Consider the following 144,179-nt stretch of genomic DNA (forward strand, 5'->3'; position numbering starts at 1 on the left):
TTAGGTCATGATCTCGCGGTTCGTGGGTTTGAGCCCCGCGTCGGGCTCTGTGCTGACTGCCAGCTCAGAGCCCGGAGCCTGTTTCAGAGTCTATCACTCCCTCTCTCTATGACCCTCCCCTGCTCACGCTGTCTCTCTCTCTCCTAGAAATAAATAAAACATTAAAAAAAATTAAAAAAAACAGTATTTCGTGTAGAAATAAGTTATACAAAGTTTTGCTGATTGTCCTCGTGTTGGAAGGGCCTCTAATACCTATGGTCTACTATGCTTCCCCAGCTGACGTTATAAAACAGAGGTGCCCAAGACCGAAGTGTGTACATAGTGAAAGGGAAATACATTTGCAACATACAAAGCCAGAAGCTAATCTGTGTAAAATGCGTGCAGTCATCAGAACTTTAATATTGTAGGTAGAAAACTGAGCTCTCATTGGTGCCGGATCAGAGCAGAAGTTGTGTCCTATCTGAGATAAAAAATTAAAAAGAAATAAAAAGACAAATGCCATATGGTTTCGCTAACATATGGAGTCTAAAGCACAAACCAAGTGATCAGCAAACAAAAAGCAGAATCAGATTTGTAAATTCAGAGAACAAACTGATGGCTGCCAGAGTGAAGGGAAGTGGGATGGGTGAAGGGGAGCGGGAGATACAGGCTTCTAGGTAGGGAATGAATAAGGCACAGGAATAAAAGCTACAGCATAGGGAATATGGTCAATGTTATTGTAATAGTCTTGTGTAGTGACAGACCATAGTAACACTGCCATGAGCAGAGCATAACGCATAGAGAAGTTGAATCACTATGTTGCATGCCTGAAACTAACGTAACATTGTGTGTCAATTAGACTCAAATTAAAAAATGGGGGAAAATGAACAAAAAACCCCAATTCATAATGGGCTACCCTATCAACGTCCATCAAATACCAATTAATAAGTAGCTTCAATTTAAAGTATTTAAAATTATTACTACTAAAATTCTTAAGGCTTACACTTAAAAAAAGATAATAGAGTTTCCCTAAATTTGACAACAATCCTAAAAATTCACATGACATTAAGAATGAGTTTTTCCTGGGGCACCTGAGTGGCTTAGTCGGTTAAGCGTCTGACTTTCGCTTAGGTCATGATCTCGCGGTTCGTGGGTTCGAGCCCCGCGTCGGGCTCTGTGCTGACTGCCAGCTCAGAGCCTGGAGCCTGTTTCAGTCTGTGACTCCCTCTCTCTTTGACCCTCCCCTGCTCACGCTGTCTCTCTCTCTCTCCTAGAAATAAATAAAACATTAAAAAAAAAAAGGATGAGTTTTTCCTATTTGATATAACAAAAATCATTATTATTTAAAAGGTATACAGCTGAATATATAGGAAAAAATAATGGTGGGCTAGTCAACTAATCTATATTATATATGTTTAATTATTATATATAAATTATGTATATATAATGCTATGTCTCTTGATTTTGTGATGTTTGTGATATTTGCCAGCTTTTAACTTTTTATTGAGATATAATTGATGTATAACATTATATTAGTTCCAGGTGTGCAACATAATGATTTGATATGGATATATATTGCAAAATGATCACCACAGTAAGTCGAGTTAATATCCACAATGACACATAGCTACAATTTTTTTCTTGTAATGAGAACTTTTAAGATCTACTTTCTTAGCAACTTCCAAATACACAATGCAGTATTATTAGCTATAATCACCATGCTTGACTCATTTATTTTATAACAGGGAGTCTATACCTTTTAATCCCCTTCACCCATTTCACTCACATTCCATCCCCCACTTCTGGCAGCTATCAATCTGTTCTCTGTATCAAGGAGTTCAGGGTTTTGGGTTTTTTTCTTTTTTAAATTCTACATATAAGTGAAATTACACAGTATTTGTCTTTGTCTTTCTCCATCTACTTATTTCATTTAGCATAATCCTCTCAAGGTCCAACCATTTTCTAATATGACAAGATTTCCTTTATTTAATAGCTGGTTGATATTTCATTATATATATATAATATACACATGTATATACCACATTTTTAATCCATTCATCCATCAGTGTACATTTAGGTAGTTTCCATGTCTTGGCTATTGTAAATAAGGCTTTAATAAACATGCTGTACATGCATCTTTTCAAGTTAGCATTTTCATTTCCTTCAGATAAATACCCAGAAATGGAATTGCTGAATCACGTGGTAATTTTATTTTATTTTTTGAGGAATCTTAATGCTGTTTTTTATAGTGGCTGCACCAATTTACATCCCACACCGGTGGAGAGTAGAGAGTTCCCTTTCTCTACTTCCTTCTGGCCATCACTTGTTAATTCTTCTCTTTTTGATGACAGCCATCCCGACAGGTGTGAGGTGATAGCTCATTGTGGTTTTGGTCTGCATTTCCCTGATGATGAGTGATGTTGAGTACCTTTTCATGTGTCTGTTGGCCATCTGTATGTCCTCTTTGGAAAATATCTATTCAGATCCTCAGCCCATTTTTAGAATGGATTGTTTGGTGTTTTGGTTTTGAGTTGTCAGAGTTTTTAATATCTTTTGGATATTAAACCTTAACAGATAACACGGTTTGCAAATATTTTCTCTCCTTCAGGAGACTTTTTATACTGTGGATGGTTTCCTTTGCTGCACAGAAGCCACTTGTTTATTTTCGCTTTCCTTACTTTGCTTCTAGCATCTCCCAGCTTTTTAAAATTTGTAATTGGTTGTGATTTCACTTCTCATTCTAAGTTAATACTTTCATACCTCCCCTCCCTACTTATTAAGATTCTGCTGCCCGGGGTGGACAAGAATAGGTAAGCAACACTTCCTGTGGGAACCTTCCTTACCAAGCCAATGGTGCTGTGCTGCATGCTCCACTACTAGCTCATCAAAAAGGGAAGGAAGAAATAGATGAAAAGAGGGAGAAACTAGAGAGGAAAGGGAAAAGCACAGAAATTCAAGCTGAACAGGTGAAAGTGGGCAAGGAGAGCGATGAAGACTCCGTAATAGCTGCTAACCAGAAAGAGACACATAAAGCAAAATATTAGGAAAATGCAGAGTAAAACAGACTAAACATTTTAGAGGGTTTTTCTAACTCTCTGCCAGGCCTTTCCCAGATGGCAACCGAACCATTTGTTTAAATTAAGTCTTGCTTAAATTATAAGGAGCTGAGCTAATTGTCAATGTCAAGAATTCTTGGAAGCCAGCCACGGGAGGTGGGAGAGCGTACAGTGCAATAGGGTGGGGAAAGCGGCTCACCATTTGCCAGCTGAGGATTTCTGGGATCCTTCTGGTATTCACTCGTGTTCAAAACAATAGTCACCCTCCAAACGCCAGCCACTTTATCATGAGTGGAGTGCTGAGGCCCAGTGCCATGAAATATTCAGCATCGTTAATGGAAAACTTCTTTTTTTAAAAATTCCCTGAAATGAAAGTAATGGAGGAAAAGCAAAAAGCTGCGGCGGGTAGCATAGCGGATGGGCCTGTGCTTCTACTTTCTTTTTCTTCTCATTTTTTATTATAGTTCCTATAGAGTTCTTTAAATCAAAAATAATTTTAAAACCAAATAAGCAGCCTCCAGGATTAAAAATTAAGATAAAATTGACCTTTGGGGTGTCTGGGTGGCTCAGTCGGTTAAACATCAGACTTGATTTCGGCTCAGGTCACGACAGCACAGTTTGTGAGATTGAGCCCCGCATTCAGGCCTTGTGATGGCAGGCTCAGCCTGCTTGGGATTCTTTCTCACTCTCCCTCTCTCTCTCTGCCCCTCCTCTGCTCGTACACACTGTCTCTCTCTCTCAAATAAAGAAACATTAAAAAAAAAACAAAGATAACGTTGACCTTTTAGTATAGAGACCTGAACAATCACACACAGAAATAAAAGTCTCCTGATGGTACAAAATAAGAGTCCTACAGTCTGACGTTGATGGCCCAGGATTTAAGACGCACTATCAAAGGAGAGTGAAGAAAACATGCCCGAACCAGGCAGAGATCACAGGGTCAAGTCCGAACATCCGTAAAAGAGAAGCACTTTCTGGATGAGCACAGATTGTCCACTTGAACCTTTTAAAACTCATAGCTCCTTTGCCCCCTGCAAACAGCTTGTGGGCTGTCCTCCCTGAGCATCGCCTGCTAATCTAAGTTCTCAGTCTGATGGCTTTCTTCACACTCACCTGCCCCAGCTGTGTCTTTCAAAAAACACTTAGAGGCCGCAGTCAAGCTAGTTTCCTTTTTAACTTTCCATTTTTATTGAGGTAAATTAGGAGCTGGGAACCATCCCAACTTAACTTTCCTAATACTGTCGCTAAGTGGCCACGGGTAATTGCTTGAGAGCTGGCCGCCAGATGACAGTCTGAACGGAACAGCAAACCTCCGAAGGGTCAGCCATTCAGCGCCACTCCACAGCCGATTGTCTGTATGCCTTACTGAACCTTAGATGGAAAAAACAAGCCTCCTGGATCTGTGAAATTTGGATCAGAACTACCTGAACAGCTTCTCCATCGGCTTTTCTAGGCTAAAGGGACAAGCATTGTAATTGTTGAAAGCTAATGATGATGGTGTCTAACAGAAAATCACTTGCCCATGTTCATATCAAGCTGGATCAGTTACTGGAGACTGTTCACCTAGTGCCAATGATGTTTGAGAATATCTCTGTGCCATGGGCGTGAGCATTTTGGCTTCGTAAATTCCTGCAGGGAATATAAAGGCAGTGTGCCGTTTGTAAGGAAACTGAGCCCCGTTACAGGTTTCCTTGGTTGCCTCCGGCAAACAGTGTGAAGGATGGTAAGTCACCCCATTTCTGGCATCCTCAACGTACCTGTCCATAAAATGGGGATGAGACACTCTGCCATATGTACTGGAGAGGGTAGTTACAGAGGTCAAAGTAATCAATGCTATGAATGGATTTTAGAAATTTCTGTAAAAATGTAAATAGAGCTTGTTACACAAATGGAAGATTCTCTTTCCCTAGCACTCGCATGATGGTCCTGATCTCCAGAGCCTGCTGAAGTTGTCACGTATGCTCTCCTCAAGGGCATTTCCGTTGCTGAGGAGCTCTGTTTATTGATGGCAAGATTTTGGGATTGCTGAGATTCTTTCACTTTAAGGAAAAGTAGGCATGTTGGCAAAATCTTTTGAGACTGGAAGGACTTGAGAAGTCTTTTATTTGCCACAAATTTGGCCTGAATCTCAACCAGCCTCATACAAGAGCGCCATAATTGATGAGCATGTGATGAAAGTGCATGAGTGATGGAATGAATGAATACAGATTAATGCACGTGAACCTTAGCCAGCCTGTAAAGCATTCACCAGCCCTTCCAGTTGAGGCTAATAAGGAAGTAAATGAGGGTGCCTGGGTGGTTCAGTCTATTGAGGATCTGACTCTTATCTCAGGTTTTGATCTTAATGTAATAAGTTTAAGTACCACATTGGACTCTGCACCAGGCATGTTGCCTGCTTAAAAATAAGGAAGAGGCGCCTGGGTGGCTCAGTCAGCTGGACAGCTCAGGTCATGATCTCCTGGTTCCTGAGTTCAAGCCCTGCGCCCAGGCTCTGTGCTGACAGCTCAGAGCCTGCTTCCAGGTTGTCTCCCTCTCTCTCTGCCACTCCCCCACTCAATCTCTGTGTCTGTCTGTCTCTGTCTCTCTATCAAAAATATATAAACATTAAAAAATTAAAAACAAAAACAAAAACAAGTAAATGGTAGAGAAGCTCACTAATCTAGTGATGTCTGGTCATTTCCTCCTGTGGACAGATTTTCCTGGTTTACTTATTTGTTCCTATTAGGTTACTATTAAGCCCAGTTGAAGTTTTCTGTTAAGTTTGATCTTAACTTGCTTAGTTGACCTTAAGCTTTCCAAGCAAAAGGGCATTTCTCCTCCTTAAGCTGTATTTTCCATATTGGAAAAAGTATTTCTTCATGGGCTAAAATATGAAAATAATTTTCAACAATAGGAAAACAGACCTCAAAGCTTTCAGATGGGAAAAACTGAGAAATGAGAAACAAAAAGGTCTTATTTGTTTTTATACTTATTTGCTCTTTGAAATTATAAAAGTAATAAGTGTTTCTTATAGAAAACTTACACGAAGACTACAGAAAAGTAAGAAGAGACAGAAAAATGCACAGGTACCTTCCTCCAGTATTGTTTTCCCAATGCATTTTCCACAGCTCAAATTGTTTAATTCATTTAGTAGATAATTGTTGTGGCCCCTGGATACCAGGCACCATGCTGGGCCGGCACTTTTTTGGAAGACACTGGTCAACAGGATAGTTTTACTTAAATTTATATCTACTTTGTTTATTTATAACAAGGCTTCTCTAGGAAATGCTGTTTTCTTTACCCTTTTGTGAGAGTATCAGGGGCCATTTCTTCAAAATTGTGTGGACCTGTCTTCTATGTGGATTGTTAACTAACAGTCATGTCATTCTCTAAGTCACACACAAATCTCTGTCCCTTTAGTACTTATAATAGAACCATAATCATCCTAATGTAGCTGGTCACTGATGGATGAGACCCATGAATCTGACAGTGAGCATTGCTTAAGACTATTGAAATTTTAGAAGCAGCAAGTATCCCATGAGTCTGGCCTCATATTAGGCATATGCTTTGGGGGCTTGTCCTTGAAAGCTGCAGGGCTCTGAAAAATGTTAGTGGGCCCAGCCGGTTCATCTTTTTTTTACGACTGAGAGACAAAGAGAGATAAAGAATGAATGTCACTATTTTTACCCTTGCTCAAGGAGCATAGAATTGTTTTCTAGGGCATTCTTTCAGCCTCCCAAACCTCTGAGGTTTGAAGACTCGACTTTCCTGTTAGAATAATCCCTGCAGATGGTGAGTCAAAAGAGAGAATGAAAGAGAAAAATTTTTTCTCCAAATTATTCAAATTTAAGATTATAGGTACAGATCAGAGTGAAGTATCAGTAAAAATGTCTCTCTCTAGGATGTAGCCAACACCCCTATCCCCAAAACCAGTTAGTTTCCCATTGACTTAAGTGGCCTCCCCTGACACAGAGGGGTTCTCCTTTGTTTTCCTTTGTACCCAGGACTCCCCTCCAGTCCTTTAATGAAATGGTCTAAACATTTGTATACAGTCAAGCTCGCACACAGCTGACTTTGCAATTCATTCTGGGGAATTTCAAAAACTTTTTCACTTTTTCAGTATTTTCTAAGTCTGTTTATCTGTCTCTGTGTCTGTCTCTCTTCCAGCACTAAGGCAAGTTTTAGATCAGTTTTTCAAAAATTAGTTGCATCTGATATTTTTCATCCTACAGAAGTCAATGAACACGTTGAAGTACTGAGATTACAAGTTCTTATGTCTAGAGGACTTCCTGATAAATTTTTTGAGAGGTTTATTGGCTTTGGTCACTCATTTTCATTCAGGATGGTAATTTAAAAATGCTTATAAGGCAAGGGTGCCTGGGTGGCTCAGTTGGTTGAGCGTCCGACGTCAGCCCAGGTCATGATCTCACCATTCATGGGGTTGAGCCCTGCCTGGGGCTCTGTGCTGACAGCTCAGAGCCTGGAGTCTGCTTCAGATGCTGTGTCTCCCTCTCTCCCTCTCTGCCCCTCACCCACTCAAGCTCCGTCTGTCTCTCAAAAATGAATAAATGTTAAAAAATTTTATTTTAAATGGTTATAAGGCAGAAGTCTTTTTCCCTAAGAAGCAGTCATTGAAAATTAGAAATGTGGCTGTGAATGTGCCTACATACCTATGTATGTGTCAAAGCAAAACCAGAGCTGAGCAATAGTTAAAGAAGTAAAAATAGTTTATTCAGGACTATTACAGTAGGGTATAAGAGACCACGGTATAGAATTAAGCTCAGTTCCAAATACATCATGGACAGTGGAGATTTATAGCCAAGAGTGGGAGGGAGGTTAGTGGATAGAAAATCACTAAGAGGAATTCTCAGTAATAATGGGATTCTTGGCTTAAACCAATCTAACAGGGTTCTTGCTAAAGACAGGCCATGGTGATCAGACCTCACCAGGGGGATGGCAAAGAATGAAGGACCCGCTCAGATACAGGGAGTAATCAGATCGGGAGGATGGAAGGCTCTCACTAGACTGACGTAGTTCTTATATGGAACCAAGTTTTACAGGGAGGTGCGTAATTGGACTTAGGAGAAGATTCAGGAGACTGACTAAGGTTTGGTCAAGCAAGGAATTTCTGACATAGATATAGACATAGACATAGATATAGATATTATATATGATTATATGTAATTTTTTCCTGATAAAATATAATTCTTAAAATTATATTTCAAGTTCTCAATGAAAACATTCCTAGGACAATGGTTCCCTTGTGAGAGTCCATGGACCATCTGCACCAGAATAAGCTAGGGAGATTTTTTTTTTTAATGTAGATTGAAGAGTTTTATATCTCCTGATAATCCAACTTAGAGCTGGAAATCTATATTTTAAACCCGTTTGTCTGATCATTTTCATGCTCCATTACATTTGAGGACTATGTTGTAGTGGTGTGCTTGCCCAGTTTTGAAAAAAACAAAGCCAAGCCTTATGATTTATTTTCTAAAATAATAGTGACAGTGGTTACCACTTAGTTACTTCTGTGTTCTAGATTCTGTGCAATTCTGTGCTAGGTATTTTACCTATACTATTTTAATAATATAACACATAGTTATTGAGAGCCTGTTAGGGCATTGGATTTGAGGCCATCTAACCCAGATCAAGAGGATTTCTTTAACTTTAGGAGAAGGATGTGTTTTTAACTTAGACACCATATAGTCTTTATTAAAGCATGCTTCACTTTGCCTTGGTTTTCTTTCTTTTAGTGAGGTGCACAAAGTAGACTTATTGTAAACTAAGCAAGCATCAGATAGAAATAACTTTGGGGGCGCCTGGGTGGCTCAGTTGGTTGAGTGTCTGACTTCAGCTCAGGTCATGATCTAACAGTTCGCAAGTTAGAGCCCCGCATCAGGCTCTGTGCTGACAGCTCGGAGCCTGGAATCTGCTTCAGATTCTGTGTCTCCCTCTCTCTCTGTTCCTCCCCTGCTTATGCTCTGTCTCTCTCTCAAAACCAAAAATAAACATTAAAAAAAATAAACAAAATGTTGAAATTGACTGCAAGTTCATGGTTTGACACAAACAATGGAGTGGAGCACTGTTTGATAGGTGAAGAGCTAATAGTCTGTGTTTTCAGATAGACCATCATAGATGTGCTTTGGGGGTGCTTATAATATGCATAGTAAATAACTCCACATATGTGTATATTTTTCTTGTTCATTTTATTAATGTAACAGTGTGATTGTGCTGATTTGTGTTGTTGGAACTCAGTATTTTTACATCTAAGGTAGAGTAATTTGCAAATTGATTCATTCGTAAATATCAAAGTATATTTCAGAGACCAATTTCAGGGTGTGGTTGTTTTTTATGGAAGATAACCCAGTTTGCTCAAGGTCACACTCATTGGCAGTAGAAGTAGAATTAGAATCCTTAAGTTCATCATTTTGCTACCAGCCACACTGATAGAAACACTGATTTTTAGATCTAGGACATAGTTGACCGCCACCATTCTTACTGTTATGTCAAAGCGTTTGAGAATGGACAGAAAGAATTGCTATCCTCCAGTTTGCCCTTTGAACTCCAGTAATCCCAATGTAGAAATTATTTTTAAAAGATTTAGCAAGTTGGGGCACCTGGGTTGCTCAGTCGATTAAGTGTCCAACTTTGGCTCAGGTCATGATCCTAAGGTTCTGAATTTGAGCTCCACGCCAGGCTCTTTGATGACAGCGTGCAGTCTGGAGCCTGCTTCAGATTCTGTGTCTTCCTCTCTCGCTGCCCTTCCCCCTGCCTCAAAAATAAATAAACATAAAAATATTTTTAAAGATTTAGCAAGTTTAGGGCACAGGACTGGCTCAGTAGGTTAAGCATCCAATTGCTGATGTCGGTTCAGGTCATGATCTCATAGTCTGTGGAACTGAGCCTCACCTAGGGATTTGTACTGACCTCTTGGACCCCAATTCTCTCTCTTCCTCTCTCTCTGCCCCTCCCCCCACTCACACGCACACGTGTCTCTCTCGAAATAAATAAACTCTTTTAAAAATGATTTAGAAAGTTTGGTTTTAAGAATATTTGATCTCAGCTCCTTTTGCATTATAAAAGCATGGATTTTCTGTCTGTGTGGTGTTAAAGTCTTTACATCTCCCTGCATGGGGTCTGATTGGTTTCGAGTTCATCTGCTATGAATGTAGCTCAAAGGGAGACTGTCAAAATGTGTAAGTCTTGGGTAAGAGTTGTTCCCCCTGATAAAATAGAGAAGGGAGATCTGTTTAATAATCAAAGATTCAAAGGTTCTTAACCAATAAATGTTACAGCAAAATTTTAAGCATGAGGAAAACAGAACAATTTTCCTGTATCTAGACGGTTAAACTCATGGTCACTGAGTTCTTTTCTGACAATAAATATGAAATGTTCAATAAATATTTTTGGAGTGCCTATCACGAGCAGCATTTTAGGTACTTTGGATACATCAGGGAACCAACAGATAAAGATCCCTTGTCTCACAGACCTTTTTTTTCCATTAAACTTTTAAGCATTCTAGGCTATTTAGAAACATCAATGGAATATAGATAACCTGTTGGTCTATGGGTTGCAAACTAGTAAACAGAGGTTCAGTTCAGCCCATAGATGATTTCTTTGGTTAGCCTAGTGGATTTTATTTATTTTATTAAAAAATTTTTTTAGTGTTTATTTTTGAGAGAGACAGACCACAAGTGAGTGAGGGGCAGAGAGAGAGAGAGAGAGAGACGGAATCAGAAGCAGCCTCCAGGCTCTGAGCTGTCAGCACAGAGCCTGATGCCGGGCTAGAACCTGTGAACTGCAGGATCATGACCTGAGACAAAGTCAGATGCTCAGTTGGCTGAGCCACCGAGGCGCCCCTAGCTGAGTGGGTGCTAAATGTTAGTTTGAGGGATGCCTGGGTGGCTTAGTCAATTAAGCGTCTGACTCTTGATCTCACCTTGGGTCTGATCTCAGGGTCGTGAGTTCAAGCCCCGTGTTGGGCTCCATGCTGGGCATGAAGCCTACCTAAAATTCAATCAATCGATACATATATCAGTGTTAGTTTGAATGCTTTAAAAGAGCTACACACTGACCAGAAGACACAAGTACCCTTTCTTACTATTTTTACCTCATCAGCTTCATTCCTACACTTCCCTGCCTGGTCTCTGAAGGCATCCAGGTTTGTAGCCCCTGCATTTAATATGTCCACCTTGGCATTGGTTCCTCCTGTGCATCTGGAACTTTCAGCGTGAACTCTTTCATCACCTCAAATAATTGAGATGCTCTGAATGTGTTCAGAGCTATCCCTAAAATGCTCGGTCATTTATGGGTGTCAATTCCTACGCATACTCACATATAAAGGTTAAAAAGGCCAGTGTTGGGGCACCGGGGTGTTTCAGTTGACTAATTCTCCAACTTCAGCTCAGGTCATGATCTTGCAGTTCACAGGTTCGAGCCCCGTGTTGGGCTCTGTGCGGACAGCTCAGAGCCTGGAGCCTGCTTTGGATTCTGTGTCTCCCTTTCTCTCTGTCCTTCCCCCGCTTGTGTGTGCACTCTCCCTCTCTCTCTGTGTGTGTCTCAAAAATAAAGAAACATTTAAAAAAATTTTTAAAAAGCCAGTGGCTTACATGGCTTGTAATAGCTGTTTCTAGAACTAATCATGCTTCTCCTTTTACATATGCTAGAAAATCAGGTGGAATTTTTTGTTTGCAAAATTGTACATGATGGCTACAGGGGAAACAAGTGCTTGCAACTATATTTTAGGCAGATGATGGACATCTTCTGTCCTTCCTGTCGAGTGTCGGCCTGTTGCCCTGTCTAGACTCCTACACTCAGGCTCTCCTTTTGAAATGGAATGTTTCTCCCCACACCCCATCCCCACAAATCCTCCTTGTCTGTTCAAACCAATGCATCGTTGTCTTAGAGTTCCCATTTTCTTCACTAAAACAGTTTATCCTAGTCTAACTCTTACGGATTTCCCCTTCTCTGAACTCAAGGCCCATATAGGAAAGTTGATATCGTCCCTTCATTTATTTGTTCAACATTAATTGATTGGCTACCTTACCCAGCCCCCAGCACTCCAAATTTTGCGCTTAATTGTCTATTGTCCTGTAGGGTTTAGCCATAGTCATGGTATGTTCATCCCATCACCTTAAAAGAGTGTGCATTTTTCATCATGATGGACCACGCCTGAGCCCATCATTCTCTGCACTGTACTCTTGTAGGAGTAATAAAAGGAGGGTCCCCTGGATGCAATACTTGCCCCCACTTGCCTCCTCACCTGGGTACCCTCCCCGTGCCTGGAACACCTGCACAGCCATATGGGAGAGTCCACAGAGTGTCACTGAATGACCCAGCAAAGAGCAGACACCTCAGAAAGGCCGGACAAATCATTCATCTCGTTTGAAACAGAGGAAGCCCTCAATTATTGTTAATCATGGAAAGGGTCTTCCTAACTTCAAGTTAAGCAGGCTCCCAAAGCTCACAGCCAGCTTCAAGTCCTATATTATAAGCATCAAATCCTTGTTCAACTCAGTTTTTTTTCCTTAATTTTTCTTTTTGAGAGAGAGAGTGAGAGAGAGAGGTCCGAAGTAAGAGGAGGCGGGGCAAGGGAAGAGGATCCACAGTGGGCTCTGTGCTGACAGCAGAGAGCCTGATGTGGGGCTTGAACTTATGAACAGCAAGATCATGTTCTGGGCTGAATTCGGATCCTTAACTGACTGAACCACCCAGGCGTCCCCAGCTCAGTTTTCACAGGGGTGTCAAACCTGGGCTCTTGTGAGGGGGAGAGGAGGTTCTGTTAACCCCCATCAGGACAACAGGGGCTTGCTGGGACTTTGCAGGGCAATGGGGATGTGTGTACCTTGGCATCCTTAGTAAAATAAAGTAAAATAAGAAGCACCTTTTAGGGACGCCTGAGTGGCTCAGTTGGCTAAGTAAGCATCTGACTTTGGCTCAGGTCAGGATCTCATGGTTTGTGAGTTCGAGCCCCACATCAGGCTCTGTGCTGACAGCTCAGAGCCTGGAGCCTGCTTCGGATTCTGTGTCTCTCTCTCCGCCCTTCCCCTGCTTATGCTCGATCTCTCTCAAAAAAATGAATAAACATTTAAAACAATTTTTTTTTAAAAAGCAGCTTTTACCAACTTTTACCACCACCATCTAAGAAAGTGTTGGTCTCTTCATGCTGCTGTCTCGAAAGTGCCTAAACTGGGTGGCTTATAAATGAAAGGAATTTATTTCTCACAGGGCTAGAGGCTAGAGAGTCTAAAATCAAGGTACCAGCAGATTTGGAGGCAGGCTGGTTAGGACCCACTTCCTGGTTCAGATACAGGACCTTCTGTGACCTCACCTGGTGGAAGGAGTGAGCTATCATTCTGGGCCCTCTTTTTTATAAGAACGCTAATTTCAATCATGAGGGCTTCACCCTCATGACCAAATCACCTCCCAAAGGCTCCACGTCCTAATACTATCACCTTAAGGGGTAGGATTTCAACATATGAATTTCAGCCGGGTGGAGGGGAATGCACACAGAATGCCAATCAGACATAGCAGAAGGCATCTTGTCTAGTCTCTGACAGTCACTGGGCAAAGGGGACCATCTGTAACCCAGATTCAGGTCAAGGACTGGAGGAGAGAGCTCACACCATTAAATTAAAGAGGCTCCCAAGAAATAGGTTAACATTTAACATCATTAAATCTAGAGAGTTGAGTGGGCTTTGGTCTGATGCGTCGTCGCTGTGTTCTCCACTGGTCCTAACACTAATCCCTCTAGCATTAGTACTAGGACTTTCCAAAACATGTCACACCCCCATGAAAGACAGGTGCAAATCCTTTTCTGTGGCAGCATTTTCAGCGTTGATTATCACCACCCCCAATCTTCACCTTTCGGCACCTCAGCCCTCACGGTGGGATGGTTTTCCAGCTCTCTGGAAAATAAACCTCCGTGAGGTCGAAAATCCCCTTTGATCAACGAGGCTAGATGCTCAGCCCTTGGTAGCCCTGGAATCAATCCGAATTGGATGTCTGACCATACATTAAAAAAAAAAAAATGTTTTCATCCCACACTGGAGGTATCTGAGATTTTTGTCCCCAAGGCAAAGAGAAGTTCCATCTTAGAATGTCATTAAAGAAGAAGTTAGAATGGAGTTATCGGTTAACCTATGTCTCGAGGGCTTCTTTAATCTCAAGCTCAAGAAAGTTTCACTTGACTCCAGCTTCTTTCTTAGAAAGTTTCACTCTATTCCCTTTGTCTTTCAAAAGTGGAGGACAGATGTTTAGTCTTTCAGGAGTTTCCAATCCTATTTGAGGACACACTGAAATATTCCTGACCCTGAACCTTTTTAAATAGACTACGAAACTCACATGCAATACACATGCACAAAGCCCCCTATACTTATGCCTATACATGGAGCTCATTTCTATACAAATAGATGCACACAAACACCTTTTCTCTCAATAAAGAAAACATGTTCTATTCATAGGAAAATAGTCGGGTCAGGCTTTCTGGGCTTTTTGTCTGTGCGCCACAGGGTGCCTAATAGCACTGCAGGGGCAGGCGTCTGATGTCACGCCAGCCACCTACAGCATGCACGGTGCCAGAAGCAGAGATGAGAGCACTAATTAGGGGGTGTCAAGAGACAAGGCGAGAAGGAAGGGGGCAAAAAAAAAAAGCACATAAAACTTTCCATGAAGATGGAAAGTAAAGGAGGGTGGGTTTATCCTTTTTATTTTTGGTGGGATTTCTACACTTTTCAACTATGCTTACTTCAAAGATAGGACTCTGTCCCTCATTCTGTAATTTACACACATCATCTGGATTCATGGAAACAGCTGGATTATCTTTTCCATGTTGCTTACATGCTTGTCATAAACGCATATTGATCTGCTTTTATCCACGCTCACATTGTGACAACCCTCACTAGTCATTGACGATAGAGTTCCTGCTCAAGAGCCTTCAGGAAGTTTCCCCAGTTTTGTGAAATTGATCTTAAATAATCCAGCACTCCCTATCTTCTTGGGTATCATTTGCAGCTTTGTGTTTTTCAGGAACACAACTTTTATTTAAGTGGTCCAAGGCCCCTTTATTTACTTATATAAAGTAATAAGTACTTTATAAGGACATTATAATATTGTTACTAATAAATAGCCATGCTTTCAGCAACTAACATTTGGATGGTTCCAATCACGTACTTTGTATTTCTCTGACGCTTATGTTGCTTTTTATTCCCTGCACAGAGTTGTCATCTTTTCTAGGTTAAACTTTCACAGTCTCTCTGATTATTAAAATCATCTGGGAAAGTTATAAATTACCTAGTATCAGAGTCTCAGTTCAGGCCAGTGAAATCAGAATCTTCAGAGGGGTCATCTAGACATTGCTGTCTTTATTCTATTTTTATTAGCTTTTTAAATGTTTATTTTTGAGAGAGAGACTGAGCAAGAATGGGGGGGCAGAGAGAGAGAGAGATGTGAACACAGAATCTGAGGGAGGCTCTAGACTCTGAGCTGTCAACACAGAGCCCAGAGTAAGACTCAAACTCATCAACCAAGAGATCATGACCTAAGCTGAAGTCGCACACTCAATGCACTGAGCCACTCATGTGCCCCCAGGCATTGCTCTCTGTAAAAGTTCTCCACATGTTTCCAGTGTTGAGGCAGATGAAGAATCGCTGGCTATGTCCTCATGGGATGACACATGGGCTTCAGAAATGCCTGTGAGCTGTTGGACTTGGCTCCATTCTCTTCCTTCTTGAACTCCCTCTTTGTACCTACAGCTTAATCGATCCTTTTTTTGATTCTTTTTTTAAATTATTTTTAATGTTTTTTTCTTTATTTCTGAGAGAGAGCGGGAGAGAGAGTGTGAGCCGTGGAGGGTCAAAGAGAGAGGGAGACACAGAATCCGAAGCAGGCTCCAGGCTCTGACCTAGCTGTCAGCACAGAGCCCAACGCGGGGCTCGAACCCACGAACTGTGAGATCATGACCTGAGCCGAATTGGACACCTAACCGACTGAGCCACCCAGGTGCCCCCTTTTTTTGATTCTTAATCACATCACCAGGGCAGGGGAGGTATGAGTAAAGCATCCAGGGCATAAAGTTTAAGGAGGCACTCACTCTCCTTTCTCACCCTAGTGCTGGGCCTGCAAATCATTTGACCTTCGCATAACTTTGCACTTGATTGCTCTTGAAATAAAACCATTTACTTCCTTATTTATCTCTCCTCATCCCCACCTAAACCTACCCATCCTCTACTTCATTGGGCAATCTTGTTCAGCAAATATCATTTTAAGGAAACAAGAGACGTCTTTAACTTATCTTGAGAGCCAGCACCAAACCATAATTTCAAAAGTTGTTTTCTTCCCTTTAGAGGTACAATTGTTTTTTTTTTAAAGCAAAATATTTTATCTGGAGTGATTTGCTTCACCTTTTTCCAAATGTAAATTCCTCCTCAAGAGACCAAATTCTAAAGTTCTTTGTTCCTTTTCTGAAACAGTGCCATCGTGGAGTTCCACAGCCTTTTGTACCATATATTACTATATGTTGACACTCTAAAACCACCTTCTTGGTGTGGAATTATTTAGCTTTCACAGTGATAAAATAATATGATATATTCCAAGTGGCTATTATAGACCTCGGCCATCACAACAGATGTCCATCTTCTTGCCTTTCATCCCTTCTTTCCAATGGCCCACCATATACATCTCTACCAGAAGGTCCCATACTGACCTCAAATGGATGTGTCTAAAACATACCTCATTAGCCTTCCCTCAAGCTCTCCTTCTTCTAATCATCTCTTGTCTCCCATTTCTGGTGACGCGCCCTACTTGCTACCTCATGACTTTAGACCAGAATCCTGCCACCCTCCCATTCACTTACCCCTCCAACCAATTCAATGCTAAGACCATCTCATTCCACCCCCAGGCCGTTCCTCAGTCCATAACCAGCTCAGCCATTTCCTGACCTATCATGTTCCCTCACACTTCTGCATCTTTACAGATGTTGCCTTCCTGCTCGGTGACTTCTTCCGACTTACGTCAGGCCAGTGCACTGTCCTCCTGACCTCGTTAGTGGCCACGTCCCGTGGGATGTCCCTCCAGAGAGTGAACTCCCAGGTTCTGAGTTCCCAAAGCCCCAGGGGGATGCCCATCCTTGTGAGAAGGACTCTCTCTTCTCCATGAAATCTGGATTCCTTGGAGACCAGAGCCACTTCCCATCTATCTTGGTGGCCCCAGTGTTTGAACCAGTTAAGAACTAACACTGTTTTCCAGAGGGGCTGCACCAGTTTGCATTCCCACCAACAGTGTAGGAGGGTGCCCGTTTCTCCACATCCTCGCCAGCATCTAGAGTTCTCTGATTTGCTCATTTTAGCCACATGGATGGACTTTGAGGGTGTTATGCTGAGCAAAATAAGTCAGATTTCCCTGATGAGGAGGGATGCTNACAAAAAAACAAAAAAAAAGATTTACAAGAGACATTTGTTAAGTGAGAGAATAGTGTAATGGTAGTAAGCAGTAAGGACTCTGCATTAAACTATCTGAAATCAAATACTTCAGTACTGATAGTTACTAGTTGTATGAATCCAGAGAAGTTACTTGAACTGTCTTTTACAGTTGCCTGCCTACAAATTGATAAAATAATAACTTATTTCATGGTATTATTGTGAAGAGTCAATAAACTAATAATGTCAAGCATCTTCTAAAATTCTATGAATTTTAGAATATATGAATTCAGGGACAATGTATGACCTTGAAATCACCTGTGGCACCTAACCCAGTGTAGTGGTTAAGATCAGCTATTTCATAGAATGATTCTGAGAATGGAAGACTTAACACATGTAAAGGACTTAAAACAATGTCTGGTGCACAGTAAATGGCCGATCAAGGTTAGCTATTCATTTTAATTATAATTTTTATTATTGTGTCATTACCTTCCCCAATTCCTTCAGTGGCATTCCGATTTTAACCTAATTAAGTCCAAACTCTGTAGCCCAAGCATATGCCTGCTGTACCTGCATCTCCTTTATAACCAACACTTGCTAGCTTTGCAAATGCTGTTCCCCTGACCCAGGACTCTTTGCCCATCCCAGTCTTTTCCACTTACTAGAATACACTCATCCTTAAAGCCTCAGTTCAAATGTTAGTTTCTTAATAAAACATTTTTTGAGTTTCTAATTATATAGAAGCTCTCTTCTGAATGCTCTGTGAACTATCTTTGTACTTATTATAATTTTTTTATGCAAAACACGTGTCATGCCACTTAACTGTGAGAAGGAAGAGGTTTAAGTGGAACAGTATTCACACAGGATCATCCAGGGGTTGACGTGGGTGAGTAGGATGTGGCTATGGTCACATACTTGTGGGTTTGGCTTTGGCCATTTTTAGGGAAAGTAACCCAGATATTACTTTTCTAGTTGGCAGAAGAGGACCATTTATTTTGGTCCTGGAGGGCAGGAATTGTGCTGTAGCCCCTCTCATGCGAGATGGTGTATTTTGTAGCCGGTCAAATTTTTTTTTTCAAATTTAATAATGCCTTCTAGTTAACACATACAAATTTTGCTAAATCTTAACATTAGAGAAAAGGTAATACACTTTTTATGTGACCATCCAGACATCTCTGCCAATAGAAAGACCCACTGTCAGTGCTCTACAAAACACAGAAGTACGAAGCAAGGTCTCTTCTTTATGGCACAGATCAGCTATTATTATATCCATTTGCATTGGTTCTTATTTTATTATGCTCCTGGTCAGTGCAAAATGTGCTGCCTCTTCCTCTGATCAATCATCTATGTACGTTCAAAGTATAGCCCATTCATTACTAAACCCCTACGAGTGGAACGGTTTGGGGATCAAGAGCTTCTCCAAATGATACTAAAATTGTCTGAGGAATTGACTCCTCCAACTCCCCACATGGGGAATATATCATCCTTGGAATAATTCCTAAGGTGCATTAGCCTATGTCAAGTATGCTGACATCTAAGAGCATTTAGAGAACTTTTTTGGATAGGCCAGTGTGGTCATATCCACTCTCCTTATTGGTTCTACTCTGTGCTGGGGAAGGCTGACCTGAAATCAAGAGTTTCCTGACCTTCAGGTTCCAGTTGGTTTGTCCAAGAGGGAGCATTCAGTAAGAGATGGAGGGAGGGTGTGATTTTTCTTTCCTGGCCCCTCCCTGCGGCTGGCCACACCTCTGTCAGAGCACCTACCTGTTATGCACACCTCTCTCTGTAGGTGGCCACCTCCTCCCTCTTGCGGGTTGAAGCCCTTGGGTGGCAACAGCCTGAGGGACACTAACCTTGTGCTCTCCTTTACCCTGATGACATCTTTGTAAATGGTCCCTGTATCAAACGTCCCTCGAATTCCCAAACTTGGGTATGCCGCCTGTTTTCTAGATGCCAATAACTCGTAACAATGAGTTGTTGCATTGATCTCTTAAAGCAGTTCAGCCTCACAGGTCAGGTAGGCAACAAAAAGACATCCAGGTGCAGCAGAGAAGCCTTTCCAGATCAATAAAAGGTCTAACTTGAGGTGTTAGAGAAGCTCTCAAGGAAGAGTCCTGAATGGGGGAGGGATTTTTCATATAGTCTCCACTGTTTGTTCCTCAAAGTGGATCCTGAACAAAAATGCTAGTGAGTTTGTCAACTCCAATCCATGTTTACTTGAGAGGCTGCAGATTCACTGCAGCAGGTTTCGAGCAGAAAATATTTGTCTAAAGTGAAAACCCGGAAGTCAAGAATGTATGATTAGAACACCAAAAATGTCATATTTTAAAATGGGGAAAGATGGTTATAAAAGTGAACATTACATTCTGTCCTTAATTATGTGGCTGGTCTTCCTGGACTCTTTATCTAATCTGCATAGATGCAAAAATTACACAGCAATCTGGAAGCTTAAAAAAAAAAAAAGGAAAGAGAAGAAAAGAAAAAATGGCAGTAATTAAACGACAAAAAAACTATATTCAAATAAAATTAAGGGTTTGACTTAAAGCCATGGGGGGGCATCTCCTTTTGTTTCTTCCTATGTAGCATTTAAAGGAGAATGAGACAAAAAAGAGCTTTCTGGAAGTGTCTGAGCACTGACTCGTAACCCAGCCTGAGGAGAAGTTGGTGGTCGAAGGCACTCTAAGTGCCCAGCCCGTATCCTTGACAACTTTTGGTTCCATCTCTGGGCTTCATGTAAAAACCCAGAAGAAGAGACCCAAGAACCAGAAAGAAAGAAGAAACTTAGAGTTGAGTTGTTAGGTTTATCTGTCCTATCAAGAGGTTGAAAGATCCATTCTTGACCAAAATGGAAGTTATTGTGATAATTATGAGAAAAGAGAAAGAACTGTCTCAGATATACAGAAACACACTTACATCCATGCCTACCCATATTTGATATATATGAACATTTTGTTTTATTTTTTAAATAAAACCTTTTGGAAATGATTGGAGCCGCCATTCCCTCCCCTTGTCTCCAGGGGTTAATGCAGTATTGATGGTGATGTTTACCTTTTCTATGTTTTTTTTAAAGATTTTATTTGTAAGTGATCTCTACATCCAACATGGGGCTCAAACTCACAACCCCTAGATGAAGAGTCACATGCTCTATCCACTGAGCCAGCCAGGCACCCCCTGTCTCTGTTGTAATATTTTGAATACACAGGTATATATTTAAAAATAGTGAACATTGTAGTAGTAGTTTTTCTGTTTTTAAAACTCTAGGTGAATTGTATTATATTCCGTTGTGTTTTCAAGAATTATCCATGTTGATAAATGTACCTCTAGATCATGCATTTGAAATGCTGTAGTCTATTCCATTATACAAGTATATACATGGGTTTGTCCATTTCCTACTGACTAATATTTAGAGTGTTTCCACTTCTTTCTGTCACTACAAGCAATGTTTTGATGAGCATCCTTGTAAACAACTTCATGTGTATATCTGTGAGAGATTCTCTAGGATCTGTACTGTGGGGAAAACTACTGGGCTCTGTATCAAGTACACCATCAACTTTCCTGCCATTGCTATATCTTCTCTACGGTGACTAGCCACTTTGCGTTCTCACCAGCCAGACCTGAAAATACTCATTCCCATCCCTATCCTTATCAATAGTTTATATGACCCAGCTTCTAAAACTTTTTTGAAAATTTAAAAATGCTGCTAATCTCATGGTGGTTTTGTTTACAGTTCCCTGATTACGAGTGGGATTGCATTTCCTCTCAAATGTTTATTGATACTTTAGGTTTTCTTTTTTTCAATGACCCTTTCATTTCCTCTTGACCCCTTTTCTTTTGGATTGTTTGTCTTTTCCTAACTGATTTGTGTGGCTTCCTTATGCTCCATTCTTGTCCTTTGGCAGTTATGTGTATCAGACAGTTGTCTCGGGGGAAGTTCTAGGTTCTGTAGGCTAAGCAGCGAACATCCCAAATGCCTATTTCAATTTTTTTTAAACATTTTATTTATTTCTGAGAGAGAGAGACAGTGTGAGAAGGGGGGAGGGAGAGAGAGAGAGAGAGAATCCAAAACAGGCTTCAGGCTCTGGGCTGGCTGTCAGCACAGAGCCCAACATGGGGCTCAAACCCACAAACCATGAGATCATGACCTGAGCTGAAGTAGGCTGCCCAACCGACTGAGCCACCCAGGCGCCCCCAAATGCCTGTTTCAAATGACACATTATTCTATGGTTGACTCTAGGCTTTGTCAAAAGGAAGAAGCAAACCTGTTATGATATGTATTCCTAAACATGATAGAAGGGAGAGCAAGTCACAGTCCTTTGTGGATTAGGGTCCGAATTATTGGAGACAAAGCTCCTGGGAATTAGGGAAAAGCAGGGGATTAGGAACCTGTTGGAGAATGAGTCAAAACTCACACAAGCCAGAGGAAACCTAGACATTCACACTGGGGTTGAAGCAGAGTGGTTTCTATGACGATGTGCTAAGTGGTGGGGAGTGGTGTGGGCCCCATGATGGGCAGCAGACTCTGTAGTAAGATGGCCTCTACTGGCTTTCAGGGCCTAGAAAGGGAGGCATCCTAGTTCCTGACTGTCAGCCCAGCGTCACAGCATGCCAAGGTAGGCGGGCAGTGAGGAGAGAAACCAAAAGGGATTCCAGAAAGAAAACCTCCCAGTAAAGCTGCCGGGCCCCACCATCAGAGACACTAAGGACTGCAGCGATCAGCCAGAGGGGATGTCAGAGAACTCCCGCCAGTCTACTCCCCTGCTGGGAGAGTGATAACCGAGAATGGGGTAGGGGACAGAGCTCTGATCTGTCACCAAATTGGAATCTGACTTCAGACAGTCAAGCTTTGTTTTAAGCTGCCTCCAACCTACAGGTAGCAAAGAGTGAAACTGAATGGTTTGCATTTTACCTTTACTTTCCCTTCCTGTCTACCGAGTAGAGGTTGTATGAGTGGCAAAATGACCCTCAAATAGGTGGCGGAAGTTCAAAGGAAATCCTCAGTATACATGCCTGGCCACTGAGTGAAGGGCTGGTGGACTATTAGCAATGTTGACGGTATCTTCTACTCTGCAGTGCGGTGACCTGTGTTTTCATCCAAGAAGGTAGGTAAAGGCTGAAAAGCAGTTAAACACTAGAATCCCCCTCTCTTAGGTTTCTAGCTATTTCCGTTTCAAATAAAGAAATCTACTTGATAAGCCTACTTTCACTGGGATGGTGAAACACTGTCTCATAAATCAACCAAGTAGGGGAATTGACTCAACCCCAGTGTCTTGAGCCCAATTAGCTGCATTAGAGAAGGAATTAAGCAGCAAGCCTGCCCTTGCTACTTAAGCTAAATACATCCTTTCCTTGAAAAGCCAGACCTCGATCTTTGCTATTGTTGGTTCGTCTTGTTAACGGGAGTGTTCTCACCTGAGTGAAGACTGCATCGCAGTAAAATATAATGTATGGCAAGTGTGGTAAGGCTTGATACGAGCACAAATAAAGAGGCTAATAAATGAAATAAAGTAGTCCTGCGGTACTGATGAATTCTGAAAATGCATTTCCTTTTGTTCTGTTCCATTCGGCAAAATCTATATTTTCTAACTTCTACCTTTATTATCCATCAGAACCAATTCTACGTGTCCTCAAACCAGATTTGGAAAACAAACAAAGGCAGATCAGAAAATTCCCAGATTTCTTGTTGGCAGTATTGAGTGGTTATTATCCCAAAGCCAAGCAGTGTTGCCAGAGACTATTAAAAAAAAAAAAAAAAGAATCAAAGAATCAACAAATAAGGGAGAATCAAATCAGTCTCGTGTCATAGTCTGCCAGGGAGTGAATTAGCACGTTAGAGGATGTCTCTCGCCTTTTCCAACATTTATGGATAACAAACAAAAATCTTGAGTTAACTTGAGATTTTAAACAAAGCAAATGCCTAGCTCACCCTTGGTGTTGATCTTTACAATCTTATTAAAAAATCTTTAAGAGTAGATTATTGGGTTTCCAGAAATGAACTGACAATCATCACTATGTACCTATCTTTTCTAAGGGTATCATTTGCACAGTCTCTGGAATTTCTCCTGCACTGTGACTTTAAGCAAAATTTACTTTTGCCCAGGGTTAGGCCCCAAATTATAGTGGGCTTTCAAGCAATAGCCCATTGTAAACTCTCTACATCCCTTTTACAAGAAGCCCTACTTTCTCTAATGTGTCTAATTTCGCTTCTAAGACCAGAGGGGGAGAAAGTATGTGCTTTAAATTAGATTTTATGGAAAATGCCAAAATCTTGTTCCCAACCATATCCTGATCACCTAGTTATTTGTGTACTTTGAAAACAGGTCTCCTCAAATAAAGCATCATTACTGTCCTCTCCAGAACCCAATAAAGAATATTCGCCTCTTAGATACGAAGTACTGGGGCACCTCAGTGGCTCTGTTGGTTAAGCATCCTACTCTTGATTTCAGCTCAGCTCATAATCTCAGGGTCATGAGTTCAAGCCCTGTCTTGGCCTCTGCACTGAGCCTGGAGCCTGCTTGAGATATTCTCTCTCTCTCTCTCTCTCTTTCTCTCCCCCTCTCCGTCTCCCCTTCCCTCAAGCTCCCACCCTCTCTCTGATTAAAAAAATATAGCCTACCAAAAAAAAAGGCACTGAAGATGAGGAGATGGAGGGCTATCTCCCTGTTGTGTATGGAAGAAAGATGTGGGCTATCTTAATCAGGTATGTGTAGGAAACGTCTGCCTTGCTCAGTTGCTCACCTCCCAGCTGTGCATTTGAATCACCTGGGGAATTCCAAAAAATAAATACTCAAGTCCCACCATATACTAATTAAATCAGGATCTCAAAATGATAGCTTTGGACCAGCAGCGTCTAGGAACTTGTTAGAAATGCATGTTCTTAGGCCCCAGCCCCGACCTGCTGAATCAGAAACTTTAAGGGTAGGGCTCAGCACTCTGTGAACTAGTGCTCCAAGGTGATTCTGATCACATTCAAGTTTGAGCGGAAGTGCACCTGTAGTTGACATTTTTTAAATGGTGACTTAATGAGCAACCAAGATTGAGAACCTTTAGATCTTTCCTTCCCTTCCTATTTATTGACTTCTATTTGGTTTCAGCTAAGAGAAGGCCAACTGCCCGTTTTGTTTCTGGCCCTATGGATCAAACAGCCATAGCTGAGAGGGTTCTGGCTTTCTATGCTATGGTTCTAAAAAGCCATTAAGGGGGCTCCTGGGTGGCTTAGTCAGTTAGGCATCTGACTTCAGCTCAGGTCATGATCTCATGATCCGTGGGTTCGAGCTCCGCGTCAGGCTCTGTGCTGACAGCCAGCTCAGAGCCTTGAGCCTGTTTCAGATTCTGTGTCTCCCTCTATCTCTGCTCCTCCCCTGCTCACGCTGTCTCTCTCTCTCTCTCTCTCTCTCTCTCAGAAATAAATAAAACATTAAAAATTTTTTTAAAGCCATTAAGATTCCTAAAAAAGGGGAGGTACTATTTTCAGAATACTAGAGTGGAGAAGACTTCTGAAACATAATGAAGACCCCAAAGTCACCCTAAAATTTGTCTGGGAGAATCTATGTCCAGGACCTGCCCTTTGACCGAAATGAAATCTCCTCCCATAGTACCAAGAAGTTTTGCAAGATCATTGAAGGAATAGAAAAGTGCAACATGATTTTATTAGAATGATAGTAATCATGACTTTTTTTTTTTACTGATAATGTTAAAAATCTCAGTGTCTTTTTGGTTTCTTTTGTTTTGCAAGGGATCTGAGTAGTTTCCTTATAGCTATTCACTTAATAAAACCTGAGACCAATATCAGTGAGCTTGAAGTCTGACTGATACGCATTCTTGTAGCTTTAAAGAGGAAGAGTCATCTGTGAAACCATTTCCTCTGCTCCAGATTTTCCCAATTTTTATCCTTTCCCTTCCGTGCTCCCTCCATCCCATTAACCCACACCTTTTCTATTTCATTCCCCTTATTGGCAAGTTTTTGCTTCCTTGTAAGACGAATGACTCTTACTGGAGCCATAATCCCCTTTCCAGAATCCTTACTACCAGTTATGTTTTTGAAATTCATACTCTTTTCAGTTTTGAAAGAATAATATACAGTGTGCATACTTGTGTATCGAGGTCCACAGTGAAAGGTATAGATATTCAGAGTAAGTAGAATAGAGACTATAAATAACTTTCTGATGGGTAAGTTTAGCATTTGCCATGAAGTGAATTACAACAAAAAACTTGTGGGCTTTCTGAGCTTTTTGCATTTCAGGGTGCTGAATACAAGATTGTAGACACTATTCTATCTTAAAAAAAATTTTTAATGTTTATATTTTTAGAGAGAGCATACAAGTAGGGAAGGTGCAGAGAGACACCTGTCTCCCTAGACAGAGAATTCAAAGCAGGCTCTAAGCTGTCAGCATAAAGCCTGATGAGGGCTCAAACCCATGAGCTGTGAGATCATGACCTGAGTTAAAGTTGGACACTAAACTGACTGAGCCACCCAGGTGCCCTGGCAGCGTTCTCTTCTTGAACCAAGAGACAATTTGGCACCACTAGAATTGCAAAATCCCAGAATCTTGAAACAAGCTTAAAACATCTTGATTATATGAAATAGAGATTTGTGACATTTAAGGATGTGGCTTATGAATATGTGGCCTCTAGTACTCATGGCTAGACCCATGAAAAAGCAGCAGGCTTAAAACATGTCTAGCAGATGACAGTCTGGGGTGGTCACACTGCCCTTTAAGACAGACTACGAAACAAACAGTGTCAGGATAATGGCCAACCATGTGGAAACAAAGTGAAACTGGATGTCTCACTCCTTCCTCAACTGCAATTCATCCCAAGTAGATAAAGCCATAAGCACTCTTAAAATAAATAAAGAAGTGTTTTTGTAATACTAAAGTGGAAAAGCCTTTTCAAACATAATGAAAACTCTAAAAGTCACAAGAGGTAAGTATGGTTATATTTGCATAAACCACCAAACACTTCTTTAGGGTAAAAACCATTATGAAAGAGTCAAATGTGCTTCAAAAAAGTACTCATAACAGAATCTGGAAAAACATGTATTGAAAAGGTGGTTTTATAAATCAACAAGACCATCAACCTCACTGAAAATGGGCAAATAAGCCACGAAGAAAGAGAATTGCAAATGAAGCACGAAGCACTCCTCAGCCTCCCATTTAGTTAAATCAGTAAGACTGAAGTGAACATCAATCCGTTGTCAGATTAGCCAGGATTGTACTGTTTGGTAACTCTGTTTTTAGGAATTTACCTTACAATTATACTTACATATGCCTGAAGATATATGTAAGGATTTTCACTAGAAAATGTTCTTGTTATGCTGAGAACAAACTGAGGACTCATGGGTGGGGGGGGNGTTATATGGAAACCAACTTGACAATAAACTATTTGAAAAAAAAAAAAAAAAGAATATATTTCAAAAAATATTTAAAAAAAAGAAAATTCATGTTTTCAGTAGAGTAAGAACTGGAAATCCTTTAGTGGGACAGTGGTTGAATTAGAATGCAGAGCGATGGCTGGCTCAGTCAGTAAAGCATCCGATTCTTGATCTCAGGGCCTTGATTTCAAGCCCTATACTGGGTATGGCGACTACTGAAAACAAATTAAAATGCACCCAGAGGGCAAAGAATTTTGTAGATGTTAGAGCAAATGAGGGAAATCTACATGTGTTGACATGGGAAGGTGCCCATTGTGTCTGGATCAGTTGCAGGATGAGATGGGGAGTATGATTACATCCCTGCTTGTGTGGGTGTATGCATAGAGAATGCCTGGGATAATAGACAATGTACCTCAGAACAGTGAAGGCAAGCACAGAGGGAGTGGTGGTTTTTACAGTTTTTCTAGACTGTTTATCTACAAGAAGGGTGCATTAATTCAATATTATGGGAAACTTTTAATATCTGTACACCATTCTTGCAAGTCAAAGACAGCTTTGTGTTAGTCTTATTTTTTTCATGTTTATTTATTTTTGCGAGCAGGGGAAAGGCAGTGAGGGGGAGGGGCAGAGGATCCAAAGCAGGCTCCTCACTGATAGCCCCAAGCCCGATGTGGAGCTCGAACTCCCCAATCATGAGATCATGAGCTAAGTCAAAGTCAGAAGTTTAACTGACGAAGCCACCCAGGTGTCCTTGCATGAGCCCTATTTTGATAAACTCATCACTGGACCCGGAGGGGCAGTGGGGTTGCAGATATAGCATACGGTCCTTTTGCAAGGATGCCTTCTTTGCAATGGACCCCATATTATCTATTAGCAAGAATGCCTTATTATATTATCTTTTTGTAAGAACCTTAGTTTGATTCTGTCCACAAAGGGGTTCCAGACAGAGAACATGACCTATTCCAGAAGGAACTCCATGGTGTTCAAATTTTCCAGATTGAGGAACCTTCTTCCTTTCACTCCCTGTGACCCATTCTATGTTATCCAGTGTGTCAGGGAACAGTGGACCCTATATTTTATCTGTAAGGTCCAGGAAGGCCCAAATGCAAGCCTAGTCCTGGGGGATGCCAGAGCTGGTGGCCGTGGACAGCCTTTCTTACCCTCTTACATAGCTTCTCAGTGTGCACACATCGCATGGATTCCAGTCAAGCCAGATTGCCGAGGCCCTTCCTGGGAGCCTTTGCCAGCTGCCTAAGAGGACATGATGATTAAGTTTGAAGCCAAATGGGGATTGCCAGAGCAAGGAAAAATAGGTGCCAGCTAGGAGACCCTGTTCAGTTTATTCCTGATGGTGCATGGAAAGATTGCTGATGTGGCACTCCTTCTGGGCTATCGTCCCGCAGCCCAACAGTCTGCCTGCAAAACACTCAGAACACACCTTAAGCCAAAAGGCAATTGGTTCCCCTACCTGCCAGGGCCTCGGGCAGAAGGGAGCCAGTGTGGATGGCAGCGTGAGCGCAGTCCCATGAAGAAAGCAGCCCTCTGTCCCTGTCCCAGAATGCAGTAGCTAGAGGCCTGCCTGAAGTGTCCAAGTTTGGGACCTTGGAGATTTCCCTGTCATCCTCTCTCATTTTAGATCTTTTTTCCCCCCGGGGCTACTCTAACTCCTTTTCAGCTTCAGCGTGCAAGTCAGATTTCTATTAGCAGCCAGTTGCGCTGTTTGCAAAAGAACTGATGAATCAAAAGGTGATCTACTGTGAAAATAAAAGCCATGACGCTCTTGATCACTGCGATTTGCATCACTAGCTTCCTAGCAGTCCGTCTGATTTACAGTGACGTCTTCATGACTCCAAATTGAGAATTATTTATTTGGGAACTTCGCTTCAGTCTCTTTAACAGCTACCTCCCGACAAGGCACCCAGAGAAGCTCATGCTGTATGTTTTGGGTTCGCTAATCCGACAGTCATCTCTGAGATCCATACAAACGGGAAACATACCAATAAGACACGAAACCCTTAATTATTCTAACGTATGTACAGACTCTCCTCTCCGCGCCTCCCTCTCTCTTCCTCCACCCCAACCTTTAACTCCTCCAGGCCACAAGCCGGGGCTGAAGCCTCCAGCCCTGCGCCTTCGCTTAAAACGGCTGCAGGAAATTTGTTTTACAAGGGCTGGTTTTAACTGAACTACCTGCTGTGCGGCACATTGCTACTGTTTGTGAAATGAATGATGGGAAAGGCAAGTCTGTGATTTCATTTGTTCAGACCGATTACTCACACGTTGCACACGGTATCATTTGCTTGTCACTTAATGACTGACCAGCCTGCCTGAATCATTAGTGCCGCAGCGCAGTGAAAGGAAGACCTCGCCATAATGAGGAGCTGAAGGAAGCGGAGTGCTGTTTTACCTAAAAGAAATGGTGCGCAGAAATCTGGCACAGCTGCAGGTGTTCCGATGACAATGTGGGAAGCAGTTAGCTTCCAATTTAGCAGAAAATTAAGAGCGAAAAAACTGTTATTTGTGAGAGAAGATACTCATGGCAGGCAATCATCCTCGCTCTGCACCCACAAGATGAGCATTCAGCTGTCTTTGTCGTGACTTAAAACAATTGGTATCTTGGGCTGCATTCAACACCAGATTGGTGCTTATTATCTGCAGTTTATTCTTTCTTGGGATATTTTGTTTCCCCCCCCTCCCTATTTTATGGTTAATTTGCTTGCTTGAATGTAAAGCCATTTAAGCTGAAAAATCTGGATTGTGGCTGAGCATTGTGCCAGGGCTCTGAGCTGTATGATACAAGATAATTGGCAATTTACAAATTCATAATCCATTTTGTTTCCCTCGTCTCCCCCCCCCTCCTTCTTTGTCCCTTCTGCTAGCTTCTCTACCCTGTTCTTTGGCATAATCTTTGAAACCGGTCACAGAGGGAAGCTGAGGGAATGCAGATTCCTCCAGTCAAGACTTCAGACTCCCGAGACTGCCCTTTGGGGAAATTAAAGAGCAAGACTCCCCGATGCAAACCTGCACACCTCCGGGCAAGTGGTCTCGGAAGCAAACCAGTACGCACCCCTGGGAAGATTGGATTCCATTTGAAACCAGAGCTCCAAGTCCTGTTCTAGGATAATGAAAAGATTTTTGCTTTACCTGAGGGTTTGTCGTTGGAGGCAGGCAGCAAAACCCTGATATCCTAGAAGCCAACGACTGGTTTCCCATTTGGTGGTGGTCCAGTGGACCAGGCTAACTTAGCCCATGGCAGTCCTCTCACCCTTTGCTCAGTCAGGGTGATGATAAAGATACCTAAGTCGGTATCCACTTGCACCTTATTTTATTTTATTTATTTTTAAATGTTTATTCTTGACAGAGAGCACATGCAACAGAGAGCAGGGGAGAGGCAGAGAGAGAGGGAGACAGAGGATCCAAAGCAGGCTCTGAGCTGTCAGCACAGAGCCCGATGAGGGGCTCGAACTCGCGAACTGTGAGATCATGACCTGAGCCAAATTCAGATGCTTAACCGACTGAGCCACCCAGGTGCCCCCTGCCCCCGTTTCCGTTTTAAACAAGTCTCGCCCATGGAATTGACTCCTAAGAGTGTGATCTCTTCCTGTTTCATTCGTTTCTACTTTCCTGATGGAACGGTGTCGTCGGGGTTCATTTACCTTGGTCAAGGTATTCCTGAGCAGCAGTTTCCTGCAGGACATTTCTTCAGGAATGAGGCAGCATGCTCCTAACCTGAACTCAGGGCACCGGTAGTACTCCACGCATGACCTCTCCATGCAGTGGCGTGGCTGATAACAGCAAGGTGTTGAACCCACCCAGGAGCTACCCACAGCGGTCCCACTGCCTGAGCTAAACAGAATAGACAGGGATTCTCTCTCATGAAGAGAAAATCTCTCCTCACTTTTCAGTGATATTTTTAATCTTTCAAACATCCAGATCGTATTCTTGGAATGCAGGAGAGTAGCTTCCTTACCACTTTGATGCTCCTTGTTAATTACAATGCATTTATTTGCCCATTCTGTCACTCTGATATTTCTCTGGATATACCTGATAGTAATGCCAGTGAAAACTGTAAGACATTATGTTTCCCCGTTTTGCAATAATTTTCCACTTGAATTGTAATGTTATTTTTCACATGCGTTTGTGCAGATCCACAGAAGGAAAATGCAAAAGAAAAAGAATAGAAAGCTCAGTGGCCAATCAAAGACCAAACAAGCCACAAATTGGCAGACTGCTGAGAACACAGCCAAGGAGAAGGGAGGGAAGATTTTTGCCCTCAGGTTCTATTTGGTGTTTACCTTTCATTACTCTGCCTTTCCACTTTCACCTTCCTCCCCAGCTCAGAGGCTCCCATTCCCTCTCGCCATAACTGTGTTTATTTTTCAAAATGCTGGCAGGCCTCAATTTCCAATTTATGCCCTGCTTTCTGGGGTCTAACGTGGATTTCCAAGCCCTCCCCATCCCATGTGTGGATTTTCATTTTACTACTTCCCTGCTACAGTCACCAGCTGGCTTGAGAACACTCAGCCACGCTCTATTTTTGTGTCCACTAATAGTCGCTCGGTCTTCTGTGCTGCCAATTTGGTGCATAATATTTTCATTTTCTCTATATTCATTTCCAATACTCCTGTCAACCTTCAGCATCTACTTCATTAAGCTTCTCCTCTGGTCTAACGGCAATCAGTAATGAAGGATCCTTTGTGGGGCCGGGGGAGAATTGATCTTGCTTTCTCACCACACTTGCGGCCCTGCCAACGCAGGAGGATTTACTGCGTGTCACACAGATTGCCTGGAGGACGCTCTGTGTCCCCATTTGTCACGAGGCTTCCATTGCTCACCAGGCACACGGGCTTGTAAACTTATTTCTGAAAATGTGAAAGGATTATCCTCGCTCATAAAATGCAAAATTTGCTTAACTGCCTTAGAAGATTTAAGGCTGCTCCACTTGTTTTTCCACGAGAGGCTTATTTGAATTACAAAGTAAGATTGCCCTGGTGGTGGGAGAGAGGGAGGTGGTGGTTACCAACCGGTCAACCTCTCCTTAGGGAAAGGCAGGCAAGAAACCCTATCGATGGCGCATAAAGGAGGCTGTAATGTTGCCTATGTGTGATTCTCTACTGGGAAACAAAGTCGTGGATCAAGTCTATTTCTTTTTAATTTAAGGACTCTTGGTCCAATCTGCCTAATTTTTCTAAAGGGCAAAGAAATTTCAGTGCCAAGGAGCATCTGAAAAGAATTAAACCACTTTTGGGGTGCTTGGGTGGCTCAGTTGGTTACACGTCAAACTTTGGCTCAGGTCATGATCTCACGGTTTGTGGGTTCGAGCCCCGTGTCGGGTTCTGTGCTGACAGCTAGCTCAGAGCCCGGAGCCTGTTTCTGATTCTCTGTCTCCCCCTCTCTCTGACCCTCCCCTGCTCACTCTGTCTCTCACTCTCTCTCAGAAATAAATAAAACATTAAAAAAAATTTTTTTTAAAGAATTAAACCACTTTTGCTATATCGCTTTATTGATAAGGCTCCCTAGGAATTCAAGATTCTAAATAGAAGAAGCAAAACGACAATAGAACCTCCATATTCAGTAAGTCCAGTAACGATTTCCTAAATCTGCACGTGAAAACTTTCTTGTTTTTTTATTGTTTATTGAAGTCCACAGTCAATTTGTTTTTATACCCAACCCGGACAGAAACCAACTCCTTCAGACTAAGTTGGATGTGATGTTCATAACTCACTCCAAATGTGACCATATTTTTGTAACACTGTCATCTAACCAAAACCAAAACCAAGGAACCCATGGTTCCCTTATTAAATCTAGATCCTCCCAAGAGCATACCTTGTTGCACTAGCAATAAAATAAAAATCCTTGTAAGAGGAGGCCATCCTCTCTCTTGACGGTCCTTTTTCCAGGGCCAGCCTGGAAAAACTGGCTCACTCATCTGCCTCTCCCTTCAGACTCCTCAGCAGCTGTGACATGGTCTTACTGGAATTTATATCCCAGGCACCTATATTGGCGATTGGTACATCGTAGGTACCCAGTAAATGGCGGCTGAATAAGTGGCTGAAGAGTGTGGTTCTGTGGACAGTGTCGGCTCAGATCTGTTCAATCAGAGCATTCCGTGAATTCATAAATTTCTAAAAGGACAGGATAGATCATTCTGGTGGGGAGTAGACTTTTCTTGAGACAGTGTGAAACTGTAGAGTTATGGAAGATTTATAAAAAAAGGAACTTTCAGGTGTAGCCTTATGTGATGAGTAGAATAAATGGTAGCTCTAGAGGTAGAAGAAGGAAACAAGGACCCTCTGAGCTGAATGTTCATCCTCATCAGAGCTGAAGAGAAGAAAATGGCAGCATGTGGAAGTGGGGCATTTCAGGACCAGGCTGCATCAAACTTGTGAGTCAGAGGGAGTTTGCTACTCTTTCTCTGACTTTCTTTCAATTTCTCATCCTCCCTTACTGGGTAAATGGTGGCCTGAGGCTGCCACATTCCTCTGCCACCGAGGGAACCAGAGGGCGATTCCCCAAGTCTTACCAAGGCAGGACACCAGAAAGTTCTGTCATGTCGGTGTGGAAAGTAAACAGTATAAATCAGGAAAAGGAGCTGGTGATACAGACACACACAGAGAGCTGTTCTATGTGGCACAGCCAGGAGCCTCCTCTAAGCCCCGTATGGGCTGTATTGGACAAGGAATATTCTTTTTCTTTGGTTTCCCTGTTAAGGAACTTAAGTTTTGTCCCATCCCCTTTGCTGATTTCATTTTGTTCTTCAGTCTCCTTTAGGTGGCTGTCTCCTGACTGTCCGTGTGGAGATGTGGGGTTCTGTGTCCTGTCCTCTCTGTGTAGCTACCTTTGAGTGTCACCTGCATGTGACACTCCTCTGTGCTTGCCCATCTTGTCATCTGTGCCACCCTCCTTGGACCCCATGCTTGAATTGTGAAATGACCTTGACCCCTCTTTTTCCCTTATCACCTAATCCTAATCCGTTCTGGCCAAGTGACTGGACAGTTCACTGTTAATGTCTTTTCCACCCTTCTTCACTTCCTCTGTCCCACCCCAGTCTCAACCTTCATAGCTTTACACCTAACTTACTGTTCTAGCCTGGATTCTGCTCCTCTCGTCACAAACACCGCTCCCCTGCGTGTTCATACACACACTGTCACCTTCTCACACATCTGACATGCAGTTGCCAAGTTATTACTGCAAAAACACCATTTCTGTTAAGCTTATTGTCCTCCTGAAGAGTTAAAAGTGGTTTCCTCATTGGGAGAACAGCATCAATTTTATGTAATTTTTAAAAATACTATCTTTCCATTCAAATCTACATGTGATAATTTTTTTGTACCTTAATACCAGGAATATTCCTCTCTACAGTTTGAAGCAAAATTAAAGTGCCCCAAGATGTCTACCTAGAGGGTGAAGAATTACTCCTCTTTTTAGAATGAAAGGATTTCCAAACTCTATTTACCTGGAAGATACTTTTGTCCAAATTTGACTCTTTCTGAATCCCCTTAAGGACAAAACTTTTATGCAAATAGATGGTTTTATTTCTCTATTTATTTATTTTTGCAATGTTTGTTTATTTTTGAGAGAGAGAGTGAGCACGCGCGAGCACACACAGGCAGGGAAAAGGCAGAGAAAAGGGGGCAGAGGATCTGAAGCAGGCTCTGGGCTCACAGCACTGAGCCCAATGTGGGGCTCAAACTCCTGAACCACAAGATCATGACCAAAGTCAAAGTCAGACACTCAACCAACTGAGCCACCCAGGCACTGCATCAATGTAGATGGTTTTAAGTAGAAAGAAGAGGAATATAGATCTACTCAGAGGATATAATTATAATATAAAAATTAGTATGTGTTCTTTTTCACTTAGGAGAAGCTTACCTGGATACCCAGATGACACCCAAGTGGTTCTTTATTTCCAAATAAATTCTGCCACGTTTTAGAGAGCCATGTACTCGATAGAAACTTTATTTATTGAAAATTTGTTTTGCATAGACTGCTTGAGATTGTATTAATGAATGTATCTTCACTTTCCTCACCAATAGGTTGAGCTATTCAATGTCATTGGATATCTTTTTGTAAAAGGCTTATGGATATTTTTCTTTCAGATTGTTTTAAAGCACATTGGAACAGAGCAGTGTTTGAAGTAGGATTTTTTTTCCATAGTTTTACACAGGATGAGCGGTACTAGAGAAGTAGAGGATGCATTATACAGTTACTTTAAACCATACTAAAGTCAGATGTTTAAAATCATAGAGGAAGCTGAGTATGTTTGGGGTATTTGGGAACTTTCCACTTTCTTCACAATTTTTCTATAAATCTGAAACTGCTGAGAAATAAAATTTACTCAAAAAATATATTATGGGGGCACCTGGGTGACTCAGTCAGTTAAGTGTCCGATTTCAGCTCAGGTCATGATCTTACGGTTCATGGGTTCAAGCCCCACGTCGGGCTCTGAGCTGACGGCTAGCTCAGAGCCTGGAGCCTGCATAGTTTGTAACTATGCTAAGTCAGTCTGGGCAAAGACACAAGAGAGCTAAATAGCGGCAGATAATGAGGAGAAAAGACTTGGGAGCTCCAGAAGCCCAATCTGAGAGGAAAGGGAGGAGGGAGTAAGTGTAAGAGAGAGAGAGAAGTCGGGCAAGTAGACTAGGATGCAGAGTGGCGTGTGGATGGGCTAGCCCGTGAGAAATCCCTCGGGCATGGGCAGATGAAAGGGGACTAGGGGCTTCCAACAGAAATTGACCACCCTCAGAGTCGATCAAAGAAATCAGTGGATTTGGGTGTATTCATACACAGGAAAGCTCTGTAGCAGAAAAATTAAATGCATCTGAATGGTGTAATCCAACATGAAACTTACAAACTTAATATTGGGTGAATGAATGTTTGCCAAAAGCATATGTCATATAATGCAATCAATACAAAATTTTAAAACATGCAAAACAGAGTATCATAAAGGTATCAGTAAGTGCATGGATGGAAATAATAAATACCAAATAAAAAATAGCAGTTACCTCTGTGAGAAGGGAGATGGTAGTATAAATGAGGAGAGGTACACAGGGGACTTCAACTCTTTTGGTAAGTATCCTTTCTTGAGCTGGGAAGTGCTGTTCATTTTTCTAAACGTTTGCTATTTTATAAGTACTTCATAATATATATATATTTTTAATGTTTTGTTTATTTCTGAGAGAGAAAGAGAGAGGCAGCATCAGTAGGGGAGGATCAGAGAGAGAGGGAGACACAGAATCCGAAGCAGGCTCCAGGCTCTGAGCTAGCTGTCAGCACAGAGCCTGATGTGGGGCTTGAACCCACCAACCATGAGATCATGACCTGAGCCGAAGTCGGACACTTAACTGACTGAGTCACCCAGGTGCTCCCATAATATATTTTTTTGAGTAAATTTTATTTCTCAACAGTTTCAGATTTACAGAAAACTTGTGAAGAAAGTGGAAAGTTCCCATATACCCCAAACATACTCAGCTTCCTCTGTGATTTAAACATCTGACTTTAGTATGGCACATTTGTTGCAGTTGATGAACTAATAGTGATACAGTGTTTGGGACTGACGTCCATATTTTATTCACATTTTCTTGGTGTTTACCTAGTGTCCTTTTTCAGTTCTAGGATTCTATCCAGGATACTATATTACAATTAGTCATTATATCTTCTTACGCTCCTCTTGACTGTGACTGTTTCTCAGACTTTCCTTGTTTGTTGATGACCTTGAGTGTTTTCAGAGTACTGGTCAGGTGTTTTGTAGAGTATTCCTCTATTGGGCTTTGTCTGATACTTGTCTCATGATTAGACCAGACCATGTGTTTTGGGAAGAAAGAGATAAAGTGCCACTTCCAACACATTATATAAAGGCTACTTATCACTGTTGATGTTGGCCTCGATCACCTGATTGAGATAGTGTCTATCACATTTCTCTACTGTAAAGTTACTCTGTGTTTCTCCCTTTTATACTCAACTCTGGAGGGGTGTCACCCTGTGCAGCCCACACTTAATAATAAGTAGTAGTGTGTTATGTTCTACCTCCTTGAGGGCAGGGTATCTACATAAGTTACTTGGAATTCAGAATGGGGTATTTATCTCTTCTCCCCATTCATGTATTTGTCTAAATTTTATATCCGTACGGACTCACAGATGTTTCTTCACTGGGTTATAATCCAGTACTAGTTTTATTTGTTACTGAAATGTTTACAGCGTTGGCATTGGAAATATTCTTACTTGGCTCCTATGTCCCTTTGACATACACCCATGGTTGTGGTGTGTGTGTGTGTGTGTGTGTGTGTTTGTGTGTAAATCGTTTCCTTATTTCTGGTACTACAATATTCTCCAAACTCACCTTCAGTATTCCCTGCATGGGTCCTAAAATAAGCCATTTCTCCAAGGAGCCGTGATTACTTTTATTCATGAATGATATTAGAAACCAAGATCTGGGTTCTAGATGTGCTTGGTGCTACTGGGTTTTTTTTTTTTTTGCTTCAAGGCAGACACAACAAGGAAATATATGTCTAACAACCCATGCAGTGACACATATTTATACACATTTACTATATATAATTATCTGTATATATCTTGAGCTAAATATGAGTTGATACTCATGTTTCCAGTTCTAACCCATTACCTTATGGGTCATTTCAATCTCTTTTCCTTGCTTATCTGTAAATTCTCACTCCAACGGTGAGAAAATGGGTTCCCACCATAATTCGTTTTTAAGCCAGCCTAAAAATTGGGAGAAGAGAAAAAGCTGATGTGGGGAGTGCATATTAATCATTTTTCCACTGCAGAAAGCTAATTCTGCCTATCCTAAGCCTACACGGGGAAGTGAAAAACACAGTAACGAAATTATCATAATACTGTAAATTGCTTAGAAGTGTAGTATGTGTACATTCTGCTTTAATATACAAACTACACACACAATTTTAATACAGGATAAGAAAACGGAACCATGTGTGTGTACTTATATGTGTCTCCTACTTACAGAAGGAGAAATTTATAAAAGTAGCAAGCCTAAACATTTCCACATCAATTTTACAAACTTTCAATTAAAATTAGGGGGCGCCTGTGTGGCTCAGTTGATAAAGCCTCCTGTTAAGCATCTGACTCATGGTTTCAGCTCAGGTCATGATGGCATCATTTGTGTCTTCGAATCCCACATCTGGCTCTGTACTGACAGTGTGAAGCCTGCTTGGGATTCTCCTTCTCTCCCTCTCTATTTGCCCTTTCCCCACTTGCTCACTCTCAAAGTAAGTAAGTAAACTTTAAAAAAACAAATTAAAACAACAGCTTGATACTATTTTTACTCTAAATAATTAAGAGTTCTTATATGTTAAGAAGGAAAAAGTGGCACTAGTGGAGAGTAGGAGGGAAGCCAGGCGTTCTCTTACGGAGCTGAGCACGATGTGGGGTAGGACTCCTTTCCCAGAAAGAAAGCTGCCAGTGAGAATGTTTTTGTCCTTTGGCTCAATGATTTCTCTTCTGAAAGTCTTGTCTGGAAGTTAACACTCCAAAACATAGGCAAACAGTTTTGCTCAAAGATAATTATCACAGGATGATCTCAAACAGCAAAAGATGAAAACAGTCTCACTGGTGACTGAAAAGACAGTTAAGTAACTTACGGCAGCCTCATAGAAACACTCTTTTGCAACCACTGAAAATAATGTGTGTAGAGTTTTGAATAATATGGGGAAAGGAAAATACTCAAACAGTTAAGTGAAAAATGATCAAGGATCAATATTGTTTTATAGTATGATCTCCTCTCTATGAAAAAGTAAATAGCACGATTTCATAATATCTAGCAAGAAATTCTGAATGTGCGTGTCCTCCAGGAATTCATCGTACACTTATACAGGTTTAAGTATCCCACCTGTGTGCACAGGGAGAAGTATTCCAGCATCATTTGTAGTAGCAGAAGATAAGCAGCAACTTAAATATATATCAAAAGGGGACTGATTAAATAAATTCTGATATACCCAGACAGTGCCTATCATGCACTGAGGCGGTTTTGTATGATTATGTGTGATCTCAAAAATTCAGTATTTAATGAAAAAAGCAAGTTGTGGTATAATCTTTTTTTTTTTTTAATTTTTTAAGGTTTTTATTTATTTCTAGGAGAGAGAGAGAGAGAGAGAGAGAGCGTGAGCAGGGGAGGGTCAGAGAGAGAGGGAGTCACAGACTGAAACAGGCTCCAGGCTCTGAGCTGGCAGTCAGCACAGAGCCCGACGCGGGGCTCGAACCCACAAACCGCGAGATCATGACCTAAGCGAAAGTCGGACGCTTAACCGACTAAGCCACCCAGGCGCCCCATGCTTTTTTTTTTTAAGATAAGAATACATTGACATAGTTTTTACACTGATAGGATAGCTCTTAAGGATATGCAAAAAAACTGTTAAGTGTAGTTGCCTCTGGGGAGGGAAACTGGTAGCCAGAACTGGTAGGTCAGGGGTGGAAGGAAAAATTTTTACTCTTTTGAGTTTTGCATATTTTGAATATATTGCTAAAGGCACACATGGCCTTTAAGGTAAAACAATGTTTGGGGCGCCTGGGTGATTCAGTCAGTTAAGCGTCTGACTTCGGCCCAGGTCACGATCTCACGGTTCATGAGTTCAAGCCCCGCGTCAGGCTCTGTGCTGACAGCTCAGAGCCTGGAGTCGGCTTCAGGTTCTCTGTCTCCCTCTTTCTCTGCCCCTTCCCTGTTCATGCTCTCTCTCTCTCTCTCAAAAATAAACATTAAAAAAATTAAAATAATGTTTTAGGGGCACCTGGGTGGCTCAGTCAGTTACCGACCAACTCTTGGTTTCGGCTCAGACCATGATCTTGTGGCTCATCGGATCGAGCCCTGTGTGGGGCCCTGTGCTGACAGCATGGAGCCTGCTTGGGATTCTATCTCTCCCTCTCTGTCTGCCCCTCCCTCATTTGCTCTCTCTTCCTCAAATAAATAAACCTAAAAAATTAATTGTTTTAATCTTAAATAAATGAATAAGCATGTCTAGTGAGTAATTTTTAGGTTGTTTGCTATGTTCAGTCTTGTAAAAACCTCTCAATCCCCCTGAGACATCCACATCAAGGGTTCCCTCAAGGGCGTCTGGGAATAGGCATTTTATCTGCCTGTTTGGCAGTCTGGGAAAGTGGTTGAATTTCACATCGAGGCTGAAGCAATTAAGAAAGGGAGGGATAGCAGCTTCAAGAGAGTAAAGACCTTCTCAAAATGAGCTAAAGCCACAGAAGAAGGAGCTCAAGGGGCCAGGGATAACCATAAAGATGCAAGGCTTCATTCAGAATGACAGGTACCTTGGGGAGGGTTTCAGAATTCGCACAAGACATAGAAATGGTTGGAGAGCCGCCGAGTCCCTTTTATCTAGAAGGGTGGGTGCCTCCATCTGGTATAAGGGTTTCCATTTCTGTGTAAAAACTGCTGACACCCTCACTGACAGTTCCTCAAGGAAAACAGACCATGAAAAATAACCAGAAGAAATATCATCCAGTTTAAAGACAGTGGGACAGCAGATTAAGCTGGGTGCGAAAGTTTTCCTTAAAATTCCAGGCGATGCTTGAGACTCATTCATTGAAATTCTTCAATGCTTTTTCAGCAGATGGGAAAATTCCTTGCATAGATGGGTGTCCGGGTCATATTAATGCACAAAGCTGACAGCAGTTTCACAAAATCTTTTAAACTCATTAGGCTCCTAACTAAAATATTCACAGCTATAGTCATAATTTAAAAAAAAAAAAAACAAAATGAAAAAAACCCAAAACTTTGGTTGTAGATCCAAACCAAAGATTAGCATGAATAGGCTCTTGGGAGATAATGGGAGAAATTTAATACACTACCTGAATTTTTGCTAATTTTTGATAGATCATTAATTGTTCATAATAAATACTAATAATAGAGGCTAGAAAAAAATAATCAGTTGCTTATGGGATCACTGACTTTTAAAATATGTGATTTAAAGAAAACTTCTTCCAAATAAGTAACACATTGCAATTGTACCATGCCATGCAGCTATTAGTCTATTAGCAGCCAGTGTCAGATTGCTGCTACTCTCAGTAATAAGCCATGCTCTATCGAGTACAAGATTTTGAAACTGTCACACGCTCTCATATTGGTTACCGCTGCAGAGACAAACGAAGCCTTGTGGTTTCCATTATAAGAAATCATAATGTGTTGGAGGACATGGGGCTTAGCTTGAGGCAGTAAAAAAATGAAAGTAAGTTCATTTGCAGTTCATTTATGTCTGAACTGATTAACAGTAAGTATAATTTGTGAACTATTACTATTTCCTACCCCAGGCAGGTTTTATGATTTTCCACAATTATCTGAAACGTATTTTACAAACTTTTGACAGCAATAAAAATATAAAGGTCTACAATTTAGGTGGGTAGAGACAAGCTCTGCTGTAAAACAATTTGACAAGTTTCCCTGCCAACATAGAGAAAGGATTTACAACACAGTAGCTGAAAACAACAAAGTGATTTTAGATCCATGGAGATTGCTTCATAGTTTCCTTTTAATTAGTGGTTGAATTCCTTCTTAAATGGAGATTCATATTTCTGATATTATATTATCTTTTCCAAAAGAGGGGATTTATATTATTTTTAATACACTATCAAATTTACTATAAAAAATGTAGACACTGAAAATTTTTTTAACCATTGGCTGCAAATCTCAGATTATAAAATCAATGATAACAACTCAGAATTTGTAGCAATGCATTCAGTTAATGGCCTTCTTTGCTATTGCTGGTTATGAAAATATGTGATTTTGGAAATCACTAAGCGTAAATGTGTCTCCTTAAATCTCTAATTTGGTCACAGGCTTTTATACAGAATTACTTTATTGAATCAAAACACCTTATTACATTGAACAATTCTCCAAATATTATTAGTTAGAAAGATAGTTATATTGCCTTAAATTTTTTTTTTTATTTTTTAAATCATGTGTCACATATGTATTGCGGCCAACCAACCCCAAAACTTAGTAACTGAAAAGAGTGGTTTATTAATTCCCACAATTCCATAGTTTGACTGAGAAATTATTCTGTAGGGCTATTTGAGTGCATTCATCCTGCTGCGTTGGACCAGCTTGGGGCTAAGCTTAGCTAGCTATGATAGGATGGAGGGCCTTTCTCTCCATGTCTGACAGTTACCTGGAGCTGTCAGCTGGGACACTTCAGTTCTCCTTTCCATGGCCTCCCATTCTCCAGTAGGTTGGACTGGACTTCTTTATAGAATGGTGGAAGTGTTCCAAAAGGGCAACGGCAAAGGTTGCAAGGTCTCTTGAAACCTACACGTCTGAACTTGGACATCACTTCTCCCACATTCTGTTGGTCAAACCATGTCACTTGCTCCCCAAATTCAAGGCATGAATAGACTTCATCCCTTGACTGGAGTAGCTGCAAAGTATATTGGCCATGGTTTTCAGCCCAGAGCCATATATTTGGTGATGGCAAAATTCAGTTCCCATTGTTAGTCCTGCAGATTATGAAAAGGATGTATTGAGATCTTTATTCCAATCTTTTAGAAAATTACAATAACTACACTGATCTACCAAGACTATTAATGAGAATGATGTCCTTTGGAGTCATAGAAAGTAAACAAATGTAACTGAAAATGGTTGTCCTGCCCAATTTCGTATTAATGGGCACTACAGTTAAAGTATTAAGTGCTGGATATCAGTAGACACTTGGTCATGATAGAAAATAAAGAGGGTTAGAGACCAGAAACAACAGTCTCAAGTATTAATAATGACAACACATGTACTGGCCAAGAGCTCAGACTGTAGAGTCAAACTGTCTGAAATGAAATCCTGGCTCCATTTTTCATAAACTGTGTGATCTTTTTTTTGTTGTTATTAATTTATTTTTAAATTTCCATCCAAGTTAGTTAGTGTAACAATGATTTCAGGAGTAGATTCCTTAATGTCCCTTACCCATTTAGCCCATCCCCCTTCCCACAACACCTCCAGCAACACTCTGTTTGTTCTCTAGATTTAAGAGTCTCTTATGTTTGTTCCCCTCCCTGTTTTTATTATTATTTTTGCTTCTATTCCCTTATGTCATCTGTTTTGTATCTTAAAGTCCTCATATGAGTGAAGCCATATTATATTGTCTTTCTCTTGACTAATTTCGCTTAGCTTAATACCCTCTAGTTCCATCCACGTAGTTGCATATGGCAAGATTTCATTCTTTTTGATTGCCAAGTAATACTCCATTGTATATATATATATATATATATACACACATATACCATATATCTTCTTTATCCATTCATATCTTCTTTATCCATTCATCCGTCGATGGACATTTGGGCTCTTTCCATACTATGGCTAATGTCAATAGTACTGCTATAAACATTGGGGTGCATGTGCCCCTTGGAAACAGCACACCTGTATCCCTTGGCTAAATAAATACCTAATAGTGCAATTGCTGAGTTGTAGGGTAGTTATATTTTTAATTTTTTGAGGTACCTCCATACTGTTTTCTAGAGTGGCTGCACCTGTTTTCATTCTCCCCAGCAGTGCAAAAGAGATCCTCCTTCTCCACATCCTTGCCAACATCTGTTGTTGACTGAGTTGTTCATGTTAGCCATTCTGATGGGTGTGAGGTGGTATCTCGTTGTGGTTTTGATTTGTATTTCTCTGATGATGAGTGATGTTGAGCATTTTTTCATGTGTCAGTTGGCCATCTGGATGTCTTCTTTGGAGAAGTGTCTATTCATGTCTTTTGCCCATTACTTCACTGGATTATTTGTTTTTTGGGTGTTGAGTTTGATAAGTTCTTTACAGATTTTGGATACTAATCCTTTATCTGATATGTCATTTGCGAATATTTTCTCCCTTTCTGTCAGTTGCTTTTAGTTTTGCCGATTGTTTCCTTTGCTGTGCAGAAGCTTTTTATTTTGATGAGGTCCTAAAAGTTCATTTTTGCTTTTGTTTCCCTTGCTTCTGGAGACATGTTGAGTAAGCAGTTATTGTGGCCGAGGTTAAAGAGGTTTATGCTTGCTTCCTCCTCAAGGATTTTGATGGCTTCCTGTCTTATAGTTAGGTCTTTCATCCATTTTGAGCTTATTTTTGTGTATGGTGTAAGAAAGTGGTCCAGGTTCATTTTACCGCATGTCATTGTCCAATTTTCCCAGCATGAAAAGACTGTCTTTATTCCATTGGAAATTCTTTCTTGATTTGTCAAAGATCAGTTGGCCATATGTTGTGGGTCCATTTCTAGGTTCTCTATTCTGTTCCATTGATCTGAGTGTCTGTTTTTGTGCCAGTACCATACTGTCTTGATGATGACAGCTTTGTAACACAGCTTGAAGTCCGAACAAGCTCTGTGATCTTAAGCATAGTACTACTGTGTCTCAGTTTTCTCATCTGTAAGAAGGGGATAATCCACCCCACATCAACTTGTACTAGGAAAGTGGCTGACATGGAAGAAGTGCTGCATAAGTATTTGCTGCTTTGGTTACCATTGTTGTCGTCATTGCCAGCAATAAAAGGGGACATTTATCTGGTTTGGTACACTGTTGAAAAGGGAGGAAAATATTTCTTTTGTAACCAAAATAATCATAGTACATCAGATATCCTCTTCATATCCAAGTTAAATGTTTGGGACAGATGGAGGAAAATTTAAAAAGACACCTTTGAATATTTCTGAGAATTGTAACCAAGAATTTACTAGAAATCTTCAAATTTGTAATACTAGTTCATTTCATCACAAAATGAGGCATGGCACAGTGCTGACAAGGTGAGAACCAAAAGATGAAAAGCAGGAATTGTCCAAGGACTTTGGTTTGTATGTTTTTTCCAAAATATCTGAAGTTTGTAAGAAGCTGATCTTACTGAGTGATCACCTAGAAACTGGGGGATTTATAGTGATATCAGTGAGTTTCTACAGAAAATATTACATATTAGTAACTTACCCTGTCCCTTCCCCTCACAGTTTTGTTGGATGAGCCCAGGTGTGTGTGTGTGTGTTTACACTTGATGAGAGTCCAGGAATCCATTGGGGTTCTTTGTGGTTTTGTTTTATTTTTTTATTTTATTTTATTTTTTAGGAATCCATGTTTTTTAATAATCATCCCAAGGGACCTGTACAGTGTACCCTGATTGGGGTGTACTGCTGCCGCTCAAGCGTGGTCTGTGGGCCAGGAGCTCATTTGAATGCAGAATCTCAGGCTCCACCCGAGACCTCCTGAATCGGAATCTGCATTTTAATAGGATCTTCACTTGATCCTATATACATTACAGTTTGAAAATAACTAGGTAACAACTTTTGTTCACAGTTCCATTTTCCACATTACTCTCAAACACTGCAATTGGCCTTGAAATTATTAGCTAGGTGATTACTTGTAATGTTCTCTTGCAAACATTTCATCATCTCAACAAACTGTCCGCAAAATGATAAACCAAATGTTCATTTTTGTCAGACCTGGTGTTTATGTCTCTAGGTTATTAAGTCTTATAATGGTGGCTTTAAAACAGCAATTTTATAATAAATAATATATAGTATATAATTCCTCTGCATAAATGTGTATAATTATAGTTAAGTGTCAAGTTGGTTTCTATATAACACCAGTGCTCATGCCAACAAGTGCCCTCCCCCATGCCCATCACCCCTTTCCCCTCTCCCCTGCCCCCATCAGCCCTCAGTTTGTTCTCAGCATTCAAGAGGCTCTTATGGTTTGCCTCCCTCCCTCTCCTTAACTATTTTTTCCCCTTCCCCTCCCCTACAGTCCTCTGTTAAGTTTCTCCTGATCCACATATGACTGCAAACATATGGTGTCTGTCCTTCTTTGCCCAGCTTATTTCACTTAGCATACACGGGTTCCATCCACGTTGCTACAAATGGCCAGATTTCATTCTTTCTCATTGTCATGTAGTATTCCATTGTATAGATAAACCATATCTTCTTGATCCATTTGTCAGTTGATGGACATTCAGGCTCTTTCCATGTTTTGACTATTGTTGAGAGTGCTGCTATGAACATTGGGGCACATGTGCCCCTATGCATCAGCACTCCTGTATCCCTTGGGTAAATTACTAGCAGTACTATTGCTGGGTCATAAGGAAGTTCTATTGTTAATTTTTTGAGGAACCTCCACACTGTTTTCCAGAGGGCTTGCACCAGTTTACATTCCCACCAACTCATCTAACAAATTATTATTGAGCTCAGCATGTTTCAGTCTTTATATTCATGCAGGAGACATACAGGATAACAGAATATGTATGATCCACATCTTTGAGGAGCATCATCTAATAGAAAAGACAGACAAGAAAGATAGTAATCATAACTAGATTCAATAAGTAGTTTAATACGTGTTTTAAGTAGTGCAGAGGAGAGGCTTATAACCCGGGAGGGCTCAGGGAACACTTCGACAGAATGAAGTGACCCAGGAGCTGAGTCCTACTGCTTGAGCAAAGTTGGCCAGGGGGTGTGGTGAGGAAAGGTACTACAGACAGAGGAACAAAACGCGGGAAGGTGTGAAGCAGCCTGATGTGTTTGGGGAAGTAGCTCAGTATGGTTGGAGTAAAGACTGTGTGTGTATTTAGACATGCTGAAAATGTTGACAGGGGTTGAACTGTGAAAGCCAGGCTAAAGGGTCTGAATGCTATCCTGACAGCAATGGCGAGCCATTGAGGGATTTATCCAGGGGAGTGAGGTCATCAGAAGTGCAGTCTGGAAAGCTTACCTTGGCAGATATGTGGAAGATGGAACTGAGATGGTGGGGCAGCATGAATAATAAGTCCGTGAGCCACAGCAGTGGGCAGAGAGAGGAAAAGACAAATTAGAGGTCTAAAAGGCAAAATGGACATGGCTTACTTACTGTCCAGTGGACAGTTGCAGAAGAAAGCCGACTTTCTGGCATAGGTCCTGGGTGGATGATGGGGCCAGCCACCTAAGTGGGGAACCTCACAGGAGGAGCAGATTTAGGGGAGAAAAATAAGACATGCAGGTTGGAGCAGGTTGAGTTTGAGGAACGTGTGCATTACCTCCTGGAATCGTGAAGTGCTAAGCTAGTCTAGGACCCAGGGGAGGGGCCTCCATTTATTTATGGAGTGTCTACTATGGGTGACCACAAATCATTATTCTCATGTGTAATCCTGTTAGCTACCACACGTGGAAAGGGATCTCATTCCCAGTGCTCTACAGGAGAAGTTCCCCTGGCTCACCTCCATTTAAGCAACACACAGAAGTAAGCAAAATTCTCCATTCTCCCTTGTAAATCATGAACACTGACCTCGGTGAACACTGCCACGTAGTCGGTTCCTCTGAAATAGGACATCCCACATCCTCTCCCACCAACTAAATTGAATGCTTGCCAAGAGTTAGCTGTATTTGTTCCCAAAACTGTAGATCCCAGTTGTAGAGCTTCCAATTATATAATTTGATTAAATATTCTTTTTTTTAAATACTTTTATTTATTTCTAGGAGAGAGAGACAGCATGAGCAGGGAGGGTCAGAGAGAGAGAGGGAGATACAGACTCTGAAATAGGCTCCAGGCTCTGAGCTGGCAGTCAGCACAGAGCCCGACGCGGGGCTCAAACCCACGAACCGTGAGATCATGACCTAAGCGAAAGTCGGACACCCAACCGACTAAGCCACCCAGGCGCCCCTAATTTGATTAAATATTCTATAGAGCAATGAAATATGAATGTGTAAATAAAATTGGGGTTTCTATGAAAACAAAAGCTGAAACTTTGAAAAGATTTAATAAAAATCCCTTCCCTTAAAAATTGCTGTCAAACTTGTGAGGGGACAAGTATGACAGATTAGGGGAAATAATCATAGTCTGGAAGTACTCAAGTATCCAGAGTGCTTTACCCGTGTATTAATTCTTCATTCCACTCTGAGGAGCTCAAGCTGGAAACTGCATGCAGGACTGGGTGTGTAGGAGGGTTAGAAAGACATTGAGGAATTCTAACCAGGGGACCCATTTTCCACGACAAGATCCTGGCCCTCCATCAAAAACTAAATTGGCTAGTTAATGTGCATTTATAGTTTTACATTAAAATAAAATGTTAAAGCTATGTATGAATCTTTGTTTTTTTTTTTAAAAAAAAATGTGTCTTCACTTTAACTGGCTTTCTGATTAACTAGTAGTGTTCCTGATCCCCTCGATAAGAGGCTTCACACTATATGAAATCTGTGTCAGATACCATCTATAGATTGAGCTTTAAAGAAACAAAGTGACTTCAAAGAACCTAATCTCAGGTCCCCACAAATCATAGTATCCTCAGGTTATAGCTCTGAGTTTTGGGCTCATCTTTTCCAGCTCTTTATGCCAGTTATTTCTCTCGAAAATGCTCATTTTAAAGCAACTAACTACATTTAAAAAAGAGCTTGATGTGTCAGAAACAATGAAAATTTTGCTTTAAACAAGCGAGGCAACACATTTTACCATCTCTTGCTCCATCCAGACCGCAAGAGATGTCATTATTCAGTATCATTCAGGATTTTCTGCAGGCATATTGAGGTTGGAGCTAAAGATTTCCTAGAACATGATCTTGCTGCCTTATTTGCTTTCACTTATAAAAAAAAAAAAGTGTGTATCTATGTAAACAAATATATACTATTTGTTCAAGTGAAAGCAATCAAGTGCATTTAAAACCCATCAGTCAATGTTCCCTGAACTTCCTACATCATAACACATTACACCTGCTGAAATTCAGGACTAATGGGGCTTAAGTGATACCCCAGTGGTTAATCCTTTGGCTAAATTTGGAAATGCAGGAAAAATACTGTGAAATTGAACCTATCTGCAACTCAAGTGTCTCTAGCAAGAATGCCTTCCTCAGTGATTATTTAAGGAAATCAGCAAAGGAAATATTTGATTTATTTTCCTTTTTTTAAAAACCTTTTATGTAATTTATTTTAGCACAGAAACATTACAAACTAGTGGCTCACGAGTCAGAGATTTTACTCACATTGCTTTACAGAGTTGTTGGGCTTTTAATTTTTTTTAATATTTTATTTTTAAGTAATCTCTACACCCGGTGTGGGGCTTGAACCCACAACCCAAGATCAAGAGTCACAAGTCCCACAGATGGAGCCAGCCAGGCACCCCAGGACTTTATTTTATATATATATACGTATATATGTGTGTGTGTGTGTGTGTGTGTGTGTGTATATAAATTTTTTAAGTTTATTTATTTAGTTTGAGAGAGAGAGAAAATGTATGCATGAGCAGGGGTGGGGCAGAGAGAGGCAGTGACAGAATCTCAAGCAGCCTCCATGCCATCGATCATGACCTGAGCTGAAATCAAGAGTTGGACACCTAACCAACTGAGCCATCCAGGTGCCCCAGGACTGTTTTTATCATTTAAATAATAGAGAGATTTCAAATAAGAATTTAGACTTTGGGGCTTTTTTCATGAAATCAGAAGAACTGGCAAGAATTCACCAGAGCTGAGCTGTATCTGACAATGTTGGCAGAGTATATGCCCTGCCTGGTCAGGGTCCCACACACTGTTAGTTGAAGGCTTTGGATTTGATTACCCTCCTTGGTCTTCGAGAGTTACCATTTTAAATTACCCATTGATATAAAATTCTGCTCTAAAATTCCCCCATTTTCAGTTATGTTCCTTCATTTCTTTCAATCCACCTCTTTGAATAATTGGTCTTTGTCTCTATTTAGCCATGTGTCAACTTCTCTGTTTTCTAATCTGTATCTTTGTGTTAATTGCTGTGTAAATTCACCTAACTGCTACGTGACTCCCTGCTTCTACTAGGTCTCGAGGGCTTTGCCCTTCTTCATGTATATAATAGCTTTAGTTTCTAAATATGGTTTGGGAAGGGAGCAGTCAGGGTCAGCACACCTTTCCTATAAAGGACCCAGCGGTAAATACTTTTGGCTTTGCATGTCAGGAAGTTTCTATCCAACCACCCAAGTCCACCATAACCCAAAAGCAGCCATAGAGGATGTATGAGACTGCTCAGGCTGCTATAACCAAACACCAAAACACAGACTGGGTGGCTTAAATAACAGATCTTTATTTTTCTCATAGATCTGGAAGCTGGTCATCTGAGATCACGGTCAGATTCTGGTGAGACTTCTCTTCCTGGCTTGCAGATGGCTATCTCCATCCTGTGTACTCACATGGACTTTCCTACATGTGTTCCTGGGGAGGGAGAGAGAAATCCCTTTTCTTCTTCTTCTTCTAAGGCCACCAGTCCTCTCAGATCTGGACCCCACCCTTAGGACCTCATTTAATCTTAATTATCTCCTAAAGCTTTATCTCCAATACAGTCATTCCAGGGCTTAGGGCTTCAATCTGTTCTTCTGGAGGGTAGGGGTAAAGAGACCATTCATTTCACAGCATACAATATGTAAATGAATGAGCATAATAGCATTTCAGTAAAACTTTATTGATAAGAACAGGCAGTATAGGATAGATTTGGCCCATGTGCTGTATTCTGGTGACCACTGTTCTGGATCATTTCTTGATTTACCTTAAAATTGTAATTTTAGGTTTATTTCTTTATTTCCATCCCTTCTTGCTATTAAAATTGATCTTTCCCAGGGCACCTGGATGGCTCAGTTGGTTAGATTTCTGACTTCAGCTCAGGTCATGATCTCCCAGTTTGTGAGTTCGAGCCCCATGTCAGGCTCTGTGCTGACAGCTCAGAGCCTGGAGCCTGCTTCAGATTCTGTGTCTCCCTCTCTCTCTGCCCTTCCCCCACTCACAGTCTCTTTCCATCTCTCAAAAATGAATAAACATTTTAAAAATTTTTTAATAAAAAATAAATAAATAAAATTGGTCTTTCCCTAGCAGGCTAAATGGAACTCCAGCTACGAAAAAATGAAATGTGGTTTTCCAGTTGCAAAGATAGCTTTGTATGTGCAATGTGTATTGCTTTGCCTTGGAGAAGAGTGGAGAAGACCAGGAAATGGCCATGTTCGTTGACCTGACTGGCCTAATTACCCACTTCCAAAACAAGATCTTTTAATCTGGGGTCAGAGGACTGGGGGAAGGTCTCATTTTATTTCCAAGAAATCTACAGGGCATCATAAATTTCCAGAGATGCTTAGAAGACATATTGAGAGTATTTTTCAACACTGGGCAGTAGCATTGCACCCCTACAAGGAGGGGAGGGAAGGGGACACGTGGTGATGAACGCCCCATGCCTGACACTGTGTGAGGCGCTGCATTGAACAGGAGACCCCGCCGCTGCCTCTCACTCCCTGTTTACATTCTACCCACACAACCTTCCACGATCAGCATAAACAGTGTCAGGAACATTCGCTGTTGTTTTCATGGGAAGGATGTGTTGACACGAACTACCTAGCTGTGAATGTAAACACGATGCTGACAGCAGCGAGTGCAGACGGGTTAGCAGGTACCATCGCTTACCACGGGCAGATGTTTAACCTCGACATGAATAGTAATTAAGCAGAACCTCGGAAACCGGTGCCTCCCTGGGAGCCAATTAATAATTTGGTGGAGGAGATGTTCTATGCAAATTTCCCCCACAAACCACTGCAGAGTGACACTCCACCCTCCACCCAGTGGACTGGGCTGGGGAATCATTTGTAACAAAGCCCTGTGGTGCGGGTGTGAACAAATTGTAATTAGGCAAATTAAATGAGTGTTGCATGTACATCAATTAATTTCTGGTCACAAGATATACAGCAATTGGTATTCCTTTGGTTGTACATCAGAGGCTTCATCTTGGCAACAGCTTACCCACTGTCTCCCCTCCCCTTTACACCCCCAAGCCTTTGCCCCCCTAATTCTCCTTGAGCTACTTCATCCCAGTTTATTTACTTCCTTTTAACACCAATGGAGCATTACACACATTTCCAAGTGGCCTTCTGACTTTTAAAAGAAAAAAAAAATCCTTGAGCCTGCTTAAAATGATGTTTATAAAATACGTATCTAGCATATATTGGTCTTCTGGGTACAAGAGTGATAACATCCATTTCCTCTCCCACTGAGGCAAAGAAAATAAAATAAGGCTTGTATGAAAGAATGGCAGGCGCAAGTTGGGGACTTCCCCACAGAGTAAATTGTCTGGGGAAGGCCCGTGATTCAATGTAATTGTCCCAAGTTCGGTCCCCCTACTGCGGATTTCTGTGGGACTGAGTCATCCCACTAAGAAAAAAAGCCTCACAGGAAATGGAGTTAAATAATCAGCCTCTTGGTTCTTGCTGCTTAGATAGATTGTGTGGCGTTAACCCTCCCAACACTGTAGCCGTGCCCCTGTAGAGCTGTCTAAGTTTGCATGCTAAAATTTTACAGAAGAAAACCACAATAATTTGTTTTACTATATAGGGCTCGGCAGGCAAAGGATAAATAAAAGCGAAGCTTAGGCCTCCACTATAATTTAGCCCTAATGGTTCCTTCATCGTTGACTGAACTTCCTGGATGCTAAGCATCGATTCATGTACCATTATTTCATTTTTTACAGAAATTATTAGCCATTTTTCATTCTGGTAAAACTGACCACTCAAGAGTTGAAGAGTTGCTCTTCTGTCTTAAGTGGGTTGAAGAAGAGGGTTGTCAAGACCATGAGCAAAAGACATAAGGACATCCTATTCAGTGTCATGGCAGAACCAAAGCTCCTCCCCAAATCAAGCCCCCCAAACTGGCAAAGTGTCCATGTTCAATTGGGTGATGCTTTTTATAGCTAAGCACTTTTCATTTATATTTATTATATAAATGTATATGTAAATAGACGAGAGTATATGGATGAATGGATGAGGACTTACCTGTATCGAAGCCCTCTGCACCCCATCCTGCTCCCCATTTGTGGCTGGAGCTCGCTTGGTCCCCTCAGCCTACATCACACATTGTTGTCTGCGTGCACCCCAAGCTCTTCCAACATAGATGTCAAGCCTTTTCTTGCTTTTGCAATAGCTTCCTAGCTCCACAGCCCCACAGCATCAAGTGCACACGGAGCATATTATAACATAGGTGCTCAAAAACCACTCCTCAAGTTGAATAGAGCAAAGGGAAGCCAAACCCTGAGCAATTTTAGGAGTCAGGGAACTGGAGTCATGTTCATAGGTTCTTGGGATCAAGCCCCTGCTGCCGGGTGTGTCTCACCCGGCTTCCGCCAGGAGGACCAGCGTCCGCCAACTGCTCTTGCCCTCTGCTCTCTCTGTTCTAGTCGTTCTGAGCTCTCTTAGTCTTTCAGAAAAACAACCATGTTCTTTCCCGACACCCTTTATCCTTGTCACACCAACTGAGGAACAACATCTCATTTTTCTTTATGCCTCGGCTGAAAGCTCATCTCCTTTTAAGCCCGCACTGCCTTCTCAGGGAGAGGCTAAACTCTCCTTCTATATACTCCCAGGGCGACTGCTTTCCTCCTTTGTAATCCTCATGCCATATGTACTGTTCAATAACTGTCCTTACTGACGTACTTCAGATTTGCTGAGAGGAAAGGGACTGTGACTGTCATGCCCACCATTTTATTCCCAAATATCTAACATAGTACATATATTTGTTGGATGCCTGGGCACTTGCATGGGAGATGAATGGAAGGATGAATGGATGCATGGATGGTGGGATGGATGAATGGGTGGGTAGGGGGATTTGTCTGTCCAGGCCGCCCTTTTGGAGCTGGAGGTCCAGGGCTCTGCTCTGAACTGGCCTCTCTGGAGCTGAGCCCAGGAGGGACTTGGGCTGTGGAGGCCACTTGCTGCAGGGGATAGGTCAACGGGCAGAGCCAAAGATGTGGAGGCAAAATGAAAAACCAAAAACTGAAGAGAAGACCAAGGAAGAGGGAGAGGTATGCTCTAAGGTTGTGGGACCACAGCCAGTAAGAAGAAGAAGAGGAGTCTGAAAATTGTCTTGTGGGACGCTATAGATAGTGTTAGGCCCCATTAACTGGAGGCTTTCTGGTTTCTTCGGATGAGAAATGCATTGTTGATCACACCGCGCTATTTTAGACAAACATACACGCTTGGGGAAAGAGTCGCCATTTAATGTATTTTCTCCCAGGGGTGCCTGGGTCACTCAGCAGGTTAAGCATCTGACTCTCGATTGCAACTCAGGTCCTGATCTCATGGTTCATGAGTTCAAGCCCCACGTTGGGTTCTGCACTGACAGCATGGAACCTGCTTTGAATTCTCTCTCTCCCTCTCACTCTGTCCCTCCCCCACTGGCATTCACATTCTCTCTCTCTCTCTTTCTCTCTCTTTAAGATAAGCAAATAAAACGTAAGAAAAATAAAATAAAATATTTTCTCCCAGGAGTTAAACACAGGATATCCTTGGTTGTTCCAGATTTCTGATTTTATCAAGTTAGTAGTCTAATGATGAAATATAAATCTCCAATTAATCACACTCTAGCTCAAATCTGGCTGGAGACTGGGATCGCTGGAGAGCTCTTAAAAAACTTCCCCATGCCTGGGTCCCACCCATTGATATTCTAGTAGATGACATTGCAAAATTTTTCCCACAAACTAAGTAACCCAGAAATTTATGAGTTCACAGTTCTGGAGGCTGACATCTGAAATCAAGGTATTGGCAGAGTTGATTCTTTGTGAGGCCTGTGAGGGAAGGGTGTCTTCCAGGTATCTCTCCTTGGCTTGACAGTGGCCATATTCATGTTCATATGGTGTTCTCCCTGTTTGAGTCTCTGTGTCCAAATCCCCCTTTTTGTAAGGGTACCAGTCATATTGAATCAGGGGCCCATCCTACTCTAGTATTCCTCATACTACCTTAAATAATTACATCTGCAATAACCCTATTTCCCAATAAGGTCACAGTCTGGGGTACTGGGGACTTCTACATAGGAATTTTTGCATGACACAATCCAACTCATAGCAGTTCCCAAAGCCAGGTCAAGAATTGGGCATCCCTTCAAATATTCTTCTATATTTTTCATAATCTAAAGTCTAATCTAGGGGCGCCTGAATGGCTCATTTGGTTAAACATCTGACTTTGGCTCAGGTCATGATCTCATGGTCGTGAGTTTGAGCCCCATATGGGCTCAGCGCAGAGCCCACTTCAAATCCTTTGTTTCCCTCTTTCTCTGGCCCTCCCAACTTGCTCTCTCTCTCTCTCTCAAACTAAAATAAACAAACTTTAAAAAATAAAGTCTAATGTAAAGCAATTTTTCTAAGTCATGAAAAATTATAACAAAGGACAAAATGAGAAGTTTATAGTTCTCCTCTCAGGATAAAGTGTACACACCCTCCCTTTCCTCCTTCTCTTACTGATCTCTTTATTCGCTTCCACCCCCAGCACAAAAACTAAAGAATGATTTCATTAACCAGGGAAAGGTTAATTTACAACAAGATATGGTAACAGGAGCTTGCTAGTCTGACATAGCAAAGCACCACAGACTGGGTGACTTAAACAACAGAAGTTTTTTGTTTAAACAGGTCTAAAGTCTAGAAGTCCAAAGCCAAGATGTAGACAGGTTGTTTCTTCTGAGGCCTCTCTCTTTGGCTTGTAGATGCCCATCTTATCCATCTTCCTATAGCTTTTCCTCTGTGCATGTCTGTGTCCTAACTTCCTCCTATAAGGACACCAGTCATACTGGAATGGGGCCCACTTGTATGACCTCATTCACCCTAACTACCTCTTTCAAGGCCAGATCTCTAAAAACAGTCCTATTCTGAAACACTGGGGGTTAAGACTTCAACATGAATTTTGAAAGGGGACACAATTTGGCACAATTTGGCCCGTGGCAAGCAGTCAAAGTTGTTGTTTTTTTTTTTTGAAGTTTACTTATTTATTTTGAGAGAGAGAGAGAGAGAGTGTGTGTGTGTGTGTGTGAGCGAGCACAAGCAGGGGAGGCACAGAGAGAGGAGAGAGAATCCCTAGTGGGCTTTGCACTGTCAGCACAGAGCCCGATGTAGGGCTCCAATCTACGAACCATGAGATCATGACCTGAGTTGAAATCAAGAGTCGGATGTTTACCTGACTGAGCCACCCAGGTGCCCCCAAAGTTGGTCTTAACTACTCACAAAAAAAACCCAAAAAACAAAAAACAAACAAAAAAACACCTTAACTAGCATAGAGAATCAACATGTTGTTAACTCTCTAATCTTTTTGCTTCAATGGTGGCACCTTTAAATTCATCGCCCAGTTTGCTAATAGTCATTGACTGCTGGGAGGGGACCAGGGCATGTATAGTAGCAACAGCTCCGTCAGGACAACCCCTGCATCGTGATCAAGTGTGCCAGACTCAGTATTCAGTAGACTAGGACCTTCAGGTGAGGGGTGGGGTATGGCCTTCCTCGTTTATTGTCACCAGGATCTCCAGTCCCACTAAGAAAGCTATGGTCACAGAGCGGATATGGATACAAAGCCCTGTTCCGTGAGGCAGAACAAAACCGGCCGCCACACCATGTGGGTGGGGGTGGGGGGGTGTCTCTGCTTATGCCTTTCCCTTCTTCAGTCCTTTGCACCAAGATTTCACAGGAAATGGTACCTTGCTTTTTTGATTAGTTTCTCTGTTCTCAATACTCGAGCAGCAAGAGAGGAAAATATGAAATAGGACAGACCAGAAAAAGGAGAAAATCTGAGATGAGTTGTTAAGTAGATAGATTTTTTTTTTCATTTTTACAGGTGGTCTTAATAGCCATTAAAACATTTTGTTCCAGGCAAAAGGCTGGGAGGTTTGGGGGTTCCCCCCACAGGTCTCCATTAATAATTTGCTTGAGTAGTATAGAATTACATTCAGAATCTGAATTTCAGATGAATTCTTGTTTAATATATATTCTATGATATGTAGAACCTAATTAAAATTCTTAATCTCAGTTAATGTATCTTAACATATATTTCTATAATGTGTAGTACTATTTAATTTAGTGTAATTATCAAGATGAACCACATCTAACATTACAAGAAAATTGCAACCTGTCATAAAATAAGAGGGCCATAGTATAGCAGAGTCCTCACCCTCTGAGATACCCTGTTAGAAAAGCCAAATAATGCAAATAAATCGTTACTCCCCAATTTGATGCTGCTTTGGTGATTTGATTAATTATTGTGAAGTGAAACAGCTAACAAAGAAGGATAAATAAAAATAACTTCTTGCATCCAGAAAAGGGTGTAAATTTTAACTCCAATGTATGACAGCAAATGTAAGCAAGAATTATAAACAATGGGGCTGGCTGAATGAATTAATATGCATCAGCCTTTATTGCTAGAAATAGGCCCGTGTATTGTACTGGTGTGCTGTGGTTTCCACTTAACTCAGTTCTGGCGTTTCTTTTCCACTTTCCCTGTGAATTCAGAAACTGTGTTCTTGTTAACAACAACCAGGAAATGCCAGGGCAGAGAGGAGCCTGGAAATGTGTAGCATCTGGCTGGGTGCTTTGCCCTTTTTCCTAGACCTTGCTAGTTTTATAAAGCGCTTCTGGGTTTTGGTTTTGGTTTTGTTTGCAGTACAAATGGAAGACAACACTTCCCCCCATTTCTTAATCTGGGCTAGTTAACTCTGCAGACGTGAAAGTCCTACTACACTATGAATTCCTCCTGGATGATTTCCACTAGACCCTCACTCATCTACCCTTGGTTCATTATTCATTAAAAGTCAAATCCCAACTCCAAAAGCTATTCTAAATATTTTACTTTTCTTTAATCTTCTAATCCAGGCTGACCTCTAAGCACCTACTGCAGAGAGTTTAAGAGGAGTGCCAAGCATAGACCTGACATCTATTTAAGCACTTACTAGATATTTGTGGAGTGACCGACCAGCCCAGTATATATGTATCTACACACACGCTTCTCTTAGTGCTCTGCCCTCAATTTCACCCCTTCCTGGCTCTGGGTAGACCTTAGACCTCCCACTTTTATCTTCTATAGCTTCTCAACTGCTCTCTCTTTCCTATCTGGTGCCTTTGAAGCTCCAAACATGTTGCCCCCCAGCAAAAAAATTTTGACTTGCAAAACAATCCCAAAACAACAATGACAACAAAGGCCAACCAAGAAAACTTCTAAATAAACAAAACAAAGAAAAAAACCAAACCAAAAAACAAAGACATAAACAAACAAAACAGAAAAACCAAACCATTGTAACCTTGGCATTAAGGCTCTCAATCCCCTGAAAGTAGACTCATTCCATCACAAAATAGGCCACCCTTCCTGGTTGTCAAATTGTATGCATGTGTGTTCACTCTTCCCAGAAGAGGCCCTTGCCCTGGGTATCCAAGAAGCCTTCTCCCCGAGTCTCCCTCCATCATCCCTTTATCGTCCATCTGGCTACCCCAGCCTTCCCTTCCTTCAGCGCTTCGTGGATCTAGGCCAGCAGCTCCCTTTGTCCTAGTGTCTGGTATTCTTCAGCGAGGAGCAACTTCAACACCAACAGCCATCTCTACTGCTAGTACGGCTCACCTCCCAGCACACAGCATGGATGTGTGATATTGCTAGGAGGCCCCCATCCCACGACGTCAGATGCCAAGGAAGGATGATAGTGGAAAGCAACAGTTTCACCTGACCTGACTGCTCCATCCATCTGCCTTTCTATTTCTCTTTAGTTCCTGATAAATTACTCTAAATGATCAACAACTGCAGCTTGCGTTCCCTTGTTCTCCAAGACTGGCTCTGGCCTCAACTACCATTTCCCTCTTCCTCTCTGGGGCCACTCTCTTGCACCCCTCTGAGTGTGCACTTTCCCCAGCTTCCCTTTTTGAATCTGCTCTTGGGCCCTCAGTCTTTCCCTCTTTCTCACCCGTAACCCCATCCAGTGCCATGGCTTCAAGTTTCCTATCTCTTCTGCTCATCAAAATTTCTGTTCCCATTTCCTTGGCACGGGAATTGCTAGGCTGCAAATTCTGACAATTCACATTTAATAGCTCTGCCTGGTCTGCTAGGTTCAGAGGGCTTATGGACTGTGACTTCACCCAGACTCAAACCAGCTTGTCACAAAATCATCAGATTCAGTCACCTCTCCAAAAGAACACCATGCCAACATTTTTCTTTGGCATTCCGTTTAGTGGGCATCTGGTCTCAGTATTGCTAAGTATCCAATTTCACCAAGCCAGTCATGCGTTCTCCACATCATTCGCTAGGGCCAGAAGTAGAGTAGGGATGCATGTGTGTGTACACACGCATGCACGCATAGATGCCGGTGTGTATGTGCACACACACACAGATACTATGGGAAACTACCCTCAGGTAAAAAGTCTTAATGAAATACAGAGGAAATGAGACAGAGTCATACTAAGGTTTCTGAAAACACATATTGTTTTCATTTTTCCTGCTATAACTCCAAAGTACAGAAGCCACATTTCTGTATTTAAATGTACTATCTTGTGTCATTAAATTTCCATTAACATTCTATCCCCAGCATTAATCTTATTCTGGTTAGGGTAATTTTAACCACCTCGTGCTCTGGTGACGGCTGACACCTTTCAGCATCTCCTGCCTGACAACACCTCTCATGCCGATAGAGGCCTTTGTCATCTTGTGGTCATTCATCAACATCACATACACTTGGGAGTGCCATGGTGGGACACCATTGAAGAGCTGGGTACCATGAAGTACGAGGTGATGGTCTTGCCCTAAAGAAGCTATAAATGCCAAAATGATAACTGCAAGTTCAAAGTATTATTAGCAGTGGAGTGGTAACTGGGATGAAAGCCATTAACCAACACATATGGATCAGAGCAGAGAGAAGAGGCAGAAAGGATTCCAGGGCTGAATATGAAGGTATTAAACCTGGTGGATTTACCATATCTAAAGACACAAGCTGTTGGTCAAAAAGAAGGCAGGTCAACAAAGAGGATATAGCCCACCAGAAGCATCTACAGTAAGTTCAGCGAATACTATAATCAAACAAACAAAATGATGAAAATGGAATACCAGAGTACTAAGAGGAAATATGCACAGGAACCAGTTAAAAGGGAAAAATGATTAGCAACCTCCAGTACTGAACGTTTATCACATGTGAAGCACATTAAAGAATCAGAACAGCTCATTTTCCCAACAACCCAATGTGGTCGATATTATTATCTTGACTTTTACAAATAAGTAAACCAAGGTACAGGGAGTTTAGAAATTTCCCCAAGTAGCACAGCTAGAAAGTAGCAAGCCTAGGATTACAATCCAAATCTGTTTGAATCCAGCATGTTACCCTGGCCAAGTTAAGCCCCGTGAAGAGGTCAGATGGGTAAAATAGCCGTTCTCCCACCTTACACATCAGCACCCTGGCTGCAGGGCGGACGAGACAAGGAAGAAGTCAAAATTACATGTTCCAGAAAGATTTTATTCTTACTTATTCAACCCCCAAATACTTATGTACTGCAAGAGGAGGAATTGTTCAGGACAGCAATGCAAAAAAATTCATCTGGTCATTTCTTATAGAACACATAACCGTAACTTCAATTTAGAGCTTCGCGTGGGACGACTCAGGCATCTAGGCAAACTGTGCTTGAAGACTGTTCAGCTGTATCATTAGGTCTCATTGGAACACTGCGTTGATCAGCGCTAATCTTAACAAGTCCTCAGGAAGATATAAATGTCTTTAACCAACTCATTTTAAAATAACCCATATTTGAAGTGTTCTGATTTTTAAGAATAATTTTAGGATGCCAAATTTGTGTTCCTGTTGTTCACCTCTTGCTTCTTACATTAAGTTTTAAAATGTAGGGACGCCTGGGTGGCTCAGTTGGTTAAGCGTCTGACTTCAGGTCATGATCTCATGGTTCATGAGTTCAAGCCCCGTGTCGGGCTTTGTGCTGACAGCTCAGAGCCTAGAGCTGCTTCAGATTCTGTGTCTCCCCCTCTCTCTGTCCCTCCTCCACTCACTCGTAGTCTCTGTCTCAAAAATGAAAAAATCTTAAAAAATTATATAAAAAAAGAATAAATATTAAAATGGGGCTCATCATTCCAGGCATTCTGCTAGCTAGTCTTTGGGGATGGAGGGATGAATAACCCCAGAAGGGCCTGTTGGAGTGGAAAACACTTATCCCTATAATCACAGGAAAATCCAAGAGGCAGAATCCTAGAGGTAAAGAGCAGCCGCAGTATGGAGGTTCTTGGCCCCTCCTCAAAGGACGGAGGTTTTCAAAGATTTTCTCCCTTTGTCCGCAACAGGTCTCTTTCCATCTCCATGAGTCTCTCAGCAGAGAGCATGTGGAGAGAGTGACTGCATGTCAGTTAGATCCTTATCAAACACATTTTAAGTGGTCATATTTGTGCCAAAATGTTTAAAACTGAAACATAGGCAGTCTGATCAGTGTCTCTTTCTTCTGGATTGTTGATCCACCATTGTTATAGGAGAGGTGAAATTACTCAGTTTCCTAAGAAAAACTACAAAACTCAATTAACTTGGTAGTTTTTAGAAAATATAATTTGCTTAATTAATTTTAGGACTAGCTTTGTGTATCATTCTGCTTACCCTTATTAAATATATCTATATACACTTGTGGGGATGAGCACTGAGTGTTATGTGGAAACTAATTTGACAATAAACTATTAAAAAAAAAATAAATAAATATATCTATATGATATTTTGTTAGTCTTTCCTAATCAGGAAAGAGGCAGCAGCAAAATCAACATTAAATGAGGATATATCTTCAAATTTATTTAATTATAACTTTTTAGCTGTAGAAAATTTCCCAAAACAATTAGGTGATTACCAAGCTCCCAAAAATGGTTGAACTTGAATAGTAAAGTCAAGGGAATCCATATTTATTTGGAGAGCTGTAGCATCAATAAAGATTTTTGACATTATCATTATTTATGGACAAAATAAAGTACACTGATTTTTGATGAGTGCTGTCAAAATCGTATTACAATCATAATCCCAAGGGTCATAGAGTGGGGAGGCAGAACCAGTTGCTCAAAACGACCAATAACCCAAAGAATATAAAATATTTTAAAAGAGAACCTCTTCTTTCCAAAATTTGTATTAAACTTTTGTTTTTATTTTTTATGGAAGGTTAACAGCCTCATTTAAGGTATACTTGAATAGTGAACCAATTCTAGTTTGTAACTTCTGTGACATTTTATACTAAACACAATATAATTTCAAGGGCTAATGATAAGTTCCATGCATGTTATTACTTTTTGAAAAATCACAGCAAGTATAATACCTCAATGAAGAGTATCTTTTTTAAACAGATACATGAAAATAGTCATGTACTTAACAGTCGGAAAATGGTTCAAGAAGTAATGGTATATTCAAAGAGTAAAATATTACCTAGCCATAAAAATGTACTTTTTAGGGGCGCCTGGGTGGCTTAGTCGGTTAAGCGTCCGACTTTCGCTTAGGTCATGATCTCACAGTTCGTGGGTTCGAGCCCCGCGTCGGGCTCTGTGCTGACTGCCAGCTCAGAGCCTGGAGACTGTTTCAGTCTGTGACTCCCTCTCTCTCTGACCCCGCCCCCGCTCACGCTGTCTCTCTCTCTCTCCTAGAAATAAATAAAACATTTAAAAAAATGTACTTTTCAATAATCTGAACTGGTGAAAATACTGGCAGTAGAATGTGAATTGAAAAGGCAGGATACCGGGGCACCTGGGTGGCTCGGTTGGTTAAGTGTCCGATTTCAACTCACATGATCTTGCAGTTTGAGCCCCATGTCGGGCTCTGTGCTGACAGCTCAAAGTCTGGACCCTGCTTGGGATTCTGTGTCTTCCCCTCTCTCTGTCCCTCCCATACTCATTCTCTGTCTCTCTCTGTGTCTCAGTAATAAATAAACATTTTAAAAAAATCGTAAAAAGAAAAGGCAGGATACAAAGTGTGAACTTGTTGCCAGACTCAGGTCCTTGGACCCAGAATGTAGAAATGAGGCTGGACCCAAAATTTAAAGGTATAGTCAAGGCTTTACTGGGCCAACAGCTGCAGCAGAAGGGAGACACATTCATGGCCAACGTGTCAAAATAGCCAGGGAAAGTTTTAAAGGACTTGAGGGGGAAAGGAGTGACCTCTAAGCTTATAAGGGCAGGGTTTTATTTGCGACTATGCACTTGCAGGGCATGCTTGTGGCATGTCTAATTCCCGAGTTAAACCACCCCTGGCGAGATTTTTAGCATTATGAAAAGGGAGAGAGTCGGTGAAAGTTCAGCACTGGGGTCCATCTGGGCGCAGACTGGTTCGACCTGCCTGGGCTTGCTCCTTAGCTGGTGCTTTGCCTTGCAAGAAAAGTGATAGCACCCAGCAGGCAGCCGGGAGCTTTCCGGGTGCACCGAGCCTCGTTCTTATTCCTCAGCATCCCTGTCTCAATCTGAGCCTTGGAAACCATGAAGCCAAAGAAGGCAGCATAGAAAATGGCTGGAAGAATAATGACAACAATCGTTGCCAAAGGTTATTCCTCAGTGGGATTTTGAGTAATTCTTATTTTCTTTTTTTGCCTCTTTCTATGTTTTCTAAGTCTCCCTAATGACTACATATTCCTTCCTTCCCTTTTCCCTGCCTCCTCCTCATCTCCCTCCTAGCCCTCTGTCCTGTCTGTCTCTCGTTCCTTCTTTGTATTAATTACCTGCTAAGTGCCAGGCGATGCACTAGACCCAGAGAATAACCAGATACCGACAACAGCCTCCCCGAGGAAGTAGAAGCCCCCTGAGAAGACTTAAAACTTCCAAAATGGCTGTAGACAGATGGAGGATATCGTTGCCATCCTGGGTCTGTCGTCAGAAATAGGGGTGGAGAGTGTTATTCTGAAACATGTAATAACAACAGCAACAATTAAAGAAGAAAAACTCATCTTTGTATTTTTAAGTGAGATGTAGCCGGCGGTTACTCTGTTGTAAATTGCAGGCAGCTCTGGACACATACAGACTACGGATTTTTCTGTACAGAAACGCACCGACTAGAGACTTTGGCACCGACTTCCTGACATGGGTGTGAAGAAGCGCACGTCATTGTGGGTTCTCCCCAGAGGATCCTGGAGAACGTCTGCAGCTGTGAAGGCTTAGTGGTGGGCGACTCCCACGGGGAGTAACTCCGCTTTGGCGTTTCTGCCACATGTCACACACCTGCTTCTGACTTACTGCCTTGTGGGTGGACTTCCCGGATTGTAGAGGGAGGCGTCAAGGCAGCCTGCTAGGTCCTTTTGACCCTTTGCTTCCTGGGAGTCTCTTATGAAAATGGCTGCCTGCCCTCCTGGACTCCCCTCTTAATGTGTGAGGGACAGACCCCCCCCCAGCTCTCTCCCCAGAGGAGCCCTCAGCAAGGACTCTGATGGCCCACTGGTTGGCAAAGACAAAAGCCATGTATATGCCTGGGGACTGAACAGCTGTAGGAGAAAATAAAAGCCTTCTCTTTCTCAGACTTTGCCGTACAGCTTTCTCTTTTTTTTTCTTACGGTTCTTTCTTTTCCCCCCTTCCTTTCTGTCTCTTTTCTTCTTTTTTTGGTCTGAGAGGCTGTTTTGCAAGACCAGCTGAATTGTAGCTCAGGAGAAAAAAAAATTGAAAAGACAAGTAAGCATCTAGAAACCTGGAAAGAAAAAAAGAAAATCTCATGACTATAACTCTGACCTCAGCTGACTCAAATAAGGTGTTCATTACTAAACGATTAGAAACACCTACACAGGAAAAAGTGAATTTCTAATCAACAGGTAGTAATAGCCAAACCCCCTCAACAGCCAAGGAGCATTAGAGTGGATTATCCATGAAGAGAGGATTAGAAAGAGAGAGACCCGGAATCCAGCAAAGGAAACCCCAGCGGGCCAGCTGGCTAATGTTTGGGATAATAATTCCAAACGTATTAAAATAAATTGTAAGAAAGAAAAGGCTGAAGGCAATAAAAGCAAGCTTCACACGATACTGTATATTGTGGATAAAATCATGCACATTTGTAATAATCACATCCCCAGAGGCAAGCAGAAAAGTCACCACCAGCAGAGACTGGTAGAATTTAAAGACACAAAGCCTGATGTATGCTAACAAGAGTTGCTAGAAGGTGGGGCAGGGGACTTATAACAGAGTCTGCCTGATAGACACCCTCTTGGTCCATTTTTCTGTACCTGAGGACTGCTTCACAATGTTGAAATGGGAAGGAAATAGGAGTAGACAACTTCACTCCTCCACAGTCTTAAATTCAAACTTGCTGGAGGACTTCATTCCCATAAGCACGGAGAGGAACGTCTTTTTATTCTCCACACCTAAGAGTTTTGCCAGCAATGTAGATGTAAAGCCTTGAAACCCTTTGCCCTCTCTGCTCCATGTTGGGGAAGCACTGGGATTCAACAACTGACTGGAAAGTAGAGTGACCCCTTTCGGTTTTCATGATATCCAGAGTCTGCCACCATATTTTATCATGAGTGTCTGCCATTTTCTTGCTAGGTTTTCCTTGCCTATCTGCGGTGGTCTTGTTACTTTTAGGAAATCTGTAAATGCTATTTATTTTAATATTCCCTGTAGCTTTTTCCATATTTAGTCTAGGTCAGTAAAATACAACAACAGGCCTAAACTGGGGGGAAATCACTGGGCCAACCCTTTGTTCCTATAATGATAGACTCCTTAAATGTTTTCTTCATGAAGCCTGAAATTCCTTTACTCTTAATTCGTGAGCGATTAATTGGCTCAAGTTAATACCATCCATTCCATTATTAAGTACCTATCCTACAGCAGGCCCTGAGGTGACGTGAGTACAATATGGTTTTACGGTTTATCGAGAAACCAGACATGCAATACGTAATTAGAGCAGTGGTTTAAGAAAAAGAACAAAGGCTTTCAGAGGGCTCTTTGGGCAGCCCAAAAAGAAAGCTCCTGATTCTTTTCATGAGGATATAAAGAGGTCTCTGGAGAGGATCTGAATGTGAATTAACCTGGAAGAAAAAGTAAGAAGCCAGAGGTCAAGGATATGTGAGGGAAGCACGTGTCAAGGGAAAAGTGAAAAACAAATGCATGCACAAGAGCTGAGAGGTAAGAGAGCTCATGACCTGTTGAGGGAGCTGCAGAAAGTTTACGGTGGCTACATGGTAAGCGTGTGCTGGCCTTTTGAGGTTGGCGTGGAGGGAGTGGAATAGAGTGAGGTTGCAGCCAATGACAGAAGGAAGAGAGTCAGGGGTCAGATCATCCCCAGTATTATGCCCCATGAAAGAATTTCATCAAAGCAGAGTTTGCTGCATACTGAATGTTGCACTAACCACACTTTGCTCATATTCTACCTTCTGGCTAATTACATCTTGCTAAATATTCCAGTGTCCTCTTATTTGGATAGCTGCTCATCTGGTTGGTCTTGATTCATGTTGATACACAAGAATGTCATGAGACCCTTAAGTAATTTGCCCTCTTTCATAGACTTCTCAAGGAATCAGACCAAGGTTAAATCTGTTTTCCCATAACCTCCTGTTGCCTTGTACAACCATCTAACCAAAGAGCTCAGTGTGTCAAACAGGGTTTAGAATAGAAACCTGGGGACCTAGATCCAACAGATCAATTCAAGATTGAATGGCCTTTCCCCAAGTCCACCAAGTGATTGCACTGCAGATGTGAAACCATGCAAGAAACGTCTGGTTTTGTGAGAACTAGGAAGAGGCCATTAAGAGGTTCAGCCTATTATCATAATAATTGAGAGTAAGAATTTTTTTTAATAAAAACTATTTATTTATGGAATCATGCTTGTTGAAACAAGTGAAGCAGCAAAAGATAGACACCTATGAAGGCAAAATTATAATTCATAATAATCTACCCTGAACATAACAAAACAATGCACGAAGGGAGGGAGTCTGATACAGTGGTTAATGGACTGGGCATATTGGTCAAACAGATCAGGTTTAAAATCCTGGGACTACCACTTAGTAGCTAGGTGACCTTAGTCAACTTACTAGATTTTCTCAAAGCCTCAGTTTTCTTATCTGCCAAATAGGAATAATAGTACCACCTGCCTAGAAAATTGGAGTGAGGATTAAATGAGAGATAATATGTCTTCGGTGCATATGTGATGCTAAACAGGTAATAGGCATGTGCTAGCTGATGCTATTTTAAGCCTGATGGAATAGTAGGGTCTTAGCTCCTCCATTAATTCCTCCAGGAAAAACTGTTGATGTTTCCTACCGATGATTCATCCCACAAGACTGGGCTGGTGCCCTTCCTAAGAAATATATTCCCATAGCATCTGATTCTACCATTACTTGGGAACACTGTCCATTACGCAGTATGATTGCCCACTGGTGGTTTGACTCCCCCGCTCCCCCCAGCCTGTGAGAACCTTGAACTCAGGGACTGTATCTTGTTCATCATTGGATTTCCAGGTCCTGGCACCACGTCTACCACTGGGTCCACTCAAACTCTCAGAGAACAACTTATATTAAAATAAACTTTGGTTAAGGGGTGCCTGGGTGTCGCAGTTGGTGGAGTGTCTAACTCTTGACTTGGCTCAGGTCATGGTCTCACTGTTCATAAGTTTGAGCCCCACATGGGACTCCGAGTTGGTGGTGTAGAGCCTGTTTGGGATTCTGTCTCTCCTTCTTTCTGTTCCTTCCCCACTTGTGCACACACGCTCTCTCTCAAATAAATAAATAAGCTTTAAAAAATTAAAAAAGTAAGCTTTGATTAAGAAGAAATCTGTGGCATGTCTTGATCAGAAATGCATTTTTTTTTAACTATGAGCCAAACTGTTGTTATTACATCAAATAAACAAAGCACAAGGGTTAATGTCATTTAGGATGTTGTCCTCTGGCTCACAGCTGGAGCGTCAGCAGGCTTTAGCAGTGGAAGAGCCTGGATTTTAAATCAGGTTTTGCCAGTTGATGGCTGTGACCTTAGGAAAAGTTACTTAATTTCTCTGAGAGTCCAAACTGCCATGTTTAAAGCGAGGATAAAACAACAAATGAGAGAAAATAGGTAGCATGCCTGACATTTAAGAGGCTCCCATTAAAAGGAAATTGCTGATTTTATTAATGTCATTTAAATTGTGTCAATACTTTTATGTTAAGTGATGTTTTTGAGTACTTGGAATGCCTATTAGTATAGGATTTTATTAACTATGTACGTAATAGTAACTAATATTTATTGAGGGGTTTTTATTTGCCAGGCACTGTTTCAAATGCTTTATTGATTTGTTAGTCATCATCATAACTCTGAGATAATGTACCATTATTATCATCATCCCATTTTACAGATAGGAATGCGGAATAAGGAGAGATCAGCAATTTTCCTAATGCATAGTTGAGTGATGTGCAGAACCTAGATTCAAACCCAGGCAACCAGGTTCACGCCCTTGGCTGTTACCATCGTCAAGGACAAACCAAGAATATATAACTTGATAAAAGTGCACGGTAGAAGGAAGACAAAGATGCCAGGCTTCACTCAGCTGCTCCTGAGACAAAGTCCCTCAAAGTCTGAGACTTCATTTCCCTCCTGTAGTATATGAGGGACTGTGTTTGTCCTCACAGAACCCCAGAGTCAAGTACAAACCTACAACTTTTTATTCCCACTAGGATCTCCTGGAAACCCAACTGGGAACTAAATCATTGCCAAGCACTGCATAGTCTCCCACAGGAATGATGTTCTCATTGGGGGTTGTATTCCTGAACAAGGCCTCTGACTCCAGAAAATCATTTGTATGAGCCAACGTGTGTCAAAGAAGTAGATATAAAACAACCATAAACCTAGAGCAGGCTTTTAAAAATAATCTTCCAGGTTCTATAAAATAGGCACATAGTACTATACCCAGATCAAGCAAATAGGTAAAGAGGAAAGTACCGCTAACAGAATGAACCCATTTGAATTGAGTATCTTTGCTACTAGTAACCCCTAAATTATAGTAATATTGTTCTGTTTAGAATTCAGAATAATTTGGGGGCACCTTGGTGGCTCAATTGGTTAAGGGTCCAACTCTTGATTTCGACTCAGGTCATGATCTCAGGGTTGTGAGATAGAGCCCTGAGTCAGGCTACGTGCTGGATGTGGAGCCTGCTTAGGATTTTCTCTCTTTCCGTCTACTCCTAGTATGTCTCCCCCCTCTAAAATAATAAAAAACAAAAAAAGATTTTAGAATAATTTCAGAGGAAATCATTCAGGGTTTGTGGCTTCCAAATTTCTCTGGAAAAGCCGAGGCTTTCAAAATAATTCCAATGACCTTCATGTTGCTCTTAAAATCAGAATTAGTCTTATCCAATTTAGTCACTACAGCTTCTAAATATGTAAGGGACCATGGAGGACTCGTGGTTCAGAAGCTTTTTGAAACTGGTCTTTTAATTTATTTTCTGTTTTGTGATTCAACCTCCCTGGCACCTCACTTCCCCTCATCCATGTGAAGGACAGTCTGAAAGCGGGTGAAATCGAGAGAGTTGGGGAATATTTAGCTTCTTGTTCCTTTGTGTTCTTATTAATAGATGGTATTTTAGGGCTTGTTGAACAAGTGAATACCCACAAGATATCTAAGCCGCCACTTAAAGATGTCCTGAGACCCTGTTGTCCAAATGAAACTGGAATAAAATAATTATATGCACTGACGTAAATCATGAGGATTAAATTTTTTCAAACAATGATTATATATATAATAATATTTTCAGAACAATGATGATGATGTATATTAATGGTTATATCGTCATTACTAAATGGCAGAAAGAGTTTATAGGATGATAGGATTTCACAATTGTGAATAATGAAAGCATGAAGAAATCGAAAAGATCGCTATTTTTAGCAGAATTTTGATGATTATATTTCCCTTTGGCCCCTCTGTATTTCCCATCTTTCTTAATAGAACAGTTTCTTTGCAATAATTTTTTTAATTGAAAAGAAAGATCCGGACTCCCAGATACGCATCTGTTTGTGTAATAAGGTATGAAATCCTTGAGTGACCTTTGTAGGCTGTTGTGTGGTTTTAGTGCATAGCCAGGAATTGACCAGTACTTTGACCATGAAACCATATTTATTAATAAGACAGAGCCATTAATAACAGTAACTGAAAATGGAGATCTTATTTTTTAGCTTATTTTAAAAGTGAACCCAAGACTGAAATGTTCTAGGTGTCCTGTAATTCTAAATTATTCCAATAGATGGCACTGTTGTATAAAAACAGCCCATCAATTTGGGTTAAGGGACTAATAAAGATTCTTGCTGTCTTGCTAGAAGAACCCCGGCTCCTCCAATGGACAAATGTCAGGAAAGTGGTGAATAAAGAAGAGAATATTTTTTCCTGTGGTACAATATGCATGCTGCTAATGGGAAAGTCATATTCGAATAAGCATATACTTGGTAATTCCAGGGGCTATCCGCTTTTATCTATAATATTAATGGAGCTCTCAAGGTTAATCCTCTCTATTTCCATGTCCCATCCTCAAGTGTAACAAACATTTGGTTTAAAAGAAGAGACCAAGAAACATGAGCTGTATTTTGCTTATTTCTTTCCCCATCATTACCACTGTGAGATGGTGTGGAGTGAAAGACAGATTGACCCAATTTTTGTTGCGGTGACAGTTCAAGTTTTCCTCAGCTTGTTTATATTTCAAGACTTAGAATTGCACTGTGGAAAGATTGAGCTTTGTACCTAAAAGAGTTCACATCTTGGGGTATTCACTTGCTTAATGCTTCTTAGCCCCATGGTCCTTGTTGAGAAGAAATGAGTCAATAATGAGTTTTAATGGTGGAGCTCTAAAGCATTAGAGGTCTCCAGATACACAGCCAGGCAACATACACTGCACAGAGCAGACCTTCAATAAATGTTGGTTATTGGTATTAAAATTGATATTGCCATAAGATCTGAGTAATTGATTAAATTACTCAATGATTAATTTCTGGACTTACTCAAACTTCAAGCATTGACTTAAGGGTAAGGAAATGGCTAGCCTTTAGGTGGGATTTAGTCACTTCGTAAAGAAATACAGAACCAACCACTACTTCAAAGTAATGTGGGTATACTGCAGTGCCCCTTCCTCAGAAGGGACAAACAAAATACTGTTTTAGTAAATCAAGATGGTCTTCACTGCTCAAGCACATATGTTGCTGGCAGAGGGGTGATGTTTGTCCAGCATGGTGACCGGTGACTCATGATTTCATAGGCAAAACGGATCTTATAAAGCATATGGTGGCAACCACTCATTTTTCAGATGAGAAACCTTAAGTTCAACAAGGATTTCTGTGGGTTTTTTTTCTTTTGAAATAGTTTGAAACTTAGAGGCAAGTTGCAAAATTGTACAGAGAATTCCTGTACACCCTTCACTCAGCCTTCCCTAATGTAAACATCTTACATAACAATGGTAGGTTGTGTAAGGCAATTAAACTTCAGTTCAGTACTATATACTAATTGTTTCCACAGTGGCATTGCTTCTAAGGCTGACCCAGCAGACAAGGAATGTCACATGTGTGTACTAACCTATACATACACATACATTTATTTCTTTGTCTTCCTTACACACACACACACACACACACACACAATTTGACACTGATACCTCTGACTCTAATACCACAGTGTTCATTCTACTTGAGGTTGTCTTCTTTCTTTATTTGCAGCCTCTTTCTCTGATGGTGAGAGACCTACTTTCTTTATATTTGCTTCTTTGTTCAATCCTAAGGTACACATAAAAGGGTTTCAGAAAAGCTAGCCCACATCCCTTTTAGAAACAAATTGACTAAGGCATTTGTATACAGTATCTTTAGCTTTTTTTAGCCTTACCTTACATGTCAAGTCAAAATCAAGTTCCTTTTCTCTCTCACTCCTTTCAGGGTGATTGTGTTATTCATTTGTTATCCAAGTAGGGTTATCTGTTATTGTTCATGTTCCATTTTGGGTTTTTCCCATGTTCCGACTGGTTTTATGTTTTGAGGTATGTGAAATATTACTATTATGCTAAGAGTCAGATACACAAATAAAAGACATATATATACACACACACACACACACACATATAAAAGACACACACACACACACACACTCAGAGAAAGGTGGCTTCCCTCGCTCTCATTCTTGGTACCCTATTCCCACTCATTCTCTGTAGAAATCTACATAGTTTAATTTCTGGTGTTCTCATTACTACATTTTGCTTTCACAAGTAAACAGAAACATGTGTATTTTCTTATATTCTTTATGGCTATATTTGGACTCTGCTGTTTGCATATTACAGTGTATCCTGGAAAATACTCCATTGGTTCACAAAGATCTTCCTCTTTCTTTTGCAGCCACATACTATGTATTTTTCCACTGGGTGGATATATTATGGTTTATCCAAATCCACTCTCCTCCATGTGGGCAGTGAAGTTGTTTTTGATGTTGTCATTTACAAACAACACTGCAAGAAATAGGCATTCATATGTGTTTCTGTATTGTTGGATGTAGGTCTTCCAGGTAGATTTCTAAAAGAAGGATTACTGAATCAAAAGATAATTATAGCTGTGAAAAATGGTTCAGTAGTTTCTCAAAAAGTTGAACATATAATTACCATGGACCTAGAAATTCCACTCTAAAAGAGTTGAAAATAGAAACCAGATACTTGTATACCTATTTTCATAGCAGTATTATTCACAATAGCCAAAATGTGGAAGCAATCCAACTATCCATCAAGAGATGAATGGATAAACAAACGTGGTATAGACATATAATGGAATAGTATTCAGCCATAAAAATGAACGAAATTCTAGGGTGCATGGGTGGCTTGGTGGGTTAAGTGTCTCACTTTGTTTCAGCTCAGGTCGTGATCTCATGGTTCTTGAGTTCGAGCTCTGTATCAGGATCTGCACTGATGGAGCAAGCCTGCTTGGGAATTCTTAGTCTCCCTCCCTCTCTCTCTGCCCCCCCCCTTGCTCAGTCTCCTTCTCTCTCTCAAAATAAATAAGTAAACAAACGTTTTTTAAAAATGAATGAAATTCTGATGCATGCCACAACATGCATCAGAAGCATTATTCTTAGTGAAATAAATGAAAACTATGATTCCACTTACACGAGGTACTTAGAGTGATCAATTCATAGAGGCAGGAAATAGAATAAAGGTTATCAGGAGGTGGGGAGAAAGGGATTGGGGAGTTAATGTTTAAAGAACAGAGTTTTTATTTGGGATAATGAAAAAGTTTCAAAAATGGATAGTAATGATGGTTGCACAATGTAATTGTGCTACTGAATTGTACACTTAAAATTATTAAAGTGGTAGATTGCCATGTTTATTTTAGCACAATAAAAAACAACTTAAAAATATAAGTACATGTACCTTTGTTAGGTAGTGCCAAATTCCCTCCCCNCTCACAGCCTCACCAATAGGAAGGTGTCATCAGCTTTTTAATTCTTGTGAATCTCATAGGTGAGAAATGGCATCTCAGTATTGTTTTAATTTGCATTTCTCTAATTATGTGGGAATTTGAATATATTTTTACACATTCAAGGACTATTTTATGTCCTTTTTTGCGAATTGTATGTTCATATTTTCCTCTCATTTTTCTACTGGATTTCCAGTCTGTTGCTTCTCCATTTTTAAGATCTATATGTATACCTACATATCTGTATGTATACCTATACATACACATTAGGGATATTAACTTTTTATCGATAGTACACGTAGGAAGTATTTCCTTCTGGTTGGCAAGTGGTCTTTTGATTTTGACTATAATGTTTTTGCCATGAGCTTTTAAATTTTTGACCCAGTAAACTTTATTGATTTTTTTCTTATATTGCCTCTTTGTTTCTGAGTCACACTTTAAAAGCTTTCCTCCCACACTGAGGTTGAAGAAGGATTCACAGTATGTTCTTCTTGTATTTGTATGGTTTACTTTTTTATACTTATGGGTATTTTATACTTATGGGTAATTTTATCTTTTTTTCCAAATAGTTTCCCAGTTTTTATGGCACCATTTATTAAAATAGCTATCATTTCAGCAATAATTTGAGATGCTACCTCTATCATATATTTAATTTCCATACATATTTAGGTCTTTTTTCTGGGCTTCCACTCTATTCCTCTGGTCTATATATGCCTGTACTATTATACTATTCATCAATACTTATTAATATTTTTATTGGGATTATATAAAAATTTATACATTAACTTATGGGAGAACTATATATTTATTGTGTTGAGATTTTCTATTAATAACAGGATACATCTTTCCATTTGTTCACAGCTGCTTCTGTATCTTTGAGAAGTGTTTTAAATTTTTTCTCACAGAGATGGGGTACCTGGGTGGCTCAGTTGGTTAAGCGTCTGACTTCAGCTCAGGTCATGATCTCACAGTTCATGGGTTTGAGCCCCATGTCGGGCTCTGTACTGACAGCTAGCTCAGAGCCTGGAGCCTGTTTCAGATTCTGTATCTCCCTCTCTCTGCTCCCCTGCTCACGCTGTCTCACTCTCTCTCTCTCTCAGAAATAAATAAAACATTAAAAATTTTTAAAAATAAATAAAATAAATTTTTTCTCAGATTTGTACATTTCTTATTAAATTAATCCTTAAGTATTTTATCTTTCTATTTGTTTTATAAGTGTGTTTTCTCTACCACAATGTAAATTACAGCTCTTTATTTTACTATTTAACAATGCTTTTTTGTAATACTTAAAACATCTTTTTTCCAATGGAAGCATTTTAGCTACCTGAGCTAAAAAAATATATGTGCATATTCACTTAAAACTTAAGTTAGATATATCTATCTCTATCTGTGGAGCATGACTTTTCTAAAGATTGTTGTTCTAAATCAGGAGTCTACAAACCTTTTCTATAAAAGTCAATAGTCTAGGCTTTGAAGGCCCTATATGGTCTTTGTCACATATTGTCTGGTTTTGACCTTGACCTTCAATAGCATAAAACATAACTCTTAGCTTGCACCTGTGATCTGTAGTTTGCCCACCCCTCTTCTAAAATAATTTCACTTGGAGCACCTGGGTGGCTCAGTCAGTTAAGCGTCCAGCTTCAGCTCAGGTCATGATCTCATGGTTTGTGGGTTCGAGTCCGTGGCGGACTCTGTGCTGACAGCTAGCTCAGAGCCTGGAGCCTGTTTCGGATTCTGTGTCTCCCTCTCTCTCTGACCCTCCCCCACTCACACACTCTCTCTCTCTCTCTCTCTCTCTCAGAAATTAAAAAAGAAAAAAGTTAAAATTTTTTAATAAAATGATTTCACTCATTTTCAATTCCAAGTTTTCTAGTGCTTGTTCAAAAATAAAGCAATAGCTCTTAATGTATTGATTTCATTAGCAGAAGAACTTCACAAATAATTAAATGGTAACATCTTTATATCAGTGTTGTTAAGAAAACAATTAATTCTGGGGCACCTGGGTGGTTCAGTCAGTTAAGTGTCTGACTCTTGGTTTCAGCTTAGGTCATGATCTCAAGGGTTTGTGGGTTTGAGCCTTGTGTTGGGCTTGGCACTGACAGTGTAGGGGAATGCTTTGGGATTCTTTCTCTCTCCCTCACTCTCTGCCCCACCCCTGCTCATACTCTCTCTTTTTCAAAATAAATAAACTTAAAAAAAACAGTTAATTACAATATTGCCCAAATTTCTACCTAATTCATGGACTCAACATAGAATGTTTGGAAGTTCATTCTGTCAAAGAACAATTGACTATATTATAAGTGCTACTCTAAATTCCATTATAAAGTTTAACATAAAAAATAAACCCATTACGGGGCACCTGGGTGGCTCAGTGTGTTAAGCCTCCAAGTTCGGCTCAGGTCATGATCTCGAGGTTCATGAGTTTGAGCGCCATGTTGGGCTCTGTGCTGACAGCTCAGAGTCTGGAGTCTGTTTCAAATTCTGTGTCTCCCTCTCTTTTTGCCCTCCTCCACTCACACTCTGTCTCTTTCTCTCTCAAAAATAAATAAAAATAAAAATAAATTTTTAAATAAACCCATAGGTTTTTGAGGGGTGTGTGTGTGTGTGTGTGTGTGTGTGCGCGTGTGTGTGTGTTTCTTTTTAAAGAGAAAAAGAGTATGAGCAGGAGAGAGGGGCAGAGGGAGAGAAAGAGAGAATATCATTCAGGCTCTACACTCAGTTTGGAGCTGAGCGGGGCTCCATCCCACAACCCTGGGCTCATGACTTAAGCCACAATCAAGAGTCGGACACTCAACCAGATGAGCCATGCGGTGCCCTGGTCTTTGAGTCTTTTAACTGATGATGTGAATACAATGTTGGTAGGGGATAGTGTCATGGTAAAAATAATATTCTTTTTCGTTTGCTTAACACATATTTATTCGATAACCTTTCTTACAGAAAAAATATCACTTGGAATAATGGCAGTTGCTGTTGCTCCTGTAATAAGTTCATCGCAGTTCTCAATTTATTAGTTGTCCTTCTTGGTCTTACTCCAATCTCTTATTAGAGTATTTGAAACATGGAATTGCTATTTATACTTTACTCCAAAAAACCAGAAATTACACCAGAAGGCTAGTTCATTTGTTCTTAAGTGGATAAATCCTACCCTTCTAAAAATTAAGACATACATATTTACTTATTTTTTTACAATAGAGATTTGCTGCTTATCCAGATGCTGAAATGATACTTTAAGTTCAGACAGTTCAAATAATGCCATCTCTCTGGCTGAACAAAAGTTCAGAGTAGGGTTTCTTCAGAATGGAACTTCCACCGCTCACTCTTTGACAGACTCAAGATAGAACTTTGGTAATGTGTCGCTGTCCTACATTTCCTTAAATAATACTGAAAAGGCACATGGCTTGCTTACAGGTTAAGATGTGACACTTCCTAACTATTCAGTATTTAAGCCTGAAATCTGAAATTTCATCATTATTAAAGTAGCCTTGGCAAATTAAACATTTGTGGCGAAAACACAATCTGCCTTAGCTTAAACTCTGAAATAGTTGGAAAGTGAGAAGGAAATTCCAATGAAATTTGTCTCCAATGAGTATCATGTATCTTACTAAGGGGGTTTTCTCACAAAATCTTGAGGACCTTTGAATTGTGTCATAAAATGTATTTTCTTTCTCCCAGCTTTTCTGAGATATAATTGACAAAATACTGTGTCAACTTATATGTGGAATATAAAAGAACTGAACTCCTAGAATAGGAGAGTAGATGGCAGTTACCAAGGACTGAGGAGTGGGCAAGAGTGGGTAGATGGTGGTCAAAGAACACAAACTCTCACTTACAAGAGGAAGAAGTTCTGGGGATCCAATGTACAGTCTGGTGACTATTACTCACAATGCTGTATTACATAGTTGAAATTGGCCAAAAGAGTAAATCTTAAGTGTTCTCACCAAACCTAAAAAGAGGGAAGTATGTGAAGTGAGGTTATATGTAGCTTGATTGTGTTCATCACTGCACAGTGTGTACCTGTATCAAACCACCATGTTGTATACCTTCACACAATATTCCTATGTAAAAAAACCCCAAAGGCACAGAAATATACTTGGAATTGGTTATATTACACATATATTTATTTATTTATTTTTAATAGTTTATTGTCAAATTAGTTTCCACATAACACTCAGTGCTCATCCCCACAAGTGTCCTCCTCCATGCCCATCCACCCCTCCCCCCACATCCATCAGTCCTCAGTTTTTGTCAGCATTCAAGAGTCTCTCATGGTTTGCTTCTCTCCCTTTCCCCCACCATTTCTGCCCTTCTTCTCCCCCTTGTTCCTCCGTCAAGTTCCTCCTAATCCTCCTATACGTGCAAACAGATGATATTTGTCCTTCTCTGCCTGACTTACTTCGCTCAGCATAACACCCTCAAGGTCCATCCATGTTGCTACACATGGCCAGATTTCATTCTTTCTCATTGCCATGTAGTATTCCATGGTATAGATAAACCACATCTTCTTGATCCATTCATCTGTTGATGGACACTTAGGCTCTTTCCATGTTTTAGCTATTGTGGAGAGTGCTGCTGTGAACATTGGGGTACAGTTACACATATATTTATAATTTCATTCACATAAGTTGTAATATTTAATCACAATGGAAGTAGTTGTTAAATAGATTTTTAAATGTGAACAGAATAACAGAAAGTCAGAATTCATGTAATGAAGCTGTTGATTTAAACTTTTTTTAATGTTTTATTGATTTCTGAGAGAGAGACAGAGAGAGAGAGTCAGAGAGAGAGAGAGAGAGAGAGAGAGAAACAGCATGAACAGGGGAGGGCCAGAGAGAGAGGGAGACACAGAATCCAAAACGGGCTCCAGGCTCGGAGCTAGCTGTCCACACAGAGCCCGAGGCGGGGCTCGAACCCACAAACCATGAGATCATGACCTGAGCTGAAGTCGGAAGCTTAACCAACTGAGCCACCCAGGTACCCCTGCTGATTTAAAGAAGAAAACGGAGGGGCACCAAGGTGGCTCAGTTGATTAAGCGTCTGACTTAGGCTCTGATCATGACCTCATGGTTCATAAGTTTGAGCCTTATATCAGGCTCTCTGCTGTCAGGGTGGAGCCTGCTTTGGATCCTCTGTCTTCCTCTCTCAGTCCCTCCCCAACTTGCAGGCTTGCGTGCACTCGCTCTCTCTCTCAAAAATAAATAAACATTTTTTTTTAGTTAAAGAAAAAAAAGAAAAACAATGGAACATAGTAGCGTTCACTCCCTCTCCTGCCTACCATCAGTTGGCTTTTAGAAACTTTTAGCATTTAGGGGTACCTGCCTGGCTCATTCAGTGGAGTGTGCGAATCTTGATCTCTGGTTGTGAGTTTGAGCCCCATGCTGGGTATAGAGATTACTTAAAGATAAAATCTTAAAAACAAAAAACTTTAGCGGCAAAGAACAGCTTTGTAAATCAATATAAGTGCTCACTGATGTGTAGAACTTTTAAAGAAGTTAATCCTCTACCTTTTGGTTGTAATTTGTTGGAAATCGTTATGTGCAATCTTCAATACACAAAAATAGAGCATCAAAAAAGTTCCGCATTTGAAAAGGTTGAAATGTATTACAAAGGTTGAAAGCAAGGGAGGACCTGAGTTAAAAACAAAAACAAAAACAGAAAAAAACACAAAAAAACAAAAAAAAACAATAAAACTTGAGGGGTGTACAGATACAATTTCTAAATTCTCCAATTGTTTTTTTTGGAATATCTCCACATGTTGAAAGCATTTTTAAAATGGTGCTCCTAGTTTCGGTGGGATAAGCTTATATTCTCTGCTAGAGCAGAACATTGAAGACGGTCTTAGTTTGGCTTAATATTCAGTGAAATCATAAGTAGAGAAGTTATTTGATCAGTGTTATCTTATAAAATTATTTGTCTAAGAACAACATTCTGAATGGAAATGAAACAGGACCCATGATGCTTTTTGGGCAGAGAGATTTTCACAGTTTAATACAAAATAATTAGAATTGCGGATAGTCTGCATTTAGCAGCATTTGCTCTGACCTTACCAGGTACAGCAACACTTGTAGAAGGAGCATTTTCTCAATGAAAAATACGGCCTACAGAGAAAGGTCAGGTTCAAATACAGCACCATAAAATATAAATGTGCAGAAGATTAATGGCAATTTTATGAAAAAGTTAAAAATAGGACCACATATTCTGTCTGGAGAGATACTAATGACTGTAGACAAAAACAGCCAGGAAATGAATTACAATGAAGGAAAATTGTACCCAGAATGATTTTTTAATGCTTACATTATTTTTAATATCATTCTGGGTATAATCTGAAGGGTTATTTTGATCATTAGTATAAAAAGATTTTGTTTTGATGTACATAATTTTTAGCTTTAGAATTTTATTTTGAACAAAATCTGAATGGGACCATTATATGTTTACCAATTTCATAAAAATAGTTCTTAACAAAAAAAACGTTCTTTGAAATTATATGTTTACTCTTCATGCTCCAAACTATCCTGGATGGTAAAATATATAGTTACCCTGTATGCTACTTAAAGAGCATCTCACTGTAAAAGACAAAACACACCAGAGAGTTAAGAGGATGTTTTTACTCAGGTTATTACAATAGGGAGAATGTTGATTAAGAGGAATGTCTCAAAGAAAAGGGGGAGGGCCTGGATCTGATAGTCTAATTAGCTAATATTATTCAGAGGAAGGAAAATATTTTATACATCGACATATTGAGAGGTAAAGATCTTTCTGAATTACATAAACAGATATAGATCAAAGAGCTTCTGGCTTCAATTCTAAAATTTCAGCCATGGATAAAATGTGAATGCAGAATTACAAGATTCACTGAACCATATCAAAGAGGTTTTCTCTTCCTAGTAGGTATGACTTCTCCAGTGATTTGAGCTCAAAGTAGACAAATAGAACAATAGGAGAGATAACAAATTAGACTATGGCATCTTTCATCCAACTGAGACAAGAACTCTATGAACCATCAATCTGTTTGCAAAGATTGCCAAATGGTCAGGCCATAAAACCAAAAGGAGGGACCAGAAATGAAGAAGTGCTCAAAAAGAATCCAGTTCAAATTCACACAAGCAATGGACAAGAGTCAGAAGCACAAGATGAGAAGTTGCACTCACCAATAGTTTCTAGATTTCCAGTCAGCAACAGAGCAGAGGGTTCTGAGGGCCTCGTTACTGACATGGAGTTAATGGACTTCTAAAGGTGAGGTCCAGTCCTACCCAAGTCACAGATCAAAAACCGGGCCCCCAAAACTAAAGAGATGGTTTTAGTTAGACTACAGCATTACAGAGAATCTTCATTAATGCAGGACATTGCAAAGAAAAGGAAGAAGATCTAGGGTTTTACAGAAGCAAGTATTTTTCTGAAGAATTTCTTCTGTAACATCCAGATAAGTAACTTTGTAGACTATTCTTGAAGACCTGTTTTGATGGGAACTTCCCCTTGAGGCAGTTCCTTTCACATTCAAATAAGATTCTTAGAGAAAGTTTGAGCTGGAATCCATTTCTTTTTTTTTTTTATGTTTATTTATTTATTTTGAGAGAGAGAGAGATGGATCAAGTTGGGGATGGCCAGAGAGAGAGAAAGAGAGAGAATCCCAAACAGGCTCCATACTGTCAGTGCAGAGCCTGACATGGAGCTCGATCTTATGAACCATGAGATCATGACCTGAGCTGAAACCAAGCATTGGATGCTTACCCGACTCAGCCAGCCACGTGCCCCTGAAATCTATTTCAAAAGCTTCCACTCAGCTCGCATTCCATTCTGGGGGGCAATTGGGCCAACTCTAATCCCTCATTCACAAAACAGCTCTTTGCTCTGATTTGAGGAAATCGGTAACCTCCAAACCAAATTTTCTCTCACTAGACTACATATCTCCAGTGCCTTTCACTAGTTCCCCATGCTATGATTTTTACCTGCGCATGCTGTTTGCTCTTCTGAGCGCAAGTTAGCTACTAAAGTAAGTTTTTTTGGCCAACACATCAAATAACTTGCCAGTTGGGAGTCAGGTTGATCCTGATACATATATTTTAACCGTGGTAAAAAGACATATAAAATATACTGTCTTCACCATTTATAAAGGTACAGTCCAGTAGTATGAATAGTATATGCACATTGTGTTGCAACCAGTCACTCTGTACCCATTAAATAGTAAGTCCCCGTGTTCCTTTCCCAGCCCTGTAACCAGAGTTTTGCTTTCTGTTTCTATGAATTTGACTACTTTAGGTTCCTCGTATCAGAGGAGTCATTCAGTCTTTGTTGACTTATTTGACTTAGCATGATGTTCCCAGGGTTCACCTGTGTTGTAGAATGTGTTAGAATCTCCTTCCTTGTTTAGGCTGAATAATCCATTGTATGTATGCACCACATTTGTTTATTCATCAAGAGACACTTGGGTTGCTCCCATCTTTTGGCTACTTTGAATAACACTGCTAGGTCTTGATATATAAGAGTAATAAAAAGCCCAAATGGTTAAAAAAAATACCAAGAGCTTCAAGTCATAACTTACGCATTAATTAATTCATTTATTTCCTCAACAATTATTGAGGACTTGCTGTGGGTAAGACACTAGTCAGAGCACTGCAGGGAGAAACAAAGATTAAGTCAACAGTAAATTCTATTCTCAATAGGGTATGTGTCAAATAAACTTGATCAAATATGGTTATTCTTATTAAATTTTATGCTTCCTATGAATAAAACCTGGCCATTTTAAGGCTTAATTTCAAAAAAGACCAGTAGAGGGGTGCCTAGATGGCTCAGTCAGTTAAGCATCTGACTCTTGATTTTTGCTCAGGTCACGGTCTCACAGTTTGTGAGATGGAAACCCACATCAGGCTCTGTGTTGACAGCTGGGAACCTGGTGGAATTTCTCTCTCTCTGTTCCTCCCCCATTCACATGCATGGCACGTGCACTCTCTCAAAATAAATAAATATTAAAAAATATATATGTGTGCGTGTGTGTATATATATATATATATATATATATTTTTTTTTTTTTAAAGGCCAGCAGCAGAGTAACAGATCAAAGAAAGTAACTGAGATCAAAGAGAGAAGAGGAATTCTCCAAAGTGGCATTTGGGAGACTTCTGAGAACATCTTTTCCATGGATGTGTGAATCCTCAAGTGCCTTATGGATTTCTCATAAAGCCCTGGAACTTTCTGAACTAGCAGATTCGAACCTATGGATCCCCTGAGCTGGAGGATTCCTTACATTATCTGTTATTAGATAATATTGATTATGTAATTGATACTAGATTACCTAAAGTCATGGCAGAAGTTGTGGGGGAGGGAGAATGATGCTAAGAAGTAGATATTTAATGCTTCCAGAAAAGTAAGTTATTGCGGAATAAGCACGTTTGTGTATGTTGGGAGTTACCCGTTTTGCACAAATCGCTTTAAAAATCAGAGGAAGCAGGGATTGTAGACATATTAAACTGAAATGGTAATGACTTACCGATACTACTGATAAAGTCCCTCAATTTCAGAATCTCAAGCACTTTGCACATTTTATGCATAAAAACTCAAAAATGTTTTGCCTGGTTTACATTTAAAAATTAATTTTGATAATTATATCCTGCTAATTATTAACTCCTGCAATTTTTCAATGGCCTTTTGTCAAATGCAGTTCAATTTCTGTCCCTTACATCAAATTCTTTTGGAAGATGGCAAAATATAAAGGATAAACAGAGAAGCAAACATTCTGCTCTGATAACCTAAGGTCTTTCTCCAGAGTGTAGCCATATAGTAGAAAGAACTGTATCATGAAAGCACATCTAATAGCAAGTCTGTCAGGCACTGAGCCCCCAATTTGGAGTCAACTGAAATGTCGCTCTGAGTGTCTGCAAGTGCTAAGTGTGGGCTCTGCCCTCAGGGACTTTCCTGTCCAACTGAGAAAGCAGCTCTTGAATGAACATGAGGCAATAATAAGCAATAGGGAATAAAATTAAGTGTGGAGTTTTCCAGTATGAGATGACAGTTAGTTGTCTTACTGGAAATGTGACTAGCTTGGGGATCTTAAATTTCTTCCATTCATTGAATCCATTCAGGAATCCAAATGTCATGTAACTAAAATAAAGTACCCAGTTCTGAATACCCCTCTGCAGCTTTCAAGCTGGGATGGCTTGTGTGGAATGATACCCGGGGGACAGTCTAACCCAACAGTCCTCAACCTTGACTGCACATTGAAATCACCCAGGAGCTTTGAAAAATCCCAATGCTTCTGTCATAACCTCCAGAGGTGGCAATGTAAGTAGTATGGAGTGTGGCTCAGCTTTCTGGAATTTTGTAAAGCCTCTGAGGTGATTCAAATGTGTAGTCAAGTTGAGATTCTGATCGAAATGCTTGGTACACCTCATTCACTTCATGAATATTTATTGGATGCCTACTCTGTGCATGGTGATAACTGCTGTGTTAGTGTGGTTGTTACTGGGGTTATTCACAAACATTTTGGTTTTCCTTCCAGGCACGTGGTAAGATTATATTTCCCTGTCCCTTTAAATTAGATGTGAAAAAGTGACATGAGTTAGCAAATGAAATTTGTGCAGAAATTCATTTGTGATGCTTCCAAGACCATCCTTTAAGGACCAGCATACAATTTATCATGTTCCTTTTTTCTTTTTTTAAAACATTTTTAAAAAATGTTTATTGGGGCGCCTGGGTGGCTTAGTCGGTTAAGNAATTTAAAAAAAATGTTTATTATTTTTGAGCAAGAGACAGACAGAGCATGAATGGGGAGGAGCAGAGAGAGAGGGAGACCCAAAATCTGAAGCAGGCTCCAGGCTCCGAGCTGTCAGCATAGAGCCTAACGCAGGACTTGAACTCACAAAGTGCAAGATCATGACCTGAGCTGAAGTCGGTGATTAACCGACTGAGCCACCCAGGTGCTCCTGATATTCCTTTTTTCGTGATTTGATGATTAAAGAGGTGACTTGAGATGGTCCCTGATGGCAGCCAGAATGAGCAAGTTTTGGCTGGTTAAACCACTAAGATTTGGGAGCTATTATTGTAGCATCCCATAGACCACCTTTACAGATGAGATGGGTCAGATGTGAACTTTGATCACAAACAATTCACCTCAAAAAGAAATGAAGCATGTATCTAACTAACCGTAATCCGGGCTGGCAAGTGATGTAATGAGTTTGAAACATTAGAATCTTGGGTTTGATTCCTTGTCATTGAAAATATTATCCACGTAAGCATAGCTGTGCCTCCGTTTTCTCATATTTACCAGAGGTGTGCCACACAGACATACACAGAGTGTATGTATACATAGAATCAGCCAAATAAGGTGCTCAGTGCAATGCCTGGATCACCTTGCACTCTTGATAAATGATAATACCAGCTAATGCTGACACAGCATTGACTATGAGCCTGGTATAGACGTAAGACCTCGATGTAATGTTCATTCATTTAGTCCTCATAACAGTTCTAAATACTAATGTTAGCCCCAAGTAAAAATGAGGAAACTGAAGTATGGAAAGTAGAAGTGACTCGCTAGGTTGGTCAGCTAGTAAGTAGAGGAGCCCATGGGCCAAATACCACCTCAACAATGGTGCCATTACTCACGGTGGAGCTGCCTCCGTTGCAGGCTGGCCCCAGAGTAATTTGTGTCTGGACTGTGATTTGCCTGGGGTGAGCAGCACTCCTCAGTGCTCCTGACACTTCTGGTTCTGAACAGCGAGGGATCACAGTGGCCCATGAGTAAGTGGGAAGACCTGACATGGAGGCCACATCATGAATTAGAAGGTGCGTTTAATATCAGGGCATGGAAATTTAATAGATATTGGTCAGTGTTCAAGCAATTCTAAAATCAAAGCAAATGATCCTTTTTCCTGTGTCTGAGGATTTCCATGCCTGAAGGACCAGAATAGAATTCTAGAGAGTCAGAAAATGGTCTCCCCAGGCCAAGCCTTGACCTGCTGACAAGCCCTTATTTTGTAACTCTCCTTCCATGGAGACTTTCCCTTACATTGATTGCTTTTTCGATTTGTCTCCCAGTGACACAAGAGAGAGGAAAACACAAATTTGCTGTTTAAATTCTCATTAGCTGCAGGCCAAGCTCTTAGGCTCCTGCTTGGCTTTTACCAAGGCCCCTGCTCTGCTGGTCTCCATACCTTGGGGCATTACGGGGGTAGGAAAAATTCTCCCTTTTTCCTTTCTGTACTTCGGCTGGGCTAATCGTTAAATTGATATAGGACAGATTAACAAGAGAAAAGCAAACTTGCATAGTTATAGGAGCCCCATAAAGATATGGAGACTCAAAGGGCAGCCAGGTAATTGAAGTGTACATAACATCCCAGCTCAGGGAGTGGGGCTGCTGGCTAAGGAGCTAAGGAAAGGGGTAGGTTTGACAATATAAAAGGGGGAAAGTCTGTTCTCAGGAAGGCAGAGGCATTTCTTAAGAAAAAGGTTATCTCTAGTTATTGTCGTACAGTACAGGCCCCTGATACAGGCCCCTTTCCGAAGCAAATTTAGGCCACTGATGGGTGAGGTAAAGAGCTTTTCCTGAACCTGCTGAGTTTTGATTGCCTTTAGTTTAAAATAATCCTCATGCCAAAATTGACATATTTTGGGTGGTAAATTCTGCTTCCCTGCATTTGACAACATTAGCTGTTTGCTTCCTTTTTCTCTCCTCCCCTCTTAGATTACACACCCTTGTGAATGCCCGTGCCTCACCTTACGTCCTGCAGGCTCTTTGAAGATTGTGAATTAATTAGTGCTAATTAAACTGAAAAGATTTAAAATTCATTTCCACAAACTTTTGTCAAGTTCCCTCCATGCCAAGAACTCTTTAAGCACTGGTGATGAGGATGGAAAGATCTGGCACAGTGATGTACAATCAATGTCAGCTCGGTAACTGTGTGTAGCATGAAGCCCTGCTTTCATAGGGCTTGGCATCTGATGGGAAGTGTAGACAATTCAAGATGGCTGCTGCTAGAGTGGGACATACCGTGAAAAGAGATGAGCACTGTTTGCTCAGGGCAGAAGCCATGTCTATACAAAGGCCTTGTTTCAGGAGAAGCAGGAGCCAAGTCACAAAGACGGTGAGGGAGAGTGGCCTGGGATGTGGAGGCACACAGCCCAGGCTGTGTTAGATCCTTTCTGCAGGACTGTGAAAGGAAGGGGTGACTGTGTGTGTGGTGAGGGAGGGTGAGAGAAGAGCCTGCTGTGTCGGGTAGGGGCCAGCCTAGGGAGGTCTCATTTGCAATTTATCATGAGGAGGCTTTTAAATAAGGGAGTGAATGATCAGATTTGTGAATTAGAGTTCTCTGGCAGCAGTGCAGAAGGTGGATGATGTCGGGTGAATGTTGCGTCTCCCCAAAATTCATATATTAAGTCCTATCACCCAATGTGGTGGTAGTAGGAGGTGGGCCTTTGGGATGTGATTAGGTCATGAGAGTAGAGTCTTTATGGATGGGATTCGTGCCTTTCTAAATGAGGCCAAGACAGACTCCTTGTCTCCTCCCCTCCATGTGAGGTTACAGAGAAAAGATGGCTGTCCATGAACCAGAACGTGGATCCTCACCAAACACCAAATCTGTTGGTGACTTGATCATGGATTTCCCAGCTTCCAGAACTGTAAGAAATAAATTTCTACTGTGCAAAAGCTACCCAATTTATAGTGTTCTGTTATAGCAGCTCTAAGGGACTGAGACAGTGGATTTGGAGAGTGGGGGCACAGGGCAGAACACTGGAGGTAGAGAGACAACTGTTAAGCTGTCTAGGCAACGACTGGGTGTGGCCACCCCAGTAGCACTGGCCACAGGGTCAGAGCCCAGAGACAATGAGGAGGTAGATTTGCTGAACAACGAGAAGTGGAGGCATGTGTGCAAAACAGAGGAGATGAGGATGACTCAGATGATTTTGCTTGAACTTTTGGGAAGAGAATGCTAACCTTCACCAAGATGAGCTGAGTAGAAAGGTGAGCAGGCTTGGGAGGATTGGAAGGGTCCCATCATGCTGTGTGGAAGCCTTGGTGATACTCTCCTAGAAGACATCCTGGAGGTAATTGGATCGCCTAGATGACAATAATGAAGGTGTTGAGGAAGGTGAGGATGATGCTGTCATGAAGGGGGGGTGGGGAATGAGGAGATAGACCAATCACATACACTCTATTTTTTTCATTATTGTTTTTGATTGTGGTAAAAATGCATAAGATAAAATTTGTTATCTTAACTGTTTCCAGGTAGACAACTTAGTGTGTTAAGTGTATTTACATTGTTGTGCAACCTATTTCCGTAACTTTTTCTTCTTGCAAAACTAAAACACCGTACCCATTAGACAACTCCCCATTTACTCCTCTCACCTCCCTGGCAATCACCATTTTAATGAATGCGATGACTCTAGATACCTCATAGAGGTAGAATTGACATTCTGTGACCGGCTTGTGTAACTTAGCATAATGTTCTTATTGTGGACTGAAGTGTGTCCTCTCCCCCAAAATTCATGTTGAAGCCTAATCCCCAGGACCTCAGAACGTGACTGTATTTTAAGACAGGGCCTTTAAAGAGGGGCTTATATTAAAGTGAAGTCATTAGTGTGGTACTTGGGTGGCTCAGTCAGTTAAGAGACCGACTCGATTTCAGCTCAGGTCGTGATCTCATGGTCATGAGACTGAGCCCTGAGTCAGGCTCCAAGCTCAGCTGAGGATGGAGCCTGCTTGGGATTCTTTCTCTCCTTCTCTCTGTCTGTACCTTGTTGATGCTCTCTCTCTTTCAAATAAATATTTCAAATATTTTTTAAATAAAAGAGGGGCACCTGGGTGGCTAAGTCAGTTAAGCGTCTGACTTTGGCTCAGGTCATGATCTCACGGTTTGTCAATTTGAGCCTGCTTCGGATCCTCTGTCTCCCTCTCTCTGTGCCCCTCTCCTGCTTGCACGCTCCCTCTCTCTCTCTCTCAAAAATAACCATTAGGAAAAAAACTGAGGCCATTAGTGAGCCCTCAACCATTCTAACTGTTGTCCTTGTAAGAAGAGACTATTTGAGGGGCACCTGGGTAGCTCAATCAGTTAAGCATCCAGGTCATGATCTCGCAGTTCATGAGTTCGAGCCCCACGTTGGGCTCTGTGCTGACAACTCAGAGCTTAGAGCCTGCTTCAGATTCTGTGTCTCCCTCTCTCTCTGCCCCTCCCCATCTTGCACTCTGTCTTGAAAATAAATAAGCATTAAAAAAAAAGAGACTATTTGAGCATAGAAAAAGTCCATATAAAAACAGAGCAAGAAAGTAACCATCTGCAAGCCAAGGATAGAAGAGGCCTCCAGAGAAATCAAGTCTGCTGCTGCTTTGCCCTTGGGCTTATCATCTCCAGAACGGTGAGAAATAAATGTTTATCATTTAAGCCACATAGTCTGTACTATTTTGTTGCAGTAGCTCTAGCAAGTGAATATAGTACTTAAGGTTTGGCTTTGTAGTAGCTTGTATCAGAACTTCCTTCTTTTTTAAGGTTAATAATACTCCATTATATGTATTTACCTGTTTTGTTTATCCATTCATCCAGTGGTGGAGACTTGGCTTGTTTCTACCTTTGGGCTATTGTGAATAGTGCTGTGATGAGTGTGGGTGTGCAATTATCTCTTTGAGATCTTGCTTTCAATTCTTTTGGGTATACACCCAGAAGTAGAATTGCTAGATCATATGGTAATTCCATTTTTAATTTTTTGAGAATATTATGTATAGCACCATACTATGCTTGATACCAGCTGTATCATTGTACATTCCCACCAAGGGTGCATGAGATTCTAATTTCTCCACATCCTTGCCCAAACTTGCTATTTCTGTTTATCTTTTTATAGTAACCATCCTAATTGATATGAGGTGATCTGTCACGTGGTTTTGATTTACATTTCCCTAATGATTAGTGATGTTGAGCATCTTTTCATTTGCTTGTTGGCCATTTGTATATCATCTTTGGAAAATTGTCTATTCAAATCCATTTTTAATCAAGTTATTTTGTTGTTGGACTGAAGAAAACACTTTCTATGTTTTGGATATAACTACTTATAAGACATTTGATTTATAAATATTTCCTCTTATTATACAGATTGTATTTTCACTCTGTTAAATGTATCCTTTGATGAAGGGAGGTTTTTGGTTTTGATATAGTATGGTTTGCCTATTTTTACATTTCTTGCTTGTACTTTGGTGTCATATGAAGACAATACTTTTCATATCTAATTTACTGAATTATTACCCCTCTGTTTTCTTCTAAGATTTTTATAGTTTTATATACACTATTCTTTTTTAATTTTTTAAACATTTATTTTTAAGATAGAGACAAAGCATGAAAAGAGAAGGGGAAGAGACACAAAATCTGAAGCAGACTCAAAAGCTTTCACCACAGAGCCTGACATAGGGCCCAAACTGATGAACTATGAGTTAACGACCTGAGCTGAAATCAGACGCTTAACCATCTGAGCTGCCCAGGCACCTCTTACATATACTGTTCTTTAAGAAGCTTGACTGTGTAGGAAAGGAGAAAAGAAGAACCTACAGCCATGGGAAGATTATTTTGAGATAAGCAAAGAAATCACAAATTTATAAGCTAAAAGGAAAATGCCAGAACTGAGGTAGAGTTTGAAACATGGAAGAAAGGAGTTGATGGGTAGATCAAAGTCTCAGAGATCATGAAAGTGTGTTCTGGGGGGAATGGTGGAGAGAGGTGGTATCCAGAAGTCAGAAGAAAAGAGCAATGCAAGGTCACCCTGTCAGATGGTTCCCATTGTCCCTGTGAAGCCATCCCCACATTATTTAAAGAGGGTAAGGAGAGGGCAATGGTGAATGAGTGAAGTCACATGATATTTGTCTTTCTCTGACTAATTTCGCTTAGCATAATATCCTTCAGTTCCATCCATGTAGTTACAAATGGCCAGATTTCATTCTTTTTGATTGCCGAGTATTACTCCATTGTATATATACCACATCTTCATCCATCAATGGACATTTGGCTCTTTCCGTACTTCGGCTATTGTTGATAGCCCTGCTATGCACCTTGGGGTGCATGTGCCCCTTTGAAACAGCACACCTATATCTCCTGGATAAACACCTAGTATCGCAACTGCTGGGTTGTAAGGTAGTTCTATTTTTAATTTTTTGAGAAACCGCCATACTGTTTTCCAGAGTTGCTGCACCAGTTTGCATTCCCACCAGCAGTGTATCCTCGCCAACATCTGTTGTTGCCTGAGTTGTTCATGTTAGCCACTCTGGCAGCTGTGAGGTGGTATCTCATTGTGGTTTTGATTTGTATTTCCCTGATGTTGAGTGATGTTGAGCATTTTTTCATGTGTTGGTTGGCCATCTGGATATCTTCCTCGGAGAAGTGTCTATTCATGCCTTTTGCCCATTTCTTCACTGGATTATTTATTTTTTGGGAGTCGGGTTTGATAAGTTCTTTATAGATTTTGGATACTAACCCTTTATCTGATATGTCATTTGCAAATATTTTCTCCCATTCTGTCAGTTGCCTTTTAGGTTTGCTGATTGTTTCCTTTGCTCTGCATAAGCTTTTTATTTTGATGAGGCCCCAATAGTTCATTTTTGCTTTCATTCCCCTTGCCATTGGAGGCATGTTGAGTAAGAAGTTGCTGTGGTTGAGGTCAAAGAGGTTTTTGCCTGCTTTCCCCTCTAGGATTTTGATGGCTTCCTGTCTTATGTTTAGGTCTTTCATCCATTTTGAGTTTATTTTTGTGTGTGGTATAAGAAAGTGGTCCAGGTTCATTTTTCTGCATGTGGCTGTCCAGTTTTCCCACCACCATTTTCCGAAGAGATTGTGTTTATTCCATTAGATATTCTTTCCTGCTTTGTCAAAGATGAGTTGGCCATACATTTGTGGGTCCATTTCTGGGTTCTCTATTTTGTTCCATTGATCTGAGTGTCTGTTTTTGTGGCAGTATTATACTGTCGTGATCATTACAGCTTTGTAATATAGCTTGAAGTCCGGGATTGTAATGCCTCCAGCTTTGGTTTTCTTTTCTTAAGATTGCTTTGGCTCTTCAGGGTCTTTTCTGGTTCCATACAAATTTTAAGATTGTTTGTTCTAGCTCTGTGAAGAACCCTGGTGTTTTTTTGATAGGGATTGCACTGAATATGTATTTTGCTTTGAGTAGTATTGACATGTTAACAATATTTTTTCTCCAATCCAGGAGCATGGCATATTTTCCATTGTGTGTGTGTGTGTGTGTGTGTGCCTTCTTCAAATTCTTGCATAAGCTTTCTGTAGTTTTCAGTGTGTAGATTTCTCACCTCTTTGGTTTGATTTATTCCTAGGTATTTTATGGTCTTTGGTGCAACTGTAAAGGGGATCGATTCTCTGATTTTTCTTTCTGTTGCTTCATTATTCGCGTATAGAAATGCAACCAATTTCTGTGCATTGGTTTTTATATCCTGCAACGTTGCTGAATTCCTGGATCAATTCTAGCAGTTTTTTGGTGGAATCTTTTGGGTTTTCCATATAGAGTATCATGTCATCTGCAAGGAGTGAAAGTTTGACTTCCTCCTTGCCAATTTGGATGGCTTTTATTCCTTTGTGTTTTCTGACTGCTGAGGCTATAACTTCCAATACTATGTTGAATAACAGTGGTGAGAGTGGACATCCTTCTCATGTTCCTGACTCTAGGGGGAAAGCACTCAGTTTTTCCCTATTGAGGATGATATTAGTGGTGGGTCTTTCATTTATGGCTTTTATGATCTTGAGATATGATCCTTCTATCCCTACTTTCTTGAGGGTTTTTATCAAGAAAGGATGCTTTATTTTGTCAAATGCTTTCTCTGCATCTATTGAGAGGATCATGTGGTTCTTATACTTTCTTTTATTGATGTGATGTGTCACACTGATTGTTTTGCAGATATTGAACCACTTTGCATCCCAGGTATAAATCCCATTTGGTCGTGGTGAATAATTCTTTTAATGTATTGTTGGACATGGTTAGCTAGTGTCTTTTTGAGGATTTTTGCATGCATGTTCATCAGGGAAATTGGTCTATAGTTCTCCTTTTTAGTGGGATATTTGTCTGGGTTTGGAATGAAGGTAATGCTGGCTTCATAGAATGAGTTTGGAAGTTTTCCTTCCATTTCTATTTTTCAGAACAGCTTCAAAAGAAAAGGTGCTAAGTCTTCTTTAAATGTTCGGTAGAATTCCCCTGGAAAGCTGTCCAGCCCTGGAATCTTGTTTTTTGGAAAATTTTTGATTACTAATTTAATTTCTTTACTGGTTATGGGTCTGTTCAAATTTTCTATTTTTTCTTGTTTCAGTTTTGGTAGTTTATATGTTTCTAGGAATTTGTCCATTTCTTCCAGGTTGCCCATTTTATTGCTGTATAACTGCTCATAATATTCTCTTATTATTGTTTATATTTTTCTTGTGTTGGTTGTGATCTCCTCTTTCAATGTTGATTTTATTTTCTTTGGTCCTTTCCTTTTCTACTTGATCAAACTCACTAGGGGTTTATCAATTTTGTTAACTCTTTCAAAGAACCATCTTCTGGTTTCATTGATATGTTCTACTGTTTTATTGGTTTTTATAGCATTGATTTCTGCTCTAATCTTTATTATTTCTTGTCTCCTGCTGGTTTGGGGTTTTATTTGCTATTCTTTTTCCAGCTTTTTAAGGTGTAAGGTTAGGTTTTGTATATGAGAACTTTCTTACTTTTTAAGGAAAGCCTGGATTGCTATATACTTCCCTCTTATGAATGCCTGTGCTGAGTCCCGGAGGTTTTGAACTGTGGTGTTATCATTTTCATTGGCTGCCATGTACTTTTTAATTTCCTCCTTAACTTCTTGATTAGCCTGTTCATTCTTTAGGACAATGTTCTTTAGCCTCCAACTATTTGTTATATTTCCAATTTTATCTTGGGGTTGATTTTGAGTTTCATAGTGTTGTGGTCTCAAAATATGCATGGTATGATCTTGATCTTTTTGTACTAGTTAAGGGCTGATTTTGTGCCAGTATGTGATCTATTCTGGAATATGTTCTACATGCACTGGAGAAGAATTTATTTTTGTATATTCTGCTCCTTTAGGATGAAATGTTCTCTATATATCTGTTAAGTCCATCCGGTCCAGTATATCATTCAAAGCCATTGTTTCCTTGTTGATTTTCTGATTAGATGATCTGTCCATTGCTGTAAGTGGGGTATTGAAGTCCCCTGCTCGATATTATTATCAATTCGTTTCTTTATGTTTGTGATTAATTTATATATTTGGGTTTTTTCACGTTTAGAGCATAAATGTTTACAATTGTTAGATCTTCTTGGTGGGTAGACCCCTTAATTATGATATAATGCCCTTCTTCATCTCTTGTTACAGTCTTTGTTTTAAAATGGAGACTGTTTGATATAAGTATGGCTACTCTGCCTTTCTTTTGGTGGCCATTAGCATGATATATGTTTCTCTATCCCCTTACTTTCAATCTGAAGGTGTCTTTAGGTCTAAAACTGGTCTCTTATAAACAGCATATAGATGGATCTTATTTTCTTATTCATTCTGTTACCCTATATCTTTTGATTGGAATGTTTAATCCATTGATGTTTAGAGTGAGTACTGAAAGATATGAATTTATTGGCATTATGTTGCCTATAGAGTTGGNAAGTCCCTCTTAAAATTTCTTAAAGGATGGTTTACTGGTCATGAACTCCTTCAATTTCTATTAGTCTGGCAAACTTTTTAACTCTCCTTCAATTTTGAATGACAGCCTTGATGGATAAGGAATTCTTGGCTGTGTATTTTTCCACTTCAGCACATTGGCTATATCCTACCACTCCTTTCTGGCCTGCTAAGTTTCGGTGGATAAGTCTGCTGCAAACCCATCTGTCTTCCCTCATGGGTTAAGGCCTTTTTTTCCCTTGCTGCTTTCATGATTCTTTCCTTGTCTGAGTATTTTGTAAATTTGACTATGATATAGCTTATTGATAGTCAGTTTTTATTGCATATAACAGGAGTTATATCTGTACTTCCTGGATTTTGATGTCTTTGTCTTTCCCCAGGTTAGGAATGTTTTCCACTATGATTTGATCACATAAACCTTCTACCCGTTTTTCTCTCTCTTCATCTTCTGGGACCCCTATGATTTGGATGTATTCCTTTTTAATGAGTCACTGAGTTGTCTAATTCTTATATTGTGCTCTTTTGTCTTAGTCTCCCTCTTTTTTTCTGTTTCATTATTCTCCATAAGTTTGTCCTCTATATTGCTGATTCACTGCTCTGCTTCATCCATCCTTGCCGCCATGGCAACCATTCTAGATTGCAGCTCAGTTATAGCATTTTTTTATTTCACCCTTTTACTTCTTTTATCTCCACAGAAAGGGATTCTAATCTATTTTCAACCCCAGCTAGTATTCTTATTATCGTGATTCTAAATTCTGGTTCAGATCTCCTGCTTGTATATGTGTTGATTAAGTCTCTGGCTGTCATTTATTCCTGTTCTTTCGTTTGAGGTGAATTCCTTTGTTTCATCATTTTGAAGGAAGAAAAAGAGTTAATAAAGGGGGGAAAAAAGTAAAAATTTAAAAAAAACACAAAAAAAATCAAATAAAGGATACTAGATCCTAGGTGTGTTTTGGTCTGGTTGTTGAAAAAACTTGATAGTTTAGAGAAAAAAGGGAAAGATAAGAAAAGGAAAAAAGAAAAGAAGGAAACTGTTTGAAAATTTGAAAAAATGGATACAATAAAACAGAATAAAATGAAATGATGTAAGTAAAATAGAATTTAAAAAATTTACAAAAAAGTGAAAAATATAGTAGAAAAATTAAAATCTTTTTAATGGGAAATAAAACTAAATATTTTCTCATTCTGTATTCACAAATAATAAAAGAAAGGAAAAAATCGAATAGATGGATCGGTGAACAGAATCAAATACGATTGAAATTACATCTGGTTTCCCCTGGAAGTCAAACTATGAAGCACTTTATAGTCCATGAAGTAGGCAGGCAGAGAGACTTGCGGTGTTCAAGACCGTGGTTGGTCCATTTGGACAGGGCTATAATGGTTCCATTTTCCACTAGATGGCACTGCTTAGCTTACTGGGGTGGATTGTTGTGGAGTGTGTAGGCATGTATGTGCATATGCGGGAGGGGTGAAAATGGAGTCTCCCAGCTACCCAGTCTCTAGTATCAGAGCTCTGTACTCTCCCCTTCTGGCAATCAAGAGCTCCTCCTTGTCTCTGGCTTCTGCCCACTCCCTGCTTCTACACTGTCTGTGATCAAGCCATCAGGCTGCCAAGTGGCACTTCCCTCCTGAGTTTTATCTTGATGGGGCAATGTTTTTTAATCCTTAACTTCTGAGGGACTGTGGCTTTGACCCATTCTGACCCTCTAGGGGAGGGTCTTGTTGAGCACTGGCCAGTGCCAGCCCACCCCCCGGGAATGTTTGTGAGACTGTGCCACTGCCAATACCCAGAGATGGTGGCTGGGTGCCAGTCTGGCCCAGAAAAAGTTTGTGTAATCTTGTAGCAGCAGAGTTTCAAGGATTATGGAAAATCACAATACACATCTGGCAACAGACTTCACCCTTAACCTCCTTGCTCCAACACCAGCAATTGTGGCCATTCTCTGGGGTCCTCTGGGACCTTTGCCTGTGGGGGGTCTGTACCACCTCTACCAAATGTCCTCCCAGTGGGGAAACTGCCTTTCCTCATATGGGCTGAGGACCGCCTCACTCTCTGCTCCTGGGGATTCACTCTTCTCAACAGAGCACCACCAGGTATAGAGCTGCCAAGTTTCAGACTCTGTGCTCCCCCTGTTTATAGAGTCTTAATGGAATTTAAACCCTCTCCTTTCTCCTTTTTTGTTCAGTCCCTTGCAGCTGTTTCCACTCTGAATTTTTCTCTCCAGCTGCTTTCTGGGGGGGGGGTGCTTTTCCCATACTCTCCCCCTCTTCTTTCCCCCTATGTCTGTCCTCTCTCTGCAAGCAGAAACAGCTCCCTGCCCTCTGTGGCCTCTCTATCCCCCAGTTCACCTCTCCACACCACATACCTGCTGATTTCTGTAGTTCAGGTTGTGCAAATTACTGTGTTAATCCTCAAATCAGTTTTCTAGGTGTGCAAGATGATTTAGCATTGATCTGGCTGCATTTCAGGACAAGAGACACAAAACAGCTTCCATGCTGGTCAGCTATCTTGTTCCCTCTTTTTGAGGGTTGCTTTTAAACATTATTCAGTAAGATCAGAACAGCCTTTAATCCAGGACTAATTTTTCATTACTACTGAAACAAGATTATTCAGAGAACTCTATCCAAAGCCCATGGGCTCTTCTAAGACTTTTCTACATTAGCTGGTGGCATTATGAATTATTCCTGGCCCTTTATGGGTTATAATGATGATCTCTGAGAACTTGGGGTAGTTCTTTTCCCGGCTTTGGATAGTATCATCACATGCATGCACTGATCAATAATGTTCAGCTGTAGACTCAAGGGAAATTCCTCTCTCTCTCTGCACAGCTCTCTCTTCTATGCCCTGAAGACTCTAGCTACTTGGTCCCAAAGACTCCTAATCCCATCTCATCAGTTCAAGAGTGACTTCCTGGTTCTGCCTGACTTCTCCTTTCCTGAATTATGGCTGCCAAGGAGTGAGCTGGGATAACCATGGGGTCCACATTTTATAATCCCTTTTCTCAATGAACAGTATCCTATACTGCCTGATGTCCAATATTTAAAAACTGTTTCATATATTTTATCTGACTTTTTAGTTGTTCAAGAGGGGAGAATAAATTGTGTCTTTTTTACTTCATCTTGCTTGAAAGTGGAAATTTATAAAATTTATAAAAAAGAGACAAGATAGTTGAAGGCAATATTAGGTATGGAATTTTGGCTGGCTAGGAAAGGTAATGAAGGAATAGGGAACTGATCTAAAAAAACCCATTTCTTCAGTGAGATGGGAGAAGAAATGAGGTAATAGGACAAGAGAATTAGAGGAGCACAAGATATAATTTCCAAAAAAAGGAATTGTACCTATTTTATGAACTGAAATATTGCCAACATCTGCTACAGTGTCTGCACATAATAGTCAATAAATAATAGTGGAATAAACAAATGCAAGGAGAACAGGCAATAGCCAGATATTAAAAATTATGAATTTAAAAGTTCAGAGTGTAGCATTTCTAGGTGATGACAAGGACTGATATTTGTCTATGGTGATGAATAGAAGATGTGGCATAGATACAAAGCTCACTGCATTGAAAAGGACAAAACACTATGAGGGCACTGACATCCCCAAGAGAAAATGAAGATTTGGATGGGGTGACAGAGAAAATGGTTCTGAACATAGTCACCAAGTACATTATGACTGTTGGCTATTTTGATCTAAAATCAGGAAGGAGATTTAGATTGAAACAGATTTACTTCCCTGAAGCCAGATTTCTAGAAGGAACAGTGAAGAGGTTTAGAAGTATGGATTAGGGGTGAACAGACTCAGAGGGATTTGGAGAAAGCATCTAATGGTGGGGGCTCCACTAGCAGTGGTGACCAAAGATGTCAGGGATAAAAAAAAATGTGTTGAGATGAATGTGATGTTCTGAATATCTAAATCAAATTCATTTTATCATTATGAAGTCACTGTCTTTCTCTAATAACACTCTTTGTGTTGAAGTTGACTTTGATATTAATAAAACCTCACCAACTTTCTTATCCTTTCTGTTTGCATGGTATATTGTTTTTTATTCTTTTACATTTAATATTTCTGCATCTCCATATTTAAGGTGATTCTCTTGTGAGTAGCATAGAGTCGAATCTCTTTTTTTTTATACATCTGACAATCTCTGCATTATACTTGGAGTGTTTAGCTCATATACATTTAATGTATATTAATAAAGTTGAATTTAACTCTACTATCTCGATATATGTCCAGATAGATACAGCCTCAAGTCTTAGTTTCACCAGTTCCTAGCTGCCTAACCTTGGATAATTGATATAATCTTCTGAGTCCTAGTGTGCTTACCTATGCAGTACAGATAAAATGTGCTATGTTAAAGACAATGCACATAATGTTCAAGTCACATAGTAGAAGTCTGATAAATTGTGACTATTACCATTGAAAGTATCATTTTAGTAACCCTCTATACTTAATTTTATGAAAAAGATCTTTAGCACTACCCCGGAAAAAATAGTTCAGCAGCATTTTATAGATCATTAAAATGTCTTATTTTGGTAGAGTGGGTATAACACAAAATTAACCATTTTTATTAGTTTTTTTTAATTTTCATGTTTTTATTTGATCTTTGAGAGAGAGACAGAGTGCATGTGGGAGAATGGCAGAGAGAGAGGGAGAAACAGAATTTGAAGCAGTTTCCAGGCTCTGAGCTGTCGGCACAGAGCCTGTTGCGGGGCTCAAACTACAGACTGCGAGATCAGACCTGAGCTGAAGTTGGACATTTAACCCACCAAGCCACCCAGGCATCCCCAAAGTAACCATTTTTAAATGAACAATTCAGTGACATTTAGTACATTCACGATATTAGGCAGCTACCACCTCTAGCTCCAAAGCATTTCCATCATCCCAAAAGAAAATCCTGTACCCATAAGCAATTGCTCCTCCTCTCCTTAGCCACTGGGAGCCACCAGTATGCATTCTATGTCTAGTTTTACTTACTCTGGATATTACAAATAAATGTAGTCATACAATATTGATCTTTGTGCCTGGCTTCTTTCTCATAGCATAATATTTTCAAGGCTCATCCACGTTATGGCATGTGTCAGCACTTCATTCCTTCTTATGGCTGTATAATATTCCATTGTATGACTATACCACAGTGTGTTTACCCATTCATCTATTGATGGGCATTTGGGTTGTTTATAATCTTAACCCTCAAAGAGAAAAAAATAAGCAAAATTATTTGGAAAACCATAGAGTCAAATGCTTAGAACTTTAGGGAACATCTAACACCTAGTCTAACCTTATCATTTTTCAGATGAACCAAGCCCAAGCTCTCCCAGAGAGTTTAAAGCATAGCTCACATTAGAACTTGGGGTCTAGGCTCCAGGAAATAAACTACTGAGTAAAATCATCTTAGGAGGGGAACCTAGGTGGTTCAGTTAGTTAAGTGTCCAACTTTGGCTCAGGTCATGACCTGGCAGTTCAGGGGTTCGAGCCCCACATCAGGTTCTGTGCTGACAGCTCAGAGCCTGGTGCCTGCTTTGGATTCNCCTCAGTTTCCACACCTCTAAACTGGTAGGTAGGATAGTTTAAAAAATGTCTTTTCCAAATGAAGCTGTGTGATTCTCAGTTGGTTTTGAAAGCTCAGATAAGTTGTTTCTGAAAAAAGAGGGATTTGGTTGATTAGTTTATTAATCTATTTAAGCTCTACTTATTGGAGGAGGAGAGATCTGAAGAGGCAATACGAATACAGATATTAAAAGATGGAGCCAGACTATCTAGGTTCAGGTCCTGGCTCTGACATGTACTTATTGTACACTGCTCGATTGTACTTATCTATAACAATAGTACCTACCCTAAATGATTGTTGTGGGAAATAAATTAATATTTTGTGGCAGAAAATATTTAATACATTAGGTGCTCACCAAAATGGACCCACTAGCTTCTCTGGGAACCAGAGCTAGATTACATTCCCCAGCATCCCTTGAGGCTTTTTAAAACCATGTGACTGGGTCATGGTCAAAGGTATAGGGAGGAAAACTAATGTATGCTATTTTTAAACCTGGCTCATAAAGGCCTCCCAAGGGATTCTCTATGGCTCTCTTTTCACCTGTAGAAGAACCAGCAGAGGATTCAAAGGTACGAGGAGATGATGGGACCACAAGATAGAAGGAACCTTGCCAAACCCTCATCAAACTTCATGTGAGAAAGAAACTTCTCTTGTGGTAAGCCACTGAGATTTGAGGTTATAGCAAATAATTATAATAGGTTATAATAGTAGCTAGTGTGTAATGCCCTAACTAGTATAGCATGTCAAACAATTAGCCTAGTACATGGCAGAGTTGAGGCATGAATGTTAGGATGTGTTTACACTTACTGGAAAGGGAGCTGGTAGGGTTTGGAACCACCTAAGAGAACAAATGGCTAGGGAATGTTTTGATTTTTTTTTTTTAAATATATATATATTTTTATTTATTTCTAGGAGAGAGAGAGAGAGANAGGGAATGTTTTGAAACAGAGTAACCTGGTATGGTTGGAGGACAGATACCCTGGAGGAGACTGGGTAAGGTAAGAAGGGGGCTGTGGTCACATTCCAGAGGACCCTGAATACTATGCTAAGTACTTGGAGGATATCCAGTTAACAATGGTGAGCCACGAAAGGAAAGAGAGCTACAGTATATGTTATATGTCTTAAAGCACACAGCACTGTTGCCTAGAAAACGATTTCAGAGCTGTGATGTGGGATTGTTTTTGTTTGGATTCTCACCAAAGTAGGCTCTACAGGAGGACTTAAATGCAAGTAAGTTTTTTTGGGGAGGCGATCCCAGGAAACAGTGAGTGACGGGAAGAGAGGAAAACCAGTGAGGGAAAGTTCATGAGCAGGAAATTGCTGTGGGCAACTGGGGCTCAGTCCCACTGGGCACTCTTGGAGAAGCCATGAAGACCATGACTCAGAATTGTCCCACTTGAGGAGGGAGAAAGGGAAGAAGGGTTATATCTAGGAGAAAATAAGGTCTATTCCCAGGACATGAACTCTCTAGCACTTTCAGCCACCCACAAGCTTGCTGAGTCCCCTGGGTTAGCCTGAAAACTGCCCTCAGCTGAGAGACAAGAAGCTGTTAGCTTGTAGGAGACCCCTGAGCATGTGACTGAAAGCAAGAAGATGTTGGGTGGGTCCTGACCATATCTGTCACATTTTGACCACCCCTCTATTTCTAGGGAAACAGCCTTCCTCTGATCTATTAACGATTGATTGTGGGAGGAGTGTGGTGATATAATGCAAAGAATAAGGCTGTAGGATCCAGCAAACCTGGTCCTAATTATGCCTCTACCTCTTATTAGCTGTGTGATGGTGGGCAAGTTACTCACCATCTCTGAATTCCTGTTTCCTCATCTGTAAAACAGAATTAAAAATATCTAACAATAGGGGTGCCTTGGTGGCTCAGTTGGTTAAATGACTGACCTTGGTTCAGGTCATGATCGCATGGTTTGTGGGTTCAAGCCCCGCATCAGGCTCTGTGCTGGCAGCTCAGAGCCTGGAGCCAGCTTCAGATTCTGTGTTTCCCTCTCTCTCTTCCAGTCCCTGCTCATTCTCTGTCTCTCTCTGTCTCTCAAAAATAAATAAACATTTAAAAATATCTAACAATAAAAACTCACTAGAAATATATATAAAGAATGAAGCTATGCTAGCTCTCTTATCCTCTCTTTAAGTTCCGGAAGGTGCCTTCTGTGATGTGAGGGAAGAGCCTTGATGTAGAAAGAATGGATGGGGATATGAGGGGCAGAGAATACTGTGTGGTGGCATGATAACCAGAACTCCTATTAGTCTTTTTTTTTTTTTTAATGTTTTATTTATTTCTAGGCGAGAGAGAGAGACAGAGTGAGCAGGGAAGGGTCAGAGAGAGAGGGAGACACAGACTCTGAAACAGGCTCCAGGCCCTGAGCTGGCAGTCAGCACAGAGCCCAATGTGGGGCTCGAACCCACGAACCGTGAGATCATGACCTAAGCGAAAGTTGGATGCTTAACCGACTAAGCCACCCAGGTGCCCCTAGTCTTACTGCTAGGCATTTTAGTTTCCTGGACAGTCTGCTCCTCCCTTGTACAAAATTCACTTATTTATTCACTCATGTGCTTGGTTTTGCCATTTTTAGGGAAGGCCACCAGGCTGGGCCAGGATGAGGGCAAAAGGGTAGGATTAAATTAGACTTCACAGAAGTCTGTGCATGGATGTCACCTGCCAAGAGCTAAAGAGACCTGTGTAGAGAAAGAATCATGGGATTGAAACCACTGAAATGGCTGAGACATGCTCCAGATGATATGCTTCCTGTCCTGTGACCCACAAATACTCAGTAAGACCCCAAACTCATGCTACGCTTCATGCAGTTGAGTTTCCTATAGAAGCAGGCAGTGGGGCACCCATGTCAGCTGAAGGCAGAACCAAATGCCCATAAGGACTTAATTTGTGAAATAGAGGAGATTAGGAGGAAATAAAGTCTGGGTTTGCAAGGAGGATGGAAATGGTACAGTCTCTCTTCCATTATAGTATGTGACTGTGATGTTTGAATTTGTTTATACACGGGAGAGAAGTATGGGAATTAAAACCACCAAGATGTGTGGGTGAGTTGGAATCCTGAGGAGATGCAAGATGAAACATGCAAGAAATGTATTAGGAAAAACATCTGTGACGGAAATGGGGAGTCACAGGAGCACCCCACTGCAGGTTGAACCTCAAGTGTGGGAGAGAGGGAAGGAAGGGAAGAGTGTCTTAGATTGCAGAGTGGTTCCTAGGAAAGCTTGGCATTGCCATCAGGGAGTCCTCCAGCCCAAGCTACCTGTTGGAGGATTCCCATGTCTTCCTGAAAAGCACCTGCTCTGTTATGTCTGTCACCAAAGAGAAGGGATGAGAAAGTGAATATGCTTTTTAACAGTGAACACAAAAAACCCATAATCTAGCTGAAAATAGTGGCCCACAGAGGAATATACAACACACATGCATGCACGCACATGCGCACACACACACGCACACAGCCTCATCTACTTTTACCCCACTTCACTTTCTCTGTGATGATATCACACTGTTGTTCCAAGTTTGTGTAATTTTCTTGATGAAGATATTTAATAAAAGTGCCAATGTCACTTTCCTTCTTTTAATAGTGTCCTATAGTTATATAAGAAGTTATTACTGGGGAAGCTGGGTGAAGACACGCCTGCTGTTTTTGCAGCTTGTTAGTCTATAATTATTTTGAAATCGAAAGTTAAAAAGTGTCTAATACAGAATCCCAGACATGAGCAATCCTACTGGCTTTAAGAACCCCCATACTCAACAAAGAGGGAAAGCCTTAATTATGGAGGAAGATCTTGAGATAATAAATGATTTTTGAAAGAAATGATAAAAGGTGGATGGGATACCACAAAAGCCATGGGCCTACAGACATACGCATTTTACTTCCAGAAACAAGACTGCAAACCCAGCAAAAAAGGAGAGCCTAGCACATCAGTTTTCTTGCCTTTACGTGGAGCTGAAAAGCACTTGCCATGGGCTGAAACTACGGACTATAATGCCAAGCACAGCAGGCTAGCAGTTCCTAGAATCTGGTCTTATTTGGAGCCACACAAGCTGCTGCTTTATAGAAAGGAGGAAACTGAAAACAACAAAAGCAGGCTTCTCTCTTAATCCAGACTTGAAGAAAGAAAATCAGGACGATGAGTCAGGCATCTACCTCTGATCTCACAACATTTGTCTGCAGGGATGATGATCCCACTCACCGCGCTCCTTCTCCACTGTGTGGACGCTACAGCCCTTTCCCACATTCGCTTCCACCAGGCAAACTTCATGTCTTCAGTCCAGGCAAAGGCCGATGTACCTGGAATTTAAGATGTATAAAACTGTGATCACATTTGGGGGGTGGTCAGTTTGTTTTATTTTAGTTACTTTTTTCAGCATATTACTTTTGAGACTTTATAGTTCTTTTTAAGTTTATCTTGAGAGGGGGAGGGTCAGAAAGAGAGGGAATTGCAAGCAGGCTCCAGTGTGGAGCCTGACACAGGGCTTGAACTCATGAACCATAAGATCATGACCTCAGCTGAAATCAAGGGTCAGATGTTTAACCGACTGAGCCACCCAGGCACCCCAAGACCTTATAGTTTTTAGTGTTATGTTCATAACCCCTTTACCCTTATAGGCCTGTTATTTATATGGTACAAGATCCCATAATGTGGTGATATTTAGTAATGTTTACCCTGGGTTACCATATCTTGTTAAAAATTAGCATTTCCTCGCTTATTAAAATCATTTTTTCCTTTTGTTTCCTGGACACTTGTGTATCTCTTTTTATAGCCCTTTTGTTGTGACACATGTCATAACCTTTTACCCATTTTTCCATTGTCCTATTTATCATTTTCCAATGTGTGTGAGGTTTTAAGAAATATATGCCAGATACTAATCTTTTATCAGTTAGGTATGATGCCAGTGTTTCCCCAGTTATGTGAAATATTTTTTCCTTCCATTCTGGTTTTATCAAGTTGTATGTGCACACAGTTAAAAAATGATAAATTCATAACCAACATGGATTTCCTTTGAGGCTAATGAACCTTAAACTCCACTTGCGTTGGTTCTTTCTAGAACTCTGGGAGTGGTGCCAGCCAAGTATGCACATAGTCATGGGTTTTCACAAAATTTACAGACTTAACGTCAATCTGTTGAGATTGCGGTCTCTTTCTGCTCCTCCTTGCCTTCATGCTGGAGGGTGCTATAACTATAGGGATCAGACTAAGGGGATGTTTAATTTGGGGGACACATTTTGTTTGAGTGTAGTGGGATTATAGGTACGTAACTCACAGTCACTTCCACGTAGAGTGAAGTTACCGTTGGCCAACATGGCGCATGAGCAGCCTTCAGGAATACTTCTGCTGGTCCTGACACCTCACATTGTATCATGACACAGGTCTAGGGCCACATATCGCACTGCAGCATGAACACACTCCATTCTTCTGCCCAGGAAGTATGTAAGGGAAGAGAAACAAAATTTGAAATTTACAGACCCAGAAACCAGTCTATGGAACATCCTTCCAATGATGAAATATGTGTATTATAGAGGCTTAGGTTCTCATTCATGCCTGGAAGTTCTTATTTGTCATAATAAATCATTACATCAATACATAATATATCACTGCCATAACACGGATGACAAATGGGTTTAGGAGTATCTTAAATTAAAGAATATTTTTTTGTTTTTATTTTTTAAGTTTTTTAATGTTCATTTAAGTGCGCTCGCTCTCTCTCGCTCGCTCGCTCTCTCTCTCACCCACCCTCACCTGCATGCGTGCTTTGGGGAGGAGAAGTGAGAGGGGGACAGAGACCTGAAGTGAGCTCTGCTGACAGCAGAAAGCCTCATGCGGGGCTCAAACTCACCAACCGTTGAGATCGTGACCTGAGCTGAAGTTGGACACTTAACTGACTTAGCCACCCAGGTGCTCCAAATTAAAGAATATTTTTAAAAAATGTTTTAAATAAAGATTATTTAAGATGAATCATTGCAGAAGAAAATTTTAAATGCCTTGACATTTTACTACTCATACATTAAAGAAAGTGAATAGAGCTTTTCCCAAATTTCATGAATTCTAGTAATATGAATGACATTATCAATATTAAGTGGTGAAGCTTAAAGAAGCTTTCTAAACTGTCAATAATAGCTGATTTCAATCACCCATTCTGAATTAGGACTGAATAATCTCTGCAGTATTTGCATTCTTCTTAAATTTGTCATTTTTGTGGCTTTTTTTTCATTTAAATATTCACTCTTAAAACTAATTTTTTAAAGTTTATTTTTGTGAGAGATAGGGAGGGAGACATCTCTTCAAGGCAGAGAATCTGTACTGTCATTGCAGAGCCTTTGTGGGGCTTGAACCCACAAAACTGAGATCGTGCATGACCTGAGCCAAAATCAAGAGTTGGATGCTGAACTGACTGAACCACCCAGATGCCCCTAAAACTAATTTTTATTTATAAATTTTTTTCTTTTGCTTCAAACGGAGAACACTCTTCACTCCCCAACGATATGAACTTCGAGTGACATACAATCTAGATTTGCCCTTAGTAATATTTTTAAATAAAATTAAGAAGTCAGGGCATCTGAGTGGTTCATTTGGTTGGCCGTCCGACTTTGGCTTGGGTCATGATCTCACAGTTTATGGGTTCGAGCCCCGCGTCCGGCTCTGTGCTGACAGCTAGCTCAGAGCCTGGAGCCTGTTTCAGATTCTGTGTCTCCCTCTCTCTCTGACCCTCCTGCTCATGCTGTCTCTCTCTCTCAGAAATAAATAAATAAATAAATAAATAAGAAGTCCCTGCAATTATTTTTCCTTTGCTTTTAATCATCCATATTTTGCTTTGTTTTCAGCTGTGATTCTATTAGGAATTTTCATATTTCTAAGTAATATACTGCTACTGCTACTTCTTGTTTTATTTAATTTTAGATATTATCCAGTGGCATCTTCCCGACAGCTAAAATCGTGCTTTCTTTATATTACATTTACTTCCCCCTCTTTCACATTCTCAAGATACTTTTCACTACTCTTAGCCAAATAATCAGTATTTATGTCATAATCCCGCAAAGCAAAGACATACATCATCATTACAATTTCTTGAGAGCACAGCTTTATATTTTTGTTGAAGTCTCAAATCACCTCTCCCTTCTCTAATATGTTGCCCTGTATTTTCCCCAAATGCCCCATCTGATCATATATTTCTAAATTTTCCCCTTTTCCCGGTGACCTTCCCCTTACATCTCCCTGCCTTGCTCTGTAGTCACTGTTGAGCACTGCCCTTGCTCACGCTCCTTCCTAGACCCTCCTTAATTTTACTCTGTGGTCTTGCTGAAGTCAATCCTCTAACATCTTTCCATGTACAGAAGAATGGCTTATTGTATGCTTACACTGAATTGCTAATTTCACTGGGTGTTTAAGCTATGATTAAAAATCATTGTCTTACTGGGTCACCTGGGTGGCTCCATCAGTTAAGCATCTGACTTTGGCTCAAATCATGATCTTACAGTTCATGAGTTTGAGCCCCATGTTGGGCTCTGTGCTGACAGCTCAGAGCCTGAAGCCTGCTTCAGATTCTGTGTCTCCTTCTCTCTCTGCCCTTCCTCGGCTCATGCTCTGTCTCTGTCTCGCAAAAATAAATAAATGTTAACAAAAATTAAATCATTTTCTTACTGTATTTTGGTAATATTTCTCCCCATTGTCTTCTAGATCCAGACTACTTAAGAAGTCTGATAGTGTTGTGATACTTGTGGTTTGTACTTTCTGTAAACTTTTGGAGTTTTCTTTTTAAAACCCAGTGTTCATGAAATTTTACAGTAATTTGGAATTGCATGAAGATGAGGATATATTTTCCCTGTGATGTTAGTTAATTAGTAGATTCTTTCAGTCTAGACATTCATGCCCTTAATTTCTGGATCTCTCTCTCTCCCTCCCTACCTCCCACTCCCTCTTTCTCCTCCCTCTCTATCCTTCTCTCTCCCTGTCTCCCCCTCTTTCTATTTTATTCTCCACTCTATTTTCTCTGCTTTCTCATTCTGAAACTCGTCTTCATCAAATATTGAAATTCCCACTTTAATTCTAGTTGTGTTTTAGCTTTTCTCTAATACTTTCTCTTTTTTCTTTTTTCTTGACTTTCCAGGAGATTTCCTAAACTTCATCTTCAAAACCTTTCATTGAACGTTTTGTTTTGATGATCATATCTTTAATTTCTGAGAACTATCTATTTTATTATTGTTCCCTTCTCGTGGCATCCTATTCTTATATGGGTATATATCTTCCACTAAGTATCTCCTTGAGTATACAAAGAAGATTTTGAAAATATTTCTTTTCTTTGAATTATCTCTTTTTTGCCAGGTTTATTTTTCCTTTTGGCTTGAGTTTCTTTCATGGAGGAGCAGTTTCTAAAATACCTGGCATTCCTTGTTTTATCATTTATTTTCAAGAGGAAGCCATATGATGCTGATTGGATTCTCTGGTGGCACAGAGCCGACTTGATGGCCAGTGGGCTTCAGTTTAGGATTGTAGGACAGAGCACTGCATGTTGTAGCTGGGGACCCTTAGATGTCCGGATGTGGGTTTTTCCTGCCCAGTCTCTCTGAAGGAGAAACTGCTGATTTTCTGCCTCCAGCTTGGATTCTAGGCTGTGTAAGAAGTAAGGGAAGAACTCCGGGGGTTCATCGAACCATACTGTATGCAGACTTTGAACCAGTTTGCATGTTTTGAGTCCTGCTGCACTGTGCCTACAGCTATACTTAACACCTCCACATTCCAAGTCTCTCCAGGCTCATGAAGCAAGTGGGGTCCCTCTCTCCCTATCCCCCTATGGATTTTAGCTTCAACTTCTTCCACTCTGCTACATCAATCAGCATCTATTTACTGTGCTTCTCCAAAAATAGATAGAAATCTCTCCCACTGGCATGTCCTCTTCCCTTCTCAATGCCCTTGTGGGTCTATACATTTGATTATGACTTCACAGTTACTTTAGTGGAGCCTTGAGAAGGAGGAAAGATAAAAACGGTCAGCCTGGCATCTTTAACCAAAAGTTTGCTTATATTTTAGCTTTGCCAGAATTTTTTTGATTGTAATTAAATTTGTCAATTTAACATAAAACATTTCCTCCAAAAGACTCAGCAATTATCCCAACAATATTTACTTTAGTCTTTAGTTTCCCTGTTAATATTAAGTACTGATTGTGTTCTGTCCTAGAGAGCGGTCTATACACGGACCTCCTCTTCAGTGGACTATTCTATTATTTTTCTGCTTTAAAACCATAGTAATTATTCTGTCTTCCTAATATGTTTTGATATTTGGTAAGCATGTCTCCTCTTTGTTCTTCTTGTACAGAATTATCTTCCCTATTCTTAAAGCCTCTTCTTCTATATAAATTTCAGAATTTAAACTTTATTAAATTGCACACAGATTTTATTCACCTTTTGATTGTCATTACTTTAATTTGTATATTACATTATAGACAATGAGTACTTTCATTCATCAACACAGTGTATCTGTCCCTTTATTCAGATTTTCTTTTATGTCCTTCAGTGATATGTTACAATTTTCTTTATAGGCTTCATGTATTTTATAATGGTTTCATCAAGTGGAGCCATCTAGCCACTCATTCTGATTTTCTAACACCTATTTTGACTTTGATGATAGTCTATGTGATACAACCACTTGCCAGTATTTTAGACAATGTCGTATATCGTTTACTAGCAGAACATATACCCTAGATGAAGAAACTTTAGGCTTGAGATCCTAACTGATGAAGTTTTTGCCCTTGTATAGTGCTAGCTGCCAAAGCGTCAGGGATAAAGAACACAAATTCCAAATCCAAAGAGATATCATCTTCCTTCAGTATGCAGCAGACCCCATTCGCCCTGTTGACAGGGCTCTGATATAGTTCATGTGCCAATAGTGTATGCTTTGTATGCACTTGAGGTTGTGTCTGGTTATATTCACTTTGTCCCATTCTGCAGCAATATTTTGGTTTTCAGAGATACAAAGAGACCTATCTGAGCAAGATGTGCAGCCTACCATGTGTTGACATTCGGGGAACCCACTCATAATGTTCTATAGGTTGATTAACAAAACTCTCATTGATATGTACCTTTCAAATTTGACCTTGATAGGTCCAATTTTTTTAGCAACTGCTGAGCCCAAACATACACTGTCTTATAGTACCCAAATGTCCACTGTCCACTTGGCTTTATTGGACTTGTGGTAGTTATCCAGGAACTGGTATGAACATGTACCAGGTGGCCAGCAATCATGGCTGGCTAAACTTTGACCTAACAGACTGATTATTCTCTGTTCTTTCCACTGACATAGTCCAAACTTTGGCCCCAGGATGGCAGTTTACCACCAACAGCCATCACAAAATACCGAACTATAGCCTGTAACTATTTGGGAAGGATCTCAAAAGTAGAGTCCATTGAGCCACAGATGGAGAGAGTGTTCATTCAAGGGCACTAAGGCATCATCAGTCTTTGTACTTTGCTGCCCTTGTTCAAGAACCTGGCTCTCCACATGGGTTTTTTCCAGTTGGCATATTCCTGACTACTGCAACGAAGGACACTCAGTAGCTCCTTTTTAGGAGCTCTGACATACCTGAGACATACTGGCACACTCCATCGGGTGAGTAATTGAGGTGCCCATTCATAGGTAGAGTGAGGTCCAATAAAGTCCAGTAGTAACAATAAATGATGATAATAATGTTGAGGGCTTACTCTATGCCAGGTACTATTTCAAGTATTTTATATGTCTCAACTCAGGTAATCCTTTTAACTACTCTATGAGGTAGGTTCTGTCATTATTCCTACTTAACAGATCATAAAACTAAGGCACAGGGAGGTTAAGAAATTCGCCAGAGGTAACACAGCAAAGAAGTACCAAAGGTACGGTTTAAACTCAAGCCAGCTACTCCTGTGTCTGTGAGTCCAAATACTTTACTGCCTCCAGATTTAAACCAAAGTTTGAATGTCAGATATTCATTTCAGGAAGACACTTAGTCCAGAACACAGTGTGACACAGCCTGCCATCAGCCTGAGTAGTCATACCCAATACACCAAATTTCACTGGACCTCATACATGCAGCTCACACCATTGCCTTGTGTGTTTTATTTTTATTTATTTTACTTTTGAGAGAGCAAGTAGGGGAGGGGTATAGAGAGGAGACAGAATCCTAAGCAGGCTCTACACTGTCAGCGCAGAGCCTGATGCGAGGCTCGAACTCATGAACCAAAGATCATGATCTGAGCTGAAATCAAGAGTTGGTTGCTTTAAACCCCCAGCTAAGCCCCCCAGGCACCCCATGTCATTGGCTTTTTGTAATAACTTAGAGTAGCATGCACTCAGTTCCCCACGCAGTCTGTATTGTTCCAGGTTCCCTGAGGTGTAGGACCTGGTAGGATCAACAAGCTTGGGGTAGAATTTTGCCCCAATCCTAATAGTTTTACCAAGTATTAGACTTCTTTCTTGGATTTGAGGACTCCCTGGGCTAGTAACTTGTTCTTCAGTATTCAGTGTTCTTCAGGGACTGCGTGTCCCTCCCATACTATTCCCATGTGCTAGCCTGACAACTCTTGAACTTAGACGGCAAGTGCCGAGGGCCCATGATACTGCTGTGCCCACAAAAATGTGTTAATTTCTTTTAACAATCAGAAGAAAGGGGCATCTGGGTGGCTTGGTTGGTTGAGCGTCTGACTTTGTCTCGGGTCATGATCTCACTGTTCATGGGCTTGAGTCCCACGTTGGGCTCTGTGCTCACAGCTCAGGGCCCGGAGCCTGCTTCAGATTCTGTGTCTCTCTGTCTCAAAAGTAAACAAACATTAAAAAAAATAATATGAAATCAGAAGGAAAAAAAATGAACATAATAATAGTGGATATATTATCATGAATCCAGCCTGTATTATATTTTCTTTATACCAATGCGATCACACAATAGAATTTAGTATTTGTAGGAAGGCATCCACAAAAGTAAAAGTTTCTGGGGCCCCCAAAAGCCGTGATGCATCCCTGGCGGTGTGTATTAGTTATTTTTGCTGCATAACATGTTACCTTCAAATCTACTAGCTTCAAGTGGTGACCCTTTATTATCTCATTATTATTATTATCTAAAAGTCAGGTATTAGGAGTGGTTTGGCTGGGTTGTTCTGGCTGCGGGTTCCTCTTACGGTTGCCATCAACTGAGGGCTTCACTGCAGGAAGAGCTGCCTCTTGGCTCACTCCTATGTTTGTTGACAGGTCTCTGTTCCACACTGGCTGTCGGCCAAATACTTGAGTTCCTCACTGCTGTGCCTCTTCGTAAGCTTCCGGAGTATCTTCACAAGTGGCAGGTGGTTTCCCCCAGAGTGAGTGATCAGAGAGAGAGAGAGAGAGAGAGAGAGAGAAAGAGAGAGGCACCATGACAAAAGCCACAGTCTGTCAGTCTACTTGTATTTTTGTTTGTTTGTTATTTTTGTTGTTGTTTTTGCAAAACATATCTCACACATATGCTACCCATATACCGGGGGTGGGCAAGGAGGTCTGCTCACCACAGTTACCCAGAGACCCCAGCCAATGAACGTTCCATCTGGACATGCACTTCCAGATTGGCAGAGCCAAGGAAAAGAAAACATGTTGAACCGCATGCTGCCTTTTAAAAAACTATTGTGTTTTATGATTTGAAATAATTATAGACTCTCAGAAAGTTGCAAAAACAGCACTGAATTTCTAATGTTCCACTTAAAAAACAAGCATCTCCTCTAAATAAAAGAAGTGTTCTTGAGACCCTGAACTCTGAGCTCTGTTTTTAAAACCTCAGTTAGGAGCACCTGGGTAGCTCAGTGGATTAAGTGTCCCACCTCAGCTCATGCATGATCTCATGGTTCATGAGTTCGAGCCCTGCATTTGGGCTCTCTGCTGTCAACACAGAGCCTGCTTCAGATCCTCTGTTGCTCTCTAGCACTGGCCCACCCCTGATTGCATGCATGTGCTCTCTTTCTCTCTCTCTCTCTCTCTCAAAAATAAACATAAAACAAACAAACAACCTTAGTTAGCTTCACCAAGCCATATAGTTCCAGGGACTGGACTCTTCTTTCTGAGCTAAAGGTTCTAATCTAAAAAAAAACAGGAAGATTGACTCACTAACATTAAAACAGAAAATCTACTTTAAAGTAACCATGTAACACATATAAATGCACTAAAGAGGATGGGGCCTCACCATTGACTCATGATGCCCTTTGGTAGTTGATGTGCATGGGTGTGGGGCAAAGTGAAAGGAATAAAGAGGAACTTGAAGATTTTACTTTCTCTATGTCTACGTAGTTGTTTTGTGAGAATGTATTCATGTATATATAATTACAATAGGAAGACTTTTATTTTTTCTACTCCCCCTTTTATTAATCAAGCATGCAGGTAGAGTCATGTTGAGTAAACATCTCTCCCTCCCTCCCACACGCAAAAATCGTCTATGATCCAGTTTCTGCCTGTGGGACTTCAATCCCGAGTCCGATGAGGGTGTGAGGTGCTCTCAGTCCCTCAACCCTTTCCCATTTTACTACTGTTGGGGCTCTAGGCATCAGGTACCAGTCCATGACCCAAACTTTAGGCGTTCCCGCACTTCAGGGATGCTCGGTTAGCCAGACCACCTTGGTTGTGCGGTTCTGAGAAACCAGGGAGCCCCTCTGCCATCAGCTCAGGTTTAAGTAACTGCTGGGCAGAGCCAGTTGGCAGTTGGGGTCAAAGTGGGTAAATTCCATTAACACACTTCTTCAGGGGTCCTCAGCATTCTGCTCAGCTTCAGATGACCCTTCCAAATGTAACCGAGGCAAGGTGGGAGGCGAGGACAGGGCCAGTCCATTGATGACATCACATGCAGTATTTATTAAACTGCGGAATGATGGGAAGCCAAACACACAACACACACAAATGCACACAGAGATATACACATGCACAACACACACAGATACACACACACAGGAAATTACCAATTTACATTCCAAAACCCTAGCAGAGGGGCACCTGGGCGGCTCAGTCAGTTCAGCGTTCGACTCTTGGTTTTGGCTCAGGTCATGATCTCATGGTTTTGTGAGCTTGAGCCCCGCGTCAGGCTGAGCCTGCCTGGGATTCTCTCTCTTTCCCTCTCTCTGCCCTCCCCCACTTGCGCTCTTTTTCTCAAATAATAAATAAATAAATAAATGCCCTAACAGAAAGTGACCAGACAGGACAAGAGCAGATGCAGTCAGTGTTGCTGCAGCTCCCCCTAATCCTGGAAATCCTGGAAAGGGGATGTGAAGCCACCAGAGAGACTGACAACGTGTGAGTGGCCTGGGGCAACTGAGAAGGCTAATTTCGTGCTCACTGCTGACCTTTTCACATTACTCTTCAGGATTAACATAGACTGGGTGACTTAAGCAATAGGTACTTATTGTCTCAGAACTTTAGAGGTTTGGAAGTACAAGATCAAGGTACCAGCTGATTCAGTGTCTGGTGAGAGCTCTCCTCTGGCGTGTAGACAGTTGCCTTTTTCCCTGTGTGCATACATGGCAGAGAGGGGGAATGTCTTCCTCTTTTTATAAAGCCTAGAGTCCTCTGGGAAGAGGGCCCCACTCTTATGACTTCACTCAACCTTAATTACCTCCTAAAGACCTTATCTTCAGATACACCCACATTGGAGGTAGGGCTCCAACATATATAACTATGGGGGGAGGGGGCAGTTAAGTCCGTAGCATCCAACAACAAATGTGCTGTTTTGCAGCTGCCTCATATGATGGTGCCAGGATGAAAAAATATAAAGTGTTGCTCACTAATCCCCATGAGAAATGCTAAACTTTTACTTTTCCTCTTTTTTGTTTTTGACAATCACATCTGTTGACTACAATCGGACATTTTGAATAATGTGCATGGGCCAGATGTTCTAGTCATCAGGAGGGGGGAGACGGTAGAGAGAGAGAAAGGGCTGCAGAGAAATTTTACTATTTGCCAGAACCTACAGGTAAAACAATAAAAAGTTATGGGGAGCCTGGGTGGCTCAGTCAGCTGAGCTTCTGACTTCAGCTCAGGTCTGGATCTCATGGTTTGTGAGTTCAAGCCCTGTATCAGGATCACTGCTGTGAGCACAGAGCCGGCTTCAGATCCTCTGTCCCCCATGCTGCTCCCTCCCGTCATGCTTGCTCTCTCTCTCTCCCTCAAAAATAAATAAACATTAAAAAATAATAAAAAACTGACAAGAAGTTAGAAAATCCAAACATTTTAAACAGTTCTTTTACTCTTATTCAATATTGTACTGGGAGATCTAGCAACTGCAATAATGCAAGAAAAAGAAATAAAAGGCATAGAGGCACCTGAGTGGCTCAGTCGGTTAAGCGCCTGACTTTGGCTTAGGTCATGATCTCATGTTTGATGAGCTCGAGTCCTGCATCAGGCACTGTGCTGACAGCTCAGAGCCTGGAGCCTGCTTCAGATTCCGTGTCTCCGTCTCTCTGCCCCTCCCCTGCTTGTTTTCTCTCTCAAAAATAAATAAGTAAACATTAAAAATAAAAAGAAACAAAAGGCATATCCTTTAGAAAGGAGGCAATAAAACGGTCTCTATTTGCAGGTGACATGATTGTCTATATAGAAAATCTCTAAGAATTTCCCAAAACCTGCAAGGAGTAATAAGTAAGTTCAGATAGGTCACAGGATAAAAGAACAATGTACAAAAATTATTTGCATTTCTATAGAGTAGCAGTGAACATACAGAAGGTGAAATAAAAAACATTTGCAACATCATTGTAAAAATACTATTTATAATTATTCCAAAGAAAATGAACACTTAGGGGGCGCCTGGGTGGCTTAGTCGGTTAAGCACCGACTTTCGCTTAGGTCATGATCTCACGGTTCGTGGGTTCGAGCCCCGCGTCGGGCTCTGTGCTGACTGCCGGCTCAGAGCCTGGAGCCTATTTCAGTCTGTGACTCCCTCTCTCTCTCTGACCCTCCCCTGCTCACGCTGTCTCTCCCTCTCCTAGAAATAAAAAAAAAAAAAAAAAAGAAAATGAACACTTAGGTATGCACTTAAAAACATGTATAGCATCTATATGCTGAAATAACAAATTCTGATAGAAGAAATCAAAAAAGACATAAATAAATGGAGAGACATAACTTGATCATGGATTGGAAGAATCAGTATTGTAAAGATGTCAATTCTCCCCCCAGTTAATCTATAGGCTTAATACATTTCCTATCAAAATTCTAGTAAGTCTTGGGGCACCTGGGCAGCTCAGTAGGTTGGGTGGCCAACTTCATCTCAGGTCATGATCTCACAGCTTGTGGGTTCGAGCCCCACGTCAGGCTCTGTGCTGACAGCTCAGAGCCTAGAGCCTGCTTCAGATTCTGTGTCTCCCTCTCTCTCTGTACCTCTCCTGCTCACACACACACACACACACACACACACACATTCTCTCTCTCTCTCAAAAAATAAATAAGCACTAAAAAAATTTCTAGGAAGTCTTTATGTAGATATAGGTAAACTTATTCTTAAATTTATAGGGAAAAGCACTGAACCCAGAGTAGCTAAAATAATCTTTACAAAGATAGATAAAGTCAGAAGAATTACTCCATCTGATACTGTGATCTTAACTCTACAGCTACAGTAATGAAGATAGTGTGATATTGACTGAGAAATATTAATGGCCCAGAATAGAGAACCCAAGAGTTGACCCACACAAACACGCTCACCTGACTTTCAACAAAGGTACAAAAGTTATTCAATGCAGGAGGGATAGCCTTTTTTATCAGATGGTGCTTAAGGAACTGGATGTGGAGGAAGGAAAGAGAATATGAAAGTTGACCTAAATCTCATATCTTAAAAAAATGGAACACAAAAAGAAATACAATATAAAATGTAAAATTATGACTATTTCAGGGGCAAAAAGTGCATCTCATCAAAACTAAAAATGTTTGCTCTGTGAAATCATCTGTGAAAGAGAATGAAAAGACACGCTAAAGACTGGTAGAAAATATTTGCAAACCACACATCCGATGAAGGGCTAATATTAAGAACATAAAAGAATTTTCAAAATTCAACAGTGAAGAAGCAATCCAATTATAAAATGATCAAAAAGAAAAAAGACATTTTATCAAAGAGGAACTAAAGACGGTAAATAAGCACATGAAAAGATGTTCTTCATTACTAGTCATCAGAGATATGCAAATGAAAACCACACAAGGCTATCACTGCACTCCTCTCAGAATGGTTAAAATAAAAAATAGTAACAACAACACATACAGGAGAAGATGCATCTGGAGCAGGACACTGAATCCAGGAGATGAGATTGGGTCACTCACCGCATTGCTGTTGGGAATGTGAAATGGTAGAGCCAGTCTGGGAAAATTTGGCAATTTCATCTGGAACTCACTTACACCTACCATATGATCCAGTAAGTGCTCTCTTTATTCAAAAGAAGTGAAGACTCCCTTCACACACATGTTCATAGCACCCCATCTGTAATACCCTCAAACTAGAGTCAACCCAAGCGTCCTTCCATAGGTGGTAGTTAAAACCTGTGGTATGTACGCATCATAGAATATTACTCACCAATAAATGGAAACAGTCTATCTGATAAACACAATTACTTGGATGAATCTCCAGAGAATTATGCTGAGTTTAAAAAGTCTATTCCAGGGGCGCCTGGGTGGCTCAGTCAGTTAAGTATCTGACTTTGGCTCAGGTTGTGATCTCACTGTTTGTGGGTTCAAGCCCCGCATTGGGCTCTGCGCTGACAGCTAGCTCAGAGCCTGGAGCCTGTCTTCAGATTCTGTATCTCCCTCTCTCTCTGACCCTCTCCTGCTCACACTGTCTCTATCTCTGTCTCAAAAATAAATAAAACATTATAAAAAAAGCCAATTCCAGGGACACCTGGTGGCTCAGTTGGTTGAGCATCTGCTCTTGATTTCAGCTCAGGTTAGGATCCCAGGGTCATGGCATTGAGTCCCACATTGGGTTCTGTACTGATCATGGAGCTTGCTTGAGATTCTCTCTCTCTCTCTCTCTCTCTTTCTCACTCCCCCCACCCATCTCCTGCTGGCACACACATGCTTTCTCTCTCTCAAAATAAATAAATAACCTTAAAAAAATAGAAATACAAAGCCAACTCCAAAGGGTCACATAGTTTTCTCTAAAAGGTTCTGTAACATTTTTTGAAAGGCTCCTTGCCCAATGTGGGGCTCAAACTCATGATCCCAAGATCAAGAATCACATGCTCTACCAACTCAGCCCGTCAGGTTCCCCTAACAGTTTTGAAATTATAAAATGTTATAAATTTTATAACAGAGGAGCAGAGCAATGGTTCTCTGGGGTTCAGGAAAGGATAGGGTAAATAGCAGGGAGGTGGGTGTGGTTATAATAAGGAAACAGGAGGGGTCTCATGAGGTTAGAATATTCAGTATCTTGACTGTCGAGTTGCAGGCACAAAGCTACATAAGTGATCAAATTGTACGGTACTAAATACTGGACACACATTCACACACACTTGCAAGTCACATGGGAGGAATCTAAATTGGACCGGTAACTTGTATCAATATCCCAGATAACACTGTATTGTAGTTGTTATTGGGGGAAATGGCAAAATGCACCCAGAATTTCTCTGCATTATTTCTTATAACTGCATGTGAATCTACAAGGAACTCAATTAAAAATGATACTTTTAGAGGTGTATTTCAACCATGTGGGTTCCAGGAGAGAAAGAAAACAATATACATATTTTTTAAGAATGAAGAAACAAGCAGCTAAAGATGAGCTGTTTGCCACAGGACCACAGCTCTGTCTTGGTTTGCAGTCTAAGGCGGGCAGGGGGGCCACTAAAGCTGAGAGGTTTACAATGGCTATCCAGTGCCAGCTGAAATGTGAAACAGTGACGGAGCACAGCAGTTGTATTGCTGGAGAGAACTGAGATCAAGATGTGGAAGCAGAAGCTGCCAGCATAACCATTTTTGCTCATCTCCAAGGTTTCATTTAAATGATTTCATGAGTTTTGAAGATACTTCAACACTTTAAAGCAGTTGTAGTTTTACCCAGAAGTTAATAAACTTCAGAAATTGCTGATACTAGCCTTTTGCCTAGCCTATTCCAATAGTTTAGTTTGCCTTTTTTTTTTTTTTTTTTTTAGGAAGAGCAGAAAGCAAAAGTTAAAGTTACAATGTCAAATAAATGGTTTGCTTGCCTTGCCTTTTCATTGAACCTTGTGGGAGAATTCCCTTTGGGTTGTAACGTAGTGCTGGTTTGTTTACCTTCTCTCAGAACATGATTTTTAGGCTACGAGTATCATCCCAGGCACTAATAGTCAATAGAACATGAGTAGTTTCTGAAAAAGTACAACTCTGTATATCACTATTAGTATTGCCCTCGTTTCTGTTTGGTTGTTTTGCTTTTCTTCCTATTTTGGGAAGCATATTTCAAGTATAATAGATTCTGTCTGGGCCATCACGTACCCCAGCCTTCCTGAACAATGGCAAAGACTTCTTACATAAGAAATCCTCTCGGTTTTTCCTGGGCCCTTACAGAACTCCAAGCTCTGGTATATAAAATGTTTGACAGTTTGAGAGTGTTCGCAAAGAAAGTGGCGAGGGATGATAGAGTGGGAGCAATTTTAGGAAAGAGGCAGGGGATCCGGTATGTTGCTTTTCTTAAAAAAAAAAAAAAAAGCAAGAAAGAAAAGAAAAGAAAGGAAGAAAGGAAGAAAGGAAGGAAGGAAGAAAGAAAGAAAGAAAGAAAGAAAGAAAGAAAGAAAGAAAGAAAAAAGACTGAAAACATAACATTTCAGTTTATCTGGTCAGAGTCTGATTGAAACAGCCTACCTCCTGTTTATGAGAGGAGTGTGGTAAGACTGTGCGTGCAAAACAACATTCTGTAACACGCCATGCTTAACAAACTTTCAGAGTGGATGACTTCCTGTCCATATTTCCTATACAGATATCATTTGCTTTGGAAATAACAGTCAGAAATACCCAAGTCCCGTTGTATGCCATTTCCTGAGCCCAAGTTGGAATTTACAGTTATCGGTTTCATCACAAGTCTTAAGATTAGACCTTGAGTTTTACGCTGTCAGAAATTTCCTGGTACTGGGCAACAGTTAGCAAGGTCAGGAGCTCATCTGGACTCAAAAGCTATAAATGAATCCACACATGATAAGCAGGTCAGAGCTGAAACCTGTGGAAGGCATGGTGATCAGATTATCAGCCAACAGTAATCTTATCTGCAACAGTTTAGCCACATTCAAGTCCAGACCATGTGTAGATCTGGAAAAGGAGGGACGGGTATTTGTGCTGGGGGAAGACTCTTGAAAAGAATGCAGACATACCTGCTAGATGTGCCCTGGAGGAAGAAATAATTACTTTCAGAAACAAAGAAGGAGAAGGTATCAAAATTTCAAGCACAGTATGTAAGTAGGTTGATGATAGTACATGAAGAACCTCATTCTCATTTAAAGTTTGTCTCTCCCCATCCCCCCCCCCCGCTCAAGCCACCCAAATCAAGGCAAAAAGTGAGAGCAGCCCCTCGGAAGAGCATCGATCCGCATTCTTGCCTGGCTCTGCTTGGTCTCTATGAGCAAGTTTCTTGCTCCTCAGAGCATCAGTTTCCTCACCTGAAAAATGAGGATTCTGTTATGTACATCACATGTTTGTGGTGGTGACTGAGTGAAGTAATGTGTAAACAGTTCCCGGCGTGAGGTTCGTGTTCAACTGAATGGAAAGGTTATCCCTGTTAATACCACTTCACAAGTGTCCACCACCCTAGCCTTCTCAAAATACCATCATATCTGATACTACATGTTCATCTTTGTAGGAATATTATTGCATGGATTGGGCAGGGGTACAGTGTCCCCATTTTACAGATGAGAAAAAGGAAGCTCGTTGATTAGTCCCAAGGTCACCCAGCTGGTGAACAGTAGCCCTTGGATTACAACCACATTGGTTCTTAAATTTAAGCAAAAATCAGAATCACCTGGATGGTGATTAAAACCTAGATTGCTGAGGTCTCCCGCCAGAGTTTCCAATTCAGTAAGTTTGGGGTGGGGCCTAAGAATGTGAAGTTTTTTACTGGATGATGCTGATACTGCTGACCTTAGGACCCCACTTTGCAAACCACTGAGCTACATGTGCGCGATGGTTCTCAAACACACGTGTTCATAAAGCCACCTGGGAGCTTAGGAAAATAAGTGGACAAAAAATGAACTCATAATTGCTCAGGTCTGTGGATTTTCTTTTTGTTTAAGTTAGTATTTCTTTTTCTTTTTTTTTTAATGTTTACTTATTAGGGGGGAGGGAGAGAGAGAGAAAGAGAGAGAGAGAAAGGGAGAGAGAGAGGGAGACAGAGCATCCAAAGCGAGCTCTGCACTGACAGCAGACAGCCCAAAGCTGGGCTCGAACTCATGAACCCGACTGTGTAACCATGACCTGATCCGAAGTTGGACACTCAACCAACTGAACCACCTGGGTGCCCCAAGTCTGTGGGTTTTCTGTCACAAATGTGATCTAGGCTTACCACCAGCATGACTACTTGATTATTGCCAGTAAAAAAAAGATAAATCTGTAACAACTTAGGAAATTCCAACATCTGGAAAGTTGTATTAAAAAAAATGTACATGTAAATATATATACATACATAGTATTAAAACAGAATATTTGTTGGGCCAACTACTTAGAGAAATTTTACATTTATGGTCCCAAATTTTCCATTCCATTCTGCAAAATTATCTATTACTGCTTGCCAAATACTGAATAGGTTTAGCACATAATTGAGATCATGGGCCTTAGCTGAAACAATAAAGTTTCCTTCATATCGTAATGAATTGTGATACTTTGAAATTCTCTTATGAAATACTAGATAGTTGGTATTTTAGCTTTGACAAAATAGAAATTAAACCCCTTTTTAAAAAAATATTCTGAGGGCACCTGGGTGGCTCAGTAAGTGAAGTGTCCAACTTCGGCTCAGGTCATGATCTCACAGTTTGTGAGTTCTAGCCCCACATCAGTCTCTGTGCTGACAGCTCAGAGCCTGGAGCCTGCTTCGGATTCTGGGTCTCTCTCTTATGCTCATGCTCTGTCTCTCTCTCTCTCAAAAATAAATAAACACTATAAAAAAAATTTTAATGAAAAATATTCTGCATTTTACTATCAAACTAATGAAATGTCTTAAGATTTTTAGTCCTTGAAGAATGAACTTAAAAGTTATGTTTCACAGATACATTTTTCCTGAACTCTTTATGTTGATATTTTATATTATACTATTGATTATATTTATAATTACGTTTTAAAAATGCTGTCTATATAATTCATTGTGAAAAAAACTTAGTTCTTTAAAAACTATGGCCCACAGTACTTTTGTCGGTACCACTAACTAGAAATGGATCATTACTGTTTCCTTTTATCATATATAAGTTCTTAGAAAGGTGAGAATTACTGAATAATCTGTTTTTTCATTTTCATCCACTTCTTGTCAGTGTCTAGTCATAATTATATTTTAGGTTCACAGGTGAAATTATTAATAATATGTATTTTACAAAAAGCCTATGAAATATGGATTGCATTAATCATATTTCGAGTTTGTATAGCATCTTTAAGAAATCTCGCATGCTTTGAAAATACGGTTTCATTTACTTTCCCAGTACTATTTTTGAGGACCAGATGGGTAACTGTCACAGTTGAAAGATTAAATGAGAGAATGCTTGCAAAGATGGGACTGGTGCCCAGCCAGTGCTCATTTAGTTAGCTGCTGTCATTGATACCACTGTTACTATTGACTTTCTGGTAGAACCATGGGCATTACAGTTTCATCCGATGTGTACTTTTTTGCACCCACTATATAAAGGCATCGATTATTGGTCTTTCACGTCTTTTTCTCCACAGCCATTCAAATGGTTTTTATCAGAATGTATTTAAATTGGCCGTGACAGGGGTGCCTGGGTGGCTTAGTTGGTTAAGCATCCGACTTTTGCTTAGGTCATGATCTCACCGTTCGTGGGTTCGAGCCACGCGTCGGGCTCTGTACTGACTGCCAGCTCAGAGCCTGGAGCCTGTTTCAGTCTGTGACTCCCTCTCTCTTTGACCCTCCCCTGCTCACGCTGTCTCTCTCTCTGTCTCCTAGAAATAAATAAACATTTAAAAATAAATAAATAAATAAATAAATTGGCCGTTACAGCACATGTTGGCAAGCCGAGTCAGGAAGATAGAATACCAGTTTGTAATGAAAGAGAACTTTCCAAAACAGCACCCAGTCACTGTTAGACGATGACTCTCCTGTAAGAGATTCAATTTTAGATCTTTTATTCTACAATAACTTGGAAATGTGATCTCTCTGAGGGTCTCAAATTTAGGGCTGTCTTCCTTTCTAAGTCAGGTCTCATCTAATCTCAGTGAGTCGGGAGATTCAAGATACCAAGAGATAGAGGGCAAGTAGAGATGTTATCTTGTTTAACTTCATTTCATTTATTCATGATCAAAATTAATGCCAAGCGGTATTCAGATATTACCCACGTGGCTTCCAGCTTTCTGCCAAAAGGAGAGTCTTTGCTGGGCTGTCCAGAATACAAACGGGCACACTTCTCCATTATAAAGGGTGCCCCGAGGACTTGTCCAAAGCTGAGCTCTGTGGGGAGAGCAGAGCTACTGCCTCAGAGCAGAGGGGAAATGGTTGGACTCCTTTTACAGAGAAAAAATGGTGGATCAGGGTTGATAAACAATCACAACTATTTCATGTCATTTGAAGCATGTGTGATGGCATTTAATCACAAATTTCTTACCTTGCAGAAGGTACTAGGGACCAGGTTTTTAATCCTCTCATAGAAACATTAGAAAACAAGCACAGATTTCTATACAGAGAGACAGAGATTCTTTTTTTTTACTTTTAAATTTTTTATTTTTTTTTAATTTTTTAAAAAATGTTTTATTTATTTCTAGGGGAGAGAGAGAGAGAGAGAGCGTGAGCAGGAGAGGGTCAGAGAGAGAAGGAGTCACAGACTCCGAAACAGGCTCCAGGCTCTGAGCTGGCAGTCAGCACAGAGCCCAACGCAGGGCTTGAACCCACGAACCGCGAGATCATGACCTAAGCGAAAGTTGGACGCTTAACCGACTAAGCCACCCAGGCGCCCCTAAATTTTTTATTTTTAATGTTTACTTATTTTTGAGAGAGAGAGCATGAACGAGCAAGCGAGCATGCGGGAGGGGCAGAAAGAGACAGAGACACAGAAGGTGAAGCAGGCTCCAGGTTCTGAGTTACCAGCACAGAGACCAATGAGGGGCTCAAATCCATGAACCAGGAGATCATGATCTGAGTCAAAATCAGATGCTCAACTGACCTGAGCTACCCAGGGGCTCTGAGGCAGAGTTTTAAAGAAGTTTTGCAAACATGGCATCTCCTTTCCTCTGCGGCAATATGTATACTATTGCTTCTGGGAAAGGACTCTTATTCTTGCAGTGCCGAGCTGAAACTCCATGCTCACGTTATGAATTGCATCAATAGCAATGAGTAGAGGTACAGTAGACCCTTAAACAACATGGGTTTCAACTGTAGGGTCTACTTACACATGGATTTTTAAAGATAAACACAGTACAGTACTGTGACTCTATTTTCTTACAATTTTCTTAACATTCTTTCTCTACCTTACTTTATTGTAAGAATACAGCATATAATACACGTGACATACAAAATATTAACAGTAGGCTATTAGTAGTTAAGTTTTGGGGGAGTCAAAAGTTATACATAGATTTTTGACTGTGGTGGAGCTTAAGACCCCAACCCCCAGATCGTTCAGGGGTCAACTGTAAGCAGAATGGACCCAAACACAACAAAACACACCACTATAGAATCAATTACTAAGTACTATTAAAGTGCATGGGCTTTTCCAGACAAAAGAAGAAAGTTTACAGCAAATTTCTAAAGCAAGAAGGCTCAGATGCTTATAGGTTTCCAAATAAGAACTAGGTTACTTTAAGTGCTTTGCAAAATCTGACCTATTTCAAATTTATACTCCCTTTTGCAAAACTGACATGATGCAACCTACAATGAAAGGAAATGGATGAAAGTAAGATTGCTGTTTCATGGGAAAGCAAACACACACACACACACACACACACACACACACACACACTCTAAGGGAATACATTTCACTATTGAGTTTTCTGGCAGCCAAAGGAAAAAGGTAAAAAATAATGGAGAGAATGTTGAATTTGGAGGCATAAAGAATGGTCTCCAGCTTGGCAGTCTGCAGTTGTCATTTACCAGCAGAGTGAGGGGGATCTTTCCTATAAAGTATTTTCTTAGATTCTGTCTCCTTATTTTAAAAAATGTGGATAACAAGAATCTGGAAGAATATTGGGAAGATTTAAGGAGATACTCTATATGAAGGAAAGCTCTAGGGCATAATAAAAATGAAAGTGGCTATAATGAATAGTTTATCCAATAGATAGAAAACAACTTAAAAAAAATCAGATCGGGCTTTACTGGTCTTTCTTCCCCCACAGTCTGGAACAGGGAGAGCACATAACACATGTTTGCTGAACTCATGAAAGTAGGAAAGGGGACAGTTCCTAGATGTTTTCTCCTCAAGCTTGAGGAAATGTTTGACCAACTTCATTCACTGTTTGAAACCAAAAATAGATGAATGTCAGATCCCAAGCAGCCAAGAAGGGCTGCAGAAGGTCTCAAGCATGGAGTGCTCCACTGCGAACTCAAGACTGGAGTGCTACACTGGCTCTCAATACTGCCCAGCAACCCTGCTATGATGTCAGGGCAACTTCATCTATCGCCCTTCCCTGAGACCTACTTTAAGCCCTCCACAATCTCCACCCACTTCATTCTTCACTCTTCATACCTGAACTTTGAATTTTTCCCTGACCTGTGCCAAATTAAGTCTCCCTATTTTAAACCACCATAGTACCCCTTAACCTTTTCCCTCCTGGCATTTATCGTAGCTCCAAATTTGCTTTTATTTGCATCATTATAATTGAACTTACTATCACCATTAATATTTGAATGGTTAAACTATTAACCAAATTGTTACATTATTGTTACACTTATTTGCATGATTATTACATGTATATCATCATGCCCGTGGCTGGTTCCCTAAGCTCCAACAGAGCAGGGACCTGTTTTTTGTGCAATCTTGGGTTCCCAGGTCTAACACAGTGCCTGGCGCAGAGTAGGTGCTCGGCCAGTATTTGTTAATCAGCTTTTCTCACCTCTAGAACGGTCTAGTGGCCTGCGTGTATGACGGTACAGCAAAGTCTGTCTAAACTTCCAGGAGATTTTGCAGCTCCCCAACCCGGAGGCCTCGGTAAGGAAACCCGGAATGCCTGTTTTGCAAAGTGAACCCAGTAGAAAATGTTTTGGGAGGCGGCGGAACCCCGCCCCTTTACAACAATGAAACAAAACCAGCCCTGAAGCAGCTCTAAAATGCTTTCCTGGAGCAGAGACACCGATTGCCACAGAGGCATGTGCTCCAGGGGAGGACCTGGAATAAACCGTGCAAATATCTGGCGCGCGTAGCCGGGCGTGCCAGCTGGAGGCTGCGCCGGGACTGCCCCCTCATTTCTCCCGCGCGAAACCCNGTGCGCCCGGCCCTGCCCCCCGCCTTGGGCTGGAAACGTGGCCCTGGGCCACCGCCTTGTGGGTCTGGCCAGCCCAGCCCCGCGGGCGCCGGAGCGGGCGCGCCGTGCAGGTGTGCGCCCTGGCTCTGCNTTTCTGGTGCGCGGCCCCCACTTTCTCCGGGAATTGGCACAGAAATAAGGAAGTTTCAGGAAAGTGATTTCTAAAAAAACAGTCGAGAGTCCGGTTCGACTCGGTTAATGGAGTGTAATTTAGAAGGAATTGCCCTCGTATTTGTTCTAGAACTTTGGTAACTGTTTTCAAGGAATTTGTAAGCACTTGGAAGGGGAAATGGCAACGTCATGAGGCCAAGTTAAAAAACAAAAAGCCCCAAGATCACAAAGCGTAAACACAGCAGGACCCCAGTTACGCATTATGATCCTAACTGGGTTTTAAACATCTCCATTAACGCACTTTTGAGAGCACCCCCAAATGTTTCAGTGGGTGGTGGGAATGTAAACGTGGCTTCAGCTTCCTATTTTACTTCTTAATAGAGCTTTCCCTTACTTTCTAGTAACGAACATGCCTAGTGTTTTCGGAGGTAAGCAATACCAACTTTTTTGAAATGAACTAAAAATAAAACTTTTAAAAGGGAAGGAAGCAGCTTGTGGGAGCTGGCGGAGGGTTTGTGTAACGGGTTTTGTTTTTTTGGGTTTGTTTTTTTTTTTTTTTTTTTTTTGNATTGGGAGACTGAAGCAACCCAGCAGCGCTCACGCTGCCAGAGCGGTCAGGGGTGCCTGAGCCCAGGCCGCTGTCACCTGCCTGAGTCCTGGCTCAAGTTAAAGACAGAGCCACTAATGGCTGGTCGCTTTGTCCATTTAGTGATGTGTGCAAGGTTTCCTGCAAGTAGACATTTGAGGGAAGAAAACCTTGGCGGATGTTTATGAGAAAGTAGTATTTTTAAATTTCCCCAGTGAGGGGAGGTATTGAAAGCAAGGAAGAGAACTCAAAAGTAAGAAGGACTGAGAGAGGGTTAGTTTTTGCTTTTGTTTTGTTTTCCACTGGCCTCGATGATATAATTAGTATCTTATGCTTCTAGGAGGCTTTCAGGTTTGTCTAGGCTCTCACCCTTTCTGGAAGGAGCCTTGAGCCGTAGGCGAATTTCCTCAGAAAATGTATCTTGATAATAGAGGATTATGAAAACCTGTTCTGCCCTAACTACAGTTCCACCGCTTAGATACATAGTTCTTGCTTAGATTTAAAATGTCCCAGAATGTGTGGTTGGGAGTTAATGTTTTACTGTCAAATAATGAGGCTAATTTTTGGTAGCTCTAAAATGTTAAACTATTTACCAGGTGGGGGTAATCCACAAATTACAATCTGACCTATTACGTACCAATTAGGAAAAATTACTTTATGTAAGATGATCGGGTTTTTTTTTTCTCTTTCCTAAAGACCTAATTGGCATCATAAATTAAGATGTGTGATGATTTTTCCAGTGGAAACGTTTCTGTTCATCATAATTTAAATGCGAGCACATTCTAGTCTCTTTAAATTAGTGGGGAAGTTCTGTAGGGTGGGCAGGTGACTGTAGGTAAGAGCACTTAATGAGCATTTCAGGCACAGCAAGATGCTAAATTCAAGTGGCTCTACCATGGACCCCAGCCTTATGAATAAAGCAGTGTGATGAACTGCTTGCAGTGGCATTAAAGCACTGCGTGCAGTGGCTTTGAGGCTCACATATACAGTAAATATACTTTCCATCCCTTGGAAAGGGCAGAACTGGAAGGGGTTGCAACAAAGCCGCTTAGGCCTGATGTTCTGAGAAGACACTGATTTAAACTGAACTCCTTTTTAGTTTCTGCTTTTTTGGCAACCTCACCCCGGGTCAGATTTGTTGTTCTCAGATGGGGACTGCACCTCCCATGGATGAAGTCCCGATTGGGCGGACCACTGGGTCTTTATGTGTTTATGTTGGATGACAGGAGTAGTGGCCAGTAAAGGCAAGGGTGTGGTCCCTTCCGGAGAGCTCTCTCAGGTACAGCTCGAACGGCTGCAGGATCAGACTGCCTCAGCTTCCCAGCGCAGGACCCAGGAGGTCGTGAATGTCAGTGCTGTCCTTTTACTCTCTTCTTGCTCTAGGGTGCAGGTTGGACTCTGAGAGAAGGAGATGGAGCTAGGTAGTGTCCTGATGATGCCTGCTGGGCCCTGGAAGCAGTAAAGAGGGATTTCTCCCTCTTGGGTGTTGACTTCATAAGCTACAAAGTGTCCCTCTTAGGATTCTTTGAACGGGTGTGCCCAGAGCTTCAGAAGCTGCTCACAGAGGCGGATTGTTGTGATTGCTTGGAAGGACCCCACAACAGTTTGCCATTTTTATAGTCCCATCTTTAAAAGGCCACTTCTTTTGGGTTTTGTTTGTTTTGATGTACTTATGACCGTCCCATCCATAGAACGGACTTCTCATTGATGAGGAGAAATTTCAGAGATCACAGCCATTCTGATCTGGTCAGGTACAGAGAACAGAAATCCTTGAGATAGTTCTGTGACTTAAACCAGTTTGTGAATATTATAGTAAATTAATGAAAAAGATCAGTAAAGCCATTCAGATAGAATAGTGTAGGCATGTTCATTGTAAACTGTTCTTGAGAGTTCTGCTTTACTCATCAGCACTTTTTCTGAGCTGCAGTTTAGAAGTTTTTATTTTCAAGATACAATTTGGTTTTTCAGAAGACCTAGCTTTTTTCACCAAAGTGGAATTGATACAGGCTGGCAGAGGACGGATAGAGATAAGAAAATATTAGTAGGACCATTTTACTTTCTTTTTGGAAAGCAGTGGTTTCTGAAAGTTGTTTAATTTTTTAAGTTTTTAATGTTAATTCCAGTATAGTTCACAGTGTGCTGTTATTAGTTTCAGGTGTACAGGATTGTGATTACCTAGTGCTCATCATGATAAATATACTTATCCTCTTTACCTGTTTCACCCAACCCTCACCCATCTCCCCTCTGGTACCCATTAGTGTTCTATCTGAATGTTTTTAAATAGGACCATGTGGAGGAATATTTGAACTATAGCTGAAGTTAATGTGCAGAATACTTTATCTTCAGCAGTGGTAAATGCACCATCTGTATGCGGTGCAAAAATACATAGTAGAGTCTCACAGTTGGGAGCCAGAGTTTGTGTTCAAGTAGCTGATGGCTTCTTTTCTTCCTAATCATCAGCTGATGACAGAGGCTCCCTGACGGGGTTAGTCCTGTCAGATGTTGTTTGAGCACTTACTATGTGTTGGGTGTTAAGATCCCTCTGGAACTCCTTGACTCCTCTGCCTTTGTCAGAACTCCGCTGGCCTCAGGGCCTTGGTTTTGGGAATGGGAGAAGACCTGAGGAGCCACCCTTTCCCACTCCGCCACCTCCACTTCCCTCTTGGAAACTATCATTCTCTTTTATCAGATTTAATACTCACTGAAGTTCTTTGAAGTGAAGTGGCTTGTATTATCTTGGAGTTTAAAGATACGGTGACCTAGAGTGATTTGTTCTGGGCAGCCCAGCCAGGCAGGAGGCTGGATTCTGTCCTCAGAGCCAGTGCGTGACTCTTGTCACTGGATTCATGAGCTCCATCTTGGCCAGTCACACAGCTTTCACTGAAATAACATTATGAGGATAGCAGTCTTTGTCTAACTTACAGTACCATTGAATTAATCAAGGACATGCTAAGTATAATGTATTAAATATAAGAAGTGGGCAGCCCTTTTGAGTTTTCTCATTCCCTTGCTCCTCCCTTTACAAGGCCTGGGACATTAGCAGCTTGTCTGGTTCTTTCCTTTTTAAAAGCTAATTTATTTGTTTTGAGAGAGAGAGGCAGAGAGAGAATCTGTGGCAGGCGCTGCACTATCAGCAGTGTGGACCCTGATGTGGGGCTTGAACTCAGGAACCAGGAGATCATGCCCTGAACCAAAATCAAGAGTCCGACGTTTAACCCACTGAGTCACCCAGGTGCCCCAGGTCTGGTTCTTTTTTAGAAGCTGGCCACATTAGGCTTTGGAGCAGATTCTTTAGTTACAGTCTGTAAAAACATGGGAATATGAATAAGGTCCACAAAGCTCTTAGATAGATAGGAATGATACTTAGATGGACTTTGTACAAGTAATAACATGTTCAGAAAAGCAGAAATAAAAACAAACTTGCAACTACGGCTCCCCGTCTCCTACTCTCTGGGTGTCGTTTTCTAGAGTTTTCTAGATATTTTCCATCCGGTGTTTGCCCGTGTTTAGTCACTATTTTTGCCTAATTTTGTACTATGATTGCCATTTGAATTCTGCTTTCCTTAGCACCGTCAGTGCTATTTCTGGGGAGCTTGGAGGTTTTTCCAGTTTTCATTTTTAATGACTGCAGTGTTTCATTGAAGTGTGTATTTCATGTATTTTTCTGTTGAAATATTTTTTTCTGTATTAAAAAACTTTATTAGCAGAAACTTTGCAATACCACAACAGTGGTGCATATTTTAAGCCTTGTGTTGGACTCCACACTGGTTTTTTGTTTTTTTTTTTTAAGTTATATATATTTTGAGAGAGAGAAAGCACAAGTGGGGGAGGGGCAGAGAGAGAGGAGAGAGAATCCCCAGCAGGCTCTATACCATCAACACAAAGCCTTAAGTGGGGCTCGCTGGAACCCAAGAACAGTGAGATCATGACCTGAGCTAAGTCAGATGCTCAAACAGCTGAGCCACCCAGGAGTCCATGCTGTTTTTAATTACCATTTCTTTGTCATGTACATACTGTCTCCTGAAAGGAATGTGCCCGATTTACAGTGGGTGGGTGTTTCCAACAGGTTTCCCTGAGGCATTGCCCCCTTTATTATTAGCCAAGAGAAAGCAAGTGTTTGATCAGGTTAAAACCAGGGCTCATGATAACTAGATTGAAACATTGTTTTCTTCCTAAATTTAGAGCAGCTAGCAGTATGTTTTTAGTTTTGACGATTGTAGAGACTAGCGGTAGAGGTCTCTTCCTCATCACCCAGGAAACCAAGCAGATCCAAGAATGTGCTAATGGACTGTGGTGGCAGTGCCTGGGACTGGGCTGCCCTGGAATTTGTGCAGGTGGGTCGTGTTGATGTGGAAGCGTGGGGATACCCTGCCCTGAACTCCTTGCCTCTGTGGCACGAACCACTTATTAAAAAGAGTTGCCTTCTTTTGTTTATTTCAGTTATAAATCGTCTTCTTGATGTCGGAAAATAAGTGTTCACTGAAGGTTGGGTATCTAAAGGTAAAAAAGATTCATAATAAGGGGTTTCTAAGAGCTAAGAAAAATGAATTTCTGGATCTGGGTGCTGGTTATACAAACTGGGTGCATAAAAAGTTACCAGGCAGTACACTTAAGGTATATGCACTTGATGTTGCACTTAAAATGTCTAAAAAGCAGCATATCCCGTCCCTGTGAATGAGCCCCAAAGCTTTTGGGCAGCCCAGGCTGCCGGGTGTGTGGGTGTGACTTCCCAGGCGACTCGTGCCCTGCTGGCTGTGCTGATGACCCCTTTCTCGCTGGGAATAGTCCAGGGATCCGTCCTGCAGACCCCAGGCCCTGCACAGCAGTCCCACAGCTGCGTGGGCAGCCCCCTACCTTTAAACCCCTGCTGCAGGAGGGTCCTGTGTACCTAAAGAGTGCCTTGCATTTATGACTGAGCTCTGGTATCTGCGGCTTTTGGCTTTTTGGCCTGGCAGGCCTGTTCCTCTGTTCAGAGGGCCTTAGGATTTACCGCAGGGTAGTGGCTAGGGACCCTAAGTCACGTGGCAGGCCAAAATGATAATCATCCTGATGTGTGAAGGGCCTGGCATATAGCAGGAGTTAAATATTTGTTGAATTGTTAAAAAAAAAAAACCAAAAAAAACAAAAACAAAAACCAACCCCCCCCCCCAAGAAAATAAACCCCCACAAAAAACAAAAAACCCCTGATGTTTTAGGCTGTCAGTGTCTAGTGAGTGGAAGTATGAGTTATGACAGGCTGGAACATCCTTTAGCAGGACTTCTCAAACTTTTCTGTTGTACTGAAGGCAGAGGCTAGTTTGAGCCTGTCCCAGAGGCCTGGAGGTACAGCCACCAACCACGTCTGTGCAGGGGATTTTTTCATCCATCTTCAGTTTTTTCCAGTTTTATTTTTAAAAGTTAGGCCTATTAGGGGCCGCCTGGTTAAGCGTCTGACTTCGGCTTAGGTCATGATCTCACAGTTTGTGGGTTCAAGCCCTGCATCTAGCTCTGTGCTGATAGCTTGGAGCCTGGAGCCTGCTTCAGATTCTGTCTCTCTCTCTCTCTCTCTCTCTCTCTCTCCCCCCCTCCCCTGCTCACTTGCTATCTTTCTCTCCCTCAAAAATAAACATTTAAAAAAAAATGGAAAAGTTAGGCCTGTTTTACATTATATTCCCGTGTGTGTGTGTGTGTGTGTGTATACATACACATATATAAAGCTTATTTATTTTGAGAGAGAGAGAACATGAGCAGGGGAAGGGCAGAGAGCAAGAGAGACCATATCCCAGGCAGGCTCTGTGCTGTCAGTGCAGAGCCCAACATTGAGATCATGACCTGAACAGAAATCAAGAGTCGGACACACTTAACTGACCAAGCCACCCAGGCACCCCTCCGTAATACATTTTTATTTATTTTAACACAGAAAGGATATTTAAGAGTACTCTTCTGAGAAGAAAAGCCCCCTCCCCTGCACCACCTGTTGTCAGGACAGCGTCCCAGCCCTCCCTGAGTTCCTGAGTTTGAGAAGCAGGGAACTCCCGGTGGAGTGTTGAATGTAGAGCACGCCGTACTGGCAACAAATCCTGAAACAGAAAACCCCTCCATGCCCACTCCCCACCCCATGTCATCTTTTTATTTAAAGCTCCAGGACTCAGTGCAAAAACAGTTTATTTGATATTGAAATAAGCATTTTTTTTAAATGCAAAATGTCTAATGCTTCTATTTTGTTCTCCATTAGCACTGGCTTAAAATGGAAAGTTAAGAAAAATAAAAGTGCTTTAAAATTACTGCTTATTTATAGTTCTCTCTCTCTCTCTCTCTCTCTTTCCTGACAGTTGGTCCCAGGCATTTTTTATTGGGGGATTTTTAAAATTAAAATAATTGAAGGCAGCAGGGCNTCTCCCTCATCTCACTGAAAAGAGCACCTAGTCCTCATGCTGACCATCATCATTGATGAGGGTATCCTCTTCCCCAGCTGTCATTGGGAAGAGAAAGGACACACTCCTAGGGAGTGTACGCATTCACTGTAGCACAATGCCAGCAGCTAAGTGGTGTCAGCAGCCCACAGACGGTGTCTCAAAGATTGTTTGGGCGCATTCCCCTTCCTACTCTGCCAGCAGGGCCCAAGTGTGTCAGGTGGATCCTTGTGTTAAGGCTTTCAGGGGTGGGCTGCGAGATAGAGGTCTCTCCCTCACGCCTCTGTCACTGTGAAGGTCTGCTCAGTGCTTGTGTGGAGTGAGCATAGGGACACTTGCTGCCTCCAGACAGTCACCTCCTGCCCGGCCCTTCTTCCGCCTGTCAGTCTGCTGCAAGTCTTCCTTCAGGCTGACTGCTGTGTAGCTGTGGATGCGTGGCCAGCCTGGAGGCTGCCACCAGTGGGCTTTCTGATGCCTACCCCTCATCGCTGGGTCAGTTGCCGTCCTGGACTTACTTCCCAGATTTTCCTGTTTCTCTCATCACATTGACATGGCTTGAAGATTTTTTCACCCTAGGGTACATGACACTTCCTTCATGGTACCCCTTAGCATGGTGCTGTGCTGGCACACTCTTGAATAATACACTGAGCAGTAACACACTCTTTAGTAACTTTCAGTAGTGAACGTGGGCCCGTGGTAACTTTCAGTAGTGAATGTGGGCCCGTGGTAATTTTCAGTAGCGAATGTGGACTCGTGGTTACTTTCAGTAGTGAACGTGGGCCCGTGGTAACTTTCAGTAGCGAATGTGGACTTGTGGTTACTTTCAGTAGTGAATGTGGACCTAGCATCTTCACAGAATGCTTTTTAGTCATAGTTGGGAGGCCATCAGGGCTCTGTACAATTGAGCATGTTCTTTTCCTTTTGGGTAAAGGAGAAGAATGCATTTTCCTGGCTCTCCTAACAGGCAAGGTCATTTGGCCTGCTTTCACCGATCAAATGTGAGAAGCATTGTGTGTCACTTCTGGGTGGAATTCTCTAAGGGCCAGTATGTCATTTGCCGTGTCTTCTTCCCACTGCTTCTGCATCTGACAGCGTTCCAGGCAGCGGTAGCTGTGTCAGCCCAGGGCCTGGGCGAGGACAGCGTGGAAGGGTGTGGAATGGTGTGCCTGGCTTGCCTGGGATGAACATGTCATGAACTGGAGAGAAACCTTTTTTTGTTTCATCCTTTTAAGACAAGGTATTATTTATTACTGCTTAATAACCTGGCATGTCCTGACACACAGAGGCTCTCCTGTTTCAGCTGTTGGATTTGCTCTGTGGTGTTCATCAGAGTGAACTAGGGTTGTGGTGGTAATAGAAATATGTGGGCTTCTTTTCGATTATTACTTTAACAGGGTGAGGTGAGTGTTCCTGGTGTTAAGGGGTTTGGAGTTCAGGGACAGTAAGTGCCCTGCAGTGGGCAGGAGAGCCCATTGGAACCCATAGTCATTCTGTCCAGAATGCCAGTAGCACTTTGTTGAAAAACACTTAAGAGCAGACTTGTCCAGTGTGATAATTGGTCTTGTAGAGTCTGATGAAATCTTGACATTGGCTTCATATCTCCGGTCTGCTGACTTTTCTGGAAAAGGAAATTAACCAGCTCTTCCCAAGTGGTTTGGCCCGCCTCCCTCCCAGGACCTTGGCCAAAACAACCATTTCCTCTATTACTCACCCAACGGCTCTTCTAAGCCCTCTGCACATACATGTCTGTAAATTTCTCTTGTAATTTCTTTCTTCAAAATAACGTAGGTGATTTTTTTTGCCTATTGTTTTACTGTGGTAAAATATCATAATATGATATTTACTATTTCAGCATTTTTAAGTATATAATTGGGTGGCCAGAAACACAGTTGCATTGTTGTACAGCCATCGCCACTGTCCATCTCCAGAACTTTGTCATGATCCTAAACTGAAACCCTGTGCCCATTAAACACTGACTCCCCATTCCCACCGTCCCCTAGTCCCACCACCATTGGTAACCTTTTTACTTTCTGTCTGTATGGATTTGACCATGCTAGGTACCGCACTGTAGGTGGAGCCCTAGAGTATTTGTCCTGTGGGTCTTACGTCACTCAACAGAACGTTTTCAGTTCATCCATGCTGTGTATGTCAGAATTTCATTCCTGTTCAGGGCTGAGTAATGATACACTGCATGTGTCTACCATATTTTGTTTATCCATTCATCCATCCATGACGGTTGGGCTCTTTCTACCTTTTGGCCATTGAGATTACTGGTACTATAAACACTGGTATAAGATAACTGTGTGAGTCTCTGATTTCACTGTTTTTCGTACAAAGACTGAAAGTGGGATTACTGGGTTCTATAGTAATTCTGTGTTTGAGTTTTTGAAAAGCTACCCTAGAAGCTGCATCGCTTCACCTCCTCGCCAGCGTTGCACAGAGGTTCCACTCTCTCCAAATAGATACCAACACTTAATTTCTGCTTTTTTCAAGTAACAGCCATCCTAATGGATGTGAAGTGGCATCTCATGATGGTTTTGATTTGCATTTCCCTACGGATTAGTGTTGTTTAGCATCCTGTCACGTGCCTATTGGCCATCTGTTTATTTTTGGAGATATGTCTTTTTATGTCCTTTGCTCTTTTAAATTGAGTTTTGCTGTTGTCTCTCAACTATAGGAGTTCTCTGTGTTAGATATTAATCCCATATCAGATACATGATTTGCAAATGTTTTCTCCCATTCTGTATGTTACCCTTTTCAGTCTCGTGATAGTGTCCTTCGATGTATAGAAGTTTTTATTTTGTTGAAGTGCAATTTATTTATTTATTTTTCTGTTCTTGTCTGTACCTTTAGTGTCATGTACACGGAATCATTGCCAAGTCCATTGTCATGAACTTTTTCCTTTTTATTTCCTACTAAGTTTTAGAGTTTTAGCTCCTACTTTTAGGTCTTGGATACATTTGGGTTTTTGGTAGGTTGTTGTGTTAAGGTAGGGATCCAGCTTCACTTTTTTGAGTGTGGATATCTAGTTTTCCCAGCATCCTTTCTTGAAAAGGTGACCTTTCCCCCATTGAATAGTCTTGGTACCTTGTCAAAAGTCATTTGACCACCATATATGTGAAGGTTTATTTCTGGGCTCGGTGTTCTTTTGCACTGGTCTACATGTCTGTCTTTATGCTAAGACCACACTGTTTGGATAACTGTAGCTTTGTAATAAGTACTGAAATCAGTAAGTGTGAGTCCTCTAACATGGTTCTATTTTTGTATGTATGTATGTATGTATGCATTTTTTAAAGATTTTAAGTAATCTCTATACCTAATGTGGGGCTCTAATTTACAACACTGAGATCAAGAGTCTTTTATTCTGGTGATGGAGCCAGTCAGGTGCCCCTGGTTCTTCTTTTTAAAGATTGTTTTGGTTATTCTGAGTCCCTTGAGATTCCACATGAGTTTTAGGAAGGGCTTTCTCCTTCTGCAAAAAAAAAAAAAAAATATTGCTGGGATTTGATAGAACTGCATTGGGTCCATAGATAGCTTTGGGTAGTATTGTCATCTTCACAATGTTAAATGTTGCAATCCATGAATGTGTGATGTTTTTTCTCCTGTTTTTGCCTTCTTTAATTTTTCTCTGTGATGTTTTTCAGTTTTCAGTGTAGTCTTCCACCTGTTGCCTCAATTAATTCTAAGTGGTAAATGATGCTGTGGTAAATGGAATTATTTTTTAATTTCCTTTTCTGATTGTTCAGTGTTAGTGTGTAGAAATGCAACTGATTTTTATGTGTTGATTTTGTACCCTGCAGTGTTACTGAATTAGCTAATTAGTGCACACGGGTTTAATGGAATCTTTAGGCCTTTCCGTATATGTGATCGTGTCACCTGTGAACATAATTTTACTGCTTCCTTTCCAATTTTATTTCTTGTATAATTGCTCTGGCTAGAGCTTCACATACTGTGTTGAATAGAAGTAGTGAAAGTGGACATCCTTGTCTTGTTGATCTTAAGGGAAAGCTTTCAGTTTTTCACCATTGAGTATGATGTTACCTGTTTTTCCACATATGACCTTTATTATGTTGAAGTTTCCTTCAATTCTTTGTTGATCATTGGTTTGGTTTGGTTTTACCATGAAAGGGTGTCGAATTATGTCACATGCTTTGCCTGCATCTGTGGACATGATCATATGTTTTGTTTTACTATGTTAATGTAGTGTATTACATTGGCTGGTTTTTGTATGTTGAACCATCTTGCACACCAGAACTATGTCTCACTTGGTCATCTTATGTGATCCTTTTTTTTTTTTTTTTTTTTAAACTATGCTACTGGATTAGGCTTGCTAGTATTTTGTTGAGGATTTTTGCATCGATATTCACAAGGGATATGGCTCTGTACTTTTCTTGTAGGGTCCTTGGCTTTGCTGTCAGAGTACTACTGGCCTCATGGAATGAGTAAAGAAGTGCTCTCTTTAATTTTTTGGAAGAGTTTGAGAAGCGTTGGTGTTAATTCTTATTTAAAAGTTAAAAAGAATTCACCAGTGAAGCCATCTGGGTCATGGGATTTACATCGTTGGGGGACTTTTGATTACCAATTCAAATCCTTAGTAGTTAGAAGTCTATTCAGATTTTCTTTTCGTGAATCAGTCTTGGAAGATTGTGTGTTTCTGGGAGTCTGTCCATTTCATCCAGCTAGCCCAGTTTGTTGGCATTCAGTTGGTCTTAGTACTCTTTCATTATCCTTTTTATTTCTGTAAAATTGGTAGTAATAACCTCACTTTATTTCAGTTATTTGTATCTTTTTTTTCATCATCAGTCTGGCTAAAAGCTTGTCAATTTAGATATTTTCAGAACACCAACTTGATTCTGTGGCTATTTCTCTGTTGGTTTTCTATTCTCTATACCTGCTATAATCTTTATTATTTCCTGCCTTCTCTTATCTTTGGGTTTAGTTTGCTATACTTTTTCTAGTTCCTTTTATGGTGTGTAATACTAGTTTGTTGGCTTGAGACCTTTTTTAACATAAGTGTTAACAGCTTTAAATTTCCCTTTTATTTAGCATTGCTTTCTCCGCTGGCGGTAAGTTTTGGTATGTTTTGTTTTCATTTTCACTTGTTTGAAAGTGTTTTCTAACTTCCAGTGTGATTGTTTCTTCTTTTGGAGTAACTCATTGGTTATTTAAGGGCATGGTGTTTAATTTTCACATATTTGTGAGTTCTGGTCTTCCTTCTGTTACTGATTTCTAGTTCTATTCCATTCTGATCCACAAAGACAGTTTGTAGGAAAATGTATATTCTACTCTGTTGGTTGGAGTGTTTTATATATGTTTGTTAGCTTGAATTGGTTTATACTATTGCTCAATTCCTCTGTTTTCTTATTGATCTTCTGTCTTATTCTATCCATTATTGAAACTGAGGTATTGAAGTCTCCAACTATTATTGTAGAACTCTCTCATTTCATTTCTGCAGCATTTGCTTCATATGGTTTGGAGCTCTGAAGTTTTGTGCATATATATTTTTAATTGTTACAGCTTGTTGGTAAATTGACCTTTTTATCAATATGGAATGCCCTTGTAATACTTTTTGACTTAATATCTACTTTGTCTGATATTAGTATAGTCATTACATCTCTCTTTGGGTTACTCTTGGCATTGAATATCTTGTTTGTCCTTTCACTTTTCAGCCTAAATGTCTTTTTAGATATGAAGTGAGTCTCTTATAGACAGTGTATAGTTGGATACTAGTTTTTTAAAATTCTTTCTGCCTTTCTGTGTCTTTTGATTGTAGAGTTTAATCTGTTAGCATTTTTTTTTTCTTTTTACATTTTTAACAAGTTTACTTAGCAAGCAGGAGAGGGGCAGAGAGAGGGCGAGAGAGAATCCCAGACACACTCACACAGTCAACAGAGTTCAGTGCTGGGTTTGAACCCACGAATCATGAAATCATGACCTGAGCCGAAATCAAAGAGTTGTACGCGTAACCAGTTGAGCCACCCAGGTGCCCCAATCTGTTTGCATTTTAAAGTGGTAACTTATAGGGAAGGACTTGTGCCATTTTGTTTTCTTTTGCTTTCCATTTTTTTTTATAGCTTTTTTGATCCTTGTTTCCTCATGACTACCTACCTTTGTGTTTGTTGATTTCTTTGTAATGGCATGTTTTGATTTTCCTTTCATTTCCTTTTGTGTGTATTCAGTAGATATTTTTTCCTCTGTGTTTAGCATGGGGGTTACATATAACATTCTATAATTAAAATAATCTAATTTGATACCAATTTGTCAGTGGCGTACAAAAACTCTACTTCTATGCAGCTCTGCCCAGCTCTGCAGTTGTTATCAATATCACCGATTACATCTTGATGCTTTGTGCACCACTAACATAGATTAGTAGGTGCATTTTTATACGGTAGAAAAGAAAAAGTGGGTTTACAGACTGAATTTACATTAATACCAGCATTTATATTTTACTTGAAAATTTTGTATTTCATATAGCTTTGAGTTACTCTCTAGTGTCCTGTCATTTCATCTCCCTTTAGGCTTTCTTGTTAGGCAGGTCTGGTACTAATGAACTCCCTCAGCTTTTGTTTATTTGGTAATGTCTTAATTTCTCCCTACTTTTGAAGGACAGTTGTGCCAGATACAGAGTTCTTAGTTGACAGTTTTTTCTTTCAGTGCTTAAAAAGATCATCCCACTGTCTTCTTGCCTCCAAGTCAGCTGATTATCTTATTGAGAATTCCTTGTATGTAATGAGTTGCTTTTCTCTGGTGGCTTCCAATATTCTCTTTGTCTTTGTCTCTTTAAGTTTATTTATTTTGAAAGAGAGCATGAGTGGGCGAGGGGCAGAGAAGGTGAGAGAGAACCCCAAGCAGCCTCTGCGCAGAGCCTGACTTGAGGCTCAAACTCACAAACCATGAGATTGTGACCTGGGCTGAAGTCGGATGCTTAACTGACTGAGCCACCCAGGCACCCCACACGTTTTTTGACTGGATGGTTTTTGATGCTGCATTGTAGGAGATTTTTATGTATTCTCAGTGCTAGGTCCTTATTGCTTACATGATTTGTAGGTATTATCCCATTCCGTAGGTTGTCTTTCACTTTCTTAATAATGTCCTTTGATAAATGGAGGTTTTTAGTTTTGATGACATCCAGTTTTACCAGTTTTTTTCTTCTGGTGCTCATGCTTTTGATGTCCTATTAAGTTCAGATCTTTGATTGCATTAAATACTGAATACTAACTATTTTGTAGGTATTTTATTGAAAAATTGCATTTGCCTAGAATGTCTTTTGTTAGGGGGTATTAACAAGCTATGTGCCTTCAGTGAGTACGCTGAGCTTTGCTGCTTTTTGAAATGAGGGGAGGTCTGCCAGCTGATGGATGAGATCTCCTCATACTCTGGTAATCCTTGACTTTACAGTCCTCTTAGCTCTTAATAGTTTATATACCCCCATCACTCTGAGTTTAACTGTATTTTCTGGGAGTTTTTGAATTTCACTGTCTATACTTTAAAAAAAAAAAACTAACCCTGTTTTAATGTGTATGACCAAATTTCTGTTTTGAAACCTGAAGCCCATTTGTTCTGTCCATAGTTCTGTAGGAGGGTGTTTGTCCAGGCGCATCCTCCCCATCGTCGAGGGTGCCCTTAAATGATACAAGCTGCTGGTTAAGAAGGACACTTGTCTTAATTTCTGTTGCTTTCATTACTCAGGGAGGTTGAAGACTTTTAAAATATGTTCTTAGTCTCTTCTGTGTTCCCTTTTTAGTGAACTTTCTTGGTTTTACCTATTTTATTTATCTGTGTGACTCTTGGAACATTTCATTTTGCATGAGCTTTTCAGTAACATTAGTAATTTGTCTGTTTGTGGCACATCTTTTCTCCCAACTTCTTTCCAAATTTTTTTTCTTTTTTGAAGTTTAAAACTGTTTAAGTCGTCCATGATCCTACTCTTTTCCAGGTTTTAAAAATTAATTTTTATATTTTTTGTTTAAAGAGAGAGAGAGAGCATGCAAGCAGGAGAGAGGGGCAGAGGGAGAGCGAGAATCCCAAGTAGGCTCTGTGCTAAGCGCAGAGCCCGACGTGGGCCTCCATCCTGTGACCCTGGGATCAAGACCTGAGCTGAAATCAAGAGTTGGACGCTCAACAGACAGAGCTACCCAGGCGCCCCAACTCTTTTCCATTTTGATACGCTTAACATTCGTGCTAAAGTCTCCCCCATTCAGAGGCCAGCTGCATGTTCACATTAAATATATTCTCCTTTGTGGTTTTTTTACCTTTTAACTTTTCAGTCTTCTGATTTATAATATCAGGAGAGAAGCAAAATGGACTGTGTTACTCTCCTCAGACGGGCAGTTTTGCCAGCATCATTGAATGACATCATCTCTTTCCCTATTGATTTGTGGTGTTTTTCTTATCAAATCTTAATTCTGTGTGCTAGGATCCAGTTCTAGGAAATCTGTATGTTCACACTGTTTCTAAATAATTTTCTTCCTTTTTCTGACTAAGGCTTACATTCTATACAGTAAAATAAATCCTTTTTATTGTTCAGTCCTGTGAGGTTTTTCTGTAGTCACTATCACAATTGATTTTATCACCTCTCAAAAATTTCCTCTGACCTCTAGCCTCAGGCAACCATTGATCTGTGTTCTGTTTCCAGAGTTTTGCCATTTCCAAAATGTCATGTGAGTGGAATCAGACAATATGTAGCCTTTTTCACCAGGCCTAATGCGGTTGAGCTTTATCCCTATTGTGTCTATGAGTAACTTAATCTTTTTTACTGCTGCCAGTATTCTGGGGGATGCCTGTCCCCAGTTTTGTTTATCCACTCCCTAGCTGATTTGGATTGGTTCTGGGCTTGGGAATAAAATTGCTCATTGCAAGTTCTTTGCAAACATACGTTTTCATCTCATTTGGGTAAACACCTAGGAGCAGGAATGCTGTATCACGTGGTAAGACTGTTTCACTTGGTGAGAAGCTGCCAAGTTGTTTTTCCAAAGCGGCCTCACCATTTGGCATTGCTGAGAGTGCCGGGTGCACCACATCCCTGTCAGTCAGTGGATCGCTGCTGAACTGCACAAATGACAGATCCTTGGGCCTGATGTTGTGTTACATTGCTGCACTTGGTCACACGTTAGAAGGATGTCCCCATGAATCTTTTATCAGGTGCGTTGCATAGAAACCTTGATTTCTTTGTCACATCTGTTAAATAGTGTTTTGTATTGAAGACACTTGAATGTCTTCCGAAGATTTTTGCTAAATCCTGGAGCTCGTGACTGAAACTGTTTGTGCCTTTTGAAGTTAGGCAGCAAGAAACAGAGCCCTTAATGCCCCAAGAATGCCTACTGGTGTTTGCTTTTTTGAAAAAGCGTGTTCTTTCCTTTTGTTCCTAATTGGCAATTACCGCTCCCCTAATGGCACCTCTGGAGCAGATGCAGAAGTCTTAGATGAAGAGGGAGGAGTTGGGCAGACACAGGATTTGCAGCCATAGGCTGCTGCCCTTGTGGCTGGAAGTGATTTATTCGTATTGCCAGCCTTTCCATTCCTTGGAGATGCTTCTGTTAAATCATTGCATGGGGTGCACTTCCTTCTTTCACCTTTTATGTTAGAACGTGCTTCTGGGAGTGCCTGGGTGGCTTACTCGGTTAAGCATCTGACTCGTAGTTTTGGCCCAAGTCATGATCTGGTGGTCCCTGGGATCTAGTCCCACACTGGGCTCTGTGTTGAGCATGGAGCCTGCTTGGGATTCTCTCTCCCCATTTCTCCCCTCCCCTCCCCCACTCTCTGTCTCAAAATAAGCAAACTTAACAACAAAACAGGCCTCTGGGCCAGCGGAGCTGATTTATAGAACGGTGATAAGTCAAAAGGAAGACAACTGGAACCAGTCACAGCCCCTCACTGCCACTTTAGGGACTGAACCCCGAGGGCTGTTAAGTAAACTCTAACACACTTACACTTTTAAAGTATTATCTATGTTTCTCCAGTTACAAGTGTTTTCTTGGCATATTGGCTGTGATGGCTTAACAACAAAAGTATCTTTGAAAAGAAAAATAAGAATGCCAAATACTGTTAAATTTACCTCCTTAAGAAAAGTTGTAATTTTTCTCCCAAGAACCATGTCCGGCTTTGTGAGGAGCTTCTCCGCATAAATGTGGAATGATTTTGTTTTTGTTTTTTTTGCTGTTGTTTCTAGAACTCTATTTCTGTGTCTGCCTGTTTGCCCCAAAGGGTGATTTCATTCGATGGTGGGAAAGTATTTGTATTAATCCTCTAACACCAGTAACCTTGGCACATTCAATTTTTGGATTTGTGTTCTCCATAAACTAAATGTTGAAGCTTCCTATGGTTGAACCATTGACTTGCTAATCATTTTTTAAACAAGAAGCATTAAAATCATGATAAAAATAAGATTAGAGATTAGTAATTTCTTAAATGAACCTGACTGTAAAAGTAATGCACAGAAACAAATTGAAAGAATTGAAGTGACTTTTGAATATAAAACTCTGTAGGTGCTAGTGCGGCCAAGTGGGATCTGGGGAGCCCGAGACCATTTCAGGGTTCTACACGGACAAAGTTATTGTTGTAATAATTCTAAGTGCCAGTTTCACATAAGAATGTCTTGTAGCAGTGCAAATTATTGTATTAAAATCTGAAGTCTTGAGGACATCTCTTTAATATTAGGAAATGGGAGGTACAGGTGAAGTAATTTGCATCCTCAGGTACAGTGATTGCCAGGCTATCTGGGCAGGGGTCTAGTATGTAGTGAGAGTGTATGCCAGGGATACGTAGGACTGCAAAGAAATCTTGACCTTGATTGCTGGTGGTGGTTATTGTTGGTAGTGGTGTTGGTGGTATAAGTTTGAAACTATTTTGTATGTACTGTAGATAAAGCACATGGGAACATATATGAGAAATACTGAGGGTTGGAGGTTTTTTTGAAATACAATTTTTTAAATATTTATTTTTGATAGAGACAATGAGAGTGTGAGCAAAGGAAGGGCAGAGAGAGAGAATCCTGAGCAGGCTCTGCACAGGGCTCGAACTTGCAAATCCAGACCCGAGCCAAAATTAAAAGTCAGATGCTTAACTGACTGAGCCAGCCAGGTGCCCTGAGAGTTGGCGGTTTCATTGTGGGGGATTGGAAATTCTAGTGCGGTTGCTGAGAGAGGTGAGGAAGAATCCTACCATATTGGATTTGAGTTCGAGGTGTCATTATGAACGTTTGATTTAAGATACTTAAAATGTCCTTATTCTGTCCAGGCAAAGAGCCTAGAAGCAATGATACTTAACTAGCAAGGAGCACACCAAGTTCTCAGATCTGATTTCTTTTTTTTAAATTTCTTTTTTTATGTTTTTTATTTATTTTTGAGAGTCAGAGAGAGACAGTGCGAGCAGGGGAGGGTCAGAGAGAGAGAGATACAGAATCCGAAGACAGGCTCCAGGCTCTGAGCTGTCAGCACAGAGACCGATGTGGGGCTGGAACCCACAAACTGTGAGATCATGACCTGAGCCGAAGTCGGACGCTTAACCAACTGAGC

The sequence above is a fragment of the Crocuta crocuta genome, unplaced genomic scaffold (assembly GCF_008692635.1).
Source record: "Crocuta crocuta isolate KB4526 unplaced genomic scaffold, BGI_CrCroc_1.0 scaffold62, whole genome shotgun sequence".
NCBI classification, from domain to species: Eukaryota; Metazoa; Chordata; class Mammalia; order Carnivora; family Hyaenidae; genus Crocuta; species Crocuta crocuta.